General features: G+C 47.5%; 1 protein-coding gene and 1 long non-coding RNA gene across 2 annotated transcripts; one reads left to right on the forward strand and one right to left on the reverse strand.

Moving 5' to 3' along the window:
* The first annotated feature begins 16,805 nt into the window (after positions 1 to 16,805).
* LOC143841889 (uncharacterized) lies at positions 16,806 to 21,258 on the forward strand. Its single transcript, XR_013232927.1, has 4 exons — positions 16,806 to 17,008; positions 17,116 to 17,232; positions 17,765 to 17,852; positions 18,376 to 21,258. It is a non-coding gene; the product is annotated as an uncharacterized LOC143841889 (long non-coding RNA).
* Positions 21,259 to 73,208: 51,950 nt separating this feature from the next.
* LOC143841969 (uncharacterized) lies at positions 73,209 to 119,989 on the reverse strand. The gene is made up of 3 exons (XM_077346519.1): positions 119,973 to 119,989; positions 113,414 to 114,105; positions 73,209 to 73,277 (listed from the first exon to the last, which is right to left on the reverse strand). The coding sequence occupies exons 1-3, from the start codon at positions 119,987 to 119,989 to the stop codon at positions 73,219 to 73,221; spliced, it is 768 nt and encodes a 255-aa protein (XP_077202634.1). The 3' UTR covers positions 73,209 to 73,218.
* Between the last annotated feature and the right edge of the window lie 12,684 nt (positions 119,990 to 132,673).

The raw sequence follows: 132,673 nt of genomic DNA on the forward strand, positions 1-132,673 counted from the left end.
GTAGTGGTTAAGAGCGGTGAGCCAGCTTGGTGTAGTGGTTAAGAGCAGGGGCTTCTAATCTGGCAAGCCGGGTTTAATTCCCCACTCTTCCACATGAAGCCAACTGGGTGACCCTGAGCTAGTCCCAGACCTGATAGTGTTGTTCTTACAGAACAATCTTGTCAGAGCTCTCTCAGTCCTGGCTACCTCACAGGGTGTTTGTTGCAGAGAGAGGAATGGGAAGGTGATTGTAAGCTGCTTTGAGATTCCTTTTGGTAGAGAAAAGTTGCATATAAAATCAACTCGTCTTCTCTTCTATTACTCTGTATAAAGTTACGGTTAATGTTTCTTTAAACGGTCTGTAGAAGGTCACTGTAAAACAATTAGGACCAGGAGATTTGTCTCGTTTAAGTTTTGTTATGGCAAAATTAGTTGTTTTGATTTCTATTTTCTGGTTTGTACATTTAAAAATTAAGTTGGCTGCAACTTAATGGCAATCATAATCAGTGTTCATGTTCGTACCCCTTTTAAAATGTGCAGGTAAGCCAAGTTGATATGGGGGAGATGGAGAATGCAATGTTGCTTTTGTAATAATGCTTTGCTGTGAAATGTTTTTCTAAAAAAACTTTATTCTTTTTAATTAAGTGCTTTTTAACCAAAGTAACAAAAGTTAAAAATGCTTCAATGTATACAAAAATAGCAATACTAATAATATAGGATAGCTGGCATTTAGCTGCTAGGCTGGTGGGAGGAAGTTTCCAAACAGCTGGCAGAAAAGGGGAAACTACTAAAGTCAGAACCAATGGGCAGCAGGTGCCAAGTCAACCATTCATTAGAAACAGTGGCAGCAGACCAGGGCTGAATCTACACTCACATTTTTTTTCTGCTGTCGATCATGCCAAAATTTGAGTGATCTGGATCTTCCAACAAATCTGCAGCCTTCCTTTTTTCCTACTCAAAACAGGTCCCACTAAATCACTACCTTCTGCACTTAATTGACTTAATTGCCAATCTTCTTTCTCCTTCCCACTTGATTGGGAAAGCTGGAGTGCAGGGGGATGAGAAATGGGGGTCAAGTGAAGCTCCAGCCAGCATTAAAGGAGCACAAGGCTGGAGAGGGCTTCATTTCCTGACTTTTGTCTCTTGACTACAGCCAGAGCAAGCCATGGGAGGGGAAAGTAGAGCACGAGGCTGCCTGTTTATTTTTCTTTTCCTACCACTTGCATGAGGGGATGGAGAGGAAGCATCAGCATCAGGAGAGAATGAGGGGGAAGGAAATCTAAAAGGCAAATCTTTGCTCATAGAAGCGTGGGCTTTTGGAATGGTCACTTAAAAACGGATCCCAAAAAGAGGGCAAAAATAAAACTTGTGAGGGAATGGCAACTGGAAACCAGTATTCCTGCAGTCTTTGAGTTGACATTCTGACAAATCAGAGACAGACTACCATGTTATGTCAGCGTTGGAGACATGGAGAAGAGGAAGGAAGTTAATCCGGCAAAACGCTGACATCTACATTTGCAATACTGGGACTTTCAGAGTGCTTTTCTCAGATGTAGCAAGTTATATCCACTCCTGGATATTGCGGAGAAAAGGAAGTGTCACCGTGGACTCTAACATGGATGTTGCAGAGGAAAAATTTAAAGCACTCAATATCAAAATGGAAATCAAATAAGGTGCAGATGGGTTTTTATTATTTGTGCTGGATATTTAAAGGGTATTTAAAGGGCTGTGATTTAGTGGTCCTGTCTCAGCACACCTCCATTTTCTCTCTGTCTTCTCTCTCTTTTCCTGCTGCTTCTACTGCCTGAGAGAGAGACAACAGGAGAATGTCAAAGGGAAGGCTGATGTGCCATGGCTCCAGCTGGCTCTCCCCAACAAGCCAGTCAACTCTCAAAAGCTTCTAAAAGCGTCAGGAGATGATTTTTCAGCAATCCTGCAATTTTGAGGCTGCTTTGAGTATTTCCAAGCCAAAAAGAAACAGCAAATTTGAGGTGTAGTTTTGGCACAGGAGTATCTGAATGCATACCCAGAGTCAGTACTTTAAATATTTCAATCTGACCAAAATCATATTTTATTTGGAAATATAGTAAATGCCCTGAATCCAAACATTTTTTTAAAATTATTCTTAGTGTTCTGGAACTTTGTTATTTGGTTTATTTTTACATATGATTCAGCCAGTGAGGGGACAAAGTGATGCAGGAGATGGACGTGTGACAAGGGCCTCATCCAATCAAAACACTTATCCCACCTTGTCACCGTACAGGATCATTCTGACTGATGTTTCTATACCCAGCAGTTTTATTTTCTGTGAAGTATTGCACCATTTTGTTGACTTTGTGTGTGATTCCATGAGTTTTGTTTGCATGAGTGATCCCATTGTCTAGGTCAGTATATATGTTAGTGAGGTAAAAGAAATGTGAAGTGTTGAAAGTTAAAGTCTTACCTTTGGTAAACGCTATTAATTCAACATCCCACATGACGTCATATACAATCTGCAACACTCCTGCAACACTCCCGCAAAAATCGTTTCATTATAGCGCTTTTCGGGAAATCCAGAAAAGTGGATTCCCCCTAAAAAACCCCACTAGACTCTTGAGAACAACCTGCAACACATCCGAAAAAGACATGTGCATTCTCAATGTAGCGGTAGAAAGTATGTCCCTCCCTTGCTCTCGCCCCCAAGCTTCCAGATATGCGATCGCCATTTTTTCCCCCTAAGACTGGCGAAAGCAATGAACGAGTGGGGCTTTTCTGGCTAAATTCCCTTCACAGAAGTGCTTAACAGTAAAACAAAGCTCCCTACTGCAAGTGTCTTTAAAGTTCCCAAGCACAATATAGCCCCTTGTTCGACACTGCCTATAATTTCGGCCACAAATCGCGCCCATGGGGGGGGATTTTTTTTTTCACTTGAAGAGCGTGTAAACGATTAAACTCCAGCTCCTACACCAGCAAAAAAGGTCTTTCTGAGACAATGAATGAACAAATATTCGTTGTAGCTGGTGTGTTTGGGTTTTTAAAAAACAGTTTTTAAAGGGAAAGGGGCTTTTCGGGAGCACGAACACAACAGTTCATTGGCTGTTCTGTTGGATTGACGGCCAGGGGTGGGAAGAAGCGTGGAAAAATATTGCTTCCTTTGTTGCGATTCCAGCGAGACCGGAAACAATGCTACTGGGACTTCAGTATTCCACTAGAATTAAAGGTATGCGGAATGACGAAATTTCACTATTAAATATAGAGTTTCTGTATACTGCAAACATTCAGCAAAATTGGTCCTTGTGCGGAAAGCCCCTAGCTATTGTGGGGGTAGCCACAGCCTCTGTATTTACCTGCCCTGCCTTGTTCAAGTAAGCAAAATGTAGGAATCTTCCTAACTGTCATAAATACTTGGAGTCCATGTTTTGTCATGCTCTAGGGGTCTTCCACACATGATTTAAATGCATTTAAATGCATTTGCAAAGTGATCCCCCCTTCCATTTCCCCACAGCATTGTGGAGCATTCATGCATCTCTGGGGATCTCCATGGCTTTCTGATGTCTTTTCCCAAACCATAAGGATAGAACAAGATGCAATTTAATAAAGATAAGTGTAAAGTTCTGCATCTGGGTCAGAAAAATGAAAAGCATGCCTACTGGATGGGGGATACGCTTCTAGGTAGCACTGTGTGTGAACGAGACCTTGGGGTACTTGTGGATTGTAAACTAAACATGAGCAGGCAGTGTGATGCAGCGGTAAAAAAGGCAAATGCCATTTTGGGCTGTATCAACAGAGCCATCACATCAAAATCACAAGATGTCATAGTCCCATTGTATACGGCACTGGTCAGACCACACCTGGAGTACTGTGTGCAGTTCTGGAGGCCTCACTTCAAGAAGGACATCGATAAAATTGAAAGGGTACAGAGGAGAGCGACGAAGATGATCTGGGGCCAAGGGACCAAGCCCTATGAAGATAGGTTGAGGGACTTGGGAATGTTCAGCCTGGAGAAAAGGAGGTGGAGAGGCGTGAGCTTTCGAGTGCAAGCACTCTTCCTCAGACTATTTCTCCTATGTTTTTGTGAACAACAATTGAATTTGAGGGGACTGATTGGCTGTCTCAGCAGTTGTATGGCTTCGTCTGTCATTTATCAGTATTCTCCTAAAAAAACCTTGAGGTCACCAGACAGAGGAATAGTTTCTGTCCTCTCCCAATCAAGCAATCAATCAAACTTTATTACAGTCGTTCAGACCAAGTTATATGAAGTCAATATATAAAAGACCAAAATAATATGGTCATTTAATATAATACAACTTTTAAAAAGATCATAAAATAGGTCTTAAAACTATGCTACTTTGGAGCATCGGATTTTTATGGCGGCGGCACAAAACTTAGCCAGCTGAGTTGTCACCAGGGGGGAATCATCACTTAGCAGCCTCTTTGCTCGATCTACATCGTGATGTTCTGGCAACTTTTTAAGGAGTGGTTCAATCAAGCTGCTACGAATGTCTACATAAGCAGGGCAGTGGAACAGTATTTATTTATTTATTTGTTTGTTTGTTTGTTTATTTATTTATTTATGTTATTAAATTTTATACCGCTGTTCCCTTAGGTTCACAGCGGTTTATAAAATAAAAGATTGCAATAAAACCCACGGTTAAAATCATTAAAACCTATCCACAATATCAGTGTTATCAACGTTAGGCAACAGACGAGCACTAACTAACCCCACTAAACCCTCCAACCCGCCCCACGGTAGCTGAGGGACAATACTGTGATATGGGAGTGAGGCAATCAGATCATTCAGATGAACCCAGGGAGCCCAGATCTAATGTTGGGACCACCCACCCCGGCCTCAACCATATGCCTGGCGGAAGAGCTCCGTCTTGCAGGCCCTGCGGAAAGCTGTTAACTCTGGCAGGGCCTTTAGCTCTTCCGGGAGCTCATTCCACCAGGTTGGGGCCAGGGCTGAAAAAGCCCTGGCCTGGGTCGAGGCCAGGCAAACTTCCCAAGACCCGGAACCACCAGTAGGTTTGCACCCGCAGAGTGAAGGGCCCTGCGGGGGGTATAAGCAACAAAGCGGTCCCGTAGGTAGGCAGGACCCAGGCCGCGTGTAGCCTTAAAGTTTAAAACCTAAACCTTGAACTTGATCCGGAAACAAATTGGCAACCAGTGCAGATGTTGGAACACCGGCTGAATGTGGGCCCTCCAAGGTGTTCTAGTGAGGACCCTGGCAGCCGCATTCTGTACCAATTGTAACTTCCGGGTCAAAGAAAAGGGCAGGCCCACGTAGAGCGAGTTACAGTAGTCTAGTCTGGAGCTGACCGTTACATGGATTACTGTTGCTAAGTGATCTGAGGACACGTAGGGCGCTAGTAGCCTGGCTTGGCAAAGATGGAAAAACGCCGTCCAGGCTACTTTCGTGACCTGAGCCTCCATGGAAAAGGAAGCATCAAATGTCACGCCCAAAGTCCTGGCTATTGGTGAAGGTGTTAATGGCACTCCGTCCAGGCATGGGAGATGTGCTTCCTGATCCGGCCCTCTTCCACCCAGCCACAGGACCTCCGTCTTGGAGGGGTTGCGTTTCAGGCGACTCTGCCTGAGCCATCCAGCCACTGCTTCCAAACAGCTGGCAAATGTATTCGGGGGAAGTCCGGCCGTCTGGCCATCCATTAGGAAGTAGAGCTGGGTGTCATCCACATATTGATGACATCCCAGCCCATAGCCCCGGACCAGCTGGGCTAGAGGGCTATAAATATAAATGTTGAATAGTGTGGGGGAGTGTATCGCCCCCTGCAGAACCCCACATGGGAGCTCGCAGGGTTCCGATAATTCATCCCCCACTGCAACCCTCTGCGTCCGGTTCCAGAGAAAGGAGACCAGCCATTGTAGCACAGTCCCTCTTATTCCGGTTCCGGCGAGGCGGTGTGCCAATATCTCGTGGTCAACCACATCAAATGCGGCTGACAGATCTAAGAGCATGAGTATGGTGGAATCACCTCAGTCCAGCTAGCGCCGGATATAATCCGTCAGGACGAGCAGCACAGTCTCCACCCCGTGGCCAGGTTGGAAGCCAGACTGGTATGGGTCAAGAGCCAAAGTTTCCTCCAGAAATGCTAGAAGCTGGTCCGCCGCAGCCCGCTCTATCACCTTTCCCAGAAACACAAGATGCAAGACTGGCCGGTAACTGGCGGGGTCCCTCGGGTCTAGTGATGTTTTCTTCAGCAGAGGACGCACCCCTGCTTCCTTAAGTCCCTCGGGGAACTGTCCAGATGTTAAGGAGAGGTTGATAATCTCCCTCAAGAGACCTCTTACTTGTTGGTCGCCTGATTTCAGCAACCAAGACGGGCAGGGATCTAAGGAGCAAGTGGCTGCTCTGACTGAAGTTAGTAGTCTGTCCATATGCTCTCTTGTATCAATTTCGCCACTTCCACAAAAACATCGTCTGAGTGTAAGGGGAATGCAAGGGGAGCTGAAGGCATGACGGAGCATCTTGCAAGGGTAAATGTCCTTCTTTGTTTACTTATCACCAGCTGAGACAGATAACTGGCCACCAGACTGAGGAATCGTTTTTGTCCTCTCCCATATGCATGAATCCACACAACAAAACAGCACATTTGGAAACAAGATTCAAATTGCTGCGGCTCTAACCCACTATTCTACTTCAGCACTTGAAGATTTAGCCCCCAGTATCTCCTGAATCTTCCCGGCGGCAATCCAATGTGACCGTTCCGTGCCAAGAACAGAAAGAAGGACCCCAGCAGGGGGTGGATTGGTGGGTGGGCTTCCAGCAGGCCCCTTCTTTTAGCCAGCCATCCCATACCCACACCAAGACTGCACTAGCTGTACTGAACAGATGGCAAGACTTGGCTGGTGCTGGGGTTGTGCTGAGATTTGGTGGCATTTGATTGTCAGTAAGAAAGGTGCTATTTTGGGGTTCAAAATTCCCATTGAGCTGCAAGTCATTGCTAGTGAGCAAGCAAACAAAGACATTTTGCACCACTTTTGGCAGACTCCCTGCAAGAAAGGATGTGGTGTTGTGCAGCGCATTACGTCCTGTAAAATCACAGTTGCTACCAGTGAGAGGGCCGAGGTATTTGCACAGAGCTCGAACAATCATCAAAGCAGAGGGCTGTTCACAAGGGGTTAAATGGCTTCCTGAAATCTTCCCCCATAATTTTTTTTTTCTTGCTGTTGTGACATAAGTAGCATTCCTGCCTTTGATTTTCGACCAAGGGCAGGAATATGTGGCTCCGTGGTAGATGGAGGGGCTGGTATGCAGAAGTCCTAAGGTTCAGTCTCCGGCTGCATCTCCGGCTGAAGGGGTCAGAATTCAGGTGATGGGCAAGAAGTCCACCTGAGACCCTGGAGAGCTGCTGCCAATGCCAGTAGACAGTTGTGACCTTAATGGACCAAGGGCCAGTTTCAGTAGAAGGCAGCTTAGAATCATAGAATCATAGAGTTGGAAGGGACCTCAGGGGGCATTTAGTCCAACCCCCTGCTCAATGCAGGACACTCACAACCCTATTGCTCATCTACTGTAACCTGCCACCCCTTTTGTACCTTCACAGAATCAGCCTCTCCGTCAGATGGCTATCTAGCCTCTGTTTAAAAATCTGCAAAGATGAAGAACCCACCACTTCCCGAGGAAGCCTGTTCCACTGAGAAACCACTCTAACTGTCAGGAACTTCTTACAGATGTTTAGATGGAATTTCTTTTGAATTAATTTCATCCCATTGGTTCTGGTCAGTCCCTCTGGGGCAAGAGAGAACATATCTGCTCCATCCTCCATATGGCACCCTTTTAAATACTTGTAGATGGTTATCAGATCCCCTCTCAGTCATCTCCTCTCCAGGCTAAACAGACCAACCTCCCCCAACCTTTCTTCATACGTCTTGATCTCCAAACCCCTCCCCATCTTTCTTGCCCTCCTCTGGACCCGCTCCAGTTTGTCTACATCCCTCTTCAACTGGGGTGACCAAAACTGAACACAGGTCTCCAAGTGAGGCCGAACCAGATCAGAGTACAGCGGTACCATCACCTCCCATGATCTGGACACGATACTCTGTTTGATACAGCCCCAAATCCCATTTGCCTTTTTAGCCACTGAGTCACACTGCTGACTCATGTTCAAAGTATTGTCTACTAAGACTCCTAGATCCTTTTCACACATGCTACTGCCAAGACAAGTCTCCCCCATCTTATATTGGTGTATATGGTTTTTCCTACCTCCATGAGGGCCATGAGGGTGTTCACGTGACAGAACATCTGCATTGATCTGAATTCAACAGGAATAAACAAAGTTAATGCAGATTCAGCCCTGGACAGCATAGAAGGTTCTGGATCACAGAGGGCCTTCCCAACCATGTGCCCTGGATCCCACCTCAGTCAGACTAACCCAGCCAAACCCTTCCCTCACTGCCTGGTCCTGATGGGAAGAGCATCCTCCAAGTAAAATGGGAAAAGCTGGGATGAAGCATTTCTTCTTTTACAGATTTTGTTTTAAACCACACAGGTACAGTGCTTAGGAATCCGGTCTTAGATCAGAAAAGCAACTATGTTCAAAACAACTGCATACATGGACCATCAGCAGTTATAAAAGTATCATACGAGTATCAGATTAAGCCTTACAGGAATGGCGCTGTATAGAGTGTTTTAACTGGTTCTCAAAAATTTGTAAAACAAACCCTCTGCCCTTTTCCATTAGGGTAGCGGTCCCCAACCTTTCTCAGGTCAGGGACCGCCTCCAGGGTGAGGGGAGAGCTGACGGCCCGGATGCTGTGCAAAAGCACTTGTGCAATAGCCGCACATGCGTGTTTTCGCCACCAGGTGACGATAACGCGCACGTGCGGCAACTGAGCACATGCGCATTTTCGCCACCAGGGGGCACTAACGTGCATGCACAGCAACTGCATGCAAGTGCGTTTGCGTCGGCGGAATGCCGGCGGCTGTGCCTGCCTCTTCCCTTCCTTCTTGCTGTGGGCGGGGGGAGGCAGGCGCAGCTGCCGGCGGCCCGGTACCATGCCTTCACGGCCTGCCACCGGGCTGCGGACTGGGGGTTGGTGACCCCCGCATTAGGGGACAAGTAATGGAGTGACAGTGTATTCTTGATGCCAATCAGCAAGACTTGGGACAGCAAATAGTTTAATCGATCAATAATGCAAACAGTTCTCAAAAGGATAATGTATGAGAAGGATAGGTGGGCAACAGTCCTCTTGGTCCAGAGGCAGCAGACAGCTAAGGGCAGAACGTGGCAAGACATTGGGAGGTCCCTGCATGGAGCTCCCAGCAATTTCCCCCCACAGTGAAAGCAAGTTGAATCTGGTTCCAGTAGCACTTGGGGCCATGGCAAGAGGGGGACATGTGTGAGTTAAGGCTTCTTCCACTCCCATGCATGATACTTTCAGGGGCTGATCTACTCCTGCCCTACGTGGTCCCCAGTGTGTTTAGCTCATTATTTTGAGAAGCGGAATGCCGAACTCTGTTCAAATCCAGCAAGCTCGTGTCCACTTGCAAACTCCAGAGACCAGGGCCCATTCTGCACACATAGGATAATGCACATTCAATATGCTTTGGCAGCTGGATTTTCCTGTGCAGAACAGGAAAATCTACTTCTAAAGTGCATTGAGAGTGCATTATCTATTGTGTGCAGAATAGGCCCTGGTCCCCCAGAGAAAATGGCTACTTTGGTGAGTGGCTTCCAGGGCATTATACCTTCCTGAGGGCTTTCCCACCTCCAACTCCATCCTCCCCAAACTCAATTCTCCAACTCTCCAGGAATTTCCCAGCCTGGAGTTGGCACTGGCAACCCTAACGGGCACTCAGAAAGACATCTGGTCTAGGAAGGCCTCGAGCAGCTAGCGGTAAGGGATTCTGAATCAACATCCTTGCTACCCATGAGAGCCAGTTAAGAGCAGTGGACAAACAGGGTGTGATTCCCCATTCCTCCTCGTCCACAAGAAGTCTGCTGGCCGACCTTGGGGCAGTCACAGTTCTCTCCAAACTCTCTCAGCCCCACCTGCCTCACAAGGGGCCTGTTGTGGGGAGAGGAAAGGAAAGGCAATTGTAAGCCACGTTGGGACTCCTTAAGGTAGGTGAAAACTCTCTCGGTTCCCCCACCAGTAGTCTGTGAGTGGCTTCCTGGTTCCCCGGGCCTAATCCTCATGTCCCCTGGAAGTCTCCCCCCAGCCCCGGTTCTGTCAAGAGACACAATCTGGGAGTCTGTGACATGTGCTTCCCCATTGACAGAATCCCCATATTCAGTTCTAGGTTGATGTGTCTATTCCTGGCACCTGGAAAGGGTCTCCTTCTTGTGCCATTGACAAAATTCAGCGGGAAAGATGGAACGGATTATGTAGGGTGCCACACAGGGAAGTATTCAAATGGGTACCTGTGTTGGTCTGAAGTAGCACAATAAAACCAGAGTCTTAGAATCATAGAATCTTTAGACAGTAAGCCCTTTAAACAGTAAGCCCTAAGGGGGAGGAGAAAGGGCGAGTCCTGCCCGGGATAAAAACTTAGAGGGCCCAGTCAGGAGCTGCGAAGCCCTCCAAGTGTCACTCCAGGGCCAAGCGGCCAATTCGCTGCTTGGCCTGGCCTGGGCCGAGTGTCACTCCAGGATGCTTGGCCTGGCCCGGCCTGGGCCAGCTGGGGACTCGCCGCACACAAGGAGAAGCTGCCTTCCCCTACGGTGAGTCCTCACGTCAGCTTTCCCTCGACCTCGGGGAAAGGAGCAGGGATGCCACGTCGAAGACGCAGCGTCTCTGCTCCATTCCCGCCCCCCCACCAGCCGCCTTCGCAGAGGAATGCGGGGCCGCCGCCCTCCTTTGCCCTTCAGCAGCCGCCGCCCAGGCCCATGCTGCCTGCGCAGAGCTTCTCGCCACACCGGCCACCCAAAGGCTTCCCAGGGCCTGGCGTGCCACCGAGAGAGGCTCCACGCGGCCTGTGCGTGCCTGGCCTGCGGCTACTGGAAGGCCAACGAGCCCCGCGGCCCCGTGTGCCCCGGCGAAGGTGGCTGGTGGCGGGGCCCAACCCTTCACCAGGGACGGCGCCTCCCGGCGAGGCCTGCCCACACCCGCCGAAGCCTCCCACTGCCCCAAGCAAGGCCCCAGGAAGCCTTCACCTCACGAAGGCTTCGCCAGGGACCGGCCCTGTCGGCCACGCGTGCGCAACACATGCGGAGCCTCCTGGCTCGGTGCTGCCGGGGAGGGGGCCTATTGCCCATTTTATTTCAAAATAAAATGGGCTTTCCCCCTAGTCATAGAATCATAGAGTTGGAAGGGACCTCATGGGTCATCTAGTCCAACCCCCTGCACTATGCAGGACACTCACAACCCAATTGCTCATCCACTGTCACCTGCCACCCCCTTGAGCCTTCACAGAATCAGCCTCTCCGTCCGAAGGCTATCTAGCCTTTGTTTAAAAGTTTCCAAAGACAGAGAACCCACCACCTCCCGAGGAAGCCTGTTCCACTGAGAAACCACTCTGTCAGGAACTTCTTCCGGATGCAATGTGAAGATCTTGCACTCGAAAGCTCATGCCCTGAATAAATCTTTGTTGGTTTTAAAGGTGCTATTGGACTGATTTCATTATGCTGGGACGTGTTTTCCTCGCCTCAGTCCACCAGCTGAAACACAACATGCAACAAGAATGGCAGCAAGTCTGCGACCCGACTGAGTCAGGCGGAGAGAATGTTTCAAATGGATCTTCACGTTTAGGCTGTGATTTAGAAAACCCCGGAGAAAAATGCGCAGCCCAACAAGAAATATGCTGGTTCCCCCAGGCCTGATCTGAAAGTGATTTAGAGATCCACCACAGAGCATGAATTTCTTTGCGGCTGGGAAATAAACAGACAAAAAAATCAAGTTAATCTGTAATCTAGTGATCCCTAAGACAAAGCTATTTAAGACTAACACCAAACATTATGATAAATTACAGACATTACATGAAAATTAACACCCAGGAGGGGAAAAAAACTGCGAGTACATAAAAGTTCATAATTGAAAGTATTAATAGTGGGGTGGGGGGTGGGGGGAAATGTAGCCATTCTCTTAACAATTTCTAGCATTGTTAAATAATTGATAGCAGTTTCTCGTAATTAAATACTAATGAATGCATTTACTGGGTAATATACTTTATGGCCATTCTCTTTATTTAGAAACACTCGTATTCATCTTGCATGAGTAATTTAAGCATATCAAGTGGTTTCCAAAAACATTCATCCAAGCGATTTTTTTCTTTTAGTAAACATCTAATTGTTTAACTTTTTGTCTGCAATTAAAGCTTTTATCTGGGCGATAATGGGACACAGGAAATCACCACTTAGCTCTTAAGCAAATAGTTAATAGGGAAGGAGTAGAGAGAGTTCCCACTGCGTGCAGTGGCAGCCCAAGACCAGCGGGGAAACCTAAAAATTGGCAACTAGGGTTGGCCACTTCGGCCGCTGAAGCACCCAACCCTTGTTGTTGTTAGTTGCGGAGTCGTGTCCGACCCATCGCAACCCCATGGACAATGATCCTCCAGGCCTTCCTGTCCTCCACCATACCCCGGAGTCCATTTAAATTTGCACCGACTGCTTCAGGGACCCCATCCAGCCACCTCATTCTCTGTCGTCCCCTTCTTCTTTTGCCCTCGATCGCTCCCAGCAATAGGCTCTTTTCCAGGGAGTCCTTCCTTTAGCTATTGCAAAGACTTTCAGTGCTACCTTTTGCACATATTTAGGCAAGTGAGTGCTAGTTCTTCTTCACCCAAGTTAAAAAAAAAAAGTGAACTTGTCCATGGTCTCCTTGAGACCAGATATGAGTTTTCTAATTTCCCCCTAATATCCAGCCACTACCTTTCTGCCCATAATTTAAATTGTTGTTAGTTGCGAAGTCGTGTCCGACCCATCGTGACCCCATGGACAATGATCCTCCAGGCCTTCCTGTCCTCTACCATTCCCCGGAGTCCATTTAAACTCACACTGACTGCTTCAGTGACTCCATCCAGCCACCTCATTCTCTGTCGTCCCCTTCTTCTTTTGCCCTCGATCGCTCCCAGCATTAGGCTCTTCTCCAGGGAGTCCTTCCTTCTCATGAGGTGGCCAAAGTATTTGAGTTTCATCTTCAGGATCTGGCCTTCTAAGGATCAGGCAGGGCTGATCTCCTCTAGGACTGACTGGTTTGTTCGCCTTGCAGTCCAAGGGACTCGCAAGAGAGCCAGTTTGGTGTAGTGGTTAGGAGTGCGGACTTCTAATCTGGCATGCCGGGTTCGATTCTGCTCTCCCCCACATGCAACCAGCTGGGTGACCTTGGGCTCGCCACGGCACTGATAAGACTGTTCTGACCAAGCAGGAATATCAGGGCTCTCTCAGCCTCACCCACCCCACAGGGTGTCTGTTGTGGGGAGAGGAAAGGGAAGGCGACTGTAAGCCGCTTTGAGCCTCCTTCGGGCAGGGAAAAGCGGCATATAAGAACCAACTCTTCTTCTTCTTCTTCTTCTTCTTCTTCTTCTTCTTCTTCTTCTTCTTCTTCTTCTTCTTCTTCTTCTTCTTCTTCTTCTTCTTCTTCTCCAGCACCAGAGTTCAAAAGTCTCAATTCTTTGATGCTCGGCCTTCCTTATGGTCCAACTTTCACAGCCATACATTGCAACGGGGAAGACCAGAGCCCAACCCTAGTGGTGATAAAACTGAACTCCGAAATGACCATCATAAAACTGCTCCTCACGGTGTCCCTTTGCTATTCATTAACATCCTACAGTAATTCCCTCGGCCGTCACCCCTGCTGCTGATCAGCTGGCGAAGAAATATATCAACAGCAGGGTCAGGCCTCGACAACATTGCTGGTGACTCGGCGATATCACTTCTGGTGCATTTCAGTCCTAACAACCCAGGACACTCTGGTATTGGGGCAAAATCTCTATAGTAAAAAAGGCTACTACCATAGAGTTTTTGCCCAAATACCAGAGTGTTCTGTGTCCTCAGTGATGTGGTGATATCACCTCTGGTACACACCATATTGCCATCAATAGCACTGTAGTACCGTGTCACTAGTCCTCTCCCTGCAGTCAGTAAGTCCCCTGCCTCTTGCCAGGAGGGGCCTGTCCAGCCTAATAATTTTTCACAACAATACTATTTCAACAGAATCGTAGAACCCTAGAGTGGGAAGGGACCATCCAGGCCATCTAGTCCATCCCCCACTCAAGGTAGGATCAGCCTCAAGCATCCAGGATGAGTATCTGTCCAGCTGCTTTTCTCTCCCATACATGATAGGGGAAGCCTCTCCTAAAATGGCACCAAACACACATTAAAATACATATCTTTCTTCCCCTTCAGAATGGTTGCTCTTATTTATGTGCAAAGGCGGATCAAATAACTGATTGCTTTATCCACTCAGATTTGTACATGAATCCCTACTTGAATGACAGGCCTAATTCTGAGATGTCCTAGAAGGTAACGCATGGTTTCTGCAGTTTTGTCCCCTGGGAGCCATGCTCCTCAGCAAAGTTCTACCCTGGATATATTTATTTAGCTCCGGGTGTCGACAACTCTCTTGATTGACAAGCTGCAATCTGAGCGATAACTGTAACATTGCTGACGTCTCCTGGAAAGCCCCTTGATGGATATTCAACTGCACACGCAGGGCATTAGAGACTGCAAGGCTTCCTTTGCAAATCATCACCTTATAGCAAAATTACCCCATTCAAGCTTTAAACACACGGCGAACTGGTTAAACGGTTGAAGAAACATTAACCCAGGGAAGTGAAGAAACCCGAAATACCTCACATTCAAACGGATGGGTGGCTCTTTCTAAGAATATTTGACTTGCGGAAGGTTTTCAAACATCAGAGTATTTGGGGTCTTTTTTTGTTGTTGTTTTATTTAAACAAACATTAGCTCCACTTAAGACATCTGCTCCTCTGCTCTTCTGTATGCTGCAGGCATGGTGACCTCTTTCACATGGCATGCCTTAACTGGAAATATATTACAAAGTGCGCATCTTACCAGGGAGCATTTACACTTGAAAGCTTATACATGTTTGAGTCCAGGGGCACCTTGAAGACCAATAAAGTTTTATTCGAGGTGCGAACTTTCACGTGCATACACACTTCCGCAGACAAGGAAGGAGAAATCATCAGAACATACATATATATGAGAGAGCAAATCAGCAGTAAATTAGTAAACAGCATTATGAAGAGAGCCAACAAATATGCAGAATGATGACAAGTACAAGTCTAGGGTGGAAGCCATTGATCACTGGCATTGACATTTTTATTTCTCATATGTTTTTGTGAACTACAACTGAATTCGAGGGGTTTGATTGGCTGCTTTTGATTGGCTGCTTTAGCAATGAATTATCACATGGCTGTTTGTGGATGCTGTGACACAGTTTACTAGTGTAACAGGATTAACTTTTGCTTATATATTCCCACTGTCATGATGGTCAGTTCTTAGTCTGACGAAGAGTGCTTGAAATCTCACGCCTTGAATAAATCTTTGTTAAGGTGCTCCTGGACTCTGATTTCATTGCTGTCAAGAACAGCTGGACTAGTGGGCCACCGTACTCCTGCTCGGGCTTCCCGGCCTATGAGCTGAAGAGTAAACCAGCATCCCAGGTTGGATAGCGGGGTTTGTGTGTGTGTGTTTGTGTCTGTGTGTGTGGGGGGGTGCTGTTGAAGCAAGCACCAGCATGAGGCCATCTCTGAGCTCCTTTGTAATAACTTTTGCCTTCAGGCATTTTCACAAGCCAAAGAAATGTGGAGAGGAGGCAGTTTGTAGTTCACACTCAATATCATTAGCAGCCGAAGTCTCGTGTGGCATTTATGCCTCAAATCCGCTCTGTCAGTTTCTTTAAAGAGTTTTGCCAGGGCTGCAGCACTTCACAAGAAAGATTTTGCTAGTGGCTGCTCTCAAAAAGGGGGGAAAAATAACGTTACATTTACAAATGAGATTCTCTTTTATCAGATGCCAGCGTGTTTCTACATAGCCCGAATAATAATACTAATAACGGTCTAAAAAGCTCTCCTGTTTTCGTGAAGTTTCATCTTGAAGGATTCCCCAGTCGCTTTGTAGAATTGCACTCAGCTTCTCAATTTTAACACTTGTCGGCTAGGAGCTATTTTTGGAGAGAACTGTTTAGACCCAAAAAAGAAGGGATTGGGGGGGGGGGGAGACGCTCTCTCTTTCCAGTAGAAGTCAGGGCAGACTAAACTGGGAGCAACTCTGCGTATCTATCAGAAGCTGTTAAATGCTTGCAGATGCACCTGGGCAAGAGAAAGAGATGGAATATCTGCCTGCATACAGCCCATCTTTGGAAGTCGAGTGAATATCACAGTGTCAGACTTGGAGAATTTCCTTAATAAAGGGATGCTCAACATCTACAGCAGGGGCCCCCAACAGATTTTGAGCCTGTGGGCACGGTGGGAATCCTGACACAGAATTTGGGGGGGCCACTGCAAAACGGCTGCTGCACACAGAGGGGAGAAGGGAAGAAACATGCTGGGAAGGGACGCTGAGGGAGGGCGTAACAAATACTGCCGTGGTAACTGGCCTGAAAAAGCTCAATTTAACTTGCAGATCCAATCAGATCTTCACTGGCAAGTCAGAAGGGCTGCTGAGCAAGAACCCCCTCCTAGAGCCACCAGCTTTCTAAAAACACTTGGCGAGTGCCACGATGGGGACCACTATCTTGAGGCGCCACGGAAGAATGCCGCAGGGATGCCAGACACAGCCCTGTCTTCATGGCTGTGTTGCACAGGCAGCCCCACCCTCCAATTTGATACCAAAATTAGAGGGTGAGAAAATGGTTAAACTTTGTCTCTTTGCCAGAGCCAGCCACAGACTGTCAGTCAAAGGGTTAAACTGTTTGTTTACAGTTGTTGCTAGTGGGGACAGGCAAAGTGGGTCAAGTGGTCTGTTTAGATATGCAGATTTGTTTTCTGGGGGCCATCCCCTGATTCAGGTTTGTCACATCCACACGTTTTGCTGGAAGAGGAGCTTTCTGCTTCCTCCCTTTGCTTGGGATGAGCTCTGCTTTAGGCAGACAGGCAGATCCATCTTGAATCTTCACCATGTAACAGGTAAGGTGTAGAGCCTGTATGAGCTAAGGACGCTATGCATTTCCTTGTTTTGTCTTCCAGTTTCCCCTATTCTGTTTAGCTAGTAAAATTGTCTTTTTTATATACAGTACAACTGCCTTGTCTGGTCTCATCGTTTATACCAGGGGTAGGCAACCTGTTTGCTGTCTAGACACGGGATGTCAGCGACGTCATGTGGAGGGGCCGGAACATAGCGTCTTCAATAGGTGAGCATTAAGCTACATTTGTGGCATGCGGAAATGCCCACAGAGTTCTGTTGCATCTCTCCCATGGTTAACATTTAAAGATAAAGATAAAGGTATCCCCTGTGCAAGCATCGGGTCATGTCTGACCCTTGGGGTGACGCTTTCTAGCGTTTTCATGGCAGACTCAATACGGGGTGGTTTGCCAGTGCCTTCCCCAGTCATTACCCTTTACTCCCCAGCAAGCAGCTGGGTACTCATTTTACCGACCTCGGAAGAATGGAAGGCTGAGTCAACCTTGAGCTGGCTGCTGGGATCAAACTCCCAGCCTCATGGACAGACAGCTTCAGACAGCAATTCTGCTGCCTTACCACCCTGAGGCACAAGAGGCTCGGTTAACTTTTAGGGCCCAACAATTTTGAGTTCCCATGATGGAACTTCCATAAACTTTGATCTGAGAGCACTTCTTCCAGTCTTAGATGTGTGCCTGAGGATGAAGCAAGGACATGTTTTTTATGCTTGTGCACTTCATTGTTGTTCTTTTATCTTGGGACAGATCTGGGTTGGGAAATACCTGGAAATTTTGAGAGTGGAACCTGAGGAAGACATGTTTTATGGAGGGGAGGAACCTCAGAGATCTTCAGGTAAACTTAGCTTTGTCATAGGGAGATCAGCTATAATTTCAGAAGATATCCAGCCACCACCTTGATGTTGGCAACCACGCTGTTCTCTGATGGAGAGTCTTGAGCATTTAAGCAGTTATGGATATTTGCATCTTTGACTGGGTGTAGGAATTGCAGCCAGCAGGCAATTTAGCAAAGTCAGCCTTGAAGGGCTGTTGTTAAGCTGCTTAGACAGCTAAGCGGAACCTATGTGCTCACTAGTGACACCTAATGGTCACTCTGGATGCTTGTGCATGGTTGTTTAGACGCATTAAACACAGCTCTTCAAAAAAGTAATCTACAGTTCCCTCAAGCAGAACTTCTTCTTGCATCTGCAAAGGAGAGTACAAAGCCACTGCGGAACAACTTTGAACAGTTCTGGTTCCAGACAGGCCTGGCAACAATAAAATTAGCTTTAGAGTCCTCCTGTTCCTAGGTGCAGAAAGCCTGCATGGTGTATCGATGCTGGGTGTGATCCTCACCAGTTTCCGTCTCTTTTTTACAGGAAAATATTTTATGAAATTCTTGATAACATCCGCAGCAGTTTACACCATTGCTTTTCCTCAGATATGTCCCATGCACAAAATTGAAAAGTTTGCTATGGGAGAAGATGATACTATGGACATTCTAAAATGTACAAAGATGACTCGTATGCCGCCCGACTGTATGTATGCCGCCCGGGACATGTTTTGGATATTGCAAGGGAATGGAAAATTAAACTTTTAGCTCTTCATGCTGTGATTGAGCTGTTCAGTGGAGAACAAGGAAAATGTCTGTGTAAACTACTACCAGAATTAGCTAAACTTATCAGAATAGGCCTTACCATACCTGTTTCTTCCTGTACCTCAGAAAGGTCATTCTCATGCCTTCGTAGAATAAAGACCTTTTTAAGGTCAAGCATGACACAGGTGAGGCTCAATCACATGGCTCTTCTTCATGGGTGCATAAAGATCTTTCAGGAAATTGATCTTACTGTTATAGCTGATGAGTTCATTCAAGGAACATCAATTAGAACCAACACGTTCAGTGTCATTTAAGTACACGGTTTTATTTGAATTGTAACGTCTTGACAAGTAGGTTGTACTTAGAGAGGGCAATCTGTACAGGGAAACTGGAGGTGGGATATGGCAGGAGAGGATGCTTCCGGGAACAGGAGAAGGGCTAATAGGGGATTAGGAGAATATTTGATTGTAATTTTAAAAATGTAAATAAATAATTTGTGGCGTTAATAAAAAGTTGTATTTCAGCAATCTGAAGATCATTTGTTGAAGCCAAGTGTGTTTTAGAAGCTGAACCTAGAAAGCAGAAATGCACAGGAATGCAGTCATTTCCAGTAAACTGATTTATATGATTTTAATAATAATTTGTTCTGAATGTCTGTTTTTAAGGTGGACTTTTTAAGCCGTGTGCTAAAAAAGCAAGGTATGTCAAAGCCTCAGTGGCATAATTGTGGGTTTTATTTGGAGTCATAACTATGGGCACTGTTCTGAATTGCCTCAACATTTGCTTGCATTCATAGGATATGGCCCAGCCCATCCCCAGCCCCTCCCCTAGGAAATTGAAAAGTCTACGCCTCTGTGCCAAGCCTACAGTTGCGGCCCATAGAACAAACAGCAATGTAACAGGCCTCCCTACACACCTATGGGCACATACAGATAGGTAAAGGTCAAGGTCAAGGTATCCCCTGTGCAAGCACCGAGTCATGTCTGACCCTTGGGGTGACGCCCTCCAGTGTTTTCATGGCAGACTCAATACGGGGTGGTTTGCCAGTGCCTTCCCCAGTCATTACCGTTTACCCCCCAGCAAGCTGGGTACTCATTTTACCGACCTCGGAAGGATGGAAGGCTGAGTCAACCTTGAGCCGGCTGCTGGGATTGAACTCCCAGCCTCATGGGCAAAGCTTTCATATCTGCTGCCTTACCACTCTGCGCCACAAGAGGCTCTTTACATACAGATAGACATGTTCAATAACATCTAACTGACAGAGGAACATTTTGCTTTAGCACTTTACCCCCCCCCCCCCCAAACACACACACACACCTTTTGAGATAGGGTCGTTTGCTCCTAGGATTCAATTAATGATGCTTGCAATTTGCTGATTTTAATAATTTTAACAATTTTAAATGTAATTGAATTTTATGATTAGGTCTTATGGATGTATCTTACATGTTGTAAACAGCCCTGAGCCCTCGGGGAAGGGTGGTATAGAATTTAATAAATTCATATACATTTAAAAACTATAAAACAAAAGAACATAATAAAACACAATAAGTTCCACAGCCGCCACCATTTAACTAGCGAATTCAGTAAGTCTGATGTTATGAGTCCCCTATACAGTGGAGGCCTCATCAAGAAGAGAGGAGAGGAGAGGAGGCTCACAGCATTTCTTGGCCAGCCTGGCCTCAACCATAGACCTGGGCTGAATCTGCAATCCCAGGTCGATTCAGTCCCTCCTGTCTACACTGAATGCAATTTCCGTTTTGATTTTGTCTGATTTAAATTTTCCCTCTGCAACAAGCATGGTTGATCCAGAGTGACCCTACCTTTCCCCTGCAATATCATGGAGAGGATATAACCCTCCATGTTTGAAAAATCGGCATGAGTAAGCGTGCAGCTGTCTGCTTTTTTCCAGATCTGCACTGTCAACTCATTCCACCAGAACGTTACCAACAAATACCAACTAGCTGGTGATCCTTGGCTCCAGAGAAATTTGGCTGGGCTTGGCCAAGTTGATATTTGTTGAAGGTAACATTCTTCGGGGAACATATTGGGAGAGATGGTCCCTCCAAGATGCTGAGCCCAGACCTTGGCCTTAAAGTTTAATACCAGCACACTGAACCTGGCCCTGGACCTCTACTGGCAACCAATTGGAGAGCAGTTTGAGTGTGAGTCCTCCATGGGGGCCCTGTAAGGACTCAAGCAGCTGCATTTTACACCAGCTGTAATTTCTGGGACAGGGACAAGTTCAGGCCCATGTAGAGCAAGTTACAGTAACCCAGTCTGGAGGTGACCATTGCATGGATCACTCTGGCTAGGTCTTTCAGGGCCAGATAAGGCACTAGTAGCTGTGCCTGGTGGAGGTGGTAGAAAATTTGGTGAGCCACATTCACGATCTGAGTCTCCATCTAAAGGGAAGCATCAAAGATCACCCCAAAATTCCTGATGCATAAAGTTGCTAATTGCACTCCAACAAGGTGGGAAATGCACTTCCTCCTCTGATCCTTTCTTCCCCTGCCATAGGACTTCCTTCTTTGTAGGGTTAAGTTTCAGGTGGGTCTGAGCTCTTTGCACACCCCTTGTATAAATTCCCTTGAGGAAACTAAGTCGTGTTCATTTGTGTCAGCAAACATCGGAGTTATACTGATTTTAAATAAACAAATATGGATGTGTGATGTTTTTAATGCTTTACGCAACATTTGGTTTGGCTTGGGGGCAATTATCTGAGAAATACATAGAAGTCAAACTATTGCAAGAGGTTTCCCACCCCCACCTCCTACTCTTGAATGGGTTGCATGTGCTCATTAACACTTTGGTGGGCTGGCCTCATTCTAATTAAAAATGGGCAGGAAGCCATAGATGAGCTGACCATGGGCCAAGCACCTTTAGTGACAACTCAAAGGAAAATGACACAGAATGACTTCTTCAGCTCTTCAGAAGTTACTTGACACTATAGTTCAAGAAAAATATCAAAGCCTGGAGATCCGGTGCGTTGCAGTAGGAAGCGTGTTAGATGGACTGAGACTTTGGTCAAAGTTCTGCTCAAGGCCAAACTACTTATTACACCTTCCACAGGGACTTGCAGTGGGATGCCAGCTTGTGGGAACTCAATACAAAAGTGCTCCAGGTTGGCTTGCCAGAGCCAAGTTAGGAAATACCTGGAGACTTGGGAGGTGGAGCCTGAGGGGGATGGGGGAAAGGAGGGACATCAGCGTGGCGTAATCCCATAGTCCAGTGTCATCAAGTAACAGCCAAGTTATGACTGTTGGGATATGCGAGATCTGTAGTGTGCCTGGTTCAACAGCATCTATGAAGAATGCCCCACAGGGGGCACGAGGGCAAATGTGTAGTTAGCATATTTAGACAGGGACTTCCTGGTATTTTTTGGATTATTCCTCCTGTGTCCTGATTGGCTCAACTGGAGACTTCCTGCTCCTTTGAGCACCCTTCCTCTCTGATTGCCTCCAGAAGAATAACAGGTAAGCAGACAGTTAGGACTATCTCTCTCCTATCTCTGTACATAATTGTCTCTCTTCCCAATAAAGCCATTTATTCTTTAAGCAGTTAGTGCTCTACGTCTCTGTTGCATATTTAAATTCTGCCAACCCTGACAACTCCAGCAAGGGGCTTTCAGGGCAAGTGAGAAGCTGAGGTGGTTTGCCATTGCCACGTTCAGCAGAGCCTTCCTTGGCCATACCGCCTGAAAGCACTGGCCCAGGTTAGCTTCCTAGAGCTGATGAGACTGGGCTATACCATGCCATCTTCCTCTCCTCATGGATTCTACTACTGTCACAAATACACAAATGTTCTGCTGACATAGTGGGGTGGATCCTACTGCCATTCTACCACCCCACTGTACAAACCTTCATATCTTCCCCACTTTTCACTTTGGCACAAGTCTTCCTCCTGTCCAAGGAACAGTCGTGGCACATTTAAGATACGCACTTCCTCTTCCGTTGCTTCAGACCAACATGGCCACCTACCTGAATCTATTTCCAGCCTAAGGGACCTTCCTCCAAGGTAAGAGACTCTTCTACTGGAGGAAGAGACACCTAAGTTGGAAGGGTCCTTCTTGCAGAATGGCTGGATTCGCTCTTTGTGTCATGAGTTGTCCAAAATGCTTCTCTCTTGTCGTTGACTCTGTCAAGGAAGTCAGGAATCTTCCAAAACATTATCCTCCGTTTGCTGATCACATAGCCCAGCTGTTAAGTAATATTCCTCCTCCTCCCTTTCTCTTCTGCTCCCTGGTCCAACAGCATGGCACAGAGAAAGATCCAACTTCTGCCCTGATGTAGCAATGGAAATCTGTCACCCGTTCATCCATTCATCTGTCAGTAAGATAACCTGCCATGCTTCTAAGATCTCTTTGAGGTGGAGCAAGACCAAACGAGGTAGAGGGAGAGAACCTGAGTGGGGACTAATAATTCGTTTTACGAATAACTTGTCGGAGGTTCCTTTGCCTTCCCATCTATGGAAACTTATAAACTGAAATGTACTTAGAGAACCCAGTCAGTGGACTCCACGCATCTGCAGTCAAACAAGCAGCAAAGTTTGAAAGGAAAGCAGTGATGTGGGATTCGCCAGGGGAAAAACTGCCAGTCTCTGCCCTCGTCCTTCACATCTCTGGTCCTTGGTTCTTTTTAATTCTTCCATTGATTTTTTCAGTCATGTCCAGAAGGGCTGCGCTTGTCAATAACTGAAAGATGAACCAAGAGGAAGGGACGGCAAAATCTTCATCTAGCAATGGCGCCCTGTCTTCCCATCCCCTCAGGGAGCAGAATTCCCTTGTTTTTCAAGACTTGACCTCTGAGATGTGCTACACGCATCCTGCACAATTTATCACCAGGTTGCCTATAATTAGGTTTGTTAACGTACGGCCCAGTGCGGTCTTGTTGACTGGGAACTTAATCAAGTTACTATTGAGTTCTTGTATGCATCGCTCGGGGTGACCGTTTTACTTGTAGAATTATGGCCACAACCAATGTGAGGAAATTAAGCTCTGGAATCTGGACACAACTTTTTCTCCCCCCCCCCAAAAAAAACTCTCTTCTCTCCCCCACAATGTGAAAATATTTAGCAAACATTGACAATGATGGAAAACAGTAGGAAACAAAAATGTTCTACATTAGTATAAAACATGAAAAATGAAGCGAAGACCCTCAGTGGTACAACATGTGTTATTCTGGCTGGCAGTCCATTAGGGTTGATAGACATTTCACTTACCTAAGTCAAATATAACAGTCTAGAATTCATTAATATAAGACGGGGGCCGCAGAATCGAGCCTACCATCTGGTTAGAACGACAGAATAATCTACAACTCATGATTAGGTCTAAGGAGTGGAATTTCACTTTAATCTTTTTCATTGCTCGAAATTTCCATCTGCGGCAGGACGGCACATCATTTTTCTTCGAGACAAATGTGCTGTTTTTCATGTTCCAAAATTAGATCAGAAGAAAACGATTAATCATGTCATGGCCTGGGAAAGGAAACAAAAAGCCTGGTATTCTCTCTCTCTCTCTCTCTCTCTCTCTCTCTCTGTTCACAAGTTCTTTTCTCTCCCCCCCCCTGCCCATCTCCATTTTCATTGCAACTTTTAAGAGGTCTGCTCACCCCAAACGTATTAGGACAAGAGAGGCATGCACCAATATTTCTGGTCCTTTTGCTGACCTGTCATCCGTTCCCTGCCTCTTCTCACTCCAACCTCACTTATTCTAGACTGTGGCAATTCCCCCCACCCCACCCTGCCCCTCCCATACACAGAGGACAACAGATGGTGACCTGTTTGTGTGTGACACCAAACCGGCCCGGGAAAAAAAAAAAAATTCACGGAAACAAGTTGCCGGAGCTGCAAATTAGTGAGACCACACAATTGTCAGGTGGCAGTCCCTCTCTGACAGTTGTAGGCCATTACAGGAACATTGATGTTTTCGCAGTGTGACAAAGAGGGATCCTTTCAGTGCGGCCGGCCTGCCTGTCATCCGACTCTCAAGTCATAACAAATCTCTGGCACTCAGCTGAGGCCTGAACATTTGCTGTGTCAGGGAGGATGATAAATGACCTGCAGGGCTTTGAAGTGCCTTGGCAGTTCAGATGGGTCCGTGCGGTGCTGACAGAGAAATATACACAACAGCGTAACCAATAATGAGAACATTAAACATTCCTGCTTTGTGACAGGCTGGCAGAAAAACCCGGCCTCACATCAGTCATCTGTGGAGATGTAACCTTGACAATTAGCCCCCCTCGCTGATACTTGAAATAACCTTTCCCCCACCCTGGCCCTCTCTCTTCCTTTATTTATTTCTTCGATTTCTTTGGGGTGTGCTTTATTTTTTAGCCCAGCTTATCTGCCGTGATCATATTTCTGCTAGGCTAAAACAGGAAAAACAGCACAGAGAGAGAGAAAGCACACTGAAAGATGTTTCTCTTGGAAAATAAAACATGCCCAGAGAAAGTTTATTTGGTGACCGTCCACCGATTTCCCTTTAGGGGGGATGGAATAGCTGTTATTCCGCCCTATCGGCGGAGGCATCTGCCAGTACAAATGCTCAAAGGACATGTTTGGTTTACATTTGATGCTTATTGTGTTTCCTATTTTTTTCTTCCAAAAATTGATTTCTGCATTCAGATTTAAGTGCCTGCCCACATTCCCTTTTAGTTGGTCTCTCCACTTAAAAGACTATAAAGGAGACCGAATTTCAAAGGGTCTTCAGCAGAACACTCAGGTTTGAGTCCAGGGGCACCTTTGAGACCAAAAAGATTTTTCAGAGTCAAACATCTGACTACTAAATCTGAGGGCACTTCCGCACATCGGTAAAAATAGTGCTACGCCAGCTGAATGGCGTAGCGTTAAATATTATCACGCTTCCCAGCCCCACCTCACCTTTTTTGCCGTCTCTCTCTAGTCTGCTGCCTTTTCATGCTTCTCACCCTCCAGAAATGCTGCTGCAAATGGTGGAAGAGAGCAACGCGCTTTATATGGGACTCTCTTCCATCTGTCAATCAAGCCAGGCAGCCAATCCCCTGTCTCCATGTTTTAAAGCTCCCATAATGCCCGCTAATTTTTTTTGAAATTAATACTTCTCCATTTAAATGCCTATGCATAGGTGCATACTGCTTTTTGAAATCATGAATCTTTAGATACTTTTAAATATTAATCACGTTCCTGATTTTGGGGGAGGGCGGGGAACTTTAGAGAGGCATGCTTTGTGTCACAACTTTGGAAAAAAATACTTTTATTTCTGGCATCACCTGCACGCTTGTCCGCCTATTTGTTGCTCCAGGCTGTTCTCCATTTTTAAAAAGCACTTCCCCTCCCCGGGAGAAGGGAGAGGGAGGCGGGTGAAAGGGTGGGACATTGGAGGTAGCGCTTCTTTGCCTCCATACATTTCTTTGGCTGGTGGCCTGCTGGCTGTCCACTGGGGGATAGCGCTTTTTAGGTTGGGAATCCACTTTTGGGGATTCACCAATTTGCAATTCAAAATGGTGGATATAGCGAGCAGTTTGCTGGCTGGACGCAGGAGGTTGGCGACATCATGCAGACCGCCCGGAATATGGCATCTTCAGAGGGTATGTATGACGCTAAATTTATGGTGTGCAGAAAAGCCATGAGTTTTTAAAGTCTTGTTGGTCTCTAAAGTGCTACTCAGTTTGATTTTAGGGGAAACCATACTACTATATATTTTCAATCCCATACTTCCTCCGAGAAACATTGGGCCAGATATCACCATACTCTGCCTCCCAGTTTGGCAGAATGGGCCTGCTCTGGCCTGCAGGTCCTGTTCCACCTTGCCCTCTAAGGTTTTCCAACAGCTGGAGAGGCTCTTCATTCTTTCTTAGGTAACCACTGCCACATCCTTTGTAAGGCATTGCCCACTGGGAGGATCTCCCAGCTTCCCTTCCATGATCTGAGGCATTTCTTCTGTGTCTCCTGCTGCCCAGGACCTGGTCACCAGGGGAACTGTTTACTTCCTTGTGCGCCCCTAGAGGAATAGCTGCTTGCCAACCGCCAACCTTCTCCCTAGCACTCCTTTTAAAATACTGTGTTAAAGATGGTTGAGGTCTATATGGTACAGAGAATCACATCAAAACAAATGAAGTATTTATGAAAGAAAAAATGTTCACAAACATATTTTTAGCACAGCACAAGTCTGAGCAAGGGATTCAAAATAAACAGGAAAAATACAATTCCTATGCCCCTCTTCTTATACAGGCCTATCAGATGTTAAAATATAGAACTCTACAGAATTTCCATTACCTTACAGCTTCCTCCAGCTACTCTGATCTCCTCCTCCAAACCTCAGTTAAGAGTTCTGACTCTTCCAATGGACTCGACACCAAAGAGACCTTTCCTCCGTGGTTCCAGTAGTTTTATTATCTCTCTTTCCCCCACCTACTAACCAGGTCAGGCCAGATCAAAGATCAAAGACCTGGAGATTCTTCAGGAATTGCTTTCTGAAGTCTCACTAGTATTCTTATTCTTATTATTAATGATAGTAATCCTTTCTCATTGGACCTTAATACCTCCAACTCTCTGTTCCATGCTTGAAGAGCATCCCTTTATCCAATTGAAGTGGTCCAGCCTGGCTTCACAACATCCCTTGAGGTCACAGTCACTCTTTTCAATGCATTCCTATGAGCTTTTGCTAAACATGCAGGCTTATACCAGTTCACTTACATATCAGCTGTTTATCAGCCTGGCCCAGCATGAGGGCCCACCTAAGTCACTGCAGTGTGCTATTCTTTCCCAGGCCCCCTGGTCTTTTTCCCATGCAGACTTTTGGCACCTTGCTCAACATCTGTGGTTGGGAGTAACAAAAGCTGAACCCTCATTCTGAGCAGCAAATAGTTTTATGTGGTTATCTGCAGATAAATTAACTCATTCGTTTTTCATTTGCATACATTAATTGATTTTGAGGTGTGTCCAATCATTTTCTTTGCGAAGCCACACCCATCCCTTACATTTACCAGTCAAAGGAACTAACTGATCAAGTTAAAGCAAAATCTTGGCCGTGATCATGGTCCCTTGAGCCAGAATCACTGAGACCTGGCAGGTCTGAGACATCTACCGGCCACGTCCTTCTTTTCATGTACAAAAAGTCTAACATGAACAAGCAGAAACAGAGGGATTCTTAGGCTGAGGGAACTGACTGTTATTGAGACGGAGAGAATGGCTGCTGGGTTCTATCTCCATCATCTCAAGCAATGCAGGACACTTCCACATCTGGAAGGGTTAGGTAGGCGCCAGGGGAAGCAGTAGCTGAGGAAAGAAGTCTATTGAAATACACAAGATCTATTGTGCATAAGTGCAGAGATAGCTGGAAAATACTGCAGAGGGAGTAAAGGGGATATCTAGATAGCATAGCAATGATAGGGACCATAAATGCTTATACCCTATCTGCTGGGACCCAATTTGGCCTCTGTAACCCATGCAATTGTCACCTCCAGACTGGACTACTGCAACTTGCTCTGTGCAGGGCTACCCTTGAAGTTACTCTGGAAACTTCAACTAGCCCAAAAGACATCCAGACTGATGACCAAGTCAAGTTCAAGGTTTTGATACTGACCTTCAAAACCCTAAATGGTCTGGGACCTCCACACCTGTCTCTGCCATGATGTTCCTCAGAGGACTCTCCGATCAAGTCAACAAAACCTCCTCAGGATTCGTGGCCCCAATTGGACTCCATGGGAACTGTGGGACCTCAAGCAATTCTGCATGACTTAGAACAGTGGTCCCCAACCCCCAGTCTGGAGACTGGTACCAGTCCGTAGATCAGTCGGTACCGGGCCGCAGCTTCTCCTTGTCCTCCTCCCCGGCTGCTGCCTCAGGGGCTGCCCTGCCACTCTGCCACTGGCTCACCTCTGGTACTCACCAGTGGCCATCATGGCTGGGGCTCCCCCTCGGCATGGCACTGCATAGCTACTGCTGGCAGGACGCCCAGCGGGCGGCGGGAAGTCAGGGGTGCCGGTGGGAAAGCAAGCGGAGCAGGGATTCAGGCGGCGGTAATGTCCTTCAGCAAAAGACTACCCCCCCCCCCCTCGAGCCTCAGTAAAATTGTCCAGCATTGACCGGTCCCTGGTGATAAAAAGGTTGGGGACCACTGGTTTAGAAAACAAAATAGTTCCATCAAGCCTATGGGCTAGGCCTAGAAGAACAAATTCTATCTGGCTTCCCTGCCTTACCCCCATCCAAAATATTATCTAATAAACAATATTTTATATTGGTTTATGTATTTTGTATTTAGAAGATTGTATTTTAATAATCTAAAACAGATTTAAAATTTAAACTGTAAAATTTTAATATTGTGGTAATACCAACGCTGAGCCTTCAGGGAAGGGCAGATTAAAAATGATTAATAAATTACATTCTCAAGTGTCATTAACTAACTGTGCAGGTGACACAACTGGAAATCCCAATGAGCAGAGAGCGTGAGAGGGAAGAAAAAGGCATAAAGGGACTTGGAGCGAACTTGGAAATACGGGCAGGAAATAACCAAATGAAATTCATCCTGAAAATATGCAAAAGCCAGCACACTGTAGGCCTGGGGAACATGTTTCAAAACAATTAAATAAATAAACATAATCAAATCACATGCTACAGGGCGTCAACTGATTACGGGGAAAGGAAGCACGTTTGCCACCTACTGGTGACCTATGGTGTGGCTCAGGGATAGTCAAACTGTGACCCTCCAGATGTCCATGGACTACAATTCCCAGGAGCCCCTGCCAGCGAATGCTGGCAGGAGTTCCTGGGAATTGTAGTCCATGGACATCTGGAGGGCCGCAGTTTGACTACCCCTGGTGTGGCCACAGCAAAGATGCTTAGTGACAGATTTATAAGAATATGTTTTCTTTTTTCCTCTGAAGGAGCAAGAAGGAGCTTTTGGGGCACAGGATTTCATTAAGCATCTAAGAAAAAAAAATCTGTTCATTTGAATATACAGTAGTCCACCAGCAGATTAAAAGCCTCAAGGTGCTTTGTACATTACTATTATGTTTCAATAGTATTTTTTAAAGAAACATTCTATTTTACATCAACAAAAGATTCTGTTTAGCATAACTCTGCCCTTTCCCCCAAAGAGCTCAGAGTGGCATATGTGGGTTTCCTTTCCTCGTTTTATTGTCAAATAGATTAGGCTGAGAGTGTGGGAGTGGCCCAAGGTCACCTTGTAAACTTCCATGGCACAGCAGGGAATTGAACTCAAGGCTGCCTAGATCCTACTCCAACACTCTGATCACTACTCTGCCTTAATAAATTATGCAATGAAATGGAAGAGTAATGTGGCAAAGGAATGCCACATTTCCATGAAGATTTCTTCTCTCCAGTATTCTCTTCAATATGGCCATTCATGCGTGGAATGCACCACACATGACAGGTATGGGCCAGGCTAAAGTGACAATAGGCACCTATATTGGCTCTCCCAGGTTAGCCATCCTAAGGAGCTGTGTGTAATATGGGATGTTTTTAATACACATTTAAAACTTTTTTAGCCAGCCCTTCTCTTTCAAATGAGGCAAAGATGATCAAACACACCAAAATTCACACATCAGAGTAAAACAATTTAAACTGAATGCTGAGAGCCTATGAAGTCATATTATGAAATCTCAGCACATTAAAATCTTTGTATTCTGTTTTATGTCTTCCTTTTTTAATGTAAGATTTTCCTGCAAACTCGTGGCTCATATTTATAGACATGTTTCCCTTTTCTGTACTTGGCCTCACTGCACCGACTTTTTGATCCATACTTGTAACCCAAGTTCAAAATTAGCTATACAGATAATATACAATAAGTAACCAGTAAGGGTGCAAACTCTCTGGCCCCTTCACAGGATCAGCCCTTGTGGATCAATCAGTACAGCAAGTGAGATGTGGTCCGTTTTAAGATGTAATATTTAAAAATGAAGAGCCATTCCGCACAATTTAAATGTAGCAGAAGTCTTACCTTTGGTAAACGCTACTAATTCAACATTCCACATGACATCATATACAATCTGCAACACTCCTGCAACACTCCCACAAAAATCGTTTAATTGTAGCGCTTTTCGAGAAATCCAGAAAAGTGGATTCCCCCTAAAAAAAACGCTAGACACTTGAGAACAACCTGCAACACATCCGAAAAAGACATGTGCGTTCTCGGTGTAGCGGTAGAAAGAATGTCCCTCCCTCGCTCTCGCCCCCAAGCTTCCAGATATGCGATCGCCATTTTTTTCCCCTTAGACCGGCGAAAGCAACGAACGAGCGAGGCTTCTCTGGATAAAGTCCATCCACAGAAATGCTTAAGAGTAAAAAAAAGCTCCCTACTGCAAGTGTCTTTAAAGTTCCCAAGCACAATACAGCCCCTGTTTGACTCTGCCCGTAATATCGCCCACAAATCGCTCCCATGGGGGGGTTTACTTGAAGAGCATGTAAACGATTAAGCGCCAGCTCCTGCGCCAGCAAAAAAGGACAATGAATGAACACATATTCCTTGCTACGAATGAACACATATTGGTTGCTACTGGTGTTTTTGGCTTTTTAAAAAACAGTTTTTAAGGGGAAAGAGGCTTTTTGGGAGCACGAACACAACAGTTCATTGGCTGTTCTGTTTGATTGACAGCCAGGGGCAGGAAGAAGCATGGAAAAATATCGCTTCCTTTGTTGTGATTCCAGCGAGACCGGAAACATGTAGGGAATGAATACAACGCTACTGGGACTTCAATGTTCCACTAGAATTAAAGAAATGATGAAATGTCACTATTAAATATAGCGTTTCTGCATACTGCAAACATTCAGCAAAATTGGTCCTTGTGCGGAATGGCCCCTGTTGTTTACAAAGCTCCATTGATGCATACGAGTTATTGAGGAATGACTGCTCAGAATGGGCCTCATATGAAGTGGCTGCATTGCTCCCATGTGTACAGCATTTCAGTATGTTTCTGCATACTCCAAACATTCAGCAAAATTGGTCCTTGTGCGAAAAGCCCCCTAGTTTGATACAATTTCAGGCCTCATCTTTCAATGAAGGCACAATTATATGGGTCTTGATTAACCTAATATGCATATAAATATTATTTTAAATCAGACTTTTAAATGGAAAGTAGACAAATTAATGGAAGATATTTCCATTAGTGGCTATTATCCACAATTGCTAAATGGAACTACCACGTTCAGAGGCATTATACCACTGAATAACAGTTGCAGCAAGGCAACACCAGAATTTTGTGACCCTCCTTCTGGGCAACTGGCTAGTGACTGTGGGAAATGGGATCCTAGACTAGACAAGACACTAAAAATATTCTTAAGTTTAACCTGGCATAGCCAACTTTCTCAAAAAAGAGATAAAATTAGTTTGACATTACATGTTCTTGAGAAATTACAGCCATCCACTCCAGCTGCTCAAGGACCGACCAGTTGATGATTTGTTCTGAACTTTTGCCAGCTATAGATGTCAAGCTGACAGGTCAGAAGTTCCCTGGATCCTCCTTTTCCCCCTTCTTGAAGATTGGGACGTTTGCCTGCCTCCAATCTTCTGTCGTTTTACCTGTTCTCCTTTACCTGTCAAAAAGAATGGATAGAGGCTCAGAAATTGCATCTGCAAGTTCTTTTAGTACTCTTGGATGCAATTCATCTTGCCCAGTGGATTTGGTTTCATTTAAAGAAACTAGGTGTTTATGGATGACCACTACAGTGATCCTAGGCCAGAACTCCCAACTAGGCTTGTGCGATTCGGCCGCTTTGTGGCTGTTCCCTCCGGGTGCAGCCAGTGCTGCGCCGCAGGGGGGGGAGGGCGGTGCCGGCAGCGGCGTGACAGCGGGAGCAACCATGCAGGTGTGGAATTCCTGCATGCGTGGTTGCGCCCGCTGTCACGCCACTTCCAGCACCGCCCCCCCCCACGGCGTGCCACTGGCTGCGCCCAGAGGGAACGGCCGCCGAAGCGGCCGAATCGCACAAGCCTACTCCCAACCCTTATCACGTGAAATGATTTTGCCATGTTGAGCATGATTCCCCTCACAAAAAAAAAAAAAAAACTGGAGCAGTTCAGTCCTCTCTTCATCACCTGTTACAATATCACTTTCTTGTCCCCGCAATGATCCTACCATGTCCCTATTGTTTTTCTTACTTTGCATATAACTAAAGAACCCTTTTTTATTACTCAATTCTTTTGAAAGCTGTTTATGGAGCCATCCTGGTTTTGTTTTTTGTTTTTGGTTCCTCCCAGTTTTCCTTCTCAAGGGAATTCCTTGCAATTCCCTGCAAATACTGTCTTCAGTATTTCACTTTTGAGAAACCTCCAACCTTCTTGGACTTCCATCTCCTTAAGATTTCCTTATCACGGGATTTTGCTCAGCATAACTTTAAGTTTGTTAATATTTGCTCTCCTGAAGTCCAGCCTGTATGTGTGACTCCGTACAGCTTTTTTCTTCCCCAAGATCATAAAGTCTAAAATCACATGGTCACTACTGCCAAGCTCACCCACAACTTTTACCTCATCAACCAGTTCTTCCGTATTTGCGAGAATCAAGTCTAAAATAGCAGACCCCCTGGTTACCCCTTCCACTTTCTGGGAAATGAAGTTGTCAGCAAGACGTCAGGAATATATTGGACTTTTCATTTCCAGCAGGGCTGGTCTTCCGATATCTGGGTAATTAAAATCTCCCATGACCTTTAGGTCCCCCTCTCTCTGAGAACTTTGGAATCTGGTCTAGGAACATCTCATCCAAGTCCCCTGCCTGACTTGGTGGTCTATAATGGACCCCCACCATAATGCTACTATTATTTCCTACTCCTTTTATCTTTACCCAAAAACTCTCAGGTGAAGTCTCAGGCTCAGACACATGTATTTCCTCACAAGTATATACATTCTTAGCATATAGTGCTACTCCTCCTCCCTTCTTTATCTCTCCTTTTAAAATGTTGTAACCCTAATTCCTATAATTCAAGTTGTGAGTGTTATCCCACCAGGCTTCTGTAATCTGTATTAGATCATAGTTCCCTTTGTTTACTAGGACTTCTGGTTCATCCTGCTTGTTTCCCATATTCTGTTCATAATCCTTCATACAAGTACCCGGGATTTTTAGTTTTTGAACTTTCCTGTAAGTTAATAGTTCCCTGCATATGTGCCATTCCCTTTCAATCTGAAGTATCCCCATCAACAGTTATCGTCATCGAACTAGGCTTTGAAAGTATGTCTTGCTCCTCCATTGGACTTAGTTTAAAGCCCTCCTCATCGGGTCCGTAAGACTCTTCCCAAAGACATTTTCCCCACCCTCATCAAGTGCAAATTATCTCCCAATAGAAGAGCCTCATCACGGTAGCATGATCCATGATCCAAACCCAGACCTTTCCCGTTGACACCAATGACCCAGCCAGTCATTTATCTGCGTTATTTTTCTTTCCCTTCCTAGCCTCAGCCATTAAAGAAGAAGAACTGATGAAAACACAACCTGTCATCCCAAATCTTCCACTTTTCTCTCCAAGTAGTCTCACTTCATATGTTCCACACTGCAGTGGGCAGTATCATTTGTTCCTACAGGAATGTGCCCTCTGTCCTTGGGCTTTACAAGTCTTTCCACCCTTTCCGCGACATCCTTGATTCTCGCACCAGGTAGACAGCATCCCTCCTGAGACAACAAGTCCGGTTGACACAAGTCCGGTCGACACACTTCTCAATAGGGAATCCCCAATTATCAGCACACGTCTCCTTGTCCTAATACATTGAGGAGCAGAAGAGGTAGATTTCTCACCCGCAAGGGCCAGTGAAACAGCTTCTGAACTTCATGGGAGTTGGAACAATAGCCCTTATCCCTGTGGCCTAGAGTCACTGTCTATAGGTGTTGTGGCTGTTTTATTGGTGGTTTTATGGGTGTTTTATATAACCCACCACAGTCTATGGAAACAACAACAACAACAACAACAACATAGGCAGATTCTGGAAATGATTTCTGAGTGTCAGAGGGGCAGAGTATCTCCTTATTTTTCAACAACTCTGGGTAATATTCCTCCATTTGCTGTTCTCTTGTATTGGGATCTCATCTAATTGGTGAGACACCTTTTCCACCTCTCCCAATTGCCCTCCAAAAAGTGCTCCATGAGTTCTATCTAAGAACTCGTCACCTTCCTTTTTAGAATAAAGTGTGGAGAGGCATTCTTCTAGCTTCTGGACCTTCTCTTTCAGGAGTGCTACTAACTTGCACGTGGGACATGTGTATTTAAAGTTACCCTGCGGTAAAAATACAAACAAAAACAGAGCATGTCACAGTCCATCGCCAGCTAAGCTGCTTCAATCCATTGCGGGAAGAACCAGACCCCTTCTGAAAGCTCTTAAACATTTACAGCTTGACCCCCCAGCTTGATCTATAAGCCAAGAGCCCTTTTATCTCTTGCTCTTTGGTGCGTTCTTTTTGGTGTACACCTACATGAGGCAGAGCCACCATAGTACTAGTAAATGCAGGGGGAGGGAGCAAAAGAAGGGTTAAGTGTGCAGGTAGTGATGTCACTTCCGGGGGTGTGGCCGGTAATGTGGCCAGCTGACATCACTTCCAAGGCTCCTGAAGTCTGAAAAATTATTTCAGGGGCTCTTCCATAGTCAAAAGGTTGAAAAAGGCTGTCCTAATCCATCAGGAATTACTCTTCTTGCCTTTCATTTGGTTTCTCTGCTGCTTGTGCAGGAGAATTAACTAAGTGATTTCTGGCAATAACAATTTTGTTCAATAATATTGTCTAAAAAAATCTACTGATTTTTGCTCCTGGTTTTATTTTTCAGTTATTTTTGTTGTTTTATTGCTGGTGTTTTTTTTTTTTTTTTGGCATCCAGTTGAATTCCCCACGTGGAATTCCTGCTGGTGGTTTGTTTGCTTCATGCTATGGCTTTATGTTGTCCTTTATGCTGTCATATGTGACTTTTACTGGATCTGAGTCCAATGGCACCTTTAAAGCCAACAAAGTGTAATTCTGGATATAAATTTTTGTGTACACGCAACAAAGGCTATGGGAATATGCCACAAAAGCTTTAACTGAATATAGATAACCATCGAAATGCTGACCGCACACAAACACATACTTAAAAATGAGCATAAACCAAGGGATTTTGCATCCCTAGCCAACTTCTGCATGTGAAACAGCTGGGACAAATTCACCAGGGCAGACCATTGTGGGCTGATTTCTGACAGGAGGCTGATCCAATAACCCAACTCAATTCCTCCTTTGTCGCAGAACAGTTTATCTGTGGCAACTATCAGTAAACATTTTGCTCAGTCTTTCCTCATCGCTCATTTTACCAAGGATTCTTTCTGCAAATAGTTAGGAGCTCACTGTTTACCAAAGAGGTTCACAGGCACGGGCAATTTAGCCCCCTAATTTATCATGACGCTTTTACTGGGGATTTTCCTCAGTCAGTTAGTGAAGGTCCCTAGGGTGGGGAACACAGGCCTCCCCCACCTGGTAGCCTTGTAAGGGAGCCATGCTGGCCTGGGACACCTTAAGGCAGGGGTAGTCAACCTGTGGTCCTCCAGATGTCCATGGACTACAATTCCCATGAGCCCCTGCCAGCGAATGCTGGCAGGGGCTCATTGGAATTGTAGTCCACGGACATCTGGAGGACCACAGTTTGACTACCCCTGCCTTAAGGAGTCTGCATCTGGGAGCAAACCCAGATTTTGCATAATGTGTGAAATGGTCCTCTAACATCACTGACATCAAAGCTACCTGAAAAGGGGACCATTCCTGCCCCTGCCCCCCCCCCAACACAACACCAATCCACCCGACACCAGCTCTGTCAATTTTACAACTGAGCTGGTATTTAATCTCCTGTTTTTATGACCCAGGGGCTCAAGGGAGAGATTCCACACAGCCAAATGGAAAATTTCCCAGGAACCATTTGGAATGCTCCGAGCATCCAACATGTTGAAGTGAAAGCTTATTGCAGCCGTGTTTTGCCACAGGGAACGAGCGTAGCAAGTTTCCCATGGCAGTTTAATGAACTTATGCTCGAGAATACTTTTCAAAGCCGGCAATTAACTGACACACTGTTGTGCTTAAATTAAACAAATCCTTTTAGGCAGTGACTTTAAATGTCTGGGAAACTGCTTGGGTAGAACCCCGGTTTGCCTCTCGCGACAAGATTCAGACAGTCTTTATTGTTAGCTCCCTTCCTCGGCGGAGGGGAGAGGAGAACAAAGCAAGAGAGTAAAATCTGTGAACAGCTTGTCCCGATGCCTCAGTGAGGGTCCGCAGAGAAGAGGAAATTCTGCATGTGTCTTTTCAACAGCAAGGTATTTGCAAGGCAGGATGAACCGATGGGGCACTTGTCATCTGCAAGGACTCTGCCTTTATCCAAAACAGATTGCAACGGGAGCTCTTTCAGTTCCTCCAAGCGCCTCTTGGTTTCGTGCCTGCCCACCAAAATCCATTGCGTACACAGCTTTGAAAAAACCTGTCCTGTTTTAAAGAACCACAACACAAAATCAGAGTCCAGTGGCACCTTTAAGACCAACATAGATTTATTCTAGGCATGAGCTTTTGAGTGCAAGCACTCTTCGTCAGACTAGGTCAGTTCTTAGTCTGACAAAGAGTGCTTGCACTTGAAAGCTCACACCTTGAATAAACCTTTGTTGGTCTTAAAGGTGCCACTAGACGCTTGATTTTATTTTTTCATGCTGCTTCAGACCAACACAGCTACTCACTTGAATCTGTTTTGAAGAGTTGCCAGCTCCAAGTTGGCCAATTCCTGGAGATTTAGGGGTAAAGCCTGGGGAGGGAGGAATTTCGGGAGAGAAGGAACTTCAACAAGGTTGTTGTAAGGATTGCAATTTACTGGTTACAAGGTAGTTAGGGTGCTGATCAGGATAATCTAAACATCACATATCTGCAGAGCACCTAAAATACTTTTATGTAAGCAGTAACTATTAACTGTGTTTCAAGAATGCACCACTGTTCTGGGTATAAAGATGCATATTCTAAAACAGTGGTCCCCAACCTTTTTATCACCGGGGACCACTCAACGCCGGGGACCACTCACCGGGGACCACTCAACGCCTTTTACTGAGGCCCGGTGTGGGGGGGGGTAGTTTACTCCTCTACTCTCAACCACTGCCCTAACGCTCTCTGATCGCTATGGTAATGTTTAAACATCCCTTCAAAATAAGTTACAGACAGGCCACAACAATGAAGTGTGTTGTAAAGGGCCGGGGGGGATGAAGTAAAGGGCCGGGGGGGGGGGTGAAGGCGTCTTTCGGGGCCCACCTCCAGTTAGTCGAAGGACCACATGTGGTCCGCAGCCCACAGGTTGGGGATCGCTATTCTAAAAGATGTCAAAAGCAATAATAATATTTAGTGTTTCTCTTCTCATTTGTTAATTCTGTTTTCTAGGTGTATTAAATGAGATTCCCTGGATAGCCTAGGTTAACTCAACCTCATGAGATCCTGGAAGCTAAGCGGGGTTTACTGAATACTGCTTACTATTTGGATGGGAGACCCCTAACGAAGTCCAGGGACTCTGTGCAGAGGCCAGCAAGGGCAAGCCACCTCTGAACGTCTCTCACCCTCACCTGGCTGGTGTCGGCTGGCTTGATCTCATCCGCTCTCATTGCTCAGTAGGGTTGGCCTGGCTCATTCTTGGATGGGAGACCTCCAAGGAAGGCGAGGGTTGTCCGCAGAGGGAGGCAAGGGCAAACTACTTTGGAACATTTACTGCCTTGAAAACCCTACCCAGTCACCGGGAGTCAGCTGCAATATGATAACGACAACAACAAAAGATAAAGACAAGTAAATGAGGTGGAGGCCTTTAAATAGTGGGTTTTGTGTGTGTGTGTTTTGTATAGCTTTGTATAGTTTTGTATAGTTTTGTATAGTTTTGTATAGTTTCTATTTGATGAGGGAGGAACCTTGCCAAAGATTAGATGAATCTCTGAGACAACCAGAAACCAGCAGTGGTGAAACTCCTGTTGTTTACAAAGCTCCATTGATGCAAACGAGGTATTGAGGGATGAATGCTCAGAAGGGGCCTCATATGAAGGGGCTGCATTGCTCCCATGTGTCCATCCAGGGAGCGGGAGAGTTGCTGCAGCTGCCCATCAACTGCAGGGGTGAGAGCCACAGCATCCAGATGAACCAGTGGCTACACACACACACACACAACTTGGTATACGATGAAGGGTATACACCGTTCCCATTTATTAGCTATTAGCTACCTCAAATTGGCAGTTTTGTGCCGTAAATGGAACCCAGGCCGCTGAATTTTTAGGTTGTTTTCATTGTATATTGTTGGGAGAGCCTCTGCTACCAAAATGTTGAGACTCAGGCTGTGGCCTCAATAGACCTGTTGCACTGAGCCAGACGCTGCAAACCCACCTGGAAGCGCTGGCAAAAGTCACCAAAGAATAAAAAGAGGGGCAGTGCCCCTTCCTACTGCTTAAGGTTCCACTTCTGTTGAACAGCCAGAGAGACAGCAGCATATTCTTGGCCTTGGATCCTTCAGGTTTAGCTTGAATGAGGCACAGGAACAAGGAGGCTGAAGAACAATAAAGCTTACTTGCTCAAATATATACACAGATATATCATACCCACTGATTGGCCAGCCTGGCCAGTCAGGGCTCCATAAATGTAAGCAAGTTACAGGAAAAAACAGTTCTTACATGCCACTACAAAATGGAGGAGGCCATGCAGACAGGCAGACTGTGAGACTGCCTGCCACTGACAGAGACAGACTGACTGGGAACAAGGGAAATGGGCATTCCCATTCAAAACAAAAAGACTGATGAGTCATGAGAAAACAAGTCTAGGCGTGCCTCTAGGTAACAACTGCAGTTCCTCCTCTGTCACCACTGGATGTCTCTGCTGAGCACATGACCAGGACCTTGCAGTTTAAAGCAAGCAGCCCTGCAAGGTAGGCCAGCTCCAAATAACTTGCTGATTGTATTCCAGTGTACAGTTCATTGTAAACAGCATACCCACAGTTTCACGAAAAAGGCAGTCTTGTTTCCTTGTTAGTTGCTGTATTTATGTATTTGCTTCACTCGTTCCCTGCCTTTTCCCTCCAAGGGGGCCCCCAAAGCTAACATTGTTTTCTTTTCATCCATGTTATCCGTGCAACAACCCTGTAGGGTAGATGAACCATTTCAACTCAGGAAATCGGTGTGGGTGAAGCCCCTTCACCACACTCCCCACAGTGGAGATCTGAATTGGGTTCAAGGAACCAAGAACAGCCTGAAACTCACATCTGATTGCTACACAAGATTAAGGTTGCTGCATCAGAGAGGAATGGGAAGGCGACTGTAAGCCGCTTTAAGCCTCCTTCGGGTAGGGAAAAGCGGCATATAAGAACCGACTCTTCTTCAAGTTCTGGAAGATTTCGGGTAGTGGCTTCTGGTGAGAGTAGAATTTCAGGGGCTGTGACCATAGAAGTTGTGACACTGCTTCTAGTTGGAAACTAGGATAATGTGATGTGACACCCTAGGAATTTCTGCAACCTCTACAGTCCATAGAGATTGGGGAAATTCCTAGAGAGGCACTATTCCTCAAGTGGCTCCATTGATGCGGTTCTTCCCCTGTTTCTTTTCCTCCTCAAATCACCCAGAGTAATAGACTGGGGGCAAGGGCTTGTCCACTGTTGGTGGGAAAATGGAAAGCCTACCCAGGACCCAGGGGGTGACAACCCCAGTCCTAAGGTCTGTTCTCCATAATGTCTAAACAGGCTGAGCAGAGGTCCCAAATTCTTTTAAGAAAAAATTGAGACACTGGCCATATATTTCTAACCTTTCCTCCAGATAAGATGTTATTTCCGAGTTACTCTGTGGCAGCAAAGATTTACAGCAGTATTGTGGAACATTCAAGATGACCAATATTTGATTCTGGCCTCAGCTTTTGTGACCTTTTGAGAGCCTTGACTGGCCAGAGGAGATCCACACTTCCCTTAGAAAACATTGGCCAAGTGACAATCTTTTCTAACAGATTCGGGCCATGAAAGTGGACACTGGAATCACATCTTGCTTATCTTGAAGGTGTCACAGTGCTCCTATTTATACTCCAAAGCAGGAGAGCAGAAATTGGTTCTCCCCTCAGTTTGCCAGGTTTCAAAATGTCTGCTTTTTAGGCCCCAAAGATGGCAGATGAGTCACTCTCCTTCCCTTCCCCACGTGAGCTTCTCTCCTTCCCTTCCCCAAATGCTCATCGTCTCCTGGGGCAGACCTTTGGTGCTCCAGTCCTGCTGGACATGTTGGTTCCAGACTGGAAAATGGATCTCAGGAATGTAGATATTTCCTCTTTGACCAGTGTGTTTGCAGCAGAGATGTCAACCACGGCGGCAAAGGGTGGCGGGGGGGGGGGGGGAGGGGATTGCAGGCCAGCCTTTCCGGAGAAAAGTTTTCTCTGTGCCCCCCTTTCCAATTCCCCCCCCCCAGCCGCCTTCTCCTTTTTCTTGCTTATTGGAAGAGCAATAAATATCAAGCCGACAAGCCCTTCTCCGAGTTCCAGAGCCTACCTGTAACTGAGCCGGCTAATTAGCGGCCTTGAAGATGATATATGACTTTCATTACCCTTTGGGACTGCAGACTAAATGAGGACACAGCTAATTGCCGTGCAAAGCAGTTTGGCATGAATGAGAAAAATGCAGGCCCTGTCTCCTGCCAAAAATTGGGGTTGGAGGGGGGGGGGGAGGAGGAGAAGAAAAGTTCCTATTGCTTCTCTGATCTCATGGCTGACTCTTTTTTTGTTGTTTTTTTTTTGCTGCAGGAGTTCACTTCGTGTCCATAAATCACGGCCTGCTTACGGCTGAAAGACGCCTCTGAGTCATCAGCATGTAATAAGGTGAGTGACAGATTCCGGACTGGCTGCATTAGAACTTCAGGCTGACCCCCGCCCCCTCCACACTCTTCCCGTCCAAGCCTATGAGATGAGACTCTGTGGGCTTTGAGCAAGAATCAAACCCAGCCTTGCCCAGAAAGGGTGGCTGCGTGAATCCTGCATTGGCTCCCTGCCCCAAAGGTTTTCCTCAGGTGACATGCCCTTCCTGAGGAAGAGAAATGACCCCCATGGCTTTCGACAATGAAGGGCTTCCACCAAAGTGCAGACATCAGGTTTTTTCCACTGCCCGGGTTTGTCCTTCTTCCTCGGTTACGACAGATTAAAATGTATCACCGGCTGCAAATGAGCTAAATTGGTGCTCTGTCATGCCGGGCTCTTTTGAGAGATGAATGCAGTCAGGGGTCTTGGAAAATACTCTCTCCTGTGCAAATCAAAGAGATCTGTCTATCTTCTACCACCTTCTCAAGCCTTCAGGGAGACCTGGTCCACATGCCAGTCATGGAACTTTTGTGTGTAGCAGAGGAGTTTGGGACATGCGTGTGTGGATCGACAAGAAGGGTCTCCATCTTTCCCCCACCCCAGCACCTGGCAGGGGGGCTGAATAGGAAGCGGGGGCGCCTTGCCAGGGATACATTGACATCACCTGCAGCGTGCTGACATCATGCACCAGAAGGGACACCATTGCATCGATGCTGCACTGGACAACAGAATTTTGACCAAAAGTTCCTGGCATCCCACAGTGATGCTCTGATGTCACTTCTGGACAAGTGATAACTGATATTAGCATGCCGGGACTCTTCATTTTGGTGTCATCCTCCCCCTCCTGCAGGACACCTAGGTGGTTGTGGGGAGCAGCTACGGAATGAGGAGCCTTAGAAGTCTACTGAGGAGGCCTGTCAGACTTCCTCACTGCCCCCCTCCCAGAGAGTGTGCCCATGTCACAGCCACAAGTGATACAGCTGCCCTGGCCCCATGCAAGTGAGTTGGCTGCTCTGGTCTTGGACAGGGGGAGACCACAGTGCTGGCTTGCCTGTCCCACGAGGGGGTCTGGACAGACAGCTTGCTTCTGGAAAGCTCCTCCATTCCTTCCTAGACAGAGAGGTTGTCGAGAGGCACCTGGGGCGGATGATGTGCACCTGAGAGTGCTCAAAGAAATTTCTGGCGAGCTTGCAAAACCTTTGTCCATCATCTTCAAGACCTCTTGGAGGACTGGAGAGGTGCCAGAAGACTGGAGGAGGGCAAATGTTGTCCCAGGTTGAATCTGCACTTACTTTGTTTATTCCTGTTGAATTCAGATCAATTTGAGCTCGGGTCCTCCTCATTACTTTCCCCTGACTTGAAACAGAAAGTGCTCCGCACCATTCGGGGAGCTGAGAGAGGGGAGGGCGGAGGATTTCTTCTCTTTTGAAAGCTGGTGGAGAAACAGCACGAGGGCTCTTTTGTAACGAGCGCGGGGGAGTGGGGGAGGGAGCCGGGGAGGGAGCCAAGCAGCCAGCCAGCGAGCCAGCCAGCAGCCTCTCAGAGAAGAGGCAAATCTCTGTTGGTTCTGGAGCACAGATTCCAGAGGGAAACAAAGAGAAAAAAATAAATATTGGGAGGAAAGTTTCGCAACCAGGAAGCCTTTGAACTGACGCCCCAACCAAGCAGGGCTTTTGTACAATGTTGGAGGCTCGGCAGCAAGTTAGTTCAGGGAAAAGCAGAGAGCTGCACCTTTAGTCATGCGATTTTTAAAATGTTGAGGGTTAAAAGCACTCCAGGATATCGCGAGGAAAAGGTAGGGTCAGTCTGGATCAATCATGCTTGTTGCAGAGGGAAAATTTAAATCGCCCAAAATCAAAACAGAAATCGCATTCCGTGTAGACGGCAGGGACTGAATCGACCTGGGATTGCAATAAGAGAGCCAGTCTGAGAGCCAGTTTGGTGTAGTGGTTAGGAGTGCGGACTTCTAATCTGGCATGCCGGGTTCGATTCTGCGCTCCCCCACATGCAACCAGCTGGGTGACCTTGGGCTCGCCACGGCACTGATAAAGCTGTTCTGACCGGGCAGTGATATCAGGGCTCTCTCAGCCTCACCCACCCCACAGGGTGTCTGTTGTGGGGAGAGGAATGGGAAGGCGACTGTAAGCCGCTTTGAGCCTCCTTCAGGTAGGGAAAAGCGGCATATAAGAACCAACTCTTCTTCTTCTTCTTCTTCTACTACCCTCACAGGGTGTCTGTTGTGGGGGCAGGAAGGGAATGCCATTGGAAGCCACCTTGAGACTCCTTCGGGTAGAGGAGAGCAGCATATAAGAACCACTGTTCTTCTTCAGTAATCTCAGGGTTTCTCAGCCTCCCCTCCCTCCCAGGGTGTCTGTTGTGGGAGAGGAAAGGGAAGGCAAATGTAAGCCGCTTGGAGACTCCTTTGGGTAGAGAAAAGCGGCATATAAGAACCAACTCTTCTTCTTCCTCTTCTTCTAAAAGCTCCATGCAGACTCCACCCCAGTCTCCAAAAAAGGCAGAAGAGATGATTCAGGAAACTACAGGCCAGTGAGTCTGACCTCAATTGCAGGGATGATAATGCAGCAGATTTTAAAGATCCGCAAACATCTGAAGGACAACTTGGTGATCCAGGGAAGCCAGCACGGATTTGCCTCCAAGGGGTCCTGCCAGACCAGCCTGATTATCTTCTTTGACTGGCTGATGGGCTTATTAGATCGTGGAAACTCAGTGGCTGTTGTTTACCTGGAGTTCAGTGAGGCTTTTGACAAGGTTCCCCATGATTTTCTGATGGGTAAACTGGAGGACTCCAGATTGGTAGTGGCTGGAATCACAACTGCTCAGAATCACAACTGATCCCCAGATGAGAGGTCAGTTCCCCTGGAGAAAATGGCTGCTTTGGAAGGTGGATTCTAGGGCAGGGGTAGTCAACCTGTGGTCCTCCAGATGTCCATGGACTACAATTCCCATGAGCCCCTGCCAGCGAATGCTGGCAGGGGCTCATGGGATTTGTAGTCCATGAATATCTGGGGGACCACAGGTTGACTACCCCTTCTCTAGGGCAACGCATCTCTGCTGAACTCTTTCCCCTTCCATCAACTCCATCCTTCCCAGCTCTGATGACAAAGATCCAGAAGTCGATGGACACCATGCCGGGGGCAGCTGTTGTAGAGACATGTGAGCCATGGTTACCACTGGGCCCATTTACAAATGTCCTTGTGTCGGTTGCACCTCCCCATAATACAATATAATATTGTAAAAAATGGTCACCGTCCTTTCTGCCTTTTTCTTATGGGCCGGATTTCTCCCTTTTCCCTCCAGGTGTGGTGGGATTGTGCTGAGTCAGTGAGATGGACTTCCTGTTGGGCTCAAGTCAATTAGTCCCCCTCGCCGCCCTTTCAAGGCAGACACCAATTTAAGAACACACCGAAGGCAAGCTTCCCCATTCTCTGTAAGCCCAGGGCCATAATTCATTCCAGGGAATGCCAAATTGTAGTTGACATTTAATTTAAGTAAAGGCTCCATAATGCAAAAACTCTCGCTAAAAACAAAGGAAGCGCAGTAGGACTACAGGAACAATTCTCTGCCATTACAAGTGGGCTCCCCCTCTTTTGAAAAACAAGGGATACACCCAAACATCCACAGGGGATGGTCCAGTTGTGGACGAATCACGACAATATAAGACATCATTTTGGGTTAACCGGACTGATAACACATCCCGTGGCTCAAATGGCTTCCATTCCAATTCTATGAAGCAAGAAACAGAGGGCCTTCCTTGGTGGTCTCCCTGCAGGACCTTCCTTGGTGGTCTCTCATCTACATACCAACCCTGCTTAGCTTCTGAGAGCTGACAAGAGCAGGCTGCACCATTCCATTCCCCCACCCCATATAAGCTTCCAGGTTCATTTTGTATTTATTTCCTTCCTCAGTAGCCCTGTGGGGACCCCTAGCAGCTTATATTGTTTTCCTCCCCTTCATTTTATCCTCACGGGTCTGGGAGGTCACTTAGGTTGTGAGAGTGCGTGACCGGCCAAAGGTCACCCAGGGATCTTCCGTGGCAGAGGGGAGATTGGGTCTCCCAGGTCTTCACCCAGCACTTCCCCATGAAAGGAGTGACTTCAGGATGGGAAACAGAATGAGGAGGGGGTTCCAGAAACAGCTTCCTCCCTCTGTTCGCTGCAGATGACCCCTTATGTATTCAAGTATCTTCAAGTATTTAAAAGGGTGCCATATGGAGGATGGAGCAGAGTTGTTCTCTCTTGCCCCGGAGGGACAGACCAGAACGAATGGGATGAAATTAATGCAAAAGAAATTCCGTCTAAACATCCGGAAGAAGTTCCTGACAGTCAGAGCGGTTTCTCAGTGGAACAGGCTTCCTTGGAAGGTGGTGGAGATTTTGGAGATTTTGGAGATTTTTAAACAGAGGCTAGATAGCCATCTGATGGAGAGGCTGATTCTGTGAAGGCTCAAGGGGGTGGCAGGTTACAGTAGATGAGCGATAGGGTTGTGAGTGTCCTGCATGGTGCAGGGGGTTGGACTAGATGACCCATGAGGTCCCTTCCAACTCTATTATTCCATGATTCTATGATTCTATGTCAGCGCACAAGTGCTTGTTGTGACCTCAGGACCAATCTCTGCTTAAGGAACTGATTAGGAGAAGCAGCAGCAGCAGCAAGACTGATGATGACATTCAGTCCCTCAAAAACTCTTTCGTCATGGAAAGAAGCCTGCCTTTGACCACCATCAGAGGAAACAAATCCTATTCATAAGACTTGTTACATTTGTTGTGATCGTGCTAGCGAGACACTGGCCGAGGCACGGGCTTGTACACAGTGACTAATGAAGACCAAATAATTCTGTAGGCTCCCTCCTGATCCTGATCCACATGAATTGCCTGTTACAAGCGTAAACTACCAGATGGACATCTTTCCGAACTAACAAACCCATCAGGCTGCAGGTGATTTCTTACAGGAAGCATCTGTCAGCCGCAGAGTTTCCTGCAACCTTTTTCTTTCCGACAATTGGACATTATCATGCCGCATCCTGGACCCCCCCCCCCCATTAATAACACAAATTCAGAAAGAGGTGAAGGCTCTAAGGCAGCGGTCCCCAACCTTTCTGAGGTCCGGGGGTGAGGGGAGAGTCGAGTTGCCGCGCATGCACGTTTTTGCCAACAGGGGGCGCTAACGCGCATGCACGGCAACTGCGAGCATGCGCATTTGCGTTGCCAGCGTGCCAGTGGCCATGCCTACCTCTTTCCTTCCTTCTCGCTGGGGGGTGGAGGAGGCAGGTGCGGCTGTCGGCGGCCCAGTACTGTGGCCTTCGCAGCCCGGTGCTAGGCCGCAGACCGGGGGTTGATAACCCCCGCTCTAAGGAACTGGGTGGGAATGATGACAATGGTTTCCAGGCCTGGTAGTACCACTGTGAGCAATTTGGATACAAAAGGAGAAACAATGAATATAGATGTGGGCAGCCCTAAATGTTCAGCTAGTGAAGACTCCGTGGAAGAGTCTGAATGGCACCTTTAAGACCAAGCAAGTTTCATTCCTGGTGTAAGCTTATCTATAAATAAAACTCAGCTGGTCTTCAAGGTGCCACTGGAATCAAATTTTGTTCTGCTGCTTCAGACCAACATGGCGACCCACCTGAAGTCTCTGCAGATATTTTATGCTGATGGAAATGGATTCCTTGATCCAAACTGTTCCTATGTAGACCCCACGCATCTCCTTGGGACCTCTGAGGACATCTTGATGCTTTGGTGATGACTATCTTGCATTTAGAGCCTCTTGTGGCGCAGAGTGGTAAGGCAGTAGAAATGCTGTCTGAAGCTGTCTGCCCATGAGGCTGGGAGTTCGATCCCAGCAGCCGGCTCAAGGTTGACTCAGCCTTCCATCCTTCCGAGGTTGGTAAAATGAGTACCCAGCTTGCTGGGGGGTAAAGGGTAATGACTGGGGAAGGCACTGGCAAACCACCCCGTATTGAGTCTGCCATGAAAACGCTAGAGGGCGTCACCCCAAGGGTCAGACATAACTTGGTGCTTGCACAGGGGATGCCTTTACCTTTTTACCTTTATCTTGCTATTGTTTTTTTAACTAGCACATTTTCTTCATGTTTCCTAGCTGATCACCCAGGATCAACGTAATCTCTACCTTATTGACTTTCCCTCCAAACAGGGTAGAGCTGCAGGAACTTCTCCTCCCCTTTTTCATGTCACCTTTCAGTAGAGACACCCCAGCTATGGCTGCTTCCTGTCCCCTTTCCCTTACAGAGAAGTAATTTCTCCAGAGAACATCCAAAGGTCTCAATTTCAGTAATTAGGAGGCCGTCTCTCAGTGTTCCCCTCCTGACTTGCCTGTTAGCTCCCACCTCTCTTGCCAAGGTGGGGCCTCCTTCATGCAAAAGTAATATGAAAAAGTTGTGTGGGGAGGCCTGTCTAAATAACAGTAGGCTTTTCTGCACATCTTTTTGTCATTTGTGTGCCTGTACTCCATCGAGCTTTCCCCTCTTTTCTGCACATTTTGCTCCCTCTAGTGGTTTCTTCAATATTTCATCACTGTATTTATGTGCACAATCAAAGTAGTTGTAACAAACCAGGGGTATACTGATGTAATACTGGAGTGGCCACTAGAGGGAGCAAAACATGTAGACAAGGCAAAAACTGACACAATATAGGGGTGGCCCAACTGCGGCTCGCCAGATGTCCATGGACTACAATCATGGACATCTGGCGAGCCACAGTTGAGCCACCCTATAGAGAGACACAAGTGAGGAAATAACATATGCAAAAAATCCCAGTGCTTTGGCTTCCCTCCAGAAGGCTAAACGCCTTATTGGCAAGAGAGTGACAGAAGATGGAGCAAGGTCTTGCTCCTAGTCATTGCTTATATCGTTGTGGTGGCTGCTAGGGAAAGATAGGTTTGCCCCTTCCATGTTGGAAATTCTTGGTGATTTGGGGGTGAAGCGTGAGGAAGGTGGGTTTGGAAAAGAGAGAGAAGACACATAATTCCCTCCAGAGAGGGGAGACACATCATTCACCCTCCAGAGCAGCTGTTTTCTCCAGGGAAATTGATTGCAGATCTCTGGAAATGAATTATAACCAGTCTCCACGTCTTATCTGGAGAGCAGCATCCTGAGGGAAGGAACCATTAGGCATACCATGAGACGTTACCCAGTAGTAAATGCTATTTTAATGGGAAGAGCTTAGAAGCCTTCTCCAAGGTACCCCCTGATAGTTAACAAAAGAAGCTGTCAAAGTCGTACCTCAGTGGTCATGGAATCATAGAAACACATCTAGGTCCATCTAGCCTCACATCCTCTGCTGCTCAGTGGGCGATCAGAGGATGTTGGGTGCCCCAACAGAAGCACAAATCCCCACCCCTCTGGTTCCTGTGCTCCCAGCAATTTGCATAGAGAGATGTACTGTCTCTGAACTTGGAAGTCTCATTCATCCATCCTGGCTCACAGCCATTAGCAGATCTACCCTCCATGAGTCCATCTCATCATGGTTTAAACCCATCTCTGCATTACTGGCAGTCATCACAGCCTAATTCCTGTGCCTGGGAGTGAAAGTTGGACAAGGAAGGAAGGAAGGAAGGAAGGAAGGAAGCTGGCAGAAAGAAAATGAATTCCTTGGAAGTGTGGGGCTGGAGGAGAGTTTGATGGACATCATGCTAGAAGTGTGTTCTTGATCAAGCCCAGTCTGAACTCTCCCTAGAAGCTAAAATGATCACACTGAGGCTGTTGCACTTGGGTCACATCATGAAGACCAGAGTCCCTGGAAGAGACAAAAAGTTGAAGGCAGCAGGAAGAGCGGAGGGCCCAACGCAATCAATCACAGAAGTGATCAACATGATCAATCAATCAAGGAACCCTCACTTTGAAAGTACTAAGCAAGGTTGTTATCAATGGGACATTTTGGGGGTCATCAATTCATAGGGCTGCCATAATTCGAGGTGACTTGATGGCACTGAACTCTCACACACTGCATCCTGAGGCCGTGAGGGACCTGCTGTATGAAAGACTTCCTTTCATCGATCCTGCAGTTATAGTCATCTTTCCCCTAAATTGAAAGCTCCAATATTTTAACCTTTTCTTGTAAGACAGGTGTTTTGGCCTTGCATATCACTTATTTTGTTTGCCTTCCTCTGCAGCACTTTCTAGCTCTACAGCAGGGGTAGTCAACCTGTGGTCCTCCAGATGTCCATGGACTACAATTCCCATGAGCCCCTGCCAGCGAATGCTGGCAGGGGCTCATGGGAATTGTAGTCCATGGACATCTGGAGGACCACAGGTTGACTACCCCTGCTCTACATTACCTTTTTTTAAAAAAATGTTGAATCTGGAATGGCATACAGTATTCCGAATGTGGCTACATCTTCATTCTGTACAAAGGCACCCCAATACCCCCCCTTCAATTCCTTTCCTAGCCAGGGTGGCAATCCACCATCTCCCTCTCTCCCTCAGTTGAGCAGCCAGTGTGGGGTGGGGGGATGACATCCCATAACTCAGCAACCTCATTTCCAAGTAAAGACTCGTAGAGAACACTGCATTGAGCAACTGTCTAGGAACTTCCTAGATGGCCTGTCAATACCATGATGTCACTCCCAGAAGTAACGTCACACGATGTTCCTCCTCTTCCTCATTCCCTGCTATGCCACAGATGTGATCGGCCACCCAGTCCCTTTATCTTTTTAACCACTGTCACACACTGAGATGACACCTGCCTCACGCTACCTGCGTGGGCCCCACTTTCTCTTTCCTGCTAGCTTAGAGCCCTTCCATGTGCATATAAGGCTAGGAATTTAGCCCTGCTGTACTTCATGTTACATCTGGATATATTGGTGCCCACGCAACGATTGGAGAGATACCACATAGAAACACTTCATGATCCTTGTGCGTTTTCATCAAAGGTTCACAAACTTGGCCAATCATGCTCTTATTTCTGGTCGTTTGGGAACAAACAAAATAGATTCAGGGGGGATGTCATGTTGGTCAAAAGCAATAGAACCAAGTTCGAATCCAGTGGCAGCTTTAAGAGCATCAAGTTCCACTCTGGGTATAAATTTTCATGTGCCTGCACACTTCCTCAGGTACAGTCAAACAGTTTTCCTCATATGAGCCTTAAATATGAAGAAGACTTGTTTTTATATGCCGCTTTTCTCTACCCAAAGGAGTCTCAAATCAGCTTACATCTGCCTTCCCTTTCCTCTCCCCTCAACAGACACCCTGTGAGGGAGGTGAGGCTGAGAGATCCCTGATATTACTGAAGAAGGAGAGTTGGTTCTTATATGCCGCTTTTCTCTACGCAGAGGAGTCTCAAAGCGTCTTACATTCACCTTCCCTTTCCTCTCCCCACAACAGACACCCTGTGAGGTGGGTGAGGCTGAGAGAGCCCTGATATTACTGCTCAGTCAGAACAGCTTTATCAGGGCTGTGACAAGCCCAAGGTCACCCAGCTGGTTGCACATGGAGGAGGAGTGGAGAATCAAACCTGGCTCACCAGGCCAGTGGGAGTCTTGACTTTAATGCGTAAGTGTACAGGTGTATACATGCACACCTACACCAAACACTGTTTTTAGTGTCTCTGCATTTCTGGTCTTGAATAAAATTGACGGCGCGCTGTCAGAGGCCGTGCTAAACAGGAGAAGGATTGGGAGGGGGGGGCGGGTAAGAGAAATCAAATAAAAGGGAGAAAATAAGCTTGTCTTCATCTGAAGGGAATCAAATTGAAGGCTTTTAACCTTCCCCATAAGTTCCACGCCGTTGCCTTTTAAAATCAGTTGAAAATCATTTAAAATCAAATTGATTTTGGCTGGTACATTCCAACGCACTTCAGGGTTTCACTTTACCGGGTCTATCGGCGAAAGGGCTTCAGCTTACCTGGTTCTCAAATTGGCTGGAAATCAGCTCGACATGTTTTGCGGCCTGCTTAGTGGAATTTTCCCATTTCCATTCCATTCACAGCCAATCACAAGCAGATTAGCTTGCTGGAAGCCACCGTGTCAGCAGGCAGATTTCATGGGTGTTTTAGCAAAGAAATGGTTTGTAATGCAATGAAACATTTGTTTATAACAAGTCATGGGCCGGCTGCCTCTTTTGATATCGATAGACCCGAAAGACGGTTAACGCAGCCAGATCGCAAGTCCGCTCCCCCCCCCTCAATGCCTGGCTCCCATCTCCCCGTTTGCCTGATAAGTAAAGGAACCAGCAGAGGTCTCCACAGAAGCGAGTGGGTGCCCTGGCCGGACCCCCGTGCCCCCACCTGCTCCCCTCCGTTGCCGAGGCCCACTTGGATCAGAGGTCTGCAAGCCCATCTGGCACCAAGTGCTGCTCCCAGAAGGAAGCGAGGCCATACGATGCCCATGACGAGACCACCGGAGCCATAATGCGTTTGCGGACCACCTGCCCTTGATGCTGAGGGAAGCAGCCATTCTGTCAATGGCCTTGTTTTTCTGCCCTGCCACTCTTTGAAGAGTGATTGGGAGCACAAAGGGAGGATGAGAGATTGGAGCAGGGGTAGTCAAACTGCGGCCCTCCAGAAAAGAACACACATTGCCGTGTTTTCAAATAGTTTCTTTAACCCAAGCCAGGGGTAGTCAAACTGCGGCCCTCCAGATGCCCATGGACTACAATTCCCAGGAGCCCCCTGCCAGCGAATGCTGGCAGGGGCTCCTGGGAATTGTAGTCCATGGACATCTGGAGGGCCGCAGTTTGACTACCCCTGGATTGGAGTGTTGCTCAGCGCCATTCTCGGATCATGCCTGGCAGAACTGCAAAAGGGACTCGGGGGAACTATTATGGAAGAGCCTTGCCCTGGATGGCCAAACAAGCCCCATCTTGTCAGCTCTCATGACCTCAGCAGTGTTGGCCTTGGTTCACTCTTGGAGAAGAGGCAACCCAGGAAAGTCTGGGCCGGGGCAAACCACCTCTGCTTGTCCTTTGGCCTCAGGATGGTCTGGGCTATCCTGATTTTGTCTGATCTCGGAAGCCAAGCCAGGTCTGCCCTAGTTGATGTTTGGACTGGAGAGCACCATGGAAGGCCAAGGTTGCTATGCAGAGGCAAACAAGGGCAAACTAACTCGGGTCCTCTCTTACCTTGAAAACCCTACAGGATGGCCATGTCAGCCGTGAAATTGCCGAAATGCTTTTGGATGCTGAAATGCTTGACGTCTTGCAGCTGTGGGTGCAAAGTGAGTGTTTAAAAACGGTGGTGCAGCAGGAAACAGAATATGATGTCATAGTATCACAAGATAATATAATATCACAAGATGTCATAGTCCCATTGTATACGGCACTGGTCAGACCACACCTGGAGTACCGTGTGAAGTTCTGGAGGCCTCACTTCAAGAAGGACGTAGATAAAATTGAAAGGGTACAGAGGAGAGCGACGAAGATGATCTGGGGCCAAGGGACCAAGCCCTATGAAGATAGGTTGAGGGACTTGGGAATGTTCAGCCTGGAGAAAAGGAGGTTGAGAGGGGACATGATAGCCCTCTTTAAGTATTTGAAAGGTTGTCACTTGGAGGAGGGCAGGATGTTGTTCCCATTGGCTGCAGAGGAGAGGACGCACAGTAATGGGTTTAAACTACAATGATATAGGCTTGATATCAGGAAAAAAATTTTCACCGTCAGAGTAGTTCAGCAGTGGAATAGGCTGCCTAAGGAGGTGGTGAGCTCCCCCTCACTGGCAGTCTTCAAGCAAAGGTTGGATGCACACTTTTCTTGGATGCTTTAGGATGCTTAGGGCTGATCCTGTGTAGAGCAGGGGGTTGGACTAGATGGCCTGTATGGCCCCTTCCAATTCTATGATTCTATGATTCTATGAACCAAATATGGAAAAGTAAAGATATCAGCCTTAATACAAAATTCCGGCTAGTCATTGCCATTTCTTCCCTATAACAACCTATGGATGTGAAAGCTAGACCCTAAAGAAAGAAGACAGGAGTAAAATAGATGTTTTCAAATTATGGTGTTGGAGACAAATGATGTGAATACCATGGACAGCCAAAGTTACCAACAAGACAGGTTTAGAGAGGAGCAGCCAACTGAAAGAAGCATTCAGGGACAGGGACGCCTGGTGAAGACTTTCCTACAGAATCGCTGAGGGTTGGACACGACGGAACGGATGACATCATCATCCCATTCTAGGCAAATACTAGCAGCAGGGAAATCTTTTCGGTATATCATAGTTCGCCTCCCCCTCCCCCAATTAGACATGTCTTCATGCCTTCAAAGATATCCTGGTGTCCGTCCCTACTGATTCCACACAAATGGTTTGGATGGTTTGAGCTTCCGAGTGGAGCTGGGTCTCAGGGAATGGCTGTGAGGACAGAGAATGAATCACTAGCACTGGGAAATCCGTTGAGGTCTGCCTGTTCTGGCTATGCAGTGGGATTAGCCCTGCACACAGCCACACAAACACACACACACACATTCCACTATAAGTGGCGTGGGGTTGGCTGTGGTGGATGGAACATGCCAGATACTGGAGAGTACAAAAGCAGATGATCCAGGGATGATCCAATCATTCTACGATGGCTCCTGATCGGCTAAAGGTAAAGGTAAAGGTATCCCCTGTGCAAGCACCAGGTCATGTCTGACCCTTGGGGTGACGCCCTCTAGCATTTTCATGGCAGACTCAATACGGGGTGGTTTGCCAGTGCCTTCCCCAGTCATTACCGTTTACCCCCCAGCAAGCAATCTGGGTACTCATTTTACCGACCTCGGAAGGATGGAAGGCTGAGTCAACCTTGAGCCAGCTGCTGGGATCGAACTCCCAGCCTCATGGGCAGAGCTTTCAGACTGCATGTCTGCTGCCTTACCACTCTGCGCCACAAGAGGCTCTCCTGATCGGCTAGGAGTGAGCAGTCTCTGAGGTACTGGTGAGCGGTGGTATCAGCACTGCTCTATATAACACAGCCTTTCTCAACTTTTTTTACCATTGAGAAACCTCTGAAACCTCCTTCAGGCTTTGAGAAACCCCAGAAGTGGTTCAATCGGGCAGAACATGGTTGGGAAGCAGAGCTGTGGACACGCCCACCCAGGGCCCCTCCCCTTCCCACCCACTCCATCATTGGCCACTTGGGAAGGGGGCAGGTAGATATGCTTACCAAATAAGAACATTGCCCCCCTGGGGGGTTTGAAGTAGTCATCATCACCCTCCATCCCCCAATGCCCTTGTTCGGGTAGGGGAGAGTGGTATTTTCTGCCATGTTGGGTATTTTTATAGTCTTTTAACGGGGGGTTTAATGGGGGATTTTAAGACTATTGTTACCCGCCATGAGCTTGTAGGGAGTGGCGGGAAATAAATTGAATAATAATAATAATAATAATAATAATAATAATAATAATAATAATAATAATAATAATAATAATAAATGCTTACCAAATGAAAAGCATATGTTAAAAATTAACTCCCACCCATTCGGGAAACCCTTCCAGGGCTGTCAAGACACCCTGGTAGAGAAAGCCCGCTATAATATGACGACAGGGCACAATCCAAGACTGGCTGGTCAAAAAGCCAAGTCTGAGGAGAAATAACTCAGAGGAAAATATGGTCGCCAAAAGAACAGTAAAATTAAACACTTTGGGGAAAGGGTGGCTGTGCAACGTGGCATGAAAAAGAGATAGAATCATGGAATCATAGAATCATAGAGTTGGAAGGGCCCTCCTGGGTCATCTAGTCCAACCCCCTGCACTATGCAGGACACTCACAACCCTATCGCTCATCCACTGTAACCTGTCATCCCCTTGAGCCTTCACAGAATCAGCCTCTCCGTCAGATAGCTATCCAGCCTCTGTTTAAAAATGTCTAAAGATGAAGAACCCACCACCTCCCGAGGAAGCCTGTTCCACTGAGAAACCGCTCTAACTGTCAGGAACTTCTTCCGGATGTTTAGATGGAATTTCTTTTGAATTAATTTCATCCCATTCATTCTGGTCTGTCCCTCTGTGGCAAGGGAGAACAATTCTGCTCCATCCTCCATATGGCACCCTTTTAAATACGTGAAGATGGTTATCAGATCCCCTCTCAGTCGTCTCCTCTCCAGGCTAAACAGACCCAGCTCCCCCAACCTTTCCTCCTACGTCTTGGTCTTCAAGCCCCTCCCCATCTTGCTAGCCTTCCTTTGGACATGCTCCAGTTTGTCTACATCCCTCTTCAACTGGCCAAAACTGAACTCAGTACTCCAAGTGAGGCCAAACCAGAGCAGAGTAAAGCGGAACAATCGCCTCCTGTGATCTGGACTACATGGACTACATGACAACTGGGGAAGAACTCGATACTCCGTTTGATACAGCCCAAAATCCCATTTGCCTTTTTAGCCACCAAGTCACACTGCTGACTCATGTTCAGTGTATGGTCTACTAAGACTCCCAGTTCCTTTTCACATTTGCTATTGCTCACATTTGCCAGACATGTCTCCCCCATCCTATATTGGTGTATTTGGTTTTTCCTACCTAACTGCAGAACTTTACATTTGTCCCTATTCAATTTCATTTTATTTAGTTTAGCCCACTTCTCAAGCCTATCCATTCTGTATTCTGATTCTGAATTCTGATTCTGATGAGGTTCGGTCCTCACAGTCACAAGGAAATGATGCAGCCTGGGGAATGTTTGGCTTAGGTGGAAGGAGGAACTATGGGGGAAGAGCAAAGACAGAAACTGGATAGGCCACCTTGTGAGAGACACAGCAGATAAAGGTCCTTCTCTGGCAGACTTACCAAGCATGCTGTAGACCAGGGGTAGTCAACCTGTGGTCCTCCAGATGTCCATGGACTACAGTTTCCATGAGCCCAGCAAAAGCCGGCAGGGGCTCATGGGAATTATAGTCCAGGGATATCTGGAGGACCACAAGTTGACTACGCCTGCTGTAGACCAAGGATTCCTAACCTTCTTGAGCCCACAGGCACCTTTGGAATTCCAACCCTGTTTGGTGGACACAACTCCAAAATGGCGGCCACAAAATAGAGCCAGCCACAAAATCTTATAGGGTAATTGTAACACTTCAAGGTTTTGTGCACAAATTCTTTTTAACAGGATGCCTTTTAAAAGGAACATATTGTTCAAAAACATTTCCTCACATACACACAGCCTGTCTGCACAGCCCATCTGCAGCCTACCTGGGTTAAAAAACCCTTGCTCCTTTCGAGAGGTCTCTGGTACAGGCCAGGAAAGCTGCCCTTGGGCAAGGCCTTCTTCCAAGGCGGGCAGCATTTTCTCCTCTGTCTCCATATCTTCACATCCTGAAGGGACGGGAAGTTATGTCTTCAAATCCTAATTCTCTGTCTGAGGACCTCTCAAGGGCTGATTCTGCACTTACTTTGTTTATTCCATTGTGGATCCTGCTTAATCCAGATCGATTTGAACTCAGGTCTTCTGGAGCCTCTGTTGAGACAAGTTAGGGCTTCCCATTTGAGGCAAGCTTGTAGCCTGGGAACAAGGAACTGAAGCTTGGCCAATCAGGGCTTCTCTACCATGGAGCTCAGCAGCATGTTTGGAACACGCAGAGCTCTGCATGCTTTCTCATGCTTTCTCACACCGATTTTCCAAATATCGAGGGTTATATCCACTCTAGGATATTGCAGGACAAAGGTAGGGATCAATCCTGTTGCAGAGGGAAAATTTAAATCAGACAAAATCAAAATGGAAATCGCATTCAGTAGAGATGGCAGGGACTGAATTGACCTGGGACTGGAATAAAAGCTCCATGCAGATTCAGTCAAGGAGTCATGCGGCCTCCACAGCCTTGTCTTTCATGCATATTCTGGGTTCCTTACAAGCATCCCAAAGAAGTTTGTCATTTGGCTTGAACCAGAGAGGTGGTGGTGGGCCTTCCCCTTTCATGTGTCAACAGCCATTTTTGACTCTGGTTCTGCCCTTTCATCGGGACAGCTCAAACGCTAAGCAGAGCATCGAGCGCCTAACCGTCACCACATTTGGGAAAGAAAAAAGAACGACCCCGTTCCAATGCGGATAAATATTATGAAGGGGAACTTGCATGTGGAGTTCCTGGGTAGTGTCTGTGAAATATTCTATTTGCATTGACTGCTTGATGTGGTTCTAATGAGTTTCAGCCCCCCGTCCTTCCCCCATCCCGATCTCTCTGAATCTACGCCCACTTACAGAGCAGATCCTAAGGAAACGGTGCCGTTTGCCACTTATCCCATCCTCATTTCTCCTCCGCTCCTCTCCTGGAACCCCGGTTCCATCAAAGTGACAGTTTTTGTAGAAAGCAAAGCTTGATTCTCCGGTTTTCACAGGCTCCACGGAGTGCTTAAAAGCTCTCCCATTATGGAAGCTGTGACGTTAATATCATTCTGTTCGGGTTTTTTTTTTTTTTTAAGTCAGCCTCGGGCTTCCTAGTTAGTGGCAACAGTGTCAGCTACAAAGCGTTTTGAACAATGGGTCTCCTTTGAGTTGCCTTTTGTGTTGTCAGCCGGCCTTACCTGAGTGACTTCTGGAGGAGGGAGAAATGCCAGGCTGCCACACAGAAATTCGGGGACGTCAACGGTTCCGCGGCTTCCGCTGAGATGTGACTGTGCTCGGGCCAAATCATCCCCCGGGTGGATCCAGGCAGCAGCTGCCTGCCGCGGTTGACGCTCCTTCAAGCCAAAATGATCCTTCACCACAATAGAGCCGCATGCTGCCACCAGCTAGACAGGCACATCAACACGCCTGGCTCTGCTAAGAGGCACGGAGGTAGATCCGAACAATGAAGCCTGCCACAGGCCTCCAAGCCGGCTCTGGATTATGGATTGGATGGTGAAGACCTAATGCCTGCTACACAGTGGGGTGGGGAATCAGAGGAGGCGAAGGGGGCTGTTTGTGGAGGGAAGTCCCTTGGGAATAAAGTTGCCAAGGGATTGCCAGGGGCAAGAGATCTCCCACCTCCAGCCAGTCCTCCAGCATCCGGTGGGAGGAAGGTTTTTATTTTTAAAAATGGCTGAAGTAAGATCATGCTTCTCTAGGAATCGCCAGAAATTCTACTGTAAAATCACAGACTATGTGGTGGTTCCTTAAAGACTAGCATCACTTTTGAGGTTTCTTGGAACTGATGTCACTCCGTCTCTAAAGGAAGACCTCCTGTGTTGCATGCCGAAGGTCCCCGGTTCAATCCCCGGCATCTCCAGTTAAAAGGACCGGGCATGAGGTGATGGGGAAGATCTCCACCTGAGATGTTGGAGAGCTGTTGCCAGCCAGAGAAGGCAGTCCTGACATCGATGATCCAACCGTCTGACTCAGTAGAAGGCAGCGTGTTCAAGAAACACTTTTAGCCTGTGGTGAAGACGAAAAATAACTTGGAGAGATGTGAGAAAAGATGTGAGAAAACGAAATGTGTTTTGATGTTTGCACTACTGGGGGAAAGCTACCTGTTACTATAGAGCAGGGGTAGTCATACTGTGGTCCCCCAGATGTTCATGGACTACAATTCCCATGAGACCCTGCCAGCAAACACTGACAGGGGTTCATGGGAATTGTAGTCCACGAACATCTGGAGTAGTGATCCCCAACCTGTGGTCCGTCGACTAATTGGAGGTGGGCCGCGAAGGACGCCTCCCCCCCCCCCGGCCCTTTACTTCATCCCCCCGGCCCTTTACAACACACTTTGGGTGTCCTTGTCTCCCATCACTCCCAGATGGGACTATCTCGTTGCAGAGAAACAAGCTCAGGGTTCCCATTGATTTGTCATTGTCATGAGTTAAAATTTCCATGAAAATAAAATGCTCCTTATGTTCATTGTTGTGGCGTGTCTGTATCTTATTTTGAAGGGATATTTAAACATGACCATAACGATCAGAGAGCGTTAGGGCAGTGGTTGAGAGTAGAGGAGTAAACTACCCCCCCCCCCCACCGGGCCTCAGTAAAATTGTCAAGCGTTGAATGGTCCCCGGTGATAAAAAGGTTGGGGACCACTGATCTGGAGGATCACAGGTCGACTACCCCTGCTATAGAGGGTATCTCTGGAGCATGCTGTGGATTATGCCCTGTAGGCCCAAAGGCCAAGCACATGGGTGGGTACAAGGAGTACTCTTCTGTTTTGCAGCCCCCCAACTCTGAATCCCGTGACCAACCCCATCTGATGTGTGCACACTGGGGCACTTCCACCTGCGGCTGGAGGAGTGGGTGGCAGGCCTAGGGAAGGCCTAGGGAACTGCTCCAGCCATTTCTCTCCGGATGGCAAAAATGGGGGAGCTCCTCGCATGGACTTCATTTCAGGACTGGCTTTTCATGTTAAATAGCAGCATATTTAAGAAATGTTTAAATAAATGGAAACCAGATTGCACGTTTTAGGGCAAATGTTTGTCTTCCAAAAAAACAGACTAGCAGAACTGAAGTCATGAGTTATCGAGGTTCGGTGCACACTGGGGGGGGGGGACTCTTTAGTGCAGTGGTTCTGAACCTGGGGGTCGGGACCCCTTTGGGGGTCGAATGACCCTTTCACAGGGGTCGCGGCAGGGCAAGCAGCTTGCCTGGGGGGGGCACCATCCACACAACAGCCTTGTGGGGTAGATTGAGATAGAGCGTTCATCTGTCTAGAGCAGGGGTAGTCAAACTGCGGCCCTCCAGATGTCCATGGACTACAATTCCCAGGAGCCCCTGCCAGCGAATGCTGGCAGGGGCTCCTGGGAATTGTAGTCCATGGACATCTGGAGGGCCGCAGTTTGACTACCCCTGCTCTAGAGCAGTGGAAAAGAGCGAGATTGGGACAAGAGGCAGAACTGAGAAACCCCGGGGGGAAAAAAAACAATTTCTATACAATCCTGAACCATGGATCTTCACGCCATTGGACACTTTCGGTTTAATTTCTGTGAAAGAACACTTGCATAATGTTATGGTTGGGGGTCCCCACAGCATGAGGTATTATCTCAAAGGGTTGAGAACCGCTGCTTTAGTGAGACAGAAATTCCTCCAGAGCCTCCAGAGAGCAGGGTCCTGTACCCACTTGGAGTTGTATAAACACAAAGGCCACTGAAATTTAATTTTCTCCATATTTCCATTGTTTTCCGTAAATAACAGGTTAAACGAGACCCCAGGATAGCAAGAATTTGGTCGGGAGGCCACCACCCCTTCAAATAATTAGGTAGTCTGGCCTGCTCTGAATCCCCCACCTGACCCCCACTGTGGGCTGGATTAGATCAAGGAACAGTTATTTCCAGCCCCTTCCATTCCCATCTAGGCCTTAATGCCAGCAAGCGGTTTGACCAGAATCCCTTCCTTAATAACTGCCAACAAAGAATTTGCTTTTCCCCACTGCTGCGGCCCACCGAGGTGGCATTTTCATTGAGTTTTCTACTACACCCCCAAGATCTCATTCGGCCTCTGTCACTTCAGGCCTGCGATTCTCAACCTGGGGGTTGGGACCCCGTTGGGGGTCGAATGATCCTTTCACAGGGGTTGTGGCAGGGCGAGTAGTTTGGCCAGGGAGGCGCCACATGTGCAGGAGCCACACAACAGCCTTGTGGGGTAAGGTAAAGGTCAAGGTATCCCCTGTGCAAGCACCAAGTCATGTCTGACCCTTGGGGTGACGCCCTCCAGCGTTTTCATGGCAGACTCAATACGGGGTGGTTTGCCAGTGCCTTCCCCAGTCATTACCGTTTACCCCCCAGCAGCAAGCTGGGTACTCATTTTACCGACCTCGGAAGGATGGAAGGCTGAGTCAACCTTGAGCCGGCTGCTGGGATTGAACTCCCAACCTCATGGGCAAAGCTTTCAGACAGCTGCCTTACCACTCTGCGCCACAAGAGGCTCCTTGCGGGGTAGATTGAGATAAAACAATCTGTCTGGAGCTGCAGAAAAGGGCGAGTTCTGCAGGGTGGGACAAGAGGCAGAGCTGAACTGAGAAACCTTGGGAAATAACCGCTTTATATGCAATCATGAACAATGGAACTTCACGCTATTGGTCAGTTTCGGTTTAACACTTGCATAATTTTATGATTGGGGGTGACCACAACATGAGGAACTGTCAGACACTATCAGCCAACAGCTAAAATGAGGGTGTTTTGTTCTAATATGCATTGCCTGAGTTCGTAACGCATTGTACTTCACTTGCTGTGTTGTGGCCCACTCACCTTATTTACACCGATCGTCCTTGGTATTCACGATCCTGAATAATTTGGCATCATCTTCAAACCTGGCTTCTCCCCGGCTATTATTTATGAGGAGATTGAATAGCACAGGTCTCAGGAGAGACTCCACTTGAGCACCGAACGAAGGGCCAGGCCTGGTGGAGACGATGAGGGCCTCACCTCTGCAGTCCTTTTAGAGCTCCGGTCTTTGTCCATTTTAGGTACCTGCCTCTTGTGGCATCCATTTCTGCTTTCCTTTGTGGTGATTTTAAGAGGCTGGTAGTTCCTGACCTCTTACTCTCAGGTTTTACCTGCTCCTGCCCTTAACAATGTTAGGTTTTATCAGCCTTAGGTTTTATACTTTTATCAGAGAGATACTCCTGTGTTTTAGCATCTCTGAAAACTCACCATGCCTTCTCACCGCCCGTTCTAGTTATGCAAAGCGACTGTCTAATTATACAAGACTTAAAAATTACATTCCCAGATAATGATTGTTCTTTTCAAAATAGTGTGGATCTCTCTAGCTTTTTATTCAGCAAAGACCAATTTGTTTTGGGAAACATATTGCAAATTTAAATAGAACAAAGTTTAAATCACCCACGCTTAGCATTTTAACTTGCAGCCCTTAATGACTTGCCCATTCTTTTGTGAAACACAATATAATTTCATTGGAAAATAGTTTTTAAAAATTGCAAAGTTCCTATGGTTTTCAAAACAGGATGAGCTGTGACTGTAGAAGAACTGGTGCAGTACAGCAGCTGAGTGAATAAGCCGCAGATGGGAAAGTCCTCTGGTTCCAATTTCACCCTTGCCAAGGGCTGCTCTCCTAAGACTCTTATGCATTCTCATTTTTTTGCTCCTGGTGTGTCCCTGTTGCCTTGTCCTTTTTCCTTTCCTGCATGTATTTTGCTCCCTCTAGTGGGTGATTCGATATTGTATCGTGTCATGTCTGGCAGATTTCCTTGCAGATTTAAAGTGAAGGTTTTTATGTATCAAGATGAGTAGCTATGTTGGTCTGTCTTTAGCAGGAGAAAAGAGCAAGAGTCCAGGAGCACCTGAAAGATTAAGAATGTGTGGCTGGGGATGAGCTTTCATGAGTCACTTCATGACAGTGGCAAGGTATAAGCTTTCATGAAGTGGCTCATGAAAGCTCATACCCTGCCACAATTTTTGTTAGCCTTTAGGGTGCTTTAAGGCTCCAGCAATATGTGGACCGTGAACTTCCAGAATCATAGAATCATAGAGTTGGAAGGGGCCATACAGGCCATCTAGTCCAACCCCCTGCTCAACGCAGGATCAGCCCTAAGCATCCTAAAGCAAAAGTACAGAAGTACAGGTGGGATTTCGAAGAGGCAGAGGAACTAGAGATCAAATTGCCAACATACGCTGGATCATGGAGAAAGCTACGGAGTTCCAGAAAAACATCCACTTCTGCTTCATTGACTATGCTAAAGCCTTTGATTGTGCGGAGCACAGCAAATTGTGGCAAGTTCTTAAAGAGATGGGAATACCAGAGCATCTTATTTGTCTCTTGAGAAACCTATATGCAGGTCAAGAAGCGAGAACCGGTCATGGAATAACTGATTGGTTCAAAATTGAGGAAGGAGTTTGGCAAGGCTGAATACTGTCACCTTGCCTATTTAACTTGTATGCGGAGCACATCATGAGAAAGGCGTGGTTAGATGAGTCACAAATTGGGATCAAGATTGCAGGGAGAAATATCAACAGTCTCAGATATGCTGATGATACCACTCTAATGGCAGAAAGCGAAAAGGAACTAAGGAGCCTGCTGATGCAGGTGAAGGAAGAGAGTGCATGTTGGCAGCGTATATTGACAATTTGCCAGCGCATGTTGGCAATTTGATCTCTAGTTCCTCTGCCTCTTCGAAATCCTGCCTGTACTTCTGGAAGTTCTCGGTCCACATATTGCTGGAGCCTAGCTTGTAAAATTTTGACCATAAGGGGGCACACAGACAATGAAAACGAGAATACAGAAGTGCCCCTAGTCTCGGCACCACACCTACAAGGTTGTGATGATAACACTGGCCTACCTTCAAGGATTGTAGTAGGGTAGGGGTAGTGAAACTGCGGCCCTCCAGATGTCCATGGACTACAATTCCCAGGAGCCCCCTGCCAGCATTCGCTGGCAGGGGGCTCCCGGGAATTGTAGTCCATGGACATCTGGAGGGCCGCAGTTTGACTACCCCTGTAGGAGGGGGTTGGGGAGTTACAATCATGCAACACTTTTCTCACCAGTTTCAGCACTAACTTATACATTAATTCCACTGAAATAAAAAACAGCAGGACCATGCATGGTATGGCGGTTTGAGTGTCAGACTAGGAGTTGGAAGATCCAAGTTTGAATTTCCACTCTGCTATGGAAGTCTGCTGGGTGAATTTTGGGGCAAGTCATGTTCTCTCAGCCTCATCTACCTCACGGGGTTGTTGAGAGAATTATATTGAGCCCTACTTTCGGGCCCCATTGGGGAGAAAGTAGGGCATATCGATGAAGTGAATCAAATAATATAGCCTGCTTTCAAAACTAATAGATTAACATGCACCCATGGAATCCTGGAATTGCTTTATCCCACCTATTATTCTCAGGTAGGAGGGAAGGCAGCCATCTGTGGCCCAAGAATCTTCACTGAACATCCAGTGGTGTCAGAACGTGACCCTGTACTTAACTGTAAACAAGGCAGCTGCCTCAGCACTGGTTGGATGTGGGCTCTCCATGGTGTCTGGCCCTGGAGAAAGGAGACCGGTCCCCAACAGATAGACTTTCAGTGATGCAATCTAATGGAAATCTGGACCTGTTTGGCCCAGGCTAGCTAAACAAGGTCAGTCCAGGGCCTATTCTGCATACAATAGATAATGCACTTTCAATGCACTTTAGAAGTAGATTTTCCTGTTCTGCACAGGAAAATCCAGCTGCCAAAGCACATTGAAAGTGCACTATCCTATGTGTGCGGAATGGGCCCTGGTTTCCGTCTTAGACGGGAGACTACCAAGGAAGTCCAGGGTTGCCACGCAGAGGCCGGCCAGGGCAACCGCCCTCTGCTTATCTCCTGCCTTCAAATCCCCATCAGGGCTTTCCAGAAATTCCACCCCAATATTGACTTCAGGCTCTCAGCCTTACCCAACCAGTGGAGCTCCAGGGACAGCTGAATTACAGCAGGCAGCAGATTTGTTTACCCATCTGCTGGCCTTGTGACCCAGGTCTAGAGACAGATTTATGGTAGAGTATTAATCCATGTGATAAATCTACCTCTTGTACTCCATTACTGGCTAAGCTTTATCTGTGATTAACACCAAACGATTTGGACATTTGGTTTACGGATAGCCAATGACATTGATTGGCTTTTATTTATCTTGCTTTCTTTTTATAAAAAAAAGTTGAAATTTCAGCTGTAAAAACTCATGTCGAAGTTTCTACAGCTGCAAAACAGTGTCTCTCAGAAACTTGGGAATCTTTTTCCTTCCAAAGAGCTTTCCGCTATAGAAAACCAGTCAGGATCCACGGCTTTGAGTCAGTTCAAGAGCTACATATCATGTGTGGGAGGCCAAGAACAGAGAAAGGGTAGAAACTTAGACAATTTCTGGGGAAAAAACCCATATTTTCCCATTTTGGTTGTGAAACAATTTGTAAAAAATCAATCATCAAGGATTCTCGCCCCTTATGTGGAGGTTCCACATAAGGAATGAGAATCCTTGTCCCCTGCCAGCAGAGGAAGCAGCAGCCCAGCGAGGCCCAGCTGCCACCGCCCCCCTCCCCAGTCTTCCGAAGCTCCTCCTGTTCTGTGTAGGGCCTCAGAAGACTGGCAGCAGTGTGTTACCAGAACAATGAGAATGCCTTACTGCTATGGTGCCACTGCCACTGCTGAGGTCCATCTGGTGGCATGCTCCCTATGGTGGGATGACGGACGTCATGTCCGTCTGCACTTCCGTTTGAGGAAGCACGCCAGTAGATGTTCCACATCAACAAGCCGTACAATTATGAGTATTAGAATTACTATAGGCAAACCCTGTCACTCCCAGGAATACAGCAGGCACTAGCACATTGTCAGGGCTGACAGATTAGCAATGATACTTCTGGATTAATAGAAAGCTTTATTGCTAAGCAGATCAGAACACCTAGATGTCCATAGTTGAATCTGATCAATACACAAAATGCATTCACTTTTACTGGTTCATTATCCCGCCCAAAGCTGACCATTTTCCCAGTGAGCAAAAGCCCCCTCCTGCAGGTGCCAGCCTGGGCTCGTGGCCAGAACTGATAGCCAGGTCTTCTTAGCCTTGAATGTTACACAGCTACTCGTCTCAGAGATAACACAGTCTTGCATAATTGTTACAATAACTAAATCACTGCACAGACAGTTCAGGGTTACACAACAAGTGAAACAAGCACACATTGATACAAGATGGAACCACTCAGGTCAAGCATAAATCATGGCAGTGATCATGTGATCCTGACACACATACACCTGCACTGTGACCTTCCTGGATTCTGGCCCTCCTCCTGCCCTTGAGATCTAGTGTGGTAAAGTGTCAAAGAGTAGCAGGCTCTAATCTCAAGAGCTGGGTTTGATTCCTGACTCCGCTTCCATATGTAGCCAGCTGGCTTGCCAACTTCCAGGGGCCTGGAAAAATTCAGGAAGATAAAAGAAAGACAAGATGAAAGAGAGAGAGAAAGATGGAGAAAGAAAGAGCAGGGAGCGAAGAGAGGAGGAAAGTAAGACATCAGTTCTCCTGGAGAAAACAACTGCTTTGGAGGAGCACTGGCCCTCCTACCAACACCCCCATGCAACAGTGTCTATATAGGTCACCACTATCCTCACCTTCCCTTCAAACCCCAGGCCAGGCTGGGCAGCTTGTAGAGGGGTGGGCTGCCTCCTTCCCCCACCCATCTTCCAAAGACTGAGCCGGGAAGGCCTCAGGGGGTGGGTGGGCTGCCAGCTTCCTTGTCTACCCCCTCACATTGCCCAAAGGCTGGGCCAGGCGTGGGTGCTTCTGCCGCCCAAGTGGCCGTTCATGCCCGAAGCAGCCAGCACTGCGGCGTGGGGGAGGGAGGGGTGGCATGAGTGGGAACAGCCGCTTCACCCAGGTATGTAGGATCAGGTAAATGGATATCCCTACAGCTTGCTTCCAGTATTAGATCTTGGATGAAAGAAACTTGTTTCCATTCCATTATGAAAATGGGTATCTACCACAGGAAACGCAAACTTCAGCAAAGGATGTCAGGTACTTATTTGTATTCCGAATCCATTTATTTGCGCACATATTAGTGCAAAATAGCTGTTACAAAACCATTTGGAAGTATTAAACATTTGTTCTGCAAAAAAAAGATGGAGGAATCTCCTGTTGACTTCAGGGCTCCCCTGAAACCTCTGTATACTTAAAGTTCCCGGATTCCTTTTTTGCCACAAGGAACGTCAGCTCTCAGAAGTGCCTGTGAAAACCCAAACCTCAAAATCTACACACCGCAAAAGCTGACCACAGCAGTCATCTGGAATATTCCTCTTTCCGTCTCAATGAAAAATAATGTTACTTGGCAGTTATTGGGCAGCCAGCATAAATTATACCTTCTTTGCAGTTGTTAGAACAGGATAGGGGGAAAAACCCTCCTTTGGTCTATGGAGTCATATGTGCTTCCTTCATACGTTGCCAACACCTGTAAAAACAATCAGCATCAGAGGCTGAAATTTGCTTTAGGGTATGCTGAACCGAGCACTTAGTTCCCCCCCCCACACCCCCATTCTCTAAATTATTAACAAATTCGATAGTATGAATCACTGTATAATTTAAGACCATTCATTTTGTGCTTGGATAATTCATTAGAACTAAAACCAAAGAGGAATGCACTTGGAGGGCAGCGGTGGGCGCCGTGGGGCTCCTCTAAGGACGCCCGCAGGCCAGGCATTGATTCCTTGGGACTGAGGGAGCTGCTGTGTAGTTCACACCAGGACACTAATGTGATAACCAGAATCTCCTGGGTTCTGGGACTCAGGTGCTCTCAAAGAGCCAATTGTGTGTTCCTTGTGATGGTCAACAAGCTTCCATTTGGGCTTAACTCACCCCAACCCCAATCCCGGTATTGACCAGCTTCTCTTTGCTGGTGAATGGGGACCTGGTTACATGGTTTCTGGCTGTTTTCAGCGTAAATGTCAAGTATCCTCAGAGAGAAGGCCGGACAGGGGACAGGCCCGCATAGCCTCACCAGGCTGGCTCAGGAAAACTGCCACTCCAGACAGAAGCCCCTGTTCATGCCCGAATGCTAATCAGCACCTGTCAGGAGTCTTTTAGTACAAAAGAATTCCGTGGACCTCAGAACAATCCAAGCTCACTTGTTGGTTGCTAATGGATTTCCCCCTGTCATTTCCGACAGAGCCAGTCTGGTAACCAACTAGCAGAATTTATTTACCTGTTCACACAAAGTCGCTTGGATTGGGTTCGGGAAGTATGGCCAAGCAGCTTTTGAGGGAAAGGCCTCAAAGAGAGAGAGAAAGAGAGAGAGAGAGAGTCCTTAATGTATAGAGTCCTTAATCTGATACGTACAACTTCTTTTTTCCCATATGTCTGTTTCTTTCCTGTATGTATGAAACAGACATAAAAATGTGTACTTTTTTAGTACAAATACAAAAGTACAAATAAAAATATGTATTTTTGTTTTGAGAATGAAGAAACAGACATATGGGAAAAAAGAGGTTGTACATATCAGATTAAGGACTCTATACACTGTATAATATAATTAAAAATAGAGATTGATAAGCAACCCTTCTCATCAAATTCTGGACATATTTCTCCTCCTCTTCGAAATCTGAACAATAGTTGATCTTTAATAAAATATTTACTGCTATGTTACCGCTAGATTGATATTTTCATAATTACAGCTCATTCCATTAGGCATCTTATTATCTCTACATTTACACATTAACATTTCAACTAGAATCAGAAACATTATTATACCATGATTCAAAACAAAAATACAATAATACAACATATGTTGTGGGTTGAAAGGCAAACAGTAGCATGCAAATAGTTATTCTACGATTTCTAATTCTTCGTGAGATTATTTATATATTAAAAAATATTTATCATTGTCAATTTAACCTGCTTTTGTAATAGACTCTCCTTCTTTCCTCAAACTTTGAAATTGGTCTTGTTTTTAAATATGTTAATTTTGCCATTACAGCATATTCAGTTATTTTATTATTCAAATCACCTCAGTTTGTGCAAACAATGCCTTTTCATTTTGCTTTATAAGTAATTCTAGCTGCAGTCACCATATATTCAAATATTCTCTTGCAAAATTTTTGGTAATTTGTTGGGCAATATTCCCTGTATTTTTAAGGTTCATAGGGAATTTTAATTTTAATACACTTGGCATGTTTCCATGTATTTCCTTAAAAAAAAAATCAATTTTTTTGCGAGTTCACAACATGCGACAAAATTTCCATCTATTTCTTGACATTTCCAGGATTTTCTATGATAGTTTTAATCCATTTTCTCAGTGTCCTTCAGATATACCATCTGAAAAACATTCTGCAGCAGTTTTCTCTTGACTGGCTGTAAACTTGATTTGTTTCTCCTGTAACTGTTCCCATTGTGACATAGATATTTGCTTTCTAAAATTCTGCATCCATTGAGTCATGCAATTTTCATAATGATCTATGATTCTATGAAACAGAAGAAGTGAAAATTGCATTATTTCATATTTAAGAAGTAGCCTGCAAATCCATTGTAGTAGATGATCTTTTTGTTTGTGATTGTCTGTTCCAACTCAGTCTTTTCTGTTAAGGATTCACCTTCCATATTCATTACTTCATTTATTCAAATTCAAATTAAAAAAACCCTATAATGGCATATAAAACATCATAAGAACAAGGGTAATTCATAATAATTAATTGATAAAAATTACATAGTCTAGATAAACAAATAAAAGAAAATAAAATAAGCAGTAACCAACAGTAGATTCCTCCAGAATGCCCAGCAATCAGTAATTTCCACCAGTTTATTCTTAAAACTAAAGTCTTGAATGCTGAATCCTTCACCTCTGATATCTTGCCAAGCCTTGAATTTTCCTTGAGAATCTGTAACCGCACCGTGGGAACTGTATAAATAAAACAGTAAGGGCTTGGGGGGTGGACGCTGTCCGGGATGGGGGGGGGCAACGATTGGCCCCTGTCCCCGCACTGACAAGCAGAGGGCCCAATCAGGAGGCATAAAGCGCCTCCCTCCGCTTGTCAGTCCGAGGCCAAGGGGCCAATTGGCAGCCACAAGTAGCACGGCTGCCGATTGGCCCCTTGCCCCAGGACTGACCAGTTGAAAAACTTGAATCAGTTTCTCCCATTATGCATGGCAGCAGCCCGCCCACCCCCCAACATGGGCGACCTTTGCCCCAGAATTCCCACCTACAGGGAAGTTAGGCCCCGGTGTCCAGTGGGAGGCCTCAGCCCAGCCACAGGGACAGCCCCTGTGGTCGCGCCGAGGTGCCCACAATACGTGGGGGCTGGCTGGGGTTGGGAGGCCTGAAGCCCTGAGGTCGGGTGGGAGCTGGGCAGTGTGTGTGGGGGGCTTCGGCAGGGCCAATGGACAGGCTCGCCATGTCGCAGATGCGGCGGGGCTATCCCTGGACCTGGCCTGAAGCCCTGAGGTAGCCCCAGAGCCAGACGGGCGCGGGGGCTTCAGCCGGGGCCTGGGCACAGCCTTGCCATGTCGCAGATGCGCCGGGGCAGTCCCTGGGCCCGGCCCAAAGCCCCAAGGTCGTGTGGGAGTTGGCTGGGGGGGGAAAGGCTTCGAGGCCGGCCATCACTAGGGGGGCGGAGCAGGCTTCAGCACAGGTCTCGGAGCCCCGCGCTGAAGCGAGAGGCTGCCCGGCCTACCGCACACACACACTGCCCGCTAGCGCCCGCTGTATTTTTTTTTTACAGTTTAATATATTACTGTAGGTTAAAGAGTCATTTTTGTTTGTTGTGCTCTTATTGTGATAAACTTCTACTGGAGATATCAGAGTTACTAAGTTCTGACATGGGAACCATATTCAGTCCATCTCTCAAAGTATACCTTTGTATTGATTTTAGTTTATTTCTTTATCCATACATGATAATGTAAGCTTTCTTCTAAAAGACCAATTATGCACGAGGCAGGAAATGCAGGGTGGTGGCAACAGGGCAGCCCCAATTGTGCACAATGCTGCTGCCATCCCAGCCCTAGCCTGGCATAGTGCCCCAGAAGGCCCGCAGAGAGAGAATGTGGAATCTTCTGCATTCCCTGGGATACTGTGGGCCCCAGTGGGGGCTAGGTCTAGCTGGCACCTGTAGGGACACCGCACGCCCCTGTCAGCTCTGTGGAGCTGGCTGGGGAGTTCCCCGAACCCCATCTTGGTGGGAGAGCGGCATGCCACTCCCTGCCATCATGTGATGTGGGCCCCAGGCCTCCTGCTCCCCCCCCCCCCGCTACTGCCTTCAGGCAGAGTATTTGGCTTTCCAGCTTTGGCATTTTGCACACGCAATTGCTACTTTGGGGTAGCTTGCAGAAGCTGGGGGATTCCCTCCCCCGTGCATACGCGGGAAGCGCCGGGGCATTCTGCCCCAATACAATGCCTGGCAGCAGCCCAGCATGGCTGCTGCCATGCATAATGGGAGAAACTAATTCCAGTTTTACTATACTTTGTTTTGGAGCTTTAATTCAATCTGCACTCCAGACCAGGTCTTCTGGTTAGTAATATAACTTTATGTTTGGAACTATTAGCCCTCCTCACTTTTTTCTCATATTGAAGTATTCTGAAAGTTATCCTTGATTTCTTGCCATCCCAAATAAATTTGTTTATATGTTTTAGCCACTCCTACCATTTCCTCACTAGAGCATAGGCATTCTTAAATAAGTGAATAATGAAAAAACTTTCTGCATAAAATACTGTTTTCCCAGGAGCAGATTCAAATTTCATGCCCCCTTACCCTGTGGTTTCCAAATCCTCTTTAACAGCAATGTTTTCCTTCCTTCAGACTTCAACTCACAGTTTTCCCATGACAAATTCCTAGGTTTGAATTTGGTTTCCTACTGTGCTGCCATTTTGTAGTTCCTTGAGCAATTTGGTTATTTTCAAAAAGCGTAATCTTCATTGCATTAAATGAATATTTTTTTAATTATAGAGCATCAATTTGACATGGGGACAAATAGGCAGTAAGGTTTCATGCTGCCCTCTCCATGCAATTACTGTCCATTATATTCCTTTCTTTTTTGGGGTGGGTAGGATTTGATGTCATGTGCTTTTATTGTTTTTTTAAATCCCCCCCCCTTTTCTCTTCCCCATAACCCCTGGTGTGCTTTCTTTTTTTCTTCTTCAGAAGACCAATGTTATGATGTTATAACATTACTGCATGTGATGATGACACATTTAGTATGTTTCATAGTTATTGAATTGGTGTACCCATTTCCATGATTGCTACAATACTTCCCACCTCTTTTCATAATGTTATGATGTTATAACGTAACTGCATAGGTACAAAAAAAGAGGTTCTGTTGCTGACAAAGGACATGAAGACACGGTTACATAGCCCCTTTTCAAAGGAAGTGCGGAACACATGGGGAGGGACAGATTGAAATTTTTAAAAAATTCATTAAATAAATGCCCTTTTGTGGAAGCGCGGCCACAACGTTAGAACATCAGCTGGGGATTCAACTCACCAGGAAACAGCATCAAAACTAAGGTGTGGAAAAGTTCTCTGCCAAAGTTATTTCTTCTATGTATATTGGTAGCACGTGAAATACAAAGTTTAATTTTGGAAGTAGTTTAATTTTTATTGCTGTAATTCTACTCAAGCAGGAGATTTTAATGTTTTCCATCTAGATAGATGTGTTCTTATCAATGTCCAGATCTTCTGATAGTTGTTTTAAAAGAGGTTACAGTTTTGTCCAGTCCCAATAATCACTAGGATTGGTAGCTAATGAACATCCTGTAGTCTTTGTAACATTTTCGTCTTGTTGCACTGGGGATTTCATGATCATTTTTGTCTTTCTCCTGTTAATTTTATATTTTGAGGCTCTGAATTCTTTGATATGTTCCATTGCATACTGTAGTGATTTTTGTGGATCCAAAACTGCCAGTATCACATCATCAATTTTTTATGGACCAACCAAAACGGTTTCTAGATATACTCCGTTTTCACAATTTTTCTTCAGTGGTTGATTCCACTGAATGTTTTTTGACTGACATTCCCCACAATACTTTACAGAGCCGGTGGCCTATTTATATATAAAAATTGTTTGATAAGAGTATAAGTAATCAACCACTGAAGAAAAATTGTGAAAATGGAGTATATCTAGAAACCGTTTGGGTTGGTCCTTAAAAAAATATTGATACATAAAATTTATTGTACCAATTGCCTTGGAAAGGTTCTTTTTTTCTCTGTATATGTTTTGAACCTTTCTTCCTTTTTCTTATTGTAGCACCACATCATCAGCATAGCTTTTTATTCTGAGCATAGCTTTTCATTCTGAATTCTGTATCATCCATCCTTATTCCTTTAATCCTTGTATCTTGTCTTATCTTAGGAATTCCGATGCTAAGATAAACAATAGGGATGCCAGGGGGCATCTCTGGCATGTTCCTTTCTCAGCTGGAAATGTTTCTGTGAGTTATCCATTTATTGAAATTTTTGATAGCTGTTTTAAATATATGTCTTGTGTCCAATTCAAAAATTCTGAGCTGCAGTACATATTTCAGGGCTTTTCCGCATATTAGACATTATAGCGTGAAGCCTGCTATAAGGCAAAGCACTAGAATTAATCGCACCTCACTGGCACTCCGCACCTCTCAAGCTGTCTCGCATGTTTCTGGCTGCTTTTCACACATTTTGCATGCCTCACTTGCTTCTGGAAAAGCAAGAAGAGAGAGTAATACGCTTTAGGCTTGTTGCACTTTGGCCTTACTACCACAGTCAATTACTTTAGGCAACCAGTCCCCTTACGGCACTTCTGGTGATTGTTGAATTAAAAAAAAAACATACTTATTCGTTTAAATGCTTATTCACATATCCATAGACGCACAGACACTCGGGGGGGGGGGTGTTCCTGAGCACACAATGAAAATCTTGCATTGGTGAGGCTGTGTTAAATTGTAACCTGTGTGAAATAGGAACCTTATTATATGTGTATCTACAGGCTCAGCGAGGTGTGTGTCCACCTATTTGTTGCTCCAGACAGTTCGCCTTAAAAAAATAAAAATTCCCATCCCTGGGCAGAACAGAGAGGAAGGTGGGTGTGAGGGTGAGACATTGGAGGCGGATGTAGCACTTCTTCGCCTCCATACATTTCTTTTGCAGGTGGCCTGCTGGTTGTCTATTGTGTGATAGTGCTTTATAGGTTGGTGAATTCACTTTTTGCAGTTCCCAAACTAGCACTTTAAAATGGTGGATGTAGCAAGCAGTTTGTTAGCCAGACATGGGAGGTTGACGAAGTCATGCAGAGCGGCCAGAATATAGCATTTTCATGGGGTAAGCATGATGCTATATTTATGGCATGCAGAAAAGTCTTCAAAGTTCATTCATTTAGAAGAGCCAAGTTATATTATCAAATCCTTTTTCTACATTCAAAAATGCACTGCTTTCTTTCTTTATTCACAAATTCCAATGCATCTATTACTGCATTGATACAAATTCCTTTTGACCAGGCTGCATTAAATACAATATATGCTTCCTTAGTTTTTCTGCCATTATTATCTTAACACAGCCAGCGGCGCCACAGGCGCCGCGGACTAAATAAAGCCATAAGGGCTTAGGGGGAGGAGTTAGGGCGGGATCTGTCCGGGATGAGGACGGGTGCCGATTGGCCCCTTCCTCTGGACAGACCATCGGCGGGGCCAATCGGCAGGCGCTATGCGCCTGCCGATTTGCCTTGCCAATTCCCACCCTGGCGAAAAGGGAGCCACTGCGAGCCGCGCGTAGCACGTAGTGTGGCTCGCAGTTGCTCCCTGGCCGGTGGCCTGACGCGGTGAGAGGCACGAAGCGCCTCTTGCCGCGTCGGGCCGCTGGCCGGGGAGCCCCTGGCAGCCGCGCTGTGCGCAACTGCCCTAGGCTCCCTTGCCTAGCGCCTGCTGTATTTTGATTACAGCGGGCTTCATTACTAGTAGCAAATAATTTGTAGTCCAGGTGAGATCACAGACTTGCAGTACCACAAACAGTTCCACAGGGCCTGTAAAATGGAGTTGTTTGACCAGGCCAATGGTTGCGGCTTGGGGTATATTTGATTTCAGCTGGCCTCCATGATTGATTTCTGACCTGATTTCGACCATCTATGAGTAGACTTTATATACTGCTCTCCTTAGACAGGATGCAGAATTGGGCAAGTTATGTTATAGTTATATAGAGGTAATTATTTATTTATTTATGTATGTATGTATGTATGTATGTATGTATGTATGTATGTATGTATGTATGTATGTATGTATTTATTTATTTATTTATTTATTTATTTATAATTGGATTTATATACCACCATTCGCCAAAAGGTCTCACGGCGGTTCACAATAAAATATAAAATCAAGTAAAATCACATAAAATCCCATAAATACCCAATTATTACAATAAAAGATGGCATTCTATTCTATAACTTTCCTCACTTTCCCTGTTTATTTAGAGAGTGGTCAGACATTAATTCTTTAAAATAGAGAGGAGAGAAAGACTGGCCGATGGATTAGGGATCTGGAATGGAATCCGGGCTCTGCCCTGGCCTCAACCATATGCCTGGTGGAAGAGCTCTGTCTTACAGGCCCTGCGGAAAGATGGTAATTCTGACAGGGCCCTTAGCTCCTCCGGGAGCTCATTCCACCAGGTTGAGGCCAGGACCAAAAAGGCCCTGGCCCTGTCGAGGCTAGGCGAACGTCCCGGGGGCCCGGGACAGTCAGTAGATTCATACCCGCAGAGCCCAGAGTCCTGGTGTAGATGTTAATTGTACACCATTCAGGCATTGTACACCATTAATTGTACACCATTCAGGCTTCCTGATCCTGCCCTCTTCTGCCCAGCCACAGGACCTCCGTCTTGAAGGGGTTGAGTTTCAGGCGACTCTGCCTGAGCCATCCAGACACTTCTTCCAAACAACTGGCAAATGTATCTGGGGGGGAGTCCGGCCAGCCACCCATTAGGAGATAGAGCTGGGTGTCATCCGCATATTGGTGGCACCCTAGCCCATAACCCCGAACCAACTGGGCCAGAGGGATCATGTAGATATTGAACAACGTGGGGGAGAGTACCGCCCCCTGCAGAACCCCACAGGGGAGCTTGCAGGGATCCGATAATTCATCCCCCACTGCCACCCTCTGCATCCGGTTCCGGAGGAAGGAGGCCAGCCATTGCAGCGCAGTCCCCCTAATTCTGGTCCCGGCGAGGCGGTGAACCAATAGCTCGTGGTCGACCACATCAAATGCAGCCGACAGATCTAATAACACGAGAATGGCGGACCTGCCTCGATCCAGCTGGTGTCGAATATCATCCGTCAGAGCGACCAGCGCAGTCTTCACCCCATGGCCAGGACGGAAACCAGACTGGTATGGGTCGAGGGCCGAAGTTTCCTCCAAGAAAACTAGGAGCGGGTCTGCTGTGGCCTGCTCTACTACCTTCCCTAGAAACGCAAGATGTGAGACAGGGCGGTAGCTGGCGGGGTCCCGCCCATCCAGCAATGTTTTTTTCAGCAGAGGGCGAACCACGGCTTCCTCAAGCCCCCCGGGGAACTCTCCAGATGTCGAAGAGAGGTTGATAATCTCCCTCAGGGGCCTCCTATCCGTTGGTCACCCTGTTTAAGCAACCAAGACGGACAGGGATCCAAGGGGCACGTGGTAGCCCTCACTGATCCTAGTAACTTGTCCACTTCGGTTAAAGAGAGCTGCCTAAAGCCATCAAACACTAAACCCCTCGGTGCCCACGGAGCTTCCAGTTCACTAACTGTATCAATAGTGGCAGTTAAGTCGCGGCGGAGTGATAGAACCTTATCCGTAAAATAGCTTGAAAATGCCACACAGCTCAGATCCAATTCCCTTAATTTTGGGCGCCCTTCTTCGAGGGCGGTAAGTGACCTAATCACTCTAAACAGTTGTGCCGGGCGAGAGCTTGCGGACGTGATTTCCGTAGAAGTCTTGTTTCGCCTCTTTCACCGCATTCTTATACGCCTTCATAAGCATGCGATGAGTTGTCCTTGTCACTTCTTCACGAGTCTTCCTCCACACTCGCTCAAGCCGTCTCACTTCCTTCTTCCTCTCCCGGAGCTCCTGGGAAAACCACAGAGCCTGTTTGAGGCGAAGGCGGAGAGGGCGCCTAGGAGCAATTTTGTTGATAGCGGCCATCAGGCGGGACTGCCAGTCCTCCACCAAGGCTGACAACGAGTTGCTGGAGGGCATTGGGTCCCGCAGGACATTCAGGAATCTCTGGGATTCCACTCTGCGAGTGGACCAAAATATGTCCAGCACCCAAACGGGGAGGGGGTGGCATCTTAAGTCGAGCCTTCAGGGCATGGTGGTCTGACCATGGAACAATGTTATTTGCCACCAGATATACCGCTACTCCTGCGCCAAAGATCAATTCGAGGGTGTGACTGGCCTGATGAGTGGGACAAGCAACAAATTGTGAGAACCCCAGTTTCTCCATGGCAGACACCAGGTCCAGGCCATGTCCTGAAGGCGGCACATCTGCATGGACGTTGAAGTCCTCCAGGATCAGAAGTCTTGAGTACTGCAACGTCCAGGCAGCCACCGCCTCCAGTAGGTCTGGCAGGGAGTCCAGCGGGGCAGTGAGTGCTCGGTACACCAACCAGATCACCACGTTCTCGACCGATTCCCACTCTAGGCTGACACACTCAATCCCCGGGATCGAAGGCGCAGGGAGGGACTCTCTGACCAAGATTGCCACCCCCCTTCCCTCCCATGGAGCCAGGGTTGATACATCCCTACGTTAATAAAACAAAGCCAACCACTTTTTGTCTGGTTGTTTCTCCCAAATGTCAAGGGACCAACTTCTGTGTATTTGCAGAGATCCAGCTCTGGAGGATTCATTCCATTATGTCTTAATATGTCCCCTGTATAAAATATATAGACTAAATATATATATTTATATTTATATATGTATATATGTATATATACAGACTAAAATTCTCAAAGGATTACTAAACGGTTTAAATTTTAATTCTGATTCTGAAAAAATTAGCTTTTTAAATGGTCAGACACTGACTCTTATGCTATTCATAGAATGTTTTTGTTAGCTTTGGCAGCAAAGAAACCCAAAACTTAGGAGGTTTTCAAGAGAGCAATTACTTAGAAATCTTAAGAATGGGTGATATTTAATAGGAACTGTTTTCGAATTGTGCAGAAATGGTTTAGTTTTCTTCATTGTACTACTTTATATTTTTGGAATCTGATATATTTTTTTTATATTCTGTAATGGCCTTTGGCTACACAAATGAAAGTAGAAGTGTCAAATAGTCCCCGTGGAAATGGGCCTGATATGAGGGGGGGGGGAAAGGACTCCGTGTTCTCTCGTCAAGGGACTGGTCCAGGTGCCTGCATTTACACCGCAAAATTAGAGCTTGCACATGCAAGTCTGAGAAAGACAGCCTTGAAATGTTATTAATGAGAAAGACCCCTCCCATCCAGGTTTGACAGAGACCTCCTCGCCCCCAGCATGCAATGAGCTGTGTACACAAGGAAGGAAATAACGAGCTAGCCTCAGGCAGGCAACAGGACGGCTGGTGAAGTGGGAAGTTGGGCCTAATCACAAAAGGGCAATTTGGGTGCCTGCCAATGAAACGAGGACTGGAGAAACCTGACTCCAAAGCCAGTTGAAGGAGACGCGCTCCATCCCAAATGGGCCACTTCCCACCCTAACACCTAAACCAGGAGTAGCCCAACTGCGGCCCTCCAGATGTCCATGGACTACAATTCCCATGAGCCCCTGCCAGTGAACACTGGCAGGGGCTCATGGGAATTGTAGTCCATAAACATCTGGAGGGCCCTGGCCTAAACCTACATTCCTGTTGGTTGACTCCTTCAATGTCCTAAATCCTTCAAGGTCCTAAAATGGATCAAAAGAGGTCCTCATACTCTGAGGAATGCCGTCACCATGGGCAAACCAAAGGGACATTTCGGTCAAAGAAGAGCATATTTGCATTAAGTCTAAACCAAGAAAGGCCATGCTCAGTGCTGAGGGAAGAGCTGGAGGCTGTGAGATGTTCTTGGACTGGGGGACCAGCAGTCTGGCCAACTGTATATCTTGTGACCCACCTGCCAAAGCTAAGCCAGTGCTAATGGACCAAGGCTGGCCAGGCTTGGTACTTTTGACAGACAGAGTCCCCACGACTCTAATCAGTCCATCTTTGCCTGCCTCCGCATCCTGACCCTGGTGTGCCGTGGTGGTCTCCAGTCCAAGTGCCAACCAGGGATGGCCCTTATGAGCTTCCAGAGTCTGATGGGATCAGGCTGGTCTGAGCCATGCAGGTCAGGTCATCTAGAGCAGGGGTAGTCAACCTGTGGTCCTCCAGATGTCCACGGACTACAATTCCCTTGAGCCCCTGCCAGCATTTGCTCATGGGAATTGTAGTCCATGGACATCTGGAGGACCACAGGTTGACGACCCCTGATCTAGAGACCTGCTTCTGATAAATGTTGAAGCATTTATGAAGCAAGAATTATCGCTGTGCCTTATACTGGAGGCTGTATGTTTTTTTCACCTACCTGCCATGCTCATTCCTTTCAACCTTCAACAGTAACTTGGAAACCAGAAGACAAAGTTAGCCTAATGTTGAAACATTTTTTTTCAATGGCACCTTTAAGGCCAACAAGGTTTTATTTGGGGTACCAGCTTTAGTATGCCTGCACATAAAAACATCCCCAGAATTAAAATTGTTTGGTCTTAAAGGTGCCACCGGACTCAATATTTGTTCTATTGCTTCAGACTGACACGACTACCCAAATAAAAACCCCGGAAAGTTGACTGTCGTATCCAGAGCCATAAGTTCCCTGTCTGAGGGATGAAATTTTCCTTCCCCTTTTAAAATGGAGCTTGGTCACTCCCTCCCAGAGTTCTATGGGCTCTGATGGGCTGATGATTACTGGGATTTGCACAAGGCCAAACTCACAAAGATTGTTTCAGATTCCTGGAGAAGAGGCAGGACACTGGGGATGATGGCCACAGCCATGACCCTTGCCGGAAGCACCGTCTGAAAGGAAGCCCACAGGGGGCTCCTCAAACGTAGCTGCCACAAGCATTGGGTTGTAACTGCCTGGGGTGAATCTGCAGTAAGGTGTGGGTGGTCTTACATCCTCGTCGTTGTGGAGCAAAGTTTGAGGCCTTCCTCCCATCTCAGTGGCCCTTTGGTTGGAGCAACAGTCACTTCACGTGCAGGAAGGCAGGCTTCCAAAGTTGGAAGAAGGCTCCTCCTCGCCGGGCTGGATTCACCCCACTGTGACTAGAGTTGGAAGGGATTGGGGTCATCGTGATGCACATCATAGTAGGCTTTCGGGCAGTTTGGTGTAGTGGTTAGGAGTGTGGACTTTTAATCTGGCGAGCTGGTTTCGATTCCCCGCTCCCCCACATGCAACCAGCTGGGTGACCTTGGGCTCTCCACAGCACTGATAAAGCTGTTCTGACCGAGCAGTTATATCAGGGCTCTCTCACCTTCACTTACCCCACAGGGGGTCTGTTTTGGGGAGAGGAATGGGAAGCTACTTTGAGACTTTTTTGGGCAGAGAAAAGCAGCATATAAGAACCAACTCTTCTTCTTCTTCTTCTTCTTCTTCTTCTTCTTCTTCTTCTTCTTCTTCAGTGAGTGTGAGCCTGGAATTCCACCACCACATGGAACAACCCCTTTTGCCCTTTCTGCACTCACTACTGTCAAAGATTCCTCTATGACCACGGCAACTTCCTTTCCAGTTGCTTCATTTTTGATGCCACAAGGTCAATCAACCAATCACTTCCCCCATCCCTTTCCCAGTTGACCTCCATGCTTGTCTGTTGGGGAAGGAACTTTCCTGACTGGACAAGAGTGCCTGGTTAGTGTGACTTATGGCAGCCCTCTTTGTGCAACAGATGTGTGGCATTCCAAGAGAGCAGCTGTACCTGGCTTGGGGATCCACTGGAGCAGGGGTAGTCAAACTGCGGCCCTCCAGATGTCCATGGACTCCAATTCCCAGGAGCCCCCTGCCAGCATTCGCTGGCAGGGGGCTCCTGGGAATTGGAGTCCATGGACATCTGGAGGGCCGCAGTTTGACTACCCCTGCACTGGAGGGACGGACCACATCTGCTTAATTCCACCTGTTAGTTACAGGGCTTCTTTTAGGGGGGGAATTCCAACTGTAAAGCAGCCCTATTTCTGTTGGGCTTGTCCTGGCAGACCCCTGCTGGACAACTTTGGATTAGTCTGTCAACTCCAGAGTTTTCTATCTAAATGCCACAGTTCACTCTGCATCCCCCCCCTCTATTTCACACAAATCTTTTAAAATTATTATTATTTAATTTTTAGACCGCCCTTCTCCAAATAGGTCTGAGGGCGGTTTACAACATAAACAGTTAAAACACAATAAAATCCCCATAAAACCCCCAATTAACATCAACAACAAGATGTCAGACGCACAGGAAACTCACAACAAAACTTATTCAAAAGAAAATAGTTTTATTGATTAGCACTATACGCATTGGACTGAAAGTCAAATCTGACTCGAAGCCAGATTTGCCTCAGCTTATCAATACATTTCTCCCGCCCAAAACTTGACAGTTCCCAAGGAGGGGGGTTAGTGAGAAAAGACATATGTGAAACAACAACAGGATTCCAAACTCCCATCCTTGAGAGAATTGACAACAACCCTGTGTGCCCATAACAAGATAAGGTTAGAATAACATCACTACTCTATTTTATTGCTACAAACTACAAGGCCGGGGCTAGCAGGCGCCAGGTTCAATTAAGCAGTATAACTGACATGGAGGAACTCAGGCTAATTTATGACAGAGATTCTACAATCCTGACATCTGTCCATGGACGAGAGGGGGTGGGCTGTGGTTGCAATAGCCCCTTTTTCTTGCCTCCAACCGGTTTTGAGGCAATACAAATAGGGCATCCCTGCACATATTTCTCCACATCTTTGCGCAGGGACGGCCACCAATATTGTCTCCTGACTAGGTGCAGAGTTTTTACAAAACCAAAGTGTCCAGCAGTTTTTGCGTCGTGGCAAAGTTTCAAAACTTTTCCCCTGGCCGCAACAGGAACAAAGAGTCTCTCGCCCTTAAAAAAGAGCCCCCCCTTCTCAGTCAGATCAGGGCGGAGGGAGCAAAACTCCGGATCTTGTGACATCTCCTTCTGGACCCAGCCCCCTGGGATGGGCGTATCAGTCTTTACGTGGCTGCGCGTCACGGCGGCCATCCCTAGTTGGGCGGGGGTGAAAACGGTGTCCACCAATGGGTCTCGTTTGCTGTTGTACTGGGGCAGGCGTGATAATGCATCTGCCAAAAAGTTCATTTTACCCGGCAGATGCTTTAGGGAGAAGTTGAAACGGGCGAAAAACTCTGCCCATCTCATTTGCTTGGCGGAAAGCGATCGGGGCTGCTTAAGTGCCTGAAGGTTTTTATGATCCGTCCAGACTACAAATGGGATCGCGGATCCTTCTAGCCAATGCCTCCAGGTGGAAAGGGCCAATTTTACTGCAGCCGCCTCTTTTTCCCAAATTGCCCAATTTCGCTCTGCCCCCGAGAATTTCTTTGACAGATAGGCCAGCGGGTGTAACTTTCCGTCCTCCCCCTCTTGGAGGATCACGGCCCCCATTGCTACGTCCGAGGAGTCTACTTGTACAGTAAATTGCTTAGAAGGGTCAGCATGGGCCAGTACGGGTTCGGACGTAAACAATAACTTTAGTTTGTCGAATGCGTTTTGACAGGGGGGAGTCCACAGAAGGGGCGTCCCCGGGCGGCTCGCCGTTTTTCCCCCTTGTTTGGTTTTCAACAAGTCAGTGAGGGGCAGCGCCACTTTGGCAAAATTGGGGATGAAAGTCCTGTAAAAATTAGCGAACCCTAGGAAGCTTTGCAGTTGCCTCCTGGTGCGGGGAGGTTCCCAAGCCAGCAAGTCACGCACCTTGCCAGGGTCCATCTCAATCCCCGCTTGGGAGACACGGAACCCCAGAAACTCCACCGCATCGCGGTGGATCTCACATTTAGACAGTTTAGCAAACAATTGGTGCTTTCGCAAGCGGTTGAGCACTTCGCGTACCAGATCAGCATGACTCTCAACATTCTCAGAATACACAAGAATATCATCAATGTAAACCAACACCCCTTGGTACAATAAATCATGCATAATTTCATTAATCATATTCATGAACACGCCCGGAGCGCCGGCGAGGCCGAACGGCATTACGGTGTACTCAAATTGCCCCAGGGGGGTGTTAAAAGCCGTTAGATATTCGTGCCCCTTCTTGATCCGAACTCGGTAATAGGCTTCCCTCAAATCCAATTTCGTAAAAATTCGTGCCTTCCCCAAGTGGCCCAACAAGTCTTTTATCAGGGGGAGCGGGTAGGCATTGCAGGTGGAGACCGCATTCAACCCACGGTAGTCAGTACACAAACGTAGCGAACCGTCCTTTTTTTTTACAAAAAGGACCGGGGCCGCCAATGAAGATGTGGCCGGTCTAATAAAACCCCTCGCCAAGTTCTTATCCAAAAATTCCCTAAGCTCCGCCATTTCCCGGGGGCTCATGGAATAAAGTTTGGCTTTGGGGAGTGGTTCCCCTTTCTTTAATTCAATGGCACAGTCAGTTTTACGGTGGGGGGGCAGTTGGTTGCACTCTACCTCCGCGAACACATCAGCAAAGTCTCGATACTCAGGAGGGAGCGCTGTCCCCCCCGATCCCAAAGCGGCCACAACCCCCGTCAGTGGGGAATCCCGCGGTCGAGCGTGCTGCTCGCAGGCGGGAGAGGTAAAGTCCACGGTCCCTTCTTTCCACTTCACTAGGGGGTCATGTTCCTTCAGCCAATCCAACCCTAACACACAAGGGAAGGCAGAATGAGGGGCTACCAAAGGCTGGATTTGCTCCCAATGTTTTTTTATGTCCAAGTCCATTGGGCGCGTTTTCGCCGTGGCCTCCCCTCCGGGAGCACATTTCCCATCCAATTGGGTGATGGGCAAGGGTTCCCTCAGTGGCACCTTTCCCACCCCCAAAGTCTCGGCCAGTGCCGGGCTCACTAGGGATTGGGTGCACCCTGAGTCCACGATACACCGGACTCCCACTGTTTTCCCCGACTTGGGGTTGGAGAGCTTGGCAGGTAGGAGTAGTAAGGGGGAATCACTCACCACGCGTTTGCCCCTGTTGGCGGCCTGCTGGCGGGGCGCCTTTACAGCAGACCGTCCTCGTTTCCCGACTGCTCCTCGGCTTGATCCTCGTCCTCCAGCCCGCTTCCCTCCTCCGAGTCGTCCACTGCTGGCACGGCAGCCACTGGCACCAGGAGAGACTTGGCACTTTTCTTGGGAGTGGTTTTCTTGGCAGGCTGGGCTTTCGGTGGGGCGCTGCTCACGGCCCTCGGGGTCGCTGTTGCTTTTGAGGGGCAGTTTGCGAGAAAGTGCCCCGCTTGGCCACAACCCAAGCACAGCCCTTTTTCCATGCGCCGGGTGCGCTCAGACGGCTCCAACTTGGCTCGGGGCTTGGTTTTCGCCGGGGTGGAAGTTTTCGCCACGGTTTTGCCTGCCAGGACTTGCACCATCGAAGCTCGTTCCAATCGATTTTCCATCTCCCCAGCCAATTGGACCCAACCTTCGACTGTAAGCGGGTCTTCCAGGAGGAGGCATTTGTCTGCCAGAGTAGGATTGAGGCCCCCCACAAACGACAGCACACGCTGGGGCTCCGTCCAGTCCGGCACCGAGGAAGCCAGCTCTTTAAACTCCCTGGCGTACTCGACCACTGACAACTTCCCTTGTCGGTGAGCCCTGAGTTTCTTCTCCGCGGTCTCTCGCTCGAACGGTTCCACGTACATCTGGCGCAGGGCTCTCATGAAATGGTTGTAGTCACGAATGGCTTGGGGGTGATAGCGGTACAAGTCCACAAACCACTTGGCTGCTTTGCCTTCTAGGGCTTGGCCCACGAACCGCACTTTCTCAGCATCATCCTGGAAAGTGAACCCCATTTCCATCATGTAGGCCTGGAGGTGCACCAGAAACGTAGGAAAATCGGAGGGGTCTCCGGAAAACTTAGCCTTGAATTTATAGGTGCTCCGCATCTCCACACCCCGGAGGTGGGCTGGTAGGCGCCCCGGGCCCCAATCCGCCGGTGCCGGGGCCGGTGCTGGGGGTCTTGCACCGCGGCCGATGCCTCGTCCTCTCCCCGCCGCCACTCTTGCTCGTTCCGCCACCCGGGCTGCCTCCGCTGCTCGCGCTGCCGCTCGCGCCGCTTCGCGCGCCGCTGCTGCCGCCGCCGCCTCGGCTCCCGCAACGTCCGCCGCCGCCGCCGCTGCTGCCGCCGCCGCTGCGTCCTCGCCTCCGTCCGCGCCGTCTCCTCCGGCTCCATCGCCGCCCGCGCCGCCTTCGTCCTCTCGCTCCTCGCCCTCGCCTTCTTGTTCGCGTTGCTCTCTCGCTCGAGCCTCTGCCTCCGCCTCGATTTCCAGCTGCGCCCTGGCCCTGGCCAACGCCTCAGCATCCGCTGCCGCTTGCGTGTCCGCCATGCCGTGCTCCCGCAGTGCAAGCCCACCACTCACTCGTCGCAGGCTGGAATCGTGCGCACCACCACCACGCACTTCCTTCAGCAGGCGTTGCGTTCGGCGCTTCTCCTCCGGATCCAACCGACCCGAAAGATCCTGCAGCCAGTTAGTCACCCTGTCCAGCTTGTACTGCAAGTCCTGTGTCTCACCCACAGGCTCCAGCGCGTAGCTAGGCAGTCCCAGGTGCTCCGGCCACCTCTCATCCCCAGTAGGGCGGTCGTATTTTGACAATCGCCTGCGCTGGGTGACGTGTCGTTCCAAAAATTCCTCGGGCCCCGGGGTTGTCCCCGAGATTGCCCGCATCATGCCCGAGCTGTGCGGGCCGGCACTCGCGCCGTCGCCCTGGGAGAGGTCCCAATCCAGGCCCTCTCCCTGCTCAGAAAAAGTATGTCCCTCGCCCTGCATTTTGCAGGTGAAAGGAGTTGTGAGATTTGACTTGATGTCAGACGCACAGGAAACTCACAACAAAACTTATTCAAAAGAAAATAGTTTTATTGATTAGCACTATACGCATTGGACTGAAAGTCAAATCTGACTCGAAGCCAGATTTGCCTCAGCTTATCAATACATTTCTCCCGCCCAAAACTTGACAGTTCCCAAGGAGGGGGGTTAGTGAGAAAAGACATATGTGAAACAACAACAGGATTCCAAACTCCCATCCTTGAGAGAATTGACAACAACCCTGTGTGCCCATAACAAGATAAGGTTAGAATAACATCACTATTCTATTTTATTGCTACAAACTACAAGGCCGGGGCTAGCAGGCGCCAGGTTCAATTAAGCAGTATAACTGACATGGAGGAACTCAGGCTAATTTATGACAGAGATTCTACAATCCTGACACAAGTTACATATAACATATAAGCGGCGGTGGTCACAATTCTGATCTTAGTTACCTGACTTCCCCCCAAGTTCAGCCTGGTGGGGAGAATAATATTCAGAAGAGGGTGGCACCAATACAATAGATCTAACAATGATCTCGATGTTAGAGATCTCAAAATCTAGTTCTCATCACCTGTTCTTAGAGTTGGTAAAACTAGTCTATGCTCATTTGACATTCTGCTAGACCAGACTTTCTCAGCCAAGATTCTGTATAACAGAGATCGTCTCCCCAGCACGCTCAATGCCATTAAACTGGCACAGTTGGAAGAGGCTGGGCAGGACTGGGAAATAACAAAGGTCTGGAACATGAAGGGGAGGCTAAAAGCAGCACAGCCAATCAGCCAGTGTTCTACCAGTGAAATCATATGATGTCAGCACGGGAGCCATACAAGCGTCTGGAAACCCAGAAAACTCCGGTTTCTGACAAGCTCCACCCACAACCTGCTTGGCTCCACCCCCCACCCCCACGACTTCTGCCCATTCTGCCCAACTGGATTCTATTCCTGCAAGGCCCTGAAGGTTCTAGCTGGAGGTCTACCTCTCTTGTTCCTATCCAGTGACTCCCAATCCCTCAGGAAGGTCGGTCCTTCAGATAAGACGCATGAGCAGGCACCGTAATAGAGGCTGCCTTCCTCAATGTCCACAAGCACCTGTCAGGGGGATCCTGGGAGGAGGACCTTCTGCTGATGTGGTGCAGAAACTCACCATCTGAGCGAAACTGTATGGGCTGGAGACGGCAGTGTGGTTGTTTAGCCAGAGCAGTCCTTGCTTTCAGCCTCTGACACCTGCTTCTTCCTTTGGCTAATTATGTTTTGCTCTTCCAAAGGGGTCCATGTGCCATCAACAGCAGGCGCTGCTGAAAGCCGGGAAGTGTGATTGCTTTGTGTGGTGTCCTGATTGCCTCTACCATTAGACACCTGTCCTTCTGGCAAGGGTATTTATGGTAAGGGAAGAGAAGCAGGCTGGCCAGAGATGACGAGGGTCACTTTCATCCAAACCCAGGAGGAAAACTTCCCCTTTTTCCCTTGGGGGGGGGGCGGGATTCACATTCATCGGAGATTTTCAAATGTGCCATCTGAAAACTGATCCAATATGATTGTTGGTCTGTTGGGGGCGGAGATTTGTAGCACTGACGAGACCGAAATAATTTCCATGCAAAACAGCTCATGAGAGGGTCAGGGAGTGCTCTTGAATGAGCCTGTCCATGTCTGGATGGAAGTGAGCATGGACAGAGGTGTCTTCTGCTGAGCCTAAAGCTTCTCCTTCCAAGTGGTCATGCCCAGCTTTGCTTCTCAGTGAAGAACCGTGGACCAAAGCTGCCCCTCTTGGCCAAGGCTCTTTCCCCAGGGGAGAGCCAGAAAATTCAGGCCAGCAGAACGCCACAAAGGACCCCCTGTGCCTTTCATGGATGAGGAGGAGAGTGGATCAGGAAGGCAACTGCCTCCTGCTGCAGATGGACAAGAGGGGATGTCAGGAAACCCTTCACCCAGACATCAGTTCTTTCCTAGGCCCCCTTCCCATCAACTAGTCCATCTCTCCCCCCTCCCCAATTTCCCATCCAGACATCTCTAAGACAGGAAACAATCTCTATTGGGGTTAGGAAGAGAAAATGTGAAAGACTTCCAAGGAACAATATTTTACAGTCCCTCCCCCATTTCACTGGAAATATCTATGGCAGGGGTAGTCAACCTGTGGTCCTCCAGATGTTCATGGACTTAGGACCTCCATCTTTGAAGGGTTTAGTTTCAGACAGCTCTGCTTGAGCCATCATGTCACAGCTAAGGCTTCTGGGGGAGAATCAGGGCTGCCATCCATCAGGAGGAAGAGCTGAGTGTCATCTACATATTGATGGCACCCAAGTCCAAGCCTCCACACCAGCTGGGCAAGAGGGCACATGAAGATGTTATAAAATTGGAGGGAGGTCCTCTGCATGTGAGTTGGCAGTGGTTCGATTGTCTCTCTCCAGTTGCTACCCTCTGTCATTGACCTCAGAGAAAGGAGATCAGCCATTGAAGGGCTGTCCCCCTCCAGCATTGTCAAGGCAGTGAGCTAAGAACTCATGATCGACCGGATCAAACACTGCAGTGAGGTTGAGTAGTATACGCAGTGCTGACCCTCCTCAGTCCGGCTGGTGATGGAGGTCATCCATCAGGGTGACCAGTGCTGTTTCTACCCCATAGCCATGCTGGAAATCTGACTGGGACAGATCTAGGATTGAAGCTTCATCCAGAAATGCTGATATTTGGTCCACGGCAGCCCTTTCAACCATTTCCCCCAGAAGTGTGAGACGGGGCGTTAATTAGCAGGTTCCCGTGGATACAAAAATTTTTTTTTCCAGCAATGGACATGCCACTGCCTCTTTCAACCCCTCTGGGAATTCTCCAGTTGAGAGGGAGAGGTTGATTATGTCCTGCGGGGGGGCCCAATCCTCTCATCTGGAGTTTTAAGTAACCATGAGAGGCAATGTTGGTAGGAGTTCACAGCAGAGTCTCAAGATTTTATCTGTGAAGTAGCTCGTGAATGCCTCACAGCTGATTTCAGATTGGCTATTATTTTGGTGCCCTTCCTCCACAGCAGTAAGTGACTGAACTATCCTAAATAATTGAGTTTGCGAGTTCACTGATAATTGGATGCGAGTTCGCAGATGTGATGGAAGTTTAGTAAAAGCTACATTTTACTGACTTCACGGCCATCTCATAGGTTTTCATAAGCATCCTGTAAGATGTTCTCGATGCTTCATCACAAGATTTCCTCCGAACTAGTTCTAGTCGACTCAGTTTCCAGATGGGGCAGGAGTGGCGAGGACATTGGGGAGCTACCTCAACAACAGTAGCCAGCATTCAGTCATGCCAATCACTGACCAGACCATTTAGAGACATGCCAGGAGGCATTGGGTCCTGCAGAAGATTCAGGAATCCAACTGGATCCATTAGTCTCCACGGGCGAGCTGAAATCTGCTCAGCACCCAACAGAGGGGGGGTGGTGGTCTTCGCAGCTAGTCCTCCAGGGTGTAGTGGCCTGACCATGAGACACTGTTTGCTGCCGTCAGCTCCACATTAAGCCCAGAGTGTGGCCTACCTGATGGTTAGGACCAGTAACAAACTGCAAAAGCCCTAGTGTCACCATTGCCGACAGCAGGTCTGGCCCATTTCCAGAGGATGGCAGCTCAGCTTAGACAACATGGTTTCAACATGGTGGTGCTGATGTAGCAAAAGGAGAAGGCAGCATGATATTGCCTGATGTTATCAGCTCTCGGAAGCTAAGCAGGGTCAATACCTGGATGGGGCACCACCAAGAAAGACTCTGCTTTAGGTTTAAAATAGAATAATCTTTACTGGGAAAGATTATTTGCAAACATATATCATATTCATCTGCTTCAGTCTCCTTACAGATGCAGAGTACAAAAACCTGAAGAGTAATTACAAGAACAGCACATTGCAAGCCTCTTGTGGACTTCGCGCAACACATTTGCAGATGGAGAGCTGAGCCTAATGGCTACTTTCTTGCTGCAGCAAAGACACACACTCTGAGAAATGGGCAGGAGCCCACTTTAAACAAAGGAATCCCCAGAAGACATGCAGGGGACTTCCCACGGCTCATGGCTACAGTTCCAAGCACTGACCATCTGGCCCCACTAGTGAGCTCATGGGTGCAGCTTAGCTGCTTAAACAGCTTAACAACAGCCCTTCAGAGATGACTTCACCAAATGACTTGCTGATTACAATTCCATCAATTTGACTTCTTGAGTAGCAAGTCATTTGGACTCAGAACAGCATCTGAAAAACAGAAACCTTGACGAGACAAGTTAACAGCAAGAAACAACAATCACAGCTAAACAGGACATTGTCTTCACTTGTCAACCCCAACTGGGACTGTCCATCTTTGTTCTTCTGCAGCAGTAGATCTGGATCAGTCTCATCTCAGGAGGAGCCTGGCTTCAGCAGAAGGTTCACGGCTCTTTCCTCCCAGTCTTCGAATGGCTCCTCAAAGTTCAGCTGCTGGATGAACATTCCTGGTGGAGCAGCTTTCTTTAGTACAGTCATGTAGGTTGTGGCCACCCATACATGGTTGGCACTGCCAGTCATATCAATGCCACCTTCTTTGTTGGTGCTTGCCTCAGCATGGTGAGAATTCACCTGATACCTCATTGGCCTTGCTCCTGCTTGAGCGCCTAGGTGTAGCCTCTGAGGTTGAGTCTGGGTTCTCCTTCCAAGCAGGTCCCCTCAGGTCTTCCCTGGGGTCCTCTCTGAGTCAGAGATTGCTGCCTCCTCTTCTTGGGTGGAAGTCTCCTGCCTTGGAGACGGCCTCACTCAGCGGAGCGGCAGGAGCTAATGGGGGGAGGAGATACCATTGTGAGACCGAATCTCTAGGATTTTAGTCATCAGAACCCCATCTCCATGGCTCTGGGAAGATTCCCCAAGCATTGCACACAGTGACATCATGGTGCTTTGTGGGGCTGTTTCGCCAAGGCTGAACCTTCCTAAGCTCTCACTCCACCAATGCTCCTGGCTGACACTCAGGGCCATCTCTAAAAATGCCCGGATGGGTCGTGGGTAGGGTGGCCTCCTCTCCAGGCCAGGAGGGACAAGCCGTGATCCAGCACCTTACTTGGGGGGTTCACACAGGAGAGATCACTGGACTCAAGAGAAAGGATGAAGACTCCTGTGAAGACAAACTAAACAAAGAATGAAAGTGGGCCCTAGATTCTGGGGGGGGGGTTGCTGTGGTGGTCTGAAGCAGAAGAACCAAGTTATGAAGGTGGGGGCAGTATTTTGGTGTAGAGCCAGTTTGGTGTAGTAGTTAGGATTGTAGTTAGGACTTCTAATCTGTCATGCCGGGTTCGATTCTGCACTCCCTGACATGCAGCCAGCTGGGTGACCTTGGGCTCCCCACAGCATTGATAAAGCTGTTCTGACTGAGCAGTGATATCAGGGCTCTCTTAGCCTCACCCACCCCACAGGGTGTCTGTTGTGGGGAGAGGAAGGGAAGGCAACTGTAAGGCGTTTTGAGACTCGAGAAAGTGGCATATAAAAACCAACCCTCATTCAGTAATATCAGGGCTCTCTCAGCCCTAGGTGTCTGTTGTGGGGAGAGGAAAGGTGAGTGTAAGCCGCTTTGAACCTCCTTCGGGTAGAGAAAAGTGGCCTATAAGGACCAACTCTTCATAGTAGTAGTAGTAGTAGTAGTAGTAGTAGTAGTAGTAGTAGTAGTAGTAGTAGTAGTAGTAGTAGTAGTAGTGTTACCCAAATTGCTAGGGATTTATGAATATAGCAAGAGGCTGGGTAACACAGGATCTTTACTACCAATTTTTACGGGGTCCTTTCCCTGGAAGAAACCCTTTTTAAATGAAGAAGACAAAAGCTTACACTCAGGGGATTTATTTGGGGAAAATATCAGGGTTACATTCAAAACACACACAGAAGCAAAAACCATACATACACTAAGTTCTACAGGGGGACAAGTTCAAGATACTGCACCTTTCTTGGATCCAAGCAGCCCAGACACAGGGTTGACGACATCAGGGGTGGACAGGATGCCGGGTGTGGATAACACAACACACACACACACAGGGTGTGCGCAAGGCTTGATATAGTGTTTGAAATTCCTGGGCCAGCCCCAGAGACTGCCCACTGGGAGGTCCGTGATTGTTGATTGGTCTCTGATATTATGCGTACCTGATAGGTGAGTTTGAACTGTGAGGTCACTAGAGTGGGAGGTGTGGAGTAATCTCATCAAATAGAACAATACCTTGGCTAGGTGTAATGTGTCGCTAATGGCCCTGTCTTTGTTTTATCAGGAAGGACTGGGGGAAGACATTTGGGGATAAGAGATGCTGCTAGACAGAAATTACACTGGACAAGAGAGACAAAATAAGTTGCAGTTAGTACCTTGAAGGGATATTCCTTTCCTGTAGATAAATGGTCTTTGGCTGGGGGGGGGGGTGATTTAGATAATGTGCACATTTAGCTCAGTCAGTTGGGCAAGGAGGAAATGTAAGACATCTAGTGAAGCCCAAACAAGATGGAGACTTAGCCTGGCTTCCTGGGTTTCTTAAGGGGCCCTACTGACTCCATAGTCAGTCTCTGCCAGGCTGGTTTCTGTGTGTGCCAACCTGCTCAGAGTCCAGTCATGGGCTTCTGTGCATGAAGGTATCTCTGTGTGAGGCACCCTTCCATTATGGGCTACCTCTCGGGTAACAGTAGTAGTAGTAGTAGTAGTAGTAGTAGTAGTAGTAGTAGTAGTATTCCATTTTATCTCTCTTGCTTGTGTATTTAAACATGTGTGCATGAATACAGCAACATGCATGAGATGGACTGCCCCTCCACATATAGAATCATAGAGTTGGAAGGGATCTCATGGGTCATCTAGTCCAACCCCCTGCACTATGCAGGACACTCACAACACTATTGCTCATCTACTGTAACCTGCCACCCCCTTGAGCCTTCACAGAATCAGCCTCTCCATCAGATGGCTATCCAGACTCTGTTTAAAAATTTCCAAAGATGAAGAACCCACTACCTCCTGAGAAAGCCTGTTCCACTGAGAAACCGATCTAACTGTCAGGAACTTCTTCCGGATGTTTAGACGGAATTTGTTTTGAATTAATTTCATCCCATTGGTTCTGGTCCGTCCCTCCAGGGCAAGAAAGAACAACTCTGCTCCATCCTCTACATGGCACCCTTTTAAATACTTAAATACTCTCAGTCATCTCCTCTCGAGGCTAAACAGACTAAGCTCCCTCAACCTTTCCTCATACAACTTAGTCTCCAAGTTGGTGGTCACCCCTCACCATCTTTGTTGCCCTCCTCTGGACACATTCCAGTTTGTCAACATCCCTCTTCAACTGGGGTGCCCAAAACGGAACACAGTACTCCAATGAGGCCGAACCAGAGCAAAGTGGTACCGTCACCTCCCGTGATCTGGACACGATACGGACTACATGGACTACATGACAACTGGGGAAGGACATTTCCAAATGGCTGATCACACTCTGCGAGACAATCATGTTTTCCTTCTGCATCCTGAATGAAAAGAAGAAATGCCCTTTAAGCTTCTAAACAAGTGAAGGGCAGAAGTGGGCAGCACTGCTGCAGCGCACAGGAGGGAGGCATGACACCGCTAACCACGATGGCTCAGCTCAGGTCTATTGGACCCTGAAAAAAGAAAGTATTTCTGAAAAATCCCCAATCCCAATGCTGGTATGGTATTCATATGTGAGAAATGTTGGGGGTTCAATAGACCAGAGGAGAAGAATTCCCATTTTAAAAAGGCCAGCTTGGTTTCTCCTGCAACATGATTTCAACTGCACCGTGGGAGAAGCTGACCCACCACTCCCTCATCTGGCTGGTCTGGGATGGCTTCTGCAGCGCTGTTTGGACCACACGGAAGTGTGAGGGAGAGAACCCTGCCTCTATGGGACAGACATGAAGATGCGACTGACTCCATGAAGAGCCCCGAGGAGAGAGTCATTCCAGAGCGGTATAAAACAAAAGGCACACACAGAGAGAAGAAGGGTCAGAAGAAGCTCCCAGGTTCATCTCCTTAGGGAGATGGCACATTTTCACATCTAGTGCAATGCAGCAGGGGGTCATGGGAATTGTAGTCCGTGGGCATCTGGAGAGCCACAATTCAGCCACCTCTGCTATAGAGTCCACCCTCTGAAATGACCATTTCTTCAGGAGAATCTTTGTCTCCTGGAGATCACTTGAAATGCTGGTGGGACTACAGAGATCAGACATGCCTCTATGATGTCTCTTTTCAGAAATAGCACCTCAGCCATACAGCGTTACTCCCAGCCCAAGACTTTCTTTTCGATTCCAGGCCCAAACATTTTTTTGGTTAAAGAAGTTAAAGAGCAAATGGTCCGTAACCATTGGCTGTTCCCATTTTCAGTAAGCAGACAATAAACAAAGAAAAGGGAACTGGAAATCATCATAATGCTTATTACAACCGAGCTGCTCTCTCTGTTAACATAAAATTTCATTTGTACTCATTCACACTTTCACAAAATAAGTTGCACAGTGGAAAATACTTAAATCTAGATGAAGTTCTCTTTCTCCCAAACTCCCCCCCCCCACACACACACACACTTTGAACAAGATGCAAACAAGAACAAGATACAATTCAATAAGGGGAAGTGCAGAGTTCTACATCTGGGTCACAAAAATGAGAAGCATGCCAACTGGGCCGGGGAGATACTTCTGGATAGCAGTAGATGTGAATGTGATCTTGGGGTCCTTGTTTACTGTAAGCAAAATATGAGCAGACAGTACGATGCAGCAATAAAAAAGGCAAATGCAGTCCTGGCAGAAACTCTGCCCCAAAAGACATTTTTTTAAAAAAAAATTCTGCATGTGGAGCTGGTTTCCCCATGGAAAAGCCACCACAGTATTTTTGATTCTGCCTGACATCCCCCACCCCCAGTGAGGAGGGAAAGCAAGGCATCTTGTTGCAACATTTTCTGCATGCTGAATTATGTCTCATAGGCTGCACTAGTTTCGGAATCTTGTAACTCCAGTCTTAGTAGGTGGCTTATTAGATGCCTCATCCTAGTGATCCCATCAGTGTACACCCAGAAATCTGCCTTGAACATCTAGAAGAAGAAGAAGAAGAAGAAGAAGAAGAAGAAGAAGAAGAAGAAGAAGAAGAAGAAGAGTTTAGGATGCTTTGGGCTGATCCTGCGTTGAGCAGGGGGTTGGACTAGATGGCCTGTATGACCCCTTCCAACTCTGATTCTATGATTCTATTATTCTAAGAGTTGGTTCTTATATGCCACTTTTCTCCACCCGAAGGAGGCTCAGAGCGGCTTACAGTCGCCTTCCCTTTCCTCTCCCCACAACAGACACCCTGTGAGGGAGGGGAGGCTGAGAGAGCCCTGATATTCCTGCTCGGTCAGAACAATCTTATCAGTGCCATGGAGAGCCCAAGGTCACCCAGCTGGCTGCATGTGGAGGAGTGCAGAATCAAACCTGGCATGCCAGATTAGAAACCCACACTCCTAACTACTACACCAGACTGGCTCTACACCACACTGTCTATGAGAAAGACAGAATATAATCACAATAAAATAAAATAGAATTGGTTTGAGGTTGGAACAAAATGCCCCAGGTGGTGAGGCGTGGAGAGAGGAAGGGCCTTCAGCCGAAACAGAACAAAATGGCAACTTTAAGATCACCAAAGCTGAATTTGCACGAAAGCTCCTACCCAGAATTAAACTGGGCACCACTGGACAAAAATTTTGCTCTGTTGCTTCAGACCAACATGGCAGCCCACCAGATCCTCAAGAGAGTTATGCCAATCTAAGCTGATTGAAATAAAAGCCTGGAGTAACTCTGCAAAGGGTTGCATTTTAACTCACGTACCCCTCCTAGTCTGGCCCTTAGGAGACTCTCCCCTGCTACATCTGCTACAATTGGCTGGCTCTCCTAGTCCGCGGGAGACCCTGGTCTTAGAAGCTAAATCCTTCCTGGGAATGAACACTTGCGAACTGACATTGGAAAGCGCTTGCTTGACAAAGACGAAGCTGGCCAAATGCGTTTCTTCTAAATGAAACACCTCCTACGATCCTGGCCAGCAACATTTACAGCTATCGACACAAAGGGGAGGAAGAGGGGGGGGGACAAGGGCGGGTATGACAAGAGGGGGCCAGATCTGGAGTTGTCCTCAGCCCCAAAGAACCATAAGACCACTCTAAGCAGAACGTGCCACGCCACAGAAGCCGCTGCCCTGAAATGCAATGACGTCACTCGGATTTGATGTACCCTCCAGTTCTTTTCAGCAGGCAATGTGTTGGAGGGAATATTGCCAGTGAGAGTTGGGGGTCCCTTCTGTCCGCACAGAGCTGCACTGGAGCAGAGGGACAAGGGGCAGGGTGATGGCATCAGTTTAGGGTTAGGAATTATTTTGATCTTCATATGACATAGGTCAGTTTCCCTGGAGAAAATAACAGTTTTGCAGGGTGGGCTCAATGGCAGTCGAGGCCCCTCCTTCCCCCAAACCCTGTCCTCCCCAGGTTCCACCTCCCCCCCCCCCATCTCCTAGAATTCCCCACCTGGGCTGGCATCCTAAGGTGGTGGTGTGCCACACAACTTTCTACTGTGCTTCAAAAACAACCAGACCAAAGTGTGAGGAGCACTTTTAGGAGAAGCAAGAGCCGGCTCCAGCAGCCCTTAAAGGCCAGAAAGAGATCTAGGCTACCGGACAAAGCCCCCCTGAAGCTATCTTTGTGGGCAGTAGGAGCCACGCATAAGCACCTGGCTAGAAGAGGTAGAGTTGGATTTTATACCCCGTTTTTCACTTCCTGAAAGAACCTCAAAGCGGCTTCCCTTAGCCTTCCCTTCCTCTCCCCATAACAGACACCATAGGAGGCAGGTGAGGCTAAGACCATTTCTGCACAAGTCATTTTCCTTGGTTCACCCTCTCTTTGTTCACAGGGATTATTCAGGCTTCCAAACGAAATCGACTTTCTCCCATGGCTTTCCGGGGGCTGGCACAACCCTACCTGCCCATTACCCTGCGATAAGGGAACATGGATAAATGCACAATCCCTTTTTTGTATTGCAGGAGACAATGAGCAGCAAGTCGCAGCAGGGATGTCAGGAAGGGAAAATTCGGGCTGTCCCTTTCCCTGCCCTCCCAACTACTGTCCCACCCTCGAGAGTCACTTCCGTCCTCCTCCTGCTGCCCTTTTTTTCAAAGGACTTTGCTTCAGCATTGTTGGCAAGGGAGCCTGCTCCTGGAGCTGCACTGCAGAGGCAATCTTGTATATACATATCTGAAACAACTTGTGCTGTTTAAATAAAAGGGTAAGGGGTAGGTGGGCAGAGAGTGGGTGGATCCTGTCCAGACTTTGGGCCAATCAGGACGTACTTTGCACATCCCAATTGTCCCAAAGTCCAGACAGGTCTCACCCCTCACAGCCCGGTCAGGGGCAATCTGGCAAGATTGCAGCTCCTGGACGCTGATGGGGAAACAAGTAAGTGGGGTTCCCAGGTGAGGGGGGAGGGGAGTGAGTGAACTGCCTGGCATGGCCTGCCCAAGCCTCAGAGGTCCATGCAAGCAGCCCCGAGGCTTTGTTGGGCCATGGCAGGCCCTTGCCAGTCAGAGGGGAGTAAGGAGAGGGACTTCTCAGCCCAACGGGAAGCCCAGAGGGGAGGGGTGTGTCTTCCCTTTCCCCTTGGCCTGGAAAGCCCGGCGGGAGGGGATGTGGCTCTCTCGCTTTCTCTAGCTCTCTTTCTGTATTTCTGTCTGTCCTTTCTCTTGCTCTCTCTCTCTCTCTCTTCCTTACTTTCTTCCCTTCCACCTATATTTCTGGCTAACATTCTCCCCTCCCCTATGCCCCACTGTGTTGCTCAGTTCAGAGTCATGCTGCTGAGCCAAGAAAAAGCAGTTGGGCACTCCGCTGCTTCCCCCCTAACCCCTCTTGCGCTGCTTGTGCCCGAGCCATTCCCTGCCACCTTCCCTGCTGCTTTGGCCCGCTGCACTGCTCTGGTTGGAGCCACTCTGGATTCAAGGAAAGGTGGCCATGTTCTCCTTCACCCCTCTGTGCTGCTCACAAATCGAGCTCCCTTGCAGAAATGGGGTGGGGAGAAGAGACATGAAAGCACCGCTGGGCTAACTTTAAATTATTATATGTTGTGGCCGCTCCGCTTTGTTACATGGATCTTGATTTTTTTTTTTTTGTAATTTTTTTTCCTTCTATGTTTGTAGGCATTGGGGGCGATGGGATGTGAGACTATGGCGCTGAAAGGTGATTGGTGGTTGATGCCGCGTCACAGTGACTGACAAGCCAAAACAGGGGAGCTGTCCTGACTTGTGCTCAACCACCTGACTTGTCAGGAAGCAAAAACTCGGGAAAAGAGGGGGAACAAGGGAGAGAAGACTCCTGTCAGTAAGTAGGCGTGGAACTATAACCAGGAGGCAGTGCGCCTTGGCCACCTCCATGCAGAAATGGTCTGAGAGAGCTCTGGCAGAACTCTATCAGGACCGTGATGAGCCCAGGGTCCCCCAGCTGGCTAAATGTGGAGGAGCAGGGAAGCAAGCCCAGCTCACCAGATCAGAAGCCGCCACTCTTAACCACTACAGCCCCCTGGCTACCAACACTGAGAGATGGCTCGGGGGTCCAGAGCAGGTCTTGGGTGCAGAAGGTGGCTAGGGGCATCACAACACATCCCTTGGTTTCCAAATTGCTTTGAGAAATCCATCTACCTGCTGCCTTATCACAGTAAAAAAAGCAAAGGCGGCATCATTTAAAAGGGGGGGGGGACAGGCTGTGATTGGTGATATGCTCTGTCACTTTGGCCATGCGAGAGGGAAAGAAAACCTGGATCTCACATGAGATGGGAAAGAGCGGAAAAGAAGAACCCTCGAAGGCATAATGCCACTTGGTTACCAAGACCCTACTGCTGCCCACATCCACTTTAGAAAGAAAAAGAGATTTGCATCTATGGGTAAAAAATGGGTTTGTGTATCAGTGCTTTTAATCTCTATCGACAGAGAAACGAATTACTTCATGTCTAGTCCTGTAGAGCAGGGGTAGTCAACCTGTGGTCCTCCAGATGTTCATGGACTACAATTCCCATGAGCCCCTGCCAGCATTCGCTGGCAGGGGCTCATGGGAATTGTAGTCCATGAACATCTGGAGGACCACAGGTTGACTACCCCTGCTGTAGAGCACAGTGGTACTATTTCGGTTCCTTTTTGTCCCATAGCCACTTGCCAGGGGTCACAGGATGAAGGAGGAGGAGGGATCTAGTTTGCTTCGACCAGAAGAAAGCAGGTGGGATCCAACCCTGGGGTTCCATCCCAGCAGTGACCAGGCCTAGGCCTAGCTTTGTTTAAGCAAGATTCAGTATCATTTGCATTCCAGATGTCTCTTGGATCCAGTCTGGTTCTGGTCATTTCCTAGAGATGCACTCCTTTGTAATGCTGATGCAAAATGGGTAGGAAGGAGAGTAATGCTCAACTGTGGGTGATGCCAGTCACCAGCTTAGGGTCAAAAACAGTTTTCTTCCAGAGCAGATTGGCCTGGGGAGGGTTCGAGCAGGAGCCGCCAGGGGAGTAGGAGGGAAGGAGCCGTGAATGTCCTGTACCGTGTTGGGGGTTGGACTCGATGACCCTTGGGGGGGCACCTCTGGCTCTGTGTTCCTATGTCACTTCGCCCACCCCTGCTGCCCTGCAAAGGGATTCCGTGTCTTTCTAAACCTGCTGGGTTGTTGCTGTTTGCATCCAAACTGGTCTTGGAGACTGGAAGCAGAATGGGTCGGGAAGAGAAGTAGCTCTGGAGAAGGGAGATTTGTAAGGGGGATCACCAAGTGCAGAGCCCTGTTCCCTCCCACCTACCAGCCCCGCCCATTCCTTCTTGTTACCTTGACAGCCCCAGGGTTAGGACCACCCATCTGCCATAGATAATGTTTAATTTGGTTTGTAGATATGATCTGGAAACTGTTTTTTGCATACACCAAGTTCTCCCCATGGGGAATGTCGTCTCTCCAACTACCTCCCTGGTCTGACAGGCCGAAGAAAGAAGAGGTCAGGCTTACATCCACAGGTGAAATTCATCTGAGGTCACATCAGCTCCAAAAGCATTGCCGATTCCGTATGCTTGACTCTGATCCGAAGTTTACCTTGCCAGATCCAAAGGGGGGGGGGAAGGGAGTTGACGAGATGACTGCCCCCCCGCAAGGGGGCTCTTCCATAATCTGTCATTTGTACTTTTGCAAACTGAAGGTGACCGTCTAATTCACATCTGACCAATGCCAATGAATCACTTTGGGGTGGGGTGAACGGGGAGGAAAGAGAAAGAGGAAACATTCATAAATCCCTATCAAACAGCACCCAAATTATGACAAATGACACGGCAGTCATAAAACTGCACTAGCAGTACTCACCAAGTCATTAATTTCATGGCCATGGAAAATAAACAGACAATTTTTCCCCCCTTGCAGCCCTAATAAATTTTTTTTAAAAAAACTCAAAGAATGGTCCATCTGCTTCAAATAATTTTTAATTTCCTATTCTGTCTCATTCCCATTAGCTATTCCACTGAGATATTTGCAAAATTCTTTCATTTGCCTCCTCCCATCTGTATTCAATTACCTTGTTCCCAAACAGGGCCCGACTCCTTCCCCCCCTTCCCCTAAGCAGAGTACAAAATATCCCCACCTGTACCTTAAAGCAAATGTTATGTGTGTTTTATTATCTGTTAGATTCTATGAGTCATTCCAGCTCAATTGCCTGTGCTGAAATACTTGGAGGGCAATCTGATTTTTGATGTTTTCTGGCTTTGGTGAAAAACACCTGCCTGATTTTCATAGCTAATCTATTAACTTGGTAAATGCCTCAGCAGATGTTCTGGAAGTGACGAGGGACCGGGGGGCCGTTCTTGTGACAGGGCCTGCTTGTAAGTTTGAAATATTTAAATGTTTCAGGTTCAAAGGCCAATGATCTGTTCTGGGGACAAGCTTTCACTAAATCATATTTTCCCCACCCCCACCCCTCAACTTCTCCCCGGAGAATCATCTGTATGTAATAAGCAGCCGAAGCATTTGGGCTGGACACTTGAGCTTCCTTGAACTTTAAGTGAGGCGGACTTCAAGGTGTAGTTTTCTTCCAGCCAATGAAAATGGCCGTGGTGAAGCTGTCTCCTTCTTGGCTTCATAGTTATCTCCCTTGTTTGCCTCTTCCCTGCCTCTTTTCTTTATCACGGAACTCATTAAGAAAGTTGACATGGAATACATACATATATATTTAACTTTGGCCAAAATATCATATATCCTCGGCTGCCTGTTTTCAAACAGGCAGAGCGTCCTAGGCCTCTCCCAGTCGTCCCTCGTCTGAGCCTTCCATTTTGTTCCTCATGCTGCACACGGCACTAATGCTTTCAATAGTAATGGTAGAAGTTTTCCACCCTACTGTCATGAAGACACGTTTCCTACATCCTAACCTGCGTGGAACATGACTTTGGCTGAATCTGCATGGAGTTTTTATTCCAGTCCCAGGTTGAGTCAGTCCCTGCTGTCTACACTGAATGCGATTTCCATTTTGATTTTGTCTGATTTAAATTTTCCCTCTGCAACAAGCAGGATTGATCTGGAGTGACCCTATCTTTCCCCCACTATATCCTGGACTGGATATAACCCTCGATATTTGAAAAATCGGCATGAGTAAAAGTGTAGCTTTCTGCTTTCCCCAAAATAAGAAAAGCCTTGATTGGCCAGGGTGTGTTCAAAGGCTTCCTTGTTCCCAGGCTGCAAGGTTTCCCTTAAAGGGGAAGCCCTAACTTCTCTTAGCAGAAGCTCCAGAAGCCCTAACCTCTCTCGGCAGAGATTTGCCACTTAGATTTATTCCCCCTTCTCTGCTGTCTCTCATTCTCCCCCCCCCCCCCATTCAAGAAAAGAAAGAGGCTCCTGCTGCATTTGCCCCCCCCCTTCTGAGCTTCCCTAATCATGTGCAGAACACTTTACTGTTTCAATTGGGGGAGAGGAAGACCCGAGTTCAAATCGATCTGAATTCAGCAGGATCCACAACAGAACAAACAAAGTAAGTGCAGAATCAGCCCAGGATATCTCTGGCTAGACCAATTTCATCAGATCTCAGAAGCTAAGCATGGCTGGCCCTGGTGAGTATTGGATGGGAGACCACCAAGAAAGTTCAAGTTCACTACACAGAGGCCAATCATGGCAAACAACTTCTCAGTCTCTTGTCTTGAAAGCTCTACACAGTGGCCATAGGTTGGCTGCAACTTGACAGCACATTCCACCACCAAAAGACGCAGGTGATGGCAAACTGCTTTCGAACATCTCTTACCCTGACTTGGATGGTCCAGGCCAGCCCAGTCCCATCAGATCTTGGAAGCTTAGCAGAGTTGGCCTTGGTTAGTAGTTGGATGGGAGGCCACCAAGGAAGTTCAAGTTTACTATGCAGGAAAAGGCCAAATTTCTTTCTTACGTCATTGACCTTTGTAATCAGTTGTTCAAGGCCTTCCATAATTTCTGACAGGAGGGTCTAAAACCGAAAATTATTTATATTCCTTCCTCTGATCTTGACTCCAGTGTTTGATTCTTTTAGTTCAGACTCTCTCGTAATGATCTCAGGATACAAGTTAAACAGGAAGGGGGAAAGAATATAACCTCGGCATACTCGTTCTCTATTTTGAACCAGTTAGTGGCACGTTTGCTATTTGTTTAGATCCAGGTTTTAAATATGTATTCATTTACACCCCACCCTTCTCCCCTGTGGGGAACCAAAGCAGCTTACATTTTTCTCTCCTCTTCCACTGAACCCTCACAACAACCCTGTGAGGTAGGATAGGCTAAAGTGGGGCTTTGAACCCGGTTCTCTCAGATCCTAGTCTGACACTTTGGCCACCACACCAGACTGGCTTTAAGATCTAGGTGAGCTTACTCTTGTGCAAAGGAAAGCCCATATACACTGAAACAAGATGGCATCAGACCAGTCTACTCAGTGTGGTGGTTTGTCCCCCTCTAATGGCTGCTTAAGGAAGACAGTCATGCCAATGGGTACCATTTTTAAAAACTTGACTAGTCAGGTCCTGATTATGACTTTGAGCCAACATGCAGCTGCTTAGAAGACCAGCATTCAGAATCTGAGCTATTTAATTACTAGGATCAAAGCTCGTGATACCCAAGCAAGGGCAATGTCCTCCGTGGGGAGTCTGGCGGGCAATTCCCTTGGAGAAAACGGCTGTTTGGCAAGGGGGACTCTGGAACATGGGTTCCAGTCTGCCACCCAAACCACCCTGGGTCATCCCCCTCTCCTCTCAACAGGCGCCCTGGGGAGCCCAGCCTACCTCTGAAGACCTGCTGGAGGGATGTGGTGGCAATGGGTCAAGGGGGTGACAGCCTGGTACCCATGTCCCAGAATCCCCCCTGCTAAACAGCCTCTGTGGGCCCCAAAGAGGTAGAGGCCATGTGGTAGTTGTGGCAGCACCTGAATTCTACCTGGCTGACTGGCCTGTCCCCAGAGTGGCTCGCAACAAGGTGTTTTTTTCTGATCATTTTATGCTCAAATGTACTACCTGCCATCGAGAGGGCTGTGGAGCACTTTGACTAACTTGGGTTTGATTTTGGGGAGGCATCTGAGGGCTGCTGGCATTGGTCAGTGGCCGGGCACCTTCAGTCTCTGGTGTCTCCCCCTGAAATGATCTCAGGGGCCTGCACCACTAGAGATTTCTCAGTGTTTCCCTTCTTTTTCTCCCTCTTTGCCACTAAAGTCACAGCTGACTTATGGCGACCAAGGTGGGTTTCCCATGGCCTGCCTCAACAGAGCAATTTGGTGGCCTCCCATCCAAGTATTAGCTTTGCTTCTGAGATCTGACAAGATCAGGCTAGCCTGGGCCCTCAGGTCGGGGCATCTTTTGCAAGGGATTGATTTTGTACCTGTGAAGGATTGGTCCCTCAGGGCAATACCTTTTGCCTGAGAACTAACTGCCCTCAGATAGGAACCACATCTCTCCCAAATCCATTCTGAAGGCTTGAGCAACTTTCCCAGGAAGAAACCAGGGGGAGAAAAAGGAAACGTGGAATGAGTCACCGCCAAAAATAGGCACTGAGCACCTGTCCAGTCCCGGCCATAGCAGATTCCAGTTCCTGCTTGTTGTACAACCGGAAAGAATTGTGTGAACTTCTCCTGGGAATTCAGGCAACAGGGAGAGGCCCTCCTGCCTCACCCATCAATCAAAGAAGCTTGTTTGATGGGCAAACAAGGCGGGGCCTTACCAGTGGAAGCCCCACCATTATGGAACAACCATAATGGGGACATTATGGAACAACTTCCCACTTGAAGCTGAAGACAGAGTTATTTAGGCCCACAATTGGTAAACATTTGCTAGCAGTTTTTCATTTTATTTTATATGTATTTTTTTCTTTTCCGTTTTATGGGTTTAATCTATATTGTAAGCCACCTTTGCACTCTGTGAGGAAGAGGGCTCCATCGGATTGACTTAGTTGGAATTTATTGGCAACCCTAATTGGAGTTTTTAATTGTGACTTTTTATGTCGTCCTGTGGAGGCAGCTTCTGCCCAAATAATCTTTGAAAAATCTGCCCAATCGATCAAGCCTCCAGTGGCCAATCAGAAACCTTGTTGGACAAAAGCCCCCACCTGACCCCACCCACTTCCTAAAACTCTTGGCAGGGGCCTGAAATGCTGCCCTTAGGCACCAGGGCACCCAAAGGTGCTATGATGGGAACTCCTGAATGGATGTGAGTCTTGCAGGGCCTGGAAGAGCTCCCAGGGACAGCAGATGACTAGACACAGTCTAGCCTAGTCTGTGACCAGGGGCTGCCACAGCCCTGCCTCTCTGCACTGCAAGCCATTGAAAGGAAGCAGCCAGACCCTTCGGGCCAAATCCACTTTAAGCCTAGAGTTTACTTGTGGCTCCACTTGAAGTGGAGAATTCTTTCTTTTATTTCAGTTGTAGAGAAAGACTTTAAAGACAATAGAATGCTTCTGGAACGCAGACACTTTAAAGCAGGGAGGGAAGCCTTTTTCACAGTCAGAGTAGTTCAGCAGTGGAGTAGGCTGCCTAAGGAGGTGGTGAGCTCCCCCTCACTGGCAGTCTTCAAGCAAAGGTTGGATACACACTTCTCTTGGATGCTCTAGGATGCTTAGGGCTGATCCTGCGTTGAGCAGGGGGTTGGACTAGATGGCCTGTATGGCCCCTTCCAACTCTATGATTCTATGATCCTGCATGGAGCAGGGGGTTGGACTAGATGGCCTGTACGTTCCCTTCCAACTCTATGATTCTATGATTCTATAAATGGGAACCAGGAAGTCTTTGAACCGACACCCTGGCCAATCAGGGAAGGCTACTTTGCTACATCAGCGTTGCAAGCATGGAGCATTAAGTTAATTCGCAAAACGGAGAAATCTACACTTATACTGGTTGCGGTTTTTGAAATATCGAGGCTTATATCCACTCCTGGATATTGCTGGGGAAAGGTAGGGTCACCACAGATCAATCATGCTTGTTGCAGAGGGAATATTTAAAGCTTCCAAAATCAAAATGGAATTGAATTCAGTGCAGAGGGGAGGAATTTATTCAGACTGGGAGTGGATAAAAAGCCCCATGCAGACTCAACCCAGATCTCTAGGTGACTGAAAAAAAATGGAGGGAGAATTTATGGCATTCTACCTCACTGAAGTCTTTCCCCTCCCCAAACCCTGCTCTCCTCAAGCTCCACCACAAATTCTCAGGTTTTTTCCAACCCCTAGCTCCAAAGTACTGAGGAACTTAATTGCTTATAGCTAAGGGCTGTTACAATCTGGAGGAAAAAGAAAGAAACCACAAAGCAAGGATACAGAAAATACAATGATTAACAAAGATTACAAGTGAAAAATTAAAATGATATTAAAATACAACTAGAGTCACCAGCTCTGGGTGGGAAGATTTCTGGAATTTTTGTGGGTGGAGCCTGGAGCCAGGGGAACCGGTTAGGGAGGGGGCGGACCTAAGCAGAGTACAATTCCATGCAGTCCACCCTAAAAGCAGCCATTTTCTCCAGGGGAACTGGTCTCCGTTGTCTGGAGAACCATTCCAGTCCCAGGAGGGCTTCAGAAACCACCGGGAGGCTAGCAAAGGGGTTCAGAGGCTGGCCACCCTAAACATAATGGAAAACCCTGGCCTGACGACACAGACGCTTATGGCTGGGCCTCCAGCCTGCCTTGGCATGCACAAGGATGTTCAAGAGCCCTCGGGGGAAAGGCTGAGGGGAATTTTCGGTCTGGAGGAAAGGAGGCTGAGTGGGGGCAGGATGGCTCTCTGGAGGGATTTGAAAGGTTGTCGCTTACAGGAGGGCAGGGAACTGCTCCGGTTGGCAACAAAGAAGTAGACTCACGGCAGTGTGTTTAAATTGTAGGTGGAAGGGTACCAGCTGGATGTTAGGGAAAATATGTTTACAATACGAATAGTTCAGCAGTGAAATCGGTTGCTCAGGGAAGTGGGGAGCTCTGCTCACTGGCAGTGTCCAAGCAGTGGCTGGTAAACACTCTTCAGGGATGCTTCAGGGCAGGGGTGGCCAGATGTCCAGGGACTACAATGAAGGCAAAGGGGTGGCAGGTTACAGTAGATGAGCGATTCGGATATGGGTGTCCTGCATAGTGCAGGGGGTTGGACTAGATTGCCCAGGAGGTCCCTTCCAATTCTATGATTCTATGATTCTACCAGATTTGTAGGTTTCCCTAAATCTTTAGAGTATCCTCAATCATTTTCACTGTTGCAACAGAAATACTGGCTCAGTTTATTGCTTGTAGTCCTAAAGGAGCCTTGGTTTTCCGTAAGCTGTTGAATGCTGGACTTTAAATTATAAACTGCTTTATTCGAGACATGTTCTCATTGTTAAAGATGTTATATATTTAAGTCGAGATGTTTATTGTATTGCATTGTTTTATGAAACTTCCCAATGTAAACTGCCCTGAGCCAAAAGGGAGGACAGCATATGAATGAATGAATGAATGAATGAATGAATGAATGAATGAATATAGCCATGTCTCTTAGGAGGACAGGATTGCTCTCCGTGTCCTTATGGTCATTAATCAGAAGAAGGAGCGGCCAGCCGGCTCTCTCTGTGCTGCAGTGCTGCACCTACAGGTGGTCAGAGATGGCATTACAGCTCCTTTGAGGTCAGCCCTGGCCTGGCTTCTTGGTCTAAAAAGCTTTTGGGAGAGTGATGCTCACTTGTTTTCAGGTCATCAGCCCTGACTGAATCCTTTCGAGAACTTCCTATATTTTGCACTCTTTGGGGAGTGGGAAAACCAAAGATCCACAGGACAGTCATTTTTTTCTACCTCCCAGTTCAACCCATCCTGACCTGGACAGTACGGGCTTGGCTTGCCTTCTCAAGTCAGATCACTGGAATGCATCAGCGTTTCAGGACAGTATTTGTTGACCGACATACAAAGCCATGAGGTATTCCTCAACTAATGCAGCAGCCTCCAAAATCATCAGGGGCAGAATTGCAGCGTTCAAATATCTGTTTTGCATTTAGCGGGGATTTCTGGTCACCGTTTGCACACTGCGTACTACCTTCCCGTCCCTGGAACCAGCGTCACTTTATGGGGTGGCAAAGCCGGGCCACAGAAGAGAGGGAACCAGAACTTCTAGTCTTTGTTCATGGGATTTACATCCTGGGCAGGACGCTTGGCATGCAAGCAAACGGCATGAGCCACGAGAAGTTTGGCACTCAGGCTCATCCTCGCCGGAGGCTGCCTCCAAGCAATCTCATTTCAATCCTTTGCAGCATTTCTTCCAGCGCTTACACACACCCCTTTGACTGCAGCTCTCCCCTTCTGGGAGGACCACGGCTTTAAACCTCATCCCCACCCCCTCAGCGGGCGGTGCAATTAGCTAGGAGTGCATCTGACTAATGCAAAGGGGAGCGGACGTGGCCATGCCTTGCTGGACCCTGAATTGTTTTGCAAGCCCTCCAGCCTTGCCTTTGCCGGGGGAACCCCTGTGCCTAGCATTGGCTCTGCTTTTGGTCAGTACCGCAAGCCTCCTGGCTAAGTGCATTTTATTGTCTTTAAACAGATGTTTTATCTGTCACACATAATGCCTCTTGGATTAGGTAATTCCAGGTGATCATGTCAGCTTGTCCCACATAATCCTTTACAGGAAAGGCAACCTAATCAGAATTACGGAGCAATCCAGGAAATGCATCTGTCTTCCTTTCATTGTCATATTTTCGCTGTCATGGAAAATCATTTATCACCATAAACTATGTGCTTGAATCCTTCTGCCGCACGGTATATCACATTAATTTTATATTGCTAACTCCTGGTTCTTTCGCTCTGAAATTGGGGGTGGGGGGATTCTCTCATAGGCAGAAATATGGCTTTGTCCAAAACCCCTCTCCCTCCTTCCCGCCCTCCCTCCCACTGCAGCTAGCATTCAATCCACGGCCATATGTTCTTCTTGAAATTTATATCCGAGCAGCAATTAATCCACTGTACTGGGACTGTGAGTTCCAAACTTTAAAACTCAGAGCGCGATGCCTCGGAGGACCCAGCTAGACACATGGGCAGCCATGTTGGTTGATTCATAGGCCTGCCTCACTTAGGGTCTGTTTTTTGATACACCAAATGGGGGACGTAAGTGTGAAGAGTGGAACCGTCCTCCGGCACCATTCGCTTCCCAAGCCCACGGGGAGCATGCACACGACAGATCTACAGATCTAATGCTATATGAAAACAAACCCTCCGGTTCACTCTTGTAAAGCATTAACAAAAGGGGTTAAGTTTCCTGTCCGGTGCTCACTACCCAGAAGCCTCGTTCCACCTGGAAGTGATTTTCCAAGCATGTTCAGTTTCCTGTCCAATTCACTGGGCTTTATAGTTTATATATATGCCTCCTGGAGTGAATTGATGCTGGTTGTGGAAAACCTCAGCAAGGCCAAGCTGACTCATGGCAGCCCTGCAAGGTTTTCAAAAGACATTCAGAGGTGCTTTACCATTCCCTGCCTCTGTGTAGTGGCCCTAGACTCCCTCAGCGGTCTCCCGTCCAAGGACTAACCAGGATCGACATTGCTTAACTTTTGAGATATGACTAGGGCAGAGTCTGCACTTGCTTTCTTTATTCCATCGTCAATCCTGTTGAATTCAGATCGCTTTGAACTCGGGTCTTCCTCCCCCCCCCATTAATACAGGAAAGTCTTCTGCACGTGGTTAGGGTAGTTCAGAAGGTGGGGGGGGGGAGCCAAGCCTCTTTCTTTCTTTTCTTGAAGGGGGGGGGGAGAGGAGCCAGACAGGGAGCCTCTTTCTTTTCTTAGAGGGGTGGGGGAGAAGATCGAAAAAGGCAGAAGAGGGAGGAAAAATCCAGGACCGACAGAAGTTGAGAGAAATTAGGGGCTTCTCCTTTAAGGCAAGCGTGTCACATGACCAGGTGTAGCCTATCAGAGGTTCTCTACCACGGAGCTTTCTTTCCCAATCCGGATTTGAACAATATTGAGGGTTAAAAGCACTCTAAGATATAGCACAATAAAGGTATGGTCACTCCGGATCAATCCTTCTTGCTGCAGAAGGAAAATTTAAATTGCCCAAAATCCAAACGGAAATCGCATTCTGTGTAGAGGGCAGGGACTGAATCGATCTGGGGTTGGAATAAAAGCTCCGGGCAGTTTACACCTAGATCTGGCTACTCTAGGCAATGATCCAATACAAAGAATAGGTATCATTACATACCAGCTAGTAAACACCATCAGATATCAACCAAAATCTAAGATTGAAAACAAATATATAATATTGATAGAGAAAAGAACACAAGGATCAGGCCTGTTGGATCAGGCCAGTGAGGGTCCATCTAGTCCACCATCCTGCCTCACATCGTGGCAAACCAGTTCCTTTGGAGGACCAACATCAGGGTGTGTGAGATGGCATTTGGGAGGGGACCAATGTGGAAATCACTCCGATGCCTCCCTCCCCAACTTCCAGATTCTCAGGGGCTCCTTTTTTCTCCCCCCCCCCCCCAGTTCTCTATAGCAGACTCTCAGCTGCCCTCAACTCTGTGGCCCTTCCAAAGCATGTTCAGTCTTCAGCAGTCTGGTTTTCTTATGCTCCACTCCTTCATCCTTTGTCTTAAAAACAAAAAATCACCTTTTCCTGCATACCTGGCCAGTCCCATCCTGCAGCTTTCACCATCCACACAGGAGCAACCCTCCGATCATATAATTATCTCAAGTATTTGTTGAGTAATCTCTTTGGACTGCTGGCAGGCACCGACATGACAGAAATATACAAATATTTTGATGTATTTTACGCCAAAATTTGCAAACAAGATTTTGAGGGAAATCTTTTGGAGAAGAGTCAAAGTCATTTCAGCTGTCGAGCAAGGAAAATAACAGAAGGAGCTCGTCTGGCCAGGTGGTTGGTAGCAAATGAAACAAAACAACAGTATTAGCCCAGCAGTTCAAAGGTCACACTGTTTCTCCTGAACCCCACCAAGAAGAGAAGACTTTCAGTGGAGGCAGTCCACGCAATCAGCTGCCACCAAGGTCTGAAGAACATTGCCGTGTAGGTGGTCCTCAACACTTTTCCAAGCCCATCCAGCGGCATAAAACCCACACAAGTATGTGATTTCAGAGTCGTGTGACAGGGAACATGACCCCACACGTGCCAAGGCCAAGATTGTGGGCAGCAGACCAAGAAATACCAGGTGATGGATGGAGCACAAGCCAGTGGTCAGACCCATGGAAGAACCCTCTCCACTACCGAGCCAGCTTGCCTCACCATCCTGTTTTCCCTCTCAGTGCGCACACAAATAGGCATGAGGCATTGTCCCCCCTTTTTTTCCGCCTACACACTCTGGCAACAGGCCACGGAGAAAGGCAGTAAGATAGGCTCTGCTGGGGCTCTTAACCCTCCAAGGTGAGCCCAGCCACCCACCTGAGAGTTCCAGTCCATGGGGGTAGAAAAATTAAGTGTTGTACCTAGAAAACAGGGGACTATCATCCCTGCAAAGTTCATCAGTAGCATGCATTTCTCATTGGCCCCTCCATTTCTCCAGCTCAGCAAACCTTTTACAGTGAGAAAAGTTTGCCGGTGGACATACTTGTTCCATACATGTGGGAACATTTATTTAAAACATTTCTATCTCCTTTTTATCTCACCTTTTCACCAAACCAGGGTGGGACCATAAAAATGCTTGAAATTAAAAAATAATTAAATAAAAATACGTAACAAACAATACAAGTGGTGGGCCGATAAACATTATTGGGAGTATGCCAGATGAAACCCAAAGGCCTTCACCCTTGGCTGGGAGATGCTGAAAGAGGCAGGCAGAGGAATCTCCCTGGGGACCAGATCCCAAAGTTATGGTGCCCTGAGAAAGCGCTTGAAGTCCTGAATGAACTGTGGATGGGCCACAGTCGATGGCAGGGATTTTTGAGCCAGTGGGCACCTTTGGAATTCTGACACACTGTGGTGGGCCCAGGCACAAAGTGGCTGCCACAAAATGGCCGCCGCAGGAGGCAGAGCCAGTCACAAAATGGCTGTCCCAACTTACACAGTGGAAGTCTTTGTGGTAGCAGCTGCTGCCAAAGCAACATTTAAAAAATCCATCCAGTCAATCAACCCTTGTTGGTCAAAAGCTCCACCTGGCCCCACCCATTCTCTTAAAAACCTGGGTAGGTGCCCGGAAAGGCCCCCACAAGCACCACATTGGGGACCCCGGGTTGAAAGAAGCAGCTAAGCCAACTTTTGCCTGCATTTCAATCTCCAGTTGATGGAATTTGGAGCGCCTGATGGGGGAAGACTGGATTAAATTATTAGGAACATTTTTAAAGCTCTGTTTCTTCCTTCAATCAGAGAGAAAGCATAGGCTGTTTTTTACTCTGGAAGATCTGTTTCTTGTCACATCATATATTGCTGTGCCATTTTTTTTTAAAGTGAGTAATCTAATCGCCTTGTGGCTCTCCTGCTTGTCTCCAAAGGCAAGCGTAAGGAGCAAAGCAGGAACGGTTTCAGCCTCCTGCAGCTCACGGACAGCTTGGCAGGAGGAGAGAGGCAATAGCTGGGTTGTCTCAGCCCAAACGGACTTCACTGCTAATCTGCCTCCTGTTTCATCTTTCCCCGGGTTCTTAGCCGGCCCACGTCCTTCTCTTGCACGTGAAGATTCACGCACTCGGTTGCGGCTGTTTTATTTCACTCCTCGCTCAGCGAAAGAGTCCAATGAAAGCCAGGAAAGGGGGGGGGGCAGGCCCTGCACATTGTCAGCCGAGCATAGTTCTGGCTGTTGTTTCCGTTTGATGCCTTTGGTTTTATCCCAGGATTATACAGGATGAGAATAAAGGAAGATTTACATGCTTGCGCGCAGGTCAAACGACAGTCAGAAAACACATGTCTTCCAGCTTTTTCACCTGCATGCGCTCCCTGGAAACCGTTCCTTGAAAAGTCCTCTAAGCAACTCTGGCAGAAATTGACAACAGGAGTTTTCTACTTGTAGTGAACTCAAATAGGAGCAGGGGCAGTTGTGTTTTTAATTATTCTAAAGCTCTTGGTTTTACCCTGGCATCAGTTGAGCCATCCCAGCATCAGTGCATACATGAATGTCACTCCTGTCACTTTACAACATCATCCCCCGGTTGGATGACGAATCGGAGACAAAACAAGTCTATGCAGATTAAGGGGCAGATGTTTAATGTTTGGATTTTTCAGGGATCTTGAGGTTTACACAGGCATAGTATTTGCATACTGAGAATGGGAGATTTCCATAAACATCACCATAGAGTTTTCAGTGATTCCTAGAGAAGTATGACATCATTTCCAGGTTTTCCTTGGAAATGATGCAATGCCATGATCCAGTGGCGCCCCCTATAACACCCTCCTTCCTTCTCGGACTGACAGCCCAACATTTATAACCTGACCCTTTACTCACACATGATTTGCAAGGGAAAATGCTGATGTTTATATCAGTGAATTCAAACTGGTGGATTCTGATGTTATTTTGAAATGTATTATTTATTGAAAACATATATTAACCACCTTTCTATCTAATAGGAACTCATAGGCTTACATTGTATTTACATAGAATATATAAAAACTGTCAGTTAAAATGAATAATCTAAAATTGCAGGGAAACAGAAAAACTAAAACCATAATAAATAAGTGGCTTCAACGGCCTTCTAAAGTGTTTTAAATTATATGATGTTTTATGTTAACCGCCGCGAGCCAGCTTTCTGGGAGCAGCAATATACAAATTCAATAAATAAATAAATAAATAAATAAATAAATAAATGAATGAATGAATGAATGAATGAATGAATGAATGAATGAATGAATGAACGAACAAATGAATGAATAAATGAATAAATAGTGGGCAAGTAGCTGCCTCACCATTGTTGTTGTTCTTTTGCTGCAAAGTCACAATTGACTTATCATGATCCCTTGTGAGGTTTCCAAGGCACAAGATATTCAAAGGTGATTTGCCATGGCCTGCCTCTGTGAAGGAAGTCTTGACTTCCTTGGTGGCCTCTCATCCAAATCGTGACCAGGCCAACTTTGCTTAGCTTTCAAGCTAGCTTGGACTTCCTTGGTGTCTTCCCATCCAAATAGTGACTAGTAGGGTTGGGTGTTTCGGCCGCCGAAGCAGCCGTTCCAGCCCAAAGCCGCCAGCGCTGCAGCGCTGGCGACTTTGGGCAGGAATGGCCGTTGACCGAAGCGCCCAACCCTAGTGACTAGAGCTGACCCTACTTAGCTTCCCAGATCTGACCAGATCAGGCTAGCCTGGTCTAGCCAGAGCAGGGAATTTTACTCATTATATTAATACTAGTTTCAAAGCCCCTTTATAAAAAGGGGCTTTGAAAGGGGAGAAGGGGGAAGGGTAAGGGATACAGTCCCACCCACCCCCTGTCCTAGAGCCTCCCCCCGAAAAGCGGCGAGTGAGAACGCGAGGTATACTCACCGGCTTCGCGCTGTTCCTGGCCGTTAAAGGCGCGGGCGTGGCGGAGGAGGCCGGGCACCATGGAGTAGACACGGGCCAGAGAGGCGCCTGCTGGCCAGCCCCCTCGCCGAGGCTTCTCAGCGGCTGTTGGCTGGCTCGGGGGACGTAGCTGCTGCTGCTGCTGGGGCTGGTGGGTCCGGCTGCGGGAAGGCAGCTCGGACTCCGTCGCTGAGGTCCGCTCGTCGCGCCGTAGGTGGAGGCGAAGGTCCGTGGGCGAGGAGACGCGGGCCCGGAGAGGCGGCGGCTGGGCAGCCCCTTCCCCGACGCCTCTCTGCTGGTTTTCTATGGGGGACGCGGCTGGTGCTGGGGCTCGGGGATCCAGCCGCGGGAAGGGCGCGAGGCACTTCCTGTTTCGTTGTTCTCCGTCGGGCGGCGGGGCCTTCGTCGGGCGGGGTTTGTTTTCGGCGGCTCTGTGAGGCAGCGTGGGCGAGGAGACGCAGCCCCGGAGAGGCGCCTGCTGGGCAGCCCCTTGCCCCACGCTTGGTTTTCTTCGGCCTTGGGGGACGCGGCTGGTGCTGGGGCTCGGGGATCCGTCGGGCGGCGTTTTTTGAGAGTGTCTGTTGGGCAGCGGTTTTTTCTCGGCGGCTCTGTGAGGCGGCGGACCCTGGGCAGCGAGCCCCCGACAGCCGCGCTCCGCGCGACTGCCGGGGCGCCTCTCGCCGCGTCAGGCCGCCGGGCAGGGAGCCCCCGGCAGCCGCGCTCTGCGCGGCTGCCGGGGGCTCCCTGCCCGGCGGCCTAACACATCGGAGGCGCTTCGCGCCTCCGATGTGTGAGGTCAGCGGCAAAGGAGCAACTGCGAGCCGCGCTGCGCGGGGCTCGCAGTTCCTGGGGCTGGGATTCGAAGGGACCAATTGGCAGGCGCTGCGCGCCTGCCAATTGGTCCCTCCGATTGTCTGTCCAGAGGAAGGGTCCAACCCGGACCCTTCCTCATCACGGACACATCCCGCCCTAGAACCCCTTAGCGTTTTATTTAGTCCGTGGCGCCCGTGGCGCCACGCGCGGTGTTAAGACTAGCAAGAAAGCCCATTGCAAGCAGGAATGCAATGGGCACTAGGACCCAGGAGATACTGGGAGGTGCAGATCTCTCTCTGTGTCTCTGTCTCTCTGCAAGTCTCAGTGTGCCCCACAGTAGAAGGCATAATTCGGGCTGGTTTGTAGGAGGGAAGGAGAGCTGATGTGCAGTTTGGGACAGCTCTCTCTGTCTGTCTCTCTCTCCCTCCATCACAGCAGGGGCAGCTCTCTCTGTGTCTCTGTCAGCAGCTTGGGGCAGCTTTCTCTGTGTCTCTCTCTGCCTCCCTCGCAACAGGAGCTATAGGAGGGAATTATGGCTTGTCTTGAGTTTGGCAGGGCTCTGTGTGTCTCTCTCTGTCTCTGGCGCGTCTGAGAGAAACCCTGGCTGCACCCTGATTGGCCCTATTCTGACTTGGACAGCCAGACACATTCCACCCCCAGGCTGTTTCACAAATATATAGAGTAACCATGGATAAGGATAAATAATATTTATATAAGAAATGCCCTAGGTTCCTTACCAGATATCTGTTCAAGGCAGTTTCCTCCTAGTACAAAATCTTCCCAGTACTGAAACAAAATTGGATACTCCCAATTAACAGCTGTTTCTCGAGAAAGCAGACAAGCTCCTTTTAAACAAATCAGTGCAGCAATTATTGGTAGACATCTACAGAAAAACGAAAGGGGGCTGCCATCGATCCCTCCCGAACATTCGTCAGATCAAAGCAAATATATTCAGCCTTTCCTAGAATCAGTTCACATATTACACAACAACAAGATCCGACTTCTCACTAAGATTGGCAACTCTAAATTGGGAGTTTTCGGGAGATTTGAAGGTGGAGCTTGAGAAGGGGGGGATTTGGGGAAGGGGGCTCAGCAGGGTCTAATGACGGAGATCCTACCCTCCAAAGCAGCCATTTCTTCCAGGAGAATTGAGCCCTGTAGTCTAGAGCAGTGGTCCCCAACCCCCGGTCCGGGGACTAGGACCTGTCCGTGGATCAGTTAGTACCGGGCCGCGGCTCCTCCTCATCCTCCACCCCAGCTGCTGCCTCAGGGGCTGCACTGCTACTCTGACGCTGGCTGACCTTTGGTGCTCTCCAGCGGCCGCCATGGCTGGGACTCACCCTTGGCGTGGCACTTCATAGCTGCTGCTGGCAGCAACCCCCAGTGGGCGGCAGGAAGTCAGGGGCGCCTGCAGGAAAGCAAGTGCCTTGGCAAAAGACTACCCCTCCCCCGGGCCTCAGTAAAATTGTCAAGCGTTGACCGGTCCCCACTGATAAAAAGGTTGGGGACCACTGGTCTAGAGATCAATCATAATACCAGAAGATTTCCAGCCCCCACCTGGAGGTTGGTAACGCTACTACAGTAGTCCGGTTTATATGATTATGAAGCCTCTCCCCATCAAATAATTAGACCTGACCTTCTAGCTGTTGTTCTCATAGGCCTTCAAAAATCCTTAATGGGATTGGACCCCACTTGTGAAACAGGGCTGCATTGACACATCAGCACAAGGTGGGGCATTTTATAGACTGTTGATGTCCCTTCGGGAGATCTGTGCAGCTGAACGAAAATGTTGCACCCAGAGCCCCACTGCCTGCCTGCTGCACCCAGAATTAAACCTGTAAGTTGCCCATAAAGGACCCCTAAATTGACTGGAGTGCCTGATTTATTCAGGGGAAGATAGGTGAACCTTGAATTCCCAACTTTGGCAGAAAGTTGGGGGCCCTGCACACAGCTCACAAATCTTCCTGGATAATCCTTTACTCAAGCCAGAAATTATACTGTGCTTTTGTTCTTTTCTGCCGAAAGCTGGCCTGGGTGTGGAGGGCGTGTGATTTATGAAACCAGAGTCTGCAACAGAGCCTACTTAAGTCACCACAGTGGCTGTGAAAGAGATCAGACTTTCCATGACAAGCTAGAAGTTGTGTTAAAGAGGCTTGTCCATTTTGGTTACAAAATGTAATTTGTGAGGCTCTGTAAAATGGTACGAAACTGCCGGGGGGGGGGGGGGGACCTCAGGAGCCCAACACTGATATGATCCCAAGGTGTACCAGGAGATTGTGGCTCACAACTGCCGTCATGCTGTGCTAGTTGTAGCTCCAATTTAGAGTTGCCAGCTCTGGGGTGGGAAATTCTTGGGTATTTGGGGACCGCCTCCACTCAAGCATGGAGGGAACCTTACAGCATCCTTTTCTTTAAGCTGGGGAGATGGGCTGAATAAAACTTTATTGGTCTCGAAGGTGCCCCTAGACTCGAATTTTGTTCATGGGACCAGTAAGAATCTCCCATCGAGAAGCAGAGAACCAAGTCCAAAAACAGGTATGATTTTTTAAAAAGGGAACAGTGGCTTAGTGTGATGCAGAGGTTAGAATGCTGGAGGAGAATCTGGGGGGTCCAGGTTCAAATCCCTACCCTGCCATGGAAACTTCCTAGGTGACCTTGGGTCAGCCACCCATGCTCAACCTAATCCACCTGACAGGGCTGTTGGAGGAGAGAAGAATGTGGCAAATTGCATTGGGGTATAAATGAAGCCAAGGTTCTTAATGATGCTGAACGCTTAGAACAGGGGTAGTCAAACTGCGGCCCTCCAGATGTCCATGGACCACAATTCCCAGAAGCCCCTGCCAGCAAATGCTGGCAGGGGCTTCTGGGAATTGTAGTCCATGGACATCTGGAGGGCCGCAGTTTGACTACCCCTGGCTTAGAACATTTAAGACATCTAGAAAAGCAGCATGTTTGCTTGGAGAGATCTGACTCCTTTCCTCCGTTCATATGGCACTTTAATGTCTCCTGACAGGCAGAAATTGATGCAGAAGATCAAGCCTACAGTATTTAATTCAGGTGGGCAGCCGTGTCGGTCTGAAGTAGCAGAACAAATTTACAGTCCAGGGGCACCTTTCAGACCAACCAAGTTTGATTCAAGGTATGAGCTTTCCTGTTGTATCTGAGGAAGTGTGCATGCAACAGACAGTCATCCTTATCCATGGTTCCTTTATATATTTGTGAAACAGCCTGAGGGGTGGAACTTGTCCAGCTGTCTGAGTTGGAATAGGGCTGGCTGCACCCTGACTGGCCCTGCCCCTACAGCTCCCACTCTCCCTCCCTGGATGCTAGCCACGTTCCAATCAGATGCACCAGAGACAGAAAGAGACACACAGAGCCCTGCCAGATCTAACATGAGCCCTCATTCCCTTGTGTCACTCCTGCTGCGAGGGAGGCAGAGAGAGACACAGAGAGAGAGCTGCCCCAAGCTCCTGACAGAGACACAGAGAGAGCTGCCCCTGCTGCGACAGAGGGAGAGAGACACAGACAGAGAGAGCTGTCCCAAACTGCACACCAGCCCTCCTCCCTCCTACGAACCAGCCCTGATTACCTGCTTTGCCTCCTGCTGCGAGGCACACCGAGACACTCAGCGAGAGGGAGAGGGAGAGACAGAGAGAGAGATCTGCACCTCCCGGTGTCCCCTGTGTCCCAGCGTCCATTGCATTCCTGCTTGCAATGGGCTTTCTTGCTAGTACCTTGAATAAAACTTTGTTGGTCTTAAAGGTGCCACGGGACTCTAAATTTTTTCTCATACAGCATTTGTTCATTGTTGCCTAGCTTAAAATTTCAAACCGGTTCACCTTTGATTTAAGAGACGGTCTTTTTGTTCTTTGCTAATGATTGATGAGATACTCCCGTCAAAACCTTCAAGAGAACCACCAGAGCATACAGCACAAGTTCTCAGAAAACACATTAAAAACAAAGCCAGCGGAAATGGTAGCGAGACTCCCCATTAGCCGTCTTCTCAGACCTGGAGGGTGGGGGGCAGAGGGAGAGACAGACTGAGCATCAGGAGTTTTCTAGTAAATAAACATATTTCTAAAGGGAAGCTTCAGGCAGCTGAGAAAAAAGAGGATCCTGCCGCCACCAGAGTTAAGCACAGCAAATCACGAATTGAGGAGCTCGGAGTCCTTCAGGGGCTTGGCATTTTATGGCGAAAACACCATTTAGGGTGTGCTGAAGATACGAGCTGGAGATGGCTAGTCTCCTAATGTTCCTTCAACAGCAGGAAAAGCTCAATTAATTGATGCTGCTCAGTTAACATAAAAAGGTTTTCAAGGCTGACATTTCATGCAACAGCACAGGTAGTCAAAGGGAAGCTCTTGGACAGAAACGGTAACAAGCAAGACTCTAGAGGCTCTGTTGATTCTGTGGCCTCCTCAATCTATTCTGGCCTCCTTGCTGGGGTAGCTGCTCTCTCCAGATTCTCCCCCCGACACACACACACAACACTCACACACACTTCAGTCTGAGCATAGCATTAACAAGTCTCAATAGTAGAGCCCTGAGAGGGAGAGGGGGAGGGAGAGAGAGAAGGAGGGAGACAATGTTGTTACCTGAGAGGGTTGCTAGGCCTCAGGTATGTGTGCAGGGAGGCGGGGTAACCCCTGATCCTGGCTCTCGTTTTCCATCACAGCTCAAAGTGGCAACAAGAGAAAAGGGTGTGTTTTTTTGGGGGTGGGGATGACAGCCAATGGTGTGACATCATTTCCAGGGAAAACTTGGGGTGAATCTGCATTGAGCTTTTTATCCCCAGTGACCACAAATTCAAGAATGTCATGTATATATTATTCAATTTCCATTCTGATATTTAGCACTTTAAATTTTTACTTTGCAGCACCTATGATTGATCCGGGGTGACCCTACCTTTCCCCCGCAATATCCAAGAGCGGATATAGCTCACTATATTTGAGGAATCCACTGAGAGTCCCAGGGTCTTCACAAGGAACATCTTGGAGGGCTCATATCCATCCTGTGCTGAGGCAACTGCATTGGTTACCAGTTGTAGTCCAGATTAGGATCAAGGTTTTGGTTTTGACCTTTAAGGCTAAGTCATGGGACCCACATATCTGAGAGACTGCCTTTCACCCTATGCCCCCTGCAGGGCTTTACACTCTTGTTCCAACTTGTTGGTGGTTCCTGGCCCCAAGGAAGCCCTCCTGGCCTGGTGGAATATGCTCCCAGAAGAGCTGAGAGCCTTGCAGGAGCTTTCTGTGTTCCGCAGGGCCTTTAAAATTGAGTTTTTCTGCCAGGCTAATGGTTGAGGCCATGGTACAGAAGATCATGAGTCCCTCCAGGATAGACTCCAGGATTGTCTACATTAGGCCTGACCATTTCTGGGTTCAGCCATCACCATCTGTTGATGCCCCCATGACGCACCGTGAGGGGATTAGTTGTTGTGGGGTGGGGTTATATGATTATTTTATGTGGGGGTTTTTTTCTGTAACCCGCCACGAGATGGTTCAGCAATAGCAGCAGGTAACAAATGCAATAACAATAACAATAACAATAACAGTAACAATAACAGTAACAATAACAGTAATAATAATAGTAATAATAGTAATAATAGTAATAATAGTAATAATAGTAATAATAGTAATAATAGTAATAATAATAATAATAATAATAATAATAATAATAATAATAATAATAATAATAATAATAATAATGAGTTCTGCTTTGAAGATACCTGGACCTGTTCGACATGGGGGATTAGGCTGAGGCCAGTGCTCATCTAGTTGCGGGGCTAATCCTCGCTTCCATGTGACGCTGGCACTGGCCTGGGCCTTCCATTGCCCTGTGGCAAGGGAACATTTCCTTTTATGCCCTGGGTGCCAGTCCGGCCAGTCCGGCCTATGGCACCACAGCCCACAGCCACCATGATGTCAGGTTGTGCAAGCATGCTTACATACAGTAGTCTCCTTATTGCAGCTCTGTACTGTTTGTTGTTAGTTAGAAATTCTCCATTTCCTTCTTGTTTCCCCAAAGAGGTTCTGACATGGTTGGATTCTCTCATCTGCATATAGTCCAGGAACTCTGCAATTTTTTTTTTTTTGGGGGGGGGTTGGTTGAGGAGGTAGTTCCTCCCTTTCTATTTGTATTCCTAGTTCCTTTATTTCCACTTCTTCACTTAGGCACTCTAAACCATACCTTAACTCTAATTTGAGAACCCTACCACTAACCCTATTTTTTTTACATAATTTTAAAATGTAAAATAATGTGAAAATGTATTTAGAAATCCCATGGCCTTTCTCTCCCTGGCACTGCACCTTCCCTAGCCCTAGCGGTTGCACTAACCTGAAAAACTACCCACTCTGGACCATACATACCCTTACCCTAAGTTGAGAACCCTAACCCTAACCCTAATGTTTACATAATTCTTACATGTAAAATAATGTGAAAAATATTTAGCCATCCTATGGACTTTCCCACACTGTCACTGAAACTTCTCTAGCCCTAACAGTTCCAGTAAACTGAAAAACTACCTACTCTGGACCATACATACCCTAAACTTAGCCCTAAGTTGAGAACCCTAACCCTAATTTTTACATGTTAAATAATATGGAAAAAAATTGACATCCCATGGCCTTTGCCACCATGTCTGCATCTTCCCCAGCCTTAACGCTCCCCCTAAACTGAAAAACTACCCACTCTGAACCATACTTACCCTAACCCAAACTCTATGTTGAGAACCCTAACCCTAGCGCTAAATTGAGAACCCTAATCCTAATATTTACATAATGATTAGATGTAAAATAATGTGAAAATGTATTTAGAAATCCCATGGCCTTTCCCACACTGTCACTGCAACTTCCCTAGCCCTAGCGCTTCCACTAAACTGAAAAACTACCCACTCTGAACCATACTTACTCTAACCCTAACCCTAAGTTTAGAAGCCTAAGCCTAACCCTAATTTGACATAATTTTTACATGTAAAATAATGTGAAATAATGTTTAGAAATCTCATGCCCTTTCTCTCAAAGTCACTGCAACATCCCTAGCCCTAATGTTTCCACTAAACCAAAAAACTACCCACGCTGAAACATACTTACCCTAACCCTAACCCTAAGTTGAGAACCCTAACCTTAACCCGAACCCTAACCCAAACATCCCTAGCCCTAACACTAAACCAAAAAACTACCCACTCTGAATCATATATACCCTTTTGGGGAGGGTAGAGTTGGGGGGGGGGCTCAGCAGAGCATAATGCCATAGAATCCACCCTCCACAGCAACTCCCCCCCCCCCCCCGAGGAACTGACCTCTGTGGTTTGGAGACCGATTGTTATCGTAGAATATCTCCAGGCCTGTCTCCTTCATAGAGGTTTGATGGGAAATTATTTACCTGTAGGGTTGCCAGCTTCCAAGTAGGGTTGCCAGCTTCCATAACTGCAACTAACTTCCAGATCACAAAGATCTGTCCCCCGGGAAGAAATGTGAGCTTTGGTGGGCAAACACAACCAATTGCATCACACCAGATCACCACTGGGCTCTCTCTCTCCTTCTCGGACATCACCTGTCCTGGACAGCTCTGCAGCGGGAGGGTCTAGTAGCACAGGGGTAAGCAGAAATGGCTTCACCCTGATGCTTTGAGATAATTTCCAGTCAATCAGAAAGAACCTCGTGGATCTCTGTGGTTCGACCATAGAGATCCTGAGGATTCCTTGAGCATCGTCAGAAGTTGTCATATGGCACCATTTCCTCCTCCTGCTCATTTGAGCCATGGAAAGAACAAGGGTGGATCAGCAGGAGCCCACTAAGTAGAAGCCGGTAAGGGGAAGCCTGACCACCCACGTTTGTCAAGCCAAAGTTGTCACTTCCATTGACAAGATGTCCTTCGCCTCCATGCGACTGCCCCTTTCCACACATTGAGACTCTCTATAAGAAGACCAGACATTTTCTCCAAGCCAAGGCTGCCACTGAATTGCTTTCACCAGTTGCCTCTGCCTCCCACCCGTTCACCTGTCTTTGGGCTCCTGCTTCTCAATACATGGAGACCTGGATCTGAGCACACATTGGGGCATTGTTCCCTCTTCGACTAAGAGTGGAGGCTTCATCACCACCTCAAAATCCCTTAGCTTCAGAGTGGCCAGACTTCCTGTATACTGGTAGGCTGGAGTTCTGGCAACATGCCAGGGTGACATTCTAGGCCAAAACTCTATAGAAACGTAGAATTTGGGGGTGAGTATATCCCTGGCACAACGCTAGCACTTCTTGGTCATGCCAGAAGTGACATCATTGTATGGCAGTGGCAATTGGGGACCCCTCCGTGTTAAGTAGTCACCTCCCTCCATCTCCCACTAGTAGTCAGGCCATGCCTGGTAACCCTAATGGCAGTAGGGATGCCAGCCTCCATGTGGGGGCTGAGATCTCTTGGAATTACAACTCATCTGCAGTCAACAGAGATCAGTTCCCCTGGAGAAAATGGCTGCTCTGGAGGTATACCTTGCTAAGGGCCCTTCCCTCCCCAAACCTCAGGCTCTATCCCCAAAATCTCCTGGAGCTGGGAACTTTAAATGGCAGCCACAGGGTTTTAATCACAGCAGACAGGAGTCCTGAATCTTTTTGAGCTTGTGAGCATCACTGCAATGTTGAGAATAGGAAGTGGGTGCCACCACAAAATGGCAGCCAATGGATGCACTTAACCCCTCCAAAAATGGCTTTTCTGTGGGTTTCTAAATGAGCATTTCCTGCTGACAGAAAGATGATACTTCCACGGCCGCCATGTTGGGGATTACTAACATAAAGGCTCATTGAATCACTCTTCGCAGCCTTTGGAATGTGTGTGCGGGAAAGAATATAGATGGGGACCACTGAATAGAAAGCCAATTGAGAAAGATTCTACCTGGAGTAAAATGGGGCAAACCATAACAAATGTGCCAGTCCAGAGGCTGCTCTTGGTTCAGCTGAGGTTGAACATTCACTATAATGAAAGATCATTGCCCATTGTTGGTATGAAAAATGGCAGCGATTCATCCCAACATCTCCGCAGCCTACAAGAACGACTCTGAATAGTTTTCTATGAGACTGATTATGCTATTGATTACATCCTGCCATTTTGGAAGCCTGAATGGATGAGTCGGAAGATAACAATGATAGATGAAAAGGAAAGCTAGATGCTAACTTTCAGAACTCGATTAAGCTAATGTACATACAAAAGAAGTTTTGTTCAGGAAACGGAACAGGATTTTCAGGGAGACGAACAAGCAAATGGTGGTAACTCAGGGGAAAAGGTCTTTTGTTACAAATTAGGGGAGAACCTCTTTTGCCTGTTCCTGATCACTGGATTTGTCCAAATAAATGGACCAGGATGATGGGTCTATTTAATAAGCGGTGTGAAGTGCCAGTCACTCCAGCACAGGGAGAGATATTCCCATCACTCTCATCGAAAACTGGCTACCTGTATCAACGCACTCTATTTTATACTTCCCCTCTCAAACTGATAGGTTGGCTGGTGAATGAGAAGGAGAGGAGGAAGCAGGAAAAGAGGAGAAGCTACGGGGGCAGGAAGAAATCCCCCCTTGCTTGTTGTGCTATTTTCCTATTTTCAGAGAGGGTTTTTTATAAATAAACTGGGGAGACATTCAAAAGTGTAATCCTCCAACCAGAATTTGTTGTGGTACACAGTCCTTTCTGTCATCTTATCAGTGCACTGCCTCATTCTTAAGAAAACTCTGTTGCACAGTACCATCTGCTGGACTGGGCTGGGCCCAGTTGTACCAGAGGGGAACATACAAGGAATTGCAGGGAGAGAGGAACCTCACTTTCACCCTTGTACCCCCCATACTATTTCTACTTCCCATATTCTTGACTATTCCTGTTTCCTTCTTTCCTTCCCACAACCAACCAATCTGCCTTTTATCTGCCCTCCATCTTCAGCTAAATATATTATTCATTTACACCCTGCCTTTTCCCATGATGGGGACCAAAAGCGGTTTACCTTGTCCTCCCCTCCTCATGTTATTATAACAACAGCATTCTGGGGTAGGGTAGGTAAGAGTATGTGACTGGCCCCAAATCACCTAGTGAGATTACAGGGTAGAAAGGGGATTTGAACCTGGGACTTCCAGATTCTAAACTAAAACTAACCACTACTACACTCAGGCTATTCTGAGAGCTTACAAGTCCCCCAGTAGCAAGTGGCTTGGTGTATACTGCCAGGTCTGGCCTCTATGAGTCCTCCCTCAAACGTCAAAACAGCGCTGGAAAGGGTCTCTTCCCCGGCCGTTTATTGACAAGCCAAGGCTTGAAGGCTGACTGTACTGCTTTAATTGCTTAGTGCTTGGTCTCTTAAAGCTACAACAGCTTCTGTAATTTTTTTTTGGGGGGGGAGGAGGTGTTAACTTATATTTTATTTTTAGATTTCAAATCTTCCTGCAAATCTGGGGCTTTTTGTTTGTAGAAAGATTTGTCTTGGTTCCAATCTCTGGGTTTAAGTATCCACAAACCTGGCCCCAGTGAAAATATACATTGATGAGAAGACATGGCAACCTTGGAGTGGGTGGGCAAAGTGAGATGGTGTTGCGTTAAGAATTTCATTGCCTCAATAACATGATGTCACTTCCAGTTATGTCACAGAAAGGCATCCTAAGGCATTGCCACGGTGCTGTTTTCCCCTTATTTGTGCTCCTGGGGCAGCTCCAGGCAGCAGCAGGAAGCACAGGAGGAAGGTCCTGGTGGCAGGAGAGCAAGATCTGCCACGTCACTTGCAATTTCTCGCACAAGGCCTTTAAGATAGGATGGGCCGTGCCTTTCTGTCAAATGCACTGGGAATATTTTAACATAGGCCAATCAGCCAACCCCTTGAAGTTTGTCTTCATAAAATATTTTTAGGAAGAAACTGGGATAGGGAATGCAGGACTGCAGGGGGCTAGTCACCTTATACTCTTTATACATCCTTTCCTAATTAATTCTCAGTTTGTTTGTTTTTTAAGCCCATTGATTTTCCTGAATATGTGTAGACAATCTTCTCCCGTCTTGCTCCCTGAGATACAAATCTGTTCTTGTCTTCTGCTGCTCTGGTCAATGAGTGCAAGGGTACTGAGATGAAGGTCAATGCCTCTCCCCCCCACAAGCCTCCCCCCAAACACCTGGCACTAGTTTTACCTGTTAGATTATGCAAGATCTGTGGTTTAGATGATTCAGTGGCATATGAAGGATATCCTGCAGGGGGCATCAGAGGAGATGTCAGGAAGAGTCGCCTGAAACTCAACCCCTCCAAGATGGAAGCCCTGCGGCTGGCAGGACCAAGAAGCGTATCTCCCCTCCCTGGATGGGGTGCAACTGACATCTGTGCCAGCGGCCAGGAATTTGGGGGTAATCTTTAATGTCTCACTATCCATGGAGGCTCAGGTCACATCGGTAGCTAGGACAGCGGTTTTTCATCTGCTCCAGGCACGGCTACTAGCACCCTACCTGTCCTTGGAACACCTGGCCAGTGTGATCCATGCAACTGCCACTGCCAGGTTAGACTTCTGCAACTCGCTCTGCACAGGCCTACCTTTGGCCTTGACCCGGAAACTGCGGCTCCTTACTAAGTCATCTTGGAGGGCCCATGTCCAGCCATTGCTGAGGCAACTGCACCGGTTGCCAGTTAGCTTCTGGATAAAGTTCAAGGTTCTGGTTTTGACCTTTAAGGCTATATGCAGCTTGGGCCCTACCTACTTACTGGACCCTGTATTTCCTTTTGTCCCCCACAGGGCTCTTCGCTCCTCTTTGCATAGCCAAACTCTGCCAACATTAGCGACAATTTATTGCCATTTTGCAGCATTAAAATATTTCATGAACTCAAGTAACCTTAATTGGAGCATATTGCTTGTACTTTGTGCTGGCTGAGGCCAGATATCTACATCCGGGAGAATGAGGTGCCCATGAGGTAGCGTAGGGGAGAGGTGGTCAAGTAAATAACAGCACCAGACTGCAGATGTCAGCAATTATATGCCTCAGTTTTCCTATATTAATTATTCCCTAAAATTATAAAAATCAGGCTTAAGGTGTTGGTTATCACCTTTAAGGCCATATGCGGTCTGGGCCCAGTATACCTGAGGGACCGCCTCTCCACCTACACTCCTCAAAGAGCCTTGCGCTCTACTACATCCAACCTCCTGGTGGTCCCTGGCCCCAAGGAAGCTCGCTTGACCTCAACCAGGGCTAGAGCTTTCTCCATTCTGGCCCCCACCTGGTGGAACGAGCTCCCAGAGGAGATCAGGGCCCTGACAGAACCTAAACAGTTCCACAGGGCCTGCAAAAGGGAGCTCCTCCGCCAGGCATTTGGTTGAGGTCGACCCAAACCACTGCTTCCAATTGGCCCCCAAGCCCCCCCGCCCACTACGATTGACACTAATCGGCCTTACCCACTGGGTCCCAGTAAGAGTTGAGCTGAGGCTCTTGCAATTCCATTTTCTAATGTTATTGTTACGAACATGTTAAGTTATTATTGTTATAATATTATTACTGTTATCACCTGTTAACATATGTTATCTTTATCTTTTCCTGTTTCCTGTAAACAGCCCTGAGCCCTCAGGGAGGGCAGTATATAAATATAATAATAAATAATAATAAATAAATAAACTACCGCAGCATACAAAGGTATACAGTAGAACCATTCTTCATGGAAGGCTATTTTCTTTTTTAATTTGCAGAAATTTTTCACATAGAGAAGTTTTAAGAATGTGACCCTTTTGCCCTCCAGGCTCAAGTGGTCCCCTCCAGACACCCCCCCCCCCTTCAGGGTTTTTACTTGGTATGCAGGTACATTCCTTATAGTCCAGCTATTCCAGTGGGGCTGCAGGCTGATTGCACAGAGTGAGTCAACCCAGTAAGTCCCCGAGGGTGGTGTACGGACTCCCCCCCGTAACTAAAAAATCCCTGCCAATTAAAAAATTAGGCCTTTTGCATGTTGTGGGGAATCATGAGTGTAAGGAAGGTCACATCTGCAGAAGGGGCAGGGGCGCAATCCATCCCATCACCTCATGACCACTTCATTCTTCTGCAGACCAGTGTGTGTGTGTGTATGTGTGTGTGTGTGTGTGGAGGGAGGTTCAGAAGGAACAGTCCTCCAGGGACATGGTGCCATTGGCAGGCCCTTCCACACCCTAAGACTTCTCCACTCTTCTGCAGATCTAGACCAAGCCTTGGCCTTGCCAGTTTTTTTTGTGACAGGCCTGAGAAAACCCACGATGCCTTCAGGAAAACATCGATGGCGGGGCAGATATTTTGTCAGTTCAGCTTGGTGTAGTGGTTAGGAGTACGGACTTCTAATCTGGCGAGCCGGGTTTGATTCCACACTCCCCCACATGCAGCCAGCTGGGTGACCTTGGGCTCGCCACGGCACTGATAAAGTTGTTCTGATCAAGCAGGAATATCAGGGCTCTCTCAGCCTCACCCACCCCACAGGGTGTCTGTTGTGGGGAGAGGAATGGGAAGGCGAATGTAAGCCACTTTGAGACTCCTTCAAGTAGAGAAAAGTGGCATATAAGAACCAACTCTTTGTCTTCATTAATATCAGGGCTCTCTCAGCCTCACCCACATCACAGGCTGTCTGTTGTGAGGAGAGGAAAGAGAAGGCGAATGTCAGCCGCTTTGAGACTCCTTCGGCGAGAGAGAAGCAGCATATAAAAAACAACTCTTCTTCTTCATCGATCATTACTAGTCTGGTTCATTCCTATTGTGGGAACAAATCAGATATGCCAAAGTGAAACATTTCCTTGGTATTGAGATTGGAAGCATTTAAGAGTTCAGGGACAATTAAATCTTGATCGTATTTTGATTATTGATGGCTGATATGTATTCTAAAGGCCATTGCCTCATCTGTCTGTCTCCTCCACCAAAAACATAAATAAATCAAAAAAAACCTCAACACACAAATAGCATCCAGGGCTTCCTCCTCCGTTTTATCTTCTGCCTCCCATCCATTTCTGAACAGTCACTTCAAAGGCCGCTTTGGCTCTTATATCATAAACATCATTTTCTTTTGCCCTCAGGATACTATCAATCCAGGGGGAAAGGCACCAGTGTATTGTCAGGGACACAGATGGCTTGAAATGTATACATCCATTCAGTTTTGCTGCATAAGTCTAATGTGGGAGATGGTATCCCAGCCGAGAATAGACGACATGTAAATGAAAAGGAAGGGAAAAAACACCAACAAGGAGTTATTTCTTTTATTGAAGAAGCAGGAAGCACCTGGCATTCAAAAGCAATAATCTTAAATGGCCGGGAGTTCCTGCCTTCACTCAGCCCACTTGGGAAGAAATGTGTCTGTGGACATTGCCCGTCTTTAAATGAAGCAGGCAAGCCCCAAGATCAGACTGTGGGAAGAGATTCAGCCCCAAGCCGCAGCCCCAAGGCACACGTGTAAGTCGAACCCAAAGTGTGGGAGCTACTTGTAAATTTTTAATCAAGTGTAAGCATTTTTTGTTCCTACTCCATGTCTGCCTCCTCTACATTCAGTCGGCTTTCTTAGAATCATTGAGTTGGAATGGCCCATAGAGGCCATCTAGTCGAACCCCCTGCTCAATGCAGGATCAGCCCAAAAAGCATCCAGGAGAAGGATCTGTCCAGCCGCTGCTTGAAGACTGTCAGTGAGGGGGAGCTCCCCACCTCCTTGGGAAGCCAATTCCATGGCTGAACTAGACTCATAGAATCCTAGATTGGGAAGTGGCCATCCAGGCCATCTAGTCCCACCCCCTGCTCAGTTCAGGATCAGCCTAAAGCACCCAGGAGAAGGATCTGTCCAGCCGCTGCTTGAAGTTTTTTGAAACTTGACTCCGTCAGGCAGCTAACCGGCGATGTGTCAGGGTTGGTCTTCAGTGTAGCTTTCAAGGGCATACAAAATCACGGCCAACATTCAGCCCACCCTCAGGGTGGTACAGTTGAGGTGACCTCTCATAAATGTCAGGATCTCCCCAGTAGTGCTCCACCCCCAGCTCACCTGCATTCCCTACATCCCACCCAGGTGTACACTCTGCTTTTCTTTCCAAAAGGCCAGTGGTTCTCATTCTGGTGGTTGGCACCCCTTTGGGGGTCAAATGACCCTTTCATAGGGGTCACGGCAAGTCAAGCAGCTTGGCCAGGGTGGTGGTGCCATCCACACAACAGCCTTGTGGGGTAGTTCAAGCATTCGTCTGTCTGGAGCAGTAGAAAAGAGCAAGATCGGCATGGTGGGACAAGAGGCAGAATTGAACTGAGAAACCCCGAAAAAAACACAATGTTTATACAATCATGAACAATGGATTTTTACGCCATTGGTCAGTTCCAGTTTAATTTCTATTCATTCATTCATTCATTCATTCATTCATTCATTCATTCATTCATTCATTCATACCGCCCTTCCCTACGGCTCTTTCTGTGAAAGAACACTTGCATAATTTTCTGGATGGAGGTCACCACAACGAGGAACTGTATTTGAGGGTCGCGGCATCAGGAAGGTTGAGAAGCACCGTGATAGGACTTGTATTTCCAAATTCTGTTCATTTTTTTAAAATCGTTTGATTGTGATGGGCCCAGATGTCACCCGTGGCTGCTGTGTCTGAACGAGGGCTGTCACTGACTAGTGTGGTTCAGAAAAAAACGGCACACAGTCTCACCAACTCGCAGCATTTTGGCATATGCAAATTTATGCCGAAGCAAATGTTGAGGGGAAGCTCAGGTGTTTGAAAACGTCTCCAGAATCGCTGAGGAACACATGGAAACCAAAGGCAAAAAATAGCTCCGTCTGCACCAGCTGCAGTTTCCTACAGGAGGGCAATTTCAATCTGGTTCTTCTTCCTATGTGACAGGATCTTTGTTCTTTTTATAGTGTCATTAACCTCCCCTAAATTGTTCCTACCCGTCTCTGGTAACTCCGGCATACAAATGGAGCAGAGGGGGGAAATCTACAGGAAGAGAGCCAGGAGAGACAGATAACAAAGACAAAAGAGAGACCTGGGGAAAGAGAGGAACGCCAAACGCTACAGATGCTGTATCCACCCCCAGCAATTCCATGCCATCATTATTAAGGTCCCACAAAAAAAGATAGATACCAGGAGGGGAGCCAAACGGTGCTGGTATAAAAATCCATCCTCAGTGTTGACTCACACACAGAATAGCGAGGCGAGCCGGGGAATAAAAAAACAGCGGCGAGACATTTTCTGCGAGGGAAGAGAGAATCAACAGGCCGCCTCGGGAATGATCAATGGAAGACTGGAAGAGCCTTCAAGGGCAGGGAACGGGGAAGGGAAAGCAGGCGCAGATAGGCCTCGAGGCACAGCGCTCGGCGTCCCCCTCAGACACATTAAGCAGCAACCTCGGGAAAAGAAAACTGGAGGATCTGAGGGGAAGGAAGAACACAAACGAGAGAAGAAAACAAGAATCATGTCACCAGAAAGGGCTGTTGAAATTTATAGGACGTCAGAGATGCCACATTACATAAAGGCCGTGGAAGGAACTGGCCTGAATCTTGGAGATACCCTTTAAATTTACTCGCCGATAATATGAGCTAGAGAAATGGTTTGGAGAGGGGGAAAACAACACAAGACAAAGGGGTATAATTCCTGCCAGAGTGCAAAAGACTCCAGGGGTGAAACCAGCTACACAGTTAGGGCTACCAGGCATGAGCTGGCACCAGTGGTAAACCAGGGGATGACATGGGAGGCAGCAGCCAGTGGCAGTATGACATCACTTGTGAGGGTACTTGGGAGTGACGTCACGTCTCTCTAGGAATTGCCGGAAACTCTTTGGTAAAGCCGTAGTTTTGTACAGAGCACCAATGTAACTTCTGAGTTGTCATCAGAAGTGATGTCATGTCAACAGGCCAACTGCTGTTTTATGGGGGTGGGAATCAGAAGCTAAGTTTGTGCAAGTCCATCCTGGGGGCCTGGGAACCCTGCCCTAGAGCCCCTGTGCTCTCTTTTCGTTCCAGGAGTCTAAGCACTATAGGTTTCTGTGTGCTTTTCCTTCAAACCTCCCCTCCATGCCACAGTGTTGACTTGGGGGAAGCCTTTGACAGTTGCACTGTCCTCCTGACAAACTGGACAGATGAGGACTTAGCAAATGGGCGCGCCCCAAAGCACTGTGTGATAATAAGCAGAGCACAGCTCTGAAGGAGTCCCTGAGAACAGCAGCCAAAGCCAGCACAGGGTTCCCAGCTCTGGGTGATTGGGAAATCCCTGGAGGTTTCAGGGAGGGGGAGCTGACTATTAGGGGTGAGCGCTCACCTCTACGTCTGATTTGTTTCCAAATTCGGGCGTCGGTGATCACCGAGGCGGCCGAACCGCACCAAAGCGCTCACCCGTAATGACTACCTCATCTCTAATTGGAGATCCCACCTCGTTTTGTGTACTTTGTTAACTAGCTCCATGTCTCTCTGCCTACAAACTTCAACTCTCACACCTAATACCTGCCACTTGGATGGAACTGAGGCTGCTATAGGATGTCCAGGAATCTTTCTAGTGTGGCATTTTCTTTCTGATGGGTAGCAGTTCTCTCATGCCTGTTACTTGTGACATCTTTTAACTAACCATGCTGGGCATTGAGTCACGGATTTCATACATTCAAACATGCCACCTGTCCCTGAGTGTTCTGCCCAGGATAGACAGGGTTTATATTTAATCTGGAATCCCGATTTAAACTGGAATCCCGACTCCTGAATGTTTATTACAATAGCTTTGGTTTGATTCCTTCTCTTTGGTTTCCATTCTCTTTTGATTTGACACAGAGGGTTGGTTTCTAAGGGGCTACTGAATTAGAATCAAACTGCAAAAATGGAAAACTCCAGAAAACTGCAAGGAACCAGACCCACCAACAAGAGAAGTGCCTGAGATGCCCATGGCTCACCTCGCCATTAATAATCACGGCCAGGCCTACCTTTCTGACGTTCAGCTGCCTTGTGTTCCAGCTCACTCATTGAGCTTCACACATCTGCTGGTTTGCTGGTGCGTCCTAAAGATCAATTTGGAATTTGGAGACCCATAGCCAATTAGACAACACAGCTATCACCATGAATATTTATTACATTGTAAACTGTACAGAAGTGGTTTATCATACAACAGAATCATAGAATCATAGAGTTGGAAGGGGCCGTAGAGGCCATCTAGTCCAACCCCCTGCTCAACGCAGGATCAGCCCTAAGCATCCTAAAGCATCCAAGAAAAGTGTGTATCCAACCTTTGCTTGAAGACTGCCAGTGAGGGGGAGCTCACCACCTCCTTAGGCAGCCTATTCCACTGCTGAACTACCCATAGCAACCTGCCTTTCTGAAATCAAGGGATAAATAAAGCCGTCTGGTATCCTCTTGGTGTCGGCAGAGTTTAAATTTGCAAAGACGATAGGTGCACCAGGCTGCTGAGAAGAGCACGACCGTTTCATTAAGAAGAGAAACAGCCCTTGCCTAGAAAGAGAGGAGAGAGGGATT

The sequence above is a fragment of the Paroedura picta genome, chromosome 7, assembly GCF_049243985.1.
Source record: "Paroedura picta isolate Pp20150507F chromosome 7, Ppicta_v3.0, whole genome shotgun sequence".
Taxonomy (NCBI): Eukaryota; Metazoa; Chordata; class Lepidosauria; order Squamata; family Gekkonidae; genus Paroedura; species Paroedura picta.

Excerpts from the sequence above, each read along its gene's own strand:
- LOC143841969 (XM_077346519.1), bottom strand. Across the intron at positions 73,278-113,413 it reads CCAGGAACAGCGCGAAGCCG|AAGCAAGTGAGGCATGCAAA; the intron begins GTGAGTATACCT and ends TTGCTTTTCCAG.